The 144179-nt window shown below is 39.5% G+C and overlaps 1 protein-coding gene across 1 annotated transcript; it reads right to left on the bottom strand.

The window, feature by feature from the left end:
- Positions 1–102262: 102262 nt before the first annotated feature.
- On the bottom strand, positions 102263–102761 carry LEUTX (leucine twenty homeobox). Its single transcript, XM_059686196.1, is given in 3 exon segments — positions 102263–102501; positions 102504–102566; positions 102569–102761. Coding segments are annotated over 3 exon segments (495 nt in total).
- Between the last annotated feature and the right edge of the window lie 41418 nt (positions 102762–144179).

Genomic DNA, 144179 nt, shown 5'->3' on the forward strand with positions numbered 1-144179 from the left:
TGACTTTGGCAAAAGGATGTTGGCTTTAAGTGTATTAATTTAGCCTGGACTGGTATCTTTTTTTTTCTTTTTTTGCCTCCTTCTTCTCTTTTTATTTTCCTTTATCCCCTACTCAACTGAATGTTTCTGCTCCCACACCCAAATTGACCCTAAAATATTATTTCTGAGATCCCTGCTGTACTTTTTGTACATAAAAGGAAATCAACAACCATAAAAATTTCCCTGGCCAGTTTGGCTCACTGGCTAGAGCGTCAGCTTGGGGACTGAGGGGTCCCAGGTTCGATTCCGGTCAAGGGCATGTACCTTGGTTGCAGGCACATACCCAGTAGGGGGTGTGCAGGAGGCAGCTGGTTGATGCTTCTCTCTCATCGATGTTTCTAGCTCTTTGTCCCTCTTCCTTCCTCTCTGTAGAAAATCAATAAAATATATATATTTTTAAAAATCATAAAAATAAAGAATAAACCTAGATGAATCTTCTTAAACTGGGAAATATCAGCAATATGTCTTGTACCTATGTTACTTTTGGAAAGAGGGTATCTGGAAGTGTCTGCTGGCAGGTTTTCCTACTGTATTGCACTGTGATTAAGATTGACATTTCCTCCCTATCTCACATCCTAGTGGACTCTCGATTTGCTGTGTGAAAATGGGGGAGCTATTCAACCTTTTACTTTAACTTCATATGTAAAACTCTGTGAAATCATATGCCCTGCCTTCTAGGATTTTTATTAGGCCATGGATCTTAGAAAAACTTATTTTCTTAAGCCACATAAGTGATTATGGTATCTGTAAAGGACTTGGCATTAAGCACTCAAAAAAGGCATAATTTTCTTTATAATGTCTATTTATATACATAATAGGAAGCTAGAGAATTATTCTGCCAAGTGACACGCTTAAAATAGGCTTTATAGCAACATGCATATTCAGTGATAGATCATATTATAAAAACTAGAAATGACATTCTATTTAATTTGAAAAGACATAACAGAACATGAAATAGTGAAACATTCCAGAGAAGAGTAGTGAAGTCTCATTGCATACAATCTGTAGTCACTGGATTTTTGGGGATTATTGTTAGCTAGACTGAGAATATCTAGGTGCATCTAAAAGAAATTTTCGTTTGTCTGCTTATTATTCATCACCTGTTAAGGTGTATCTATTTTCTTGATAGCATAAAATTAAAATCAACATGAATTCAATGTTATTTTTTTACCACAGAATTCCACTTTCAGTGCATTGGAAATGAATATATATCATTTATGTTTCTATGTTTTTGGGTGATTGCTGTAATGGCACCGTTTTTTAAGATCCAGTTCTTCTAAACTGTTCCTTAGGTATGTGATTACTAGTTTCTAACATCAGTGCTCCATAGTGACGAAATATAACATACATATTTTCCTGTGTGAGAATTGATTTTTACAAATGGGTTTAGTCTAAATATTTCACTTTGTAACTGTTCAATGGGCAATTTATTTAACCTGAACTGCCACAATCAAGCATGTTATGAAGATTTCACTTTAGTAAATGAAATGAGAAAAAAATTACAATCTTTTAACAAGGGTGCCAATTTTTTTATAGTCCTCTTAGGAACTTGGTCTTTCTGCAATGTCTATCACAGCCTCATCAGTTCGTTAGTGAATATGGTTAGAATATAGTCTCTTAAATATATGGTCAAATATTTTAACATTATTATTATATTTTTAAACATGATCTGAATACATAATTATATAGAGAGCATTGTACAAACATGTAGACAGGCAGAATATGAACTTTGAAAATTATTTTATAAATCAATAACTTAATCATCTGTAAGAACCTGCCATTATGCACCTTACTGTTTTATTCTCCCTTGAGGCAGCTATTATTTTAAACTACAAGAACATCTCAGAATTATTTTATTGATTTGATTTTCTAATGTCATCTTGCCACATTAAACTGATTTAAATAATATGAAGCTATTTATTTTGAATGTGTGTGCATAAAAGTATGAAGAAATTATTAGAAAATTAAAGTTTCAACTGATAGCTTTGATATATATTTCCTACCAGGACTTCTTTTAAAAGTAATTTCTAAAAAATGTAGCCTTGCCAGTGTGGCTCAGTGGCTGAGCATAGACCTGTGAACCAGGTCACTGTTCTATTGCCAGTCAGGACACATGCCCAGGTTGTGGGCTTGATCCCCGGTGGGGGATGTGCAGGAGGCAGCTGATCAATGATTCTCATCATTGATGTTTCTATCTCTCTCTCCCTCTCCCTTCCACTCTGATACAAAAAATATATGATACTGGTTTTGGAATAATCAATAATTTTATCCTAAAATAAATCCAGATAAATCATTTTAAAAGCTACTTATTTAGTTAAACTAAATGGTCAGCTTAATTTTTCTAAGAACATACTTGAAAACTATGTTATTCAAATGTAGAAGCCAAAGGTTATAAACATAACATATATTAGAATAAATACGTTATAAATTAGAATGTAAATAAATCCTATTACTTGAATAATCCGTTTTGGATTTCAATTAAATATAATGAAGACTATAAATGGTATCATTTGTTTCCATCACCATAAACCTGCAACCTGTATGTCATTAAACATGTGCCCACTCACAACTTACACATATATAAACATGTAAATTCAATTTAAATGAGTGGAAACCTATTGAACTGCCCTGATGGGATATGCTCTAATCAACTGAGCCACACCAGCCAATGTACTTTGTTTTTCATTAATAGAATATTCTGGTTGAAAATATATTAAGTTTTAAACTTTCTGGTATAATATATGTTTTTAAATACTTGTAGTTAATGCTTTTCTATATAATGACACTTTAAAAAAAACAAACAAACATCTGGGACATGTTTGAGGTTCTGGCTTACACTTTTGAGACACTGACTCACACACCATCAGCTTCAAAAGAATGTTTAGGCTCCACTCAGTCCAAATAGCTCGAGAAGAGGAAAGAGAAAATAAACCCTTTCCAAAATGACCCTAACATAATCATTTATATCAGGGGTCCTCAAACTATGGCCCGCAGGCCACATGCAAATACAAATATTGTATTTGTTCTCGTTTTGTTTTTTTACTTCATAATAAGATAGGTGCAGTGTTCATAAGAATTTGTTCATAGTTTTTTTTTAAACTATAGTCCGGCCCTCCAACGATCTGAGGGACAGTGAACTGATCCCCTGTTGAAAAAGTTTGACGACCTCTGATTTATATCTTTGCAGGTGTTGTCAAAAATCTATTATTAAACATATATAATAATCAACAAATAACTAAGGACTACTTTAATTCGCTTTAAGAATATGACATACATAACAAATTTAAAGCCTTGCTAGAGCTAATAAAAAACAATTTCCCTTTTTATTCCTGTTTTTTCTTCCACACTGTTATAGGTTTATTTTAATGTTTATTTTCTAATTGTAATTGACTCTATTCTAGTTGCTTCTGCATTCATTCTCATTAAGTTGTGAACAACTTGAGAATAGGGACTCTGTCTAATTCATATTTGAATTATTTCACATAGAACTTTACAATTATTACAAACTATGTTTGTTGGGACTGAATTGAGGCAAAAATAAGAGATCTTTTCTTAATCAGCTTTGTTTTGCTTTTTCATGCTGTGTCCTCTTTATTCTTAGTAGTTTATGGTCAGTCTTGGGCAGATTTACCTCCATTTGTGAAATAGTTTGGGCAAGTAGACAACTCAACTGGTTTCTAAGTTGAGCTTACATCCTTACTTTTCCCTCCACCTGGAAAATAGGGGATTCTTATGTACAATCTTCAAGACATTTTCTTTCTTGGGTCTTAGCTGATCCCAAGACATTTCTGGGAATGTTAATTCTCAATGTTGGAACTGAGTACTTAGTTGGTAGCAGAAATTTGAATTCCTAAGCGAAAAATAATTGTTACTCTCCAGGACTTCTCACAGTGCCATTCAAAACCCAGGATTTCTGAAGGGTTACTAAAATGATTCCTCACAAAGGGCACCTGCTGTGTGTCTTATTCATTTCTATTAAAAGTATTATTTTGAAGAGCTCCCTAAGTCTTGTTTTGTCCCAACATATTCTTTTCTATTGCCTCTCAAGCATCATTTTTATATATAATTTCTTCCTATATACATGGTATGTGGCAATAATCTTGGTACAGTGTTATGTCTCCTCTCTGGTGTTCATCTTCTAATTTCTTTGAGTTACAGGGATGTGTTATTGCATTTTGACATTTAATTTGGAGTTTATAATTGGAGCAGGATGGGTGAGACAGCAAAGCCTCAAGTAAGTGAGTCTGTGGGTAAGTGAGCCAATATGAGCAGATTGCGCCACAAGAAACTTAGTTTCTATGTTGTCTCATGAAAATATAGGTATAAATGTCATACTTGTACAATCTCTTGCATCAAAGATCTCTGTTTTTAAAATATGGTGGATGTTCTGCAAATAACATCAGACTGCATCTTTAAATTTAACTCTCGTGTTTTCTACACTAGGATGTCAATGTTTAGGTCACATATTTTAGCCATCATCATCCTATTTTTTTTTTGCCCTATTTCATCACTTCTCCCTAACATTTTTAGATTCTCCATTTTCCTTTAAGCAGGACTGCATGGAGTGGCATTATCAACTAATGGAAAATTCATTGTCAAATACGTTATTACTGGATGAAACATTTTGAAATCATAACAAGTTAAAAAAAAAGCATACATGTTCCATATGCCTCATTTACTGGTCTTCCTTTTGTAATAGATTGTAAGATTGTTGGAAGTAATGGCAATAATCTATTCATTTTTTAAATCATCACACCTCATTGCTTGGCAACAAAATAAAATTCAAATTATTAATTAAATCAGTTGTTCCAAACTTGAGGTTATTTTGTTCTTAAGAGCACATTTGGTGATGTTTAGAAACATTTTTGGTTGTCACAAATGAGGGAGATCGCTACTGGCATCTAGTTGGTAGAAACCAGTGATGCTGCTAAACATTTTACAATGCACAGGACAACCTACTGTAACAAAGAATTATCTAGCCCCAGATGTCATTAGGGCCCAGACTGAAAATTACAAATTGAATTATATGTTCATTTTGTTAAGAATACAAGAAATTCAAATTGTATTCATCAATAGTTATAAATCTTTGTAAATTATCAGCATCAGCTCAATGACAATATCCAGAAGAGTTTAATGTGCGATTTGTGATATGAAAAAAATAGACTTCTAACCTGTAATTTAAAAATAATTTTCACTCTATGGAGTGATAGAATTCTTGTTTGAGCAGTTTATGACCAATAGAAAATGTCATCCTGAGCTAGTCTGTAGTCTGGGTAGTAGTAATTCTCTATGTCTGGCTAGTTCAGTTGTTAGAACAGAATAGAGCTGAAGTTAATAATGTTTTGTAGCAACTTGCTCTTACTTTGTTCCACAGGCACAGAGGTATCTGTTTCTGTCTTGACCTGGCTTAAGTGTCATTGATCACAAGAGGCAGGGATCAAAAGAAGGTGAATAGATTTTTTTTTTAAACTCCCATCATTATTGTACTCAACACTCTCAGTGGCAGCTCCACCTGACAGTGGGTCAGTCTCCATGTCTTCATTCTGGAAGGACAGCTCATAAATTAAGCAGTTGACCTTTATGTCAGTCAATCAACATTGGGCCACCCCGAGCTGCCAAAACCATTAACTTTGAGCAATGGCCACTTCACCAAAGCACAAATGCAGTATTTATAAACCTTACATTGTTGTCTTTGCCAAAATCTCAATGACATTGTCTATTTCCCATTTTCTTCCCACCCATTAAAAGGTAAAAAATTATGATCAATAGTATAGGGCATTTCCTGTGAAAAATTCAATGACTCAGAAGTTAAAGGGTATATAAAATAAAAGTTCCAAACAATGTGCCCATTTTACAACTTTCTGCATCAGAGAACTACAAAAAATTAAAGCTGCAAAGAATTCAGTGATACTTTTTCTATTCTCTTATTGCATAGGTGAAGAAACAAACAGCTTCTTCCAGGTCACACAAATAGTGCACTCTTAAGTAACTTTTCATGATCAAGTTAAATATTCTCAGCATTCTCTAAGAAGACCTAAGTAACTAAGATTATGAATTCGCCAACATTTTATTACTACTAAAATACATAATAAATGTTGTCACCTTTTAAATGGTCTCTCCAACCTTGGCAATATAGGATGTAATCAGAACCTCAAATGATATTAATAGTGACATAAATAGAAGCACTGTATATGTTTTTAAAAACTGGCTCATTTAACACAATTACCTATAGAACACTTAGTATTCCTTAAAGACACACAGGCAAATCAAGTAATGTATAGACTACTGATAATATCAGGAAAGATGTTTGTAAAAGTCAGGGTCCCAATAAACAAAGGGTACACTAAAGTTAGGATAATTTGACCTGTGTTTATTTATAGATGAACTTAATGCAAAGGTATGGCAGTGGTTAAAGAAACCTAAATATAATCTAGGAGTAGGCACCAACCCTGCTCTGAACATAGGGGGAGGGAGAAGTCAATTTAAACTAGAATGAGAGAAAATCCTTAGAATTGGTTTCCTTAAAAAGACCAGTGATATGCTCTCAAGAAGGGAACTAAAGGAATTAATAGAATGAATTTAGCCCTAGCTGGTTTGGCTCAATGGATAGAGCATTGGCCTGCCAACTGGAGGGTCCTGGGCTCAATTCTGATCAAAGGCACATGCCCAGGTTGTGGGCTTGATCCCCAGTAGGGGGCATGCAGGAGGCAGCCAATCAATGATTCTCTCTCATCATTGATGTTTCTCTCTTTCTCTCCCTCTCCCTTCCTCTCTGAAATCAATAAAAATATTTTTTTTCAATAGATTGAATTTACAATTTTCTCTATCTTCACCTTCTACCTGGGTTTCCCTTTGGCTAACTGCAGTCAGAAACCATGTAAGTTTAGTAGAACAGAAAGGGGGTATTTAGCATAAATGTCTTATTTTTAGTACATTCTTGAGATTTTTCTGTGTTTTTTTCTTCCACATTAAAACTGAGTAGCAATGTCATATACTAATTTGGTGGACACCATGATACCACCATCCATTTTCTCTTGTTGAACTTATTCTGTACTTCCAGTTCATAGACATTAGGTCTTAGCCTCCTTTGGGATTGTCATGACTGAAGACAACCATGTCGCCCAAAGGTATGTTCTCTATGTGGGTTGATTTATAGTCAAAGATTGACCAATGTAGGCTATATAGACCTGGTCCACTTCTCCCCAACTCAATGCAACTAAGAATAATTATCCCATGTAGAGTTGATTGAGTTCTCCTTTAAGGCAGTATCAGCTTTTTCCTCTAAATCAAGGTAACCCCCTGCATGAGACTATCTGCTTCAGATTCTGCTTCCTGGGAAGCCCACAGGGACAATGGGTGCTAGTAGCTATCTGAAAAAAAAACAAACTAAAGATGGGTTTTTGGAATTGGATTACCTGCTTCTTGGCTGGCAAAGACCTCATTACTAACAATAGGTGGAATACAGATAGCCCTTGGGCATAAAGTGCCATTATAATTGTTAAAACTTTTACCTGAGATGGTGTCCTTGGTGGAAAGGATTGCACCAGCTGGTCTGATATATCACATGTATGAGAAATAACTGTAAGGACCTGTAATTGGTTGATTGCGCTAAATGTTATTGCTTTAGGAAAGGAAAAGGAAAGGTTTCCAGTGATTAATCAACAATACAAAGCCAAATGTGAAAGCTAGGGCACACTTTAACATATAAAAAGGCTTTCACCTCCTCCAGCTAGAGTCAGAAAAAGCTGCAGTTTAGGTCCAAGACTTATTTATCGGAGTAACAGAGCTCCAAAGTAATGCCAAGATGATGATTAGGAAAGAGCTTGACCTTGACACATGGGAGTTGACACCTGTAAACTTTGAATCCCCAAGTCCCCTGAACCATAAGAGCTGAAGAAATGGCTGACTCCCTATTTAGAGCTAGCAGTTCTACCATGCGTGAAGATGGCGGACAGGCTTTTCTCATACTAGTTAACATATACCCCGTCCTCAAGATCTCTCTCCAGTTTCCCCCTTGGTAACTAAGGTTAAGTTAGGCCATAATCCAGCTGCAGATACCCAGGGTCTGATAAGGGAGAAAATGGACAATATCTCCGAAGGAGCAAAATGACCTACTCAGCATGAATGTGCTTGAGATGGGAATCTGAGGGTGCCTGATATAGGAGCATGAAGGGCAGGGGAAAGAGGCAAGCAGGAGAGCCACCATTTTGGCAGAATTAATTGAATCTGATCATCAGGAGCATACAGTGTGCCTGTTGTTATTCAGTGGGGGCAGGAGAAGTATACTTACTATCCAGGAGTTATACTTGGGGTCTCTTGATGCTGACTTGCCCAATTTTGATAGTGAATGGACAAGTTTAATTACCCAGTTTGATAAGGATATGAGGACTAAGGGCTCAAATTTCTCATGGGCCGAAACCGGTTTGGCTCAGTGGATAGAGCATGGGCTTGCGGACTGAAAGGTCCCAGGTTCGATTCCGGTCAAGGGCATGTACCTGGGTTGCGGGCAGCTGATCGATGTTTCTCTCTCATCGATGTTTCTAACTCTCTATCTCTCTCCCTTCCTCTCTGTAAAAAATCAATAAAATATATTTTAAAAAAAATTTCTCATGGATTAGGGTATGCATCATGCCCCATGTAAGTTAGAGGGAATAGATAGTAGAAAAGGAAAACCAAAGCAACATTTGTGGCTCCAATATGATCTGTAGCAGCAGTGTCTATATTTTTTCTCACTAATACTTTTATAGGGATTAATGTCAGGTTTCCTCAGGGAACCTGAGAGGCTCACCAGAGCACTGGGCTAACCGCTTCCTGAATTTATATAAGCAGTTGTTTTTAGTGGTGTAAGGGGCAGGCAATCCCCAGATCCCCTATTTAAGAATGAAACTGCTAGGAGAACTGACAGTACATCCTCATGCGACATCCTCATAGTTTAGAATTGCCTCAACTAAAGACAGGTGCCTTGCCCAAAGCCATGCCTTATTTCTGGGGCCATCGACATATGATGGTTATAACTCGCTATGAAGATATGGCTCTCTTTTGCCGCAACTCGTGATAAATAGGCAGGGTTATCCCAGATTAAGCTTGTTTGGGTGACACCTTCATTGAGACTGCATCACAGCTCAACTGCTTTATTTATTACCGAAGTTTTGAACCAAAGAGCTCTCCCTAATGAAGTTTTTGCATCTAATATCCAACTCAGAGTATGTTTCCAAAGGAACACAACTTATAATAGCTGGTGATATTTGTACCATTAGGTGGGAATATCAGAGATATTGGTTACATATCACTATTTATTGGGCAGTTTTTAACAAAATTGTTCTAGAAAAAATTGCTACTTTGCATTAGTTTAAAGTACTATACTATTTTTGTTTTTCTCATGGTGAATACTTAATTATATTTTATTTTGTAATTTTTCTGGAATATATTTGAATTTATAGTTTTCACATTGTATATATGAAAAATTTTGCTCATATTGGCAGATAATGGCAAAATTAAAGAAGTGACTATACTCAATCATATAGTCTATCTCTTTGTCCTCCTTCCTCAGTATTCAATCTATTCTTAAATCAAAGAAAACCAGTTTCACTTGCTTTCTTTAAAAACATCATAACCGGCATTTTAGTGGAGGAGCCAGCATTGAACAGAAATGCTGTGGGTGAAATAGAAACTTAGAATGAAACAAGTTAACTAACAATCCTATTTAAACTCTTATTTAACTCTTTGGATTAGAGTTAATTTAGTTTGTAGTTAACCAAATATTAAATATTTACATCTTCCTAAATCTGTTTGACCTGTCCACTAATTTATAATTATCCCATTTATGTTCATTTATTGCCAGTATTTTCTACTAAATATAAGCTCCATGACATACTGGTGATGTTGTCAATCTTGTTTTTTGCTGTAACTAAATACCTAGCAGAGGTCCTCGCACATATAGCTGTTCAATGAGTATATGTTTAATGCAAGAAGGTTTAATTCATAAAGAGACAATCTATGATGCAGTTATATGTGAAAAAATAGAGGGTTTTTTTTTCATAATATCCCAGCAACAGAGACAAGAAAACAATCCATCTACTGATGTACATAAAAGGTTACAAGGTAACCTTATCTAAGGTGTTATCACCACTTGGACACAGGTGTTCATGGACCTCTTAAAATCAACTAAACTTCACAACTTTCTATCTTGTTACAGTTTTTGTAATAATATCATTACTTCTCTTCACCTTATGGTTTTAGTGAAAAAAAAATATAAGCTAAGATCAGTTGACCATGTTGGTAAAAAAAAAAAAAAAAAAAAACAACTTAGACTGAGAAGAATGTAACATTGACTGTTAATATCCATGAAAAATGAATCATTTGTTTCTCCTTAGTTCATACACAGAATTCACCATGACATCAGAGAGAGCTTTACAACAATAAATCTGTGCCAAATAATAAATTACTTCCCCTCATATTAAATTAAAATGTGCACATTGGGGAGGTTTAATTTAAAATTTTTATGGCAAATGGAAATCTGGACACTAAAAACACTGACACGAAGTTCAACTACAAAGGAAAACCTGCAGCAGTGACTTTCTTAGGATTTTTCTCTCTTTTCTTTGTCGTGTAGCAAATGGTTCATAACCTTTAACATCAGGCATTGCTGTCAGAGTGATGTTTAATGCTTTATAAAAGGACTCTCATCCTGGCCAGTGTTCCCACTGGTTGGAGTGTCAGCCCAGCACACCAAAGGGTCAAGGGTTCGATTCCTGGTCAAGGGCACAGACCTGGGTTGCAGGTTCAATCTCTGGCCCTGGTCCAGGTGTGTGCAGAAGGCAACCAATCAATGTTTCACATTTCACATCAATGTTTCTCTACCACTCTTTCCTCCTCCTTCTCTCCCTTTCATTCTCTGAAAAAAAAATCAATGGAAAAAATATCCTCGGGTGAGGCTTAACAAAAACAAAAACAAAAAATAAAAAATAAAAGGAATCTCATCTTTGTAATGGGTAGTTACTTTATTTTTGATCATGGAATATGCATGAAATATTTCCCACATGTAAAAAATCCCCACAATTAGATAAGAAAACAAATTACATTAAGCATCCTAACATCCCACATGAAAAAAAAATTACATAAGAAAACAAATATTATAAAGAATTATATAATAGTTCTGAGTTACATTCCCACCAACAAGTGAGTGTAACTCAAAACTATTATATTTTCTAGTGAATGCTGGCATGTTATCTAAACTGAATTAGTACAGCAATTTCTTAGTTTCTGGGGTATTATCACACTCCTATCCACAGAACTCTTGTAAACCCAGCAGTTCTTGAAAAGGTCAGATAAAACCTTCAGATGCTCTTTTATCGCCATCATAAAACATTAGCTAAGTGTACAAAATGACATGTCTCTATTCTTCACTTATCAGTGTAAGATTTTTCAAATAATTTCCCCAGTGCAGGAAGCATCAGGAAAATAGCATGCTCTTATTTCACTCCTAATGAGAATGAAAACGTCAGGTGCTTCTCAGGTCCTATCGAGGGCCACCGCTGTAGGCATCATGGTAATTGATTTCATCCTGCCGTCTTCGGTTTACAGGAAATCCACATAAATCACCCAGAATATGGAAATTCATACCTCCCAGAAGTAACAGATTAACTGATTTTAAATTGGAGAAAAAGAAAATAAGAAAGCCTTAATGAGGAACACAGGAAAAATATTTCAGATTTTAAGTATTTTCATGGGAGGGCTACACTGTGTTTTAATTTTGTACTCACAGCAGCCAAACTGGGAGCTTGCAGCCAGGAATATAAATAGGTGGGAGAAGGGGAGGTTACTGCTGTGAGGGAGTCTTCAGCATATTTTGGTTCACAGGTGAGGTTAGCCAGGGAAACTCTCCATCCAGAAATCTCTGTTCTGTTTTTGTACAAGTCCAGTGAGAATGCTGCCTCAGAGATGGTAGTCACCGCAGAGCTGGTCCGCTTTCACTTCAGGAACGGAACATAGAGTAGATGGGGGCTCCAAAATAGCAGGTGGGAGCCAGCCAGAGCCTACTAGGACCGTTTATTTCCACTTCCACCGGGTCTCAACTTTTTCACTGTTTTCAAAACATTCCTTAAAGACATAGCATCTCCAAATGATCGTTTTTACCCTCAGGTCACCCTGGAGAGATTCTGGAGCAAGGCCTCATGAAAAGCCTGATTCCAACAAGAATCAGATGCATATACCACTCTTAAAATAATTCCCGCTTTGATCTGCTAAGTTAGTGCAACTACACATGAAAAGTACACAAGAATATACAGATGGAAGCTGATTTAGCATTTTGCACATAGGAAAGAGCAGGGACTTTGTTGGCAAACCAGCATGGACCTGCTTTGTTGAAAATAAGACATCTGTAAGAAATAAGAGACACTTTAAGGAAGCCTACTCCCCGGGGGGATTAGGCCTAAGCTGGCAGTCAGACATCCCTCTGGCAGCCCGGCAGCCCTTGGGGGATGTCCACTTGCCAGTGGGGAGAAGACCTAAGCTGCAGTCAGACATCCTTAGCGCTTCTGAGGAGGCAGGAGAGGCTCCCACCACCACCGCTGTACTGGCAGCCATCAGCCTGGCTTGTGGCTGAGCAGAGCTCCTCCATGTGGGAGCACACTGACCACCAGAGGGCAGCTTCTGCATTGAGCGTCTGCCCCTGGTGGTCAGTGTGTGTCATAGTGGCCAGTCATTCCCAGTCTTTCTGCTGTTAGGGTCAGTTTGCATATTACCCTTTTACTATATAGGATAGAGGCCTGGTACATGGGTGGGGGCCGGCTGGTTTGCCCTGAAGGGTGTCCCGGATCAGGGTGGGGGTCCCGCTTGGGTGCCTGGCCAGCCTGGGTGAGGGGCTGATGGCTGTTTGCAGCTGGTCACACCCCCTTCAGGGTTGGGGTACCCACTGGGGTGCCTGGCCAGCCTGGATGAGGGGCTTATGGCTGTTTTCAGGCTGGCCACACACCCTTTAGGGTGGGTGTCCCCACTGGGGTGCCTGGCTGTCTGGGTGAGGGGTTGAGGGCCATTTTCAGGCTGGCCGGTGACTGTAGCTCTCAGCCTCTCCTTTTTTTCTTTTTTTTTTTATTCTGGGATTTATTTACCTTCTATAATTGAAACTATGTTGCTGTCACTGGAGCTAAGAGCCCATTCCTACTTGCTCCAGCTCTGTGGCCACGGTCAGCTGAAAGCAGGTATCTGGGGTTTGTTTAGCTTCTATAATTGAAACTTAGTTGCTTTCAGAGCTCAGAGCTGGGCCGCGGCAGGCAGGGAACCTTGGCTTCCTCCATCACTAGAGCAAGGAAGCCTCCTGCTTGCTTCTGCTGCATGGCTGCTGGCTGCCATGTTTGTTGGTGGTTAATTTGCATATTACCCTGATTAGCCAATGGGAAGAGTAGCAAAGGTACGGTCAATTACCCTTTTTGTCTTTTATTAGATAGGACTAGGGGCCCGGTGCACGAAATTCGTGCACTGGGTGTGTGTGGGGAGGGGAGTGTCCCTCAGCCCAGCCTGCCCCCTCTCACATACTGGGAGCCCTCAGGCGTTGACCCCCATCACCCTCCAATCGCAGGATCGGCCCCTTGCCCAGGCCTGATGCCTCGGCCAGAGGCGTAGACCCCCATCACCCTCCGATCGCCTGATCGGCCCCTTGCCCAGGCCTGACGCCTCCGCCAGAGGTGTCAGGCTTGGACAGGGGACCCTCATCTTCCCCTGATCACTGGCTCTGGCCCCCACCCAGGCCTGAGGCCTCTGGCCCAGGAATCATGCCTGGGCAGGGGACCCCCATCTCCCTCTGATCGCTTGCTCCACCCCCCGCCAAAGCCTGATGCTTCTGACCCAGGCTTCAGGCCTGGGCAAGGGGACCATCATATCCCCCCAATCCCCGGCTCCGCCCCCCGCCCAGGCCTGATGCCTCGGCCAGAGGAGTTGACCCTCATCACCTTCCGATCAACAATCACCGGATCGGCCCCTTGACCAGGCCTGAGGCCTCCGGCAGAGGTGTCAGGCCTGGGCAGGGGACCCCTAGCTCCCTGCGGTTTCAGGCTCCACCCCTGCCCAGGCCTAACGCCTCTGACCTAGGCATCCGGCCCGGGCAGCGGGGACCCGCAGCTGCAGCGGCCCCGCGATCGTGGGCTCTGCTTTAGGCCCAGGCAAGGGACCCCTAGCTCCCGGGACTGCCAGCTTCGACCGAGTCCAGCTCCCATCGCTGGCTCCACCCCTACTTCCTGCTATCACTGGCCAGGGTGGAAAAGGCACCTGATTCTCCGATCATGGCTGGGGGGCAGGGCAAAGGCGGCCCCAGGGCTGCCTTTGCCCTGCCCCCCAGTTCTTAGCTCCCCCCTGGGTTTCTGATCACTGTCAGTGGCAGGGGGCTTCTTCCTGCTTTCCCTTTTGCCTCCCTGCATTGTGCCTACATATGCAAATTAACCGCCATCTTGCTGGCAGTTAACTGCCAATCTTAGTTGGCAGTTAACTGCCAATCATAGTTGGCAGTTAACTGCCAATCATAGTTGGAAGTTAACTGCCAATCATAGTTGGCAGTTAATTTGCATACAGCCCTGATTAGCCAATGAAAAGGGTATCGTCGTACGCCAATTACCATTTTTCTCTTTTATTCGATAGGATGATATTGGATTAACTGATTAAGAAAGAAATATGGCAGTCATTTCTAAGACAAAAGAAAGAAGGAAAGAAGGAAAGAAAGAAAGAAAGAAAGAAAGAAAGAAAGAAAGAAAGAAAGAAAGAAAGAAAGAAAGAAAGAAAGGGGGGAAGGAAGGAAGGAAAGAAGGAAGGAAGGAAGGAAGGAAGGAAGGAAGGAAGGAAGGAAGGAAGGAAGGAAGGAAAGGAAGGAGAGAGGGAAGGAAGGAAAGAAAAAAAGAAAGAAAGAAAGAAAGAAAGAAAGAAAGGAAGAAAGAAAGAAAGAAAGAAAGAAAGAAAGAAAGAAAGAAAGAAAGAAAGAAAGAAAGAAAGAGAGAAAGAGAGAAAGAGAGAAAGAGAGAAAGAGAGAAAGAAAGAAAGACCGGCTCTGGGGTTGAGGCTGGAGTTAGGCTCTCAGTTGTACTGTAGATAAAAGGGAAAACAGAGCAGGCACTGTCAGCTAGTCTAAAAGAGACCTGATAAGATCTCTGATAAAGAAAAACCAATAATTAACAGGTCCATATAACTTACATGTACTTTACCCTTCTCCACAAAATTGTAACTTTGATTATTTTCTTTAATTAAAAGATGCCCTAGATCCATGGTCAGCAAACCGTGGCTTGTGAGCCGCATGCGGCTCTTTGGCCCATTCAGTGTGGCTCTTCCACAAAATACCACGTGTGGGCACACATGTACAGTGTGATTGAAACTTCGTGGCCCATGTGCAGAAGTCGGTATTTTGTGGCCGGTATTTTGTGGAAGAGCCACACTGAAGGGGCCAAAGAGCCTCATATGGCTCACAAACCACGGTTTGCCCAGCCACAGTTTGCCGACCACTGCCCTAGATGTTCATTTTACCTGCATAATTTGCTTTTTCTGATAATCGGGGCTCCCATATATGTGCAAGTTCTCTATTATTGGCACAAATAAGATTTACAGTTAATACATTTAAGGACTAATATATACAAATATACATGTTAATACATATATAAAGGATGATCCTAGATACTTTACAAATAATGCCTTTGTTTTTTATAAAAACCTTACAAGATTAGTGTTGTTACTACTTTCTTATGACAAATGAATTAAGGAGCATAGGGTTTAAATATCTTGCCAAAAAGTGCACAGATATGAGGAGGTAAGCTTGGGGCTCAAGTCAGTCTGATTTTAAAGTCATCCAAAGTCCATTCTATAAACAAGAGTTGAGAAATCTCAAAATATTAGGTGTTTTGGGTTTTGCTTTTTGGTCATAAGACTAAAATATAAAGCTTTTTGACATCAATACAAAGTAAAGTTGAAAAGAGCAAGTTGCACAGCAATAAATTTCGAAGAACCAAAAGATTATGTAGGTAATAAAATTGACCATCAGCTTTAAATCAGGTAGAAGTGATGACAATAAAATATTTGCTTTTAACCAATGTATTTCCTGTTTTTGTATTGAAAATAGGGATTCCATCTGGCAAGGATGTTTGCTTATGCATATGGACTGTTCGTAAGCAAACAACTGTATCTCCATGGCCTTCAGAGCACATTATTTTATCTGAAAGAACAGTCGAGTAAATTAAAACAAAACGTTAAGAAAGAGAAAATGAATATCTGTGTCTATTCATTCTGAGAATGAAAAGACTAAAACTAATTTAAAGCCTTGAAGCTCAACAGTCACTATTTAGAATAGACTTTTTTTTCCCAGAGCAGCAGCCCAAGATTATTAAACATGACATCAACACTGGTAGGCTTCTTTGCTGAAAGAAACGAACCATCAAAGGCCATCAAGGGGGTAACGATGGATTTAAGGAGGCCTTCTGAGCAGAAGACTTTGTCTTATTGCTGTTCTTATCACTTTGTGCAGGGCCTTTTCCTTTATACTTAACCTGTTAACTAAAGTGGATGAATTCAAAGGAAAAAAAGGTCACCTGGAAGGACTGCTTGCTCCTGCGAAACCTTAATAAATTGTTCAAGAGCCTGCGTAGCCATACACATAAAACTCTTCAGTAGAGATATGTTTCCAGCTCTGTGTAACACCTGTCTAACATGGTTTAGAAAATGTCAGGAGAAAAGAATATCAACTGATGGCCAAGACAGAAAGGATATACAAGGTACACATTTGTATTACCGGCTCATTTCAATCCAGGCCAAGACATAAACCAGGGTGCTGAGCAGGATGTTGATCATGACAAGATTAGTGACCAGTGCTTTTCTTCTCCTCTGACAGCTGTGGATGCAGGATGGATTTACAAGTCCCTGGAGGACAGGAAAGCATAAACAGCACTTGGCATCAGCATCATGAAGTGCTGACATCACCAGAGCAAATCATCTGAGCGAGCCAGAAAATTAGAATTCAAAACTTGATTTCGTAGCTCACTGCCATGCCAATAGAAAGTAGGACAGATCTCAAAAATGCTTCTGAAATATAGCCCCCTCCCTTATCCATTGCCTTTCTTATTTTGATCGAATATATTCAAGGGAGATCATATTGCAAACACATTTTGAGCAATTGGGGAAATGATAGTTTGAATATTGGCTGTGAAGTTGTAGGTTGAGTTGCAACCAATACTTCATTACAGAATAATAAGCTCCAAACACATAAATAAAATGCCAGTTGTCCTAACCTCAAGAAAGCAGGCATATTTATAAGGTGGAATCTCGCCATCTTAGACATGGCGGCACCCGACTGACAAGCAAGCTGTGTGTGGTGGCACCTGACTGACAAGGTATAGCATCACTGTCAGTCTGACACTGACACTTTAGCTATGTCTGTATTTTGAGAAAGAGCAAAAGACTCTCAAATCTATTTTCTGGATCATTTTTTTCATTTTGTCATTGGGCTCCCATATATCAATGTCTAGTAGAGCCATTGCTCTGTGTGGAAGAAAGGAAAATAATTCTGAAATAAATTTATTTCAACATTTATCCTGTTTTTACTTGCTGATCATTACAACCTCTAGGAAGTATTTTTCCCCCAAAAGAATCGGTGGGTGTTTTTATAAAACTATTTATGGGTGCCAATTTCCCCATATTGCTGCACAGGTCAGCATTTCAGGCCCAGCAATAGTTCTTATTGTTTTCAAGTAGATAATCCATAGAAGTAGTATATTTCTACAGTACCTACATTTTATATTTGAGTCTTTGTATCCAATAAGTACCTGCAAAATTAGTAAAAGCTGTATTTGTGCATAAACATAGTATTCCCCCCAATGAAGTTGTGTTTTCAACAAAATAAAATTGACTAAAATATATACAATAGTTATACATACATTCAACATTTAGTTACTGAGTAATGTAATAATACTATTGCTAACCAATAAAAAAGTATCTATTTATTGACAGCCTATTATGTGCTAGACATGAGTCAGGCAAATTACACGCAGATCATGCGAATGTTTTCTCCCACCCTTCCTTCTCCCTGAGCTCGTTTCAGTTCCGGGAAATCCACAGGAGCTGCCTGTTATGGAAGGAGGGGCACTAATGAGGTGTGCTCAGTGTCTACAGACATCAGTCTCCTTGGGATGCACAGACTGATCACACCATCTTGGAAGGCCAATCCTTCATGCTGACATCTGCTAATCTTCCTGTTCTCATCTGGTAGCCAGTCTCATGTACATCCTTTGCCTAATACCCAGGTGCCACCCCAAGACTCTGTCATACCAATGGGAAGTTCATTAATTGCCATCCTAGTTTGGGGTGGACAAAATCTTGTCCACCTACGGAGTGCATTTAGAAGAATTCAGATGCTCTCCCATGTCACTCAGGAACCACGGGACAGTTATTGAAGACTGCCCAAATTTTCCTGCCCTTGGCAACCAGTATAGCTATTACTCCTTTACTGTTCCCTTGTCTAGAGACGATGTGGAAAATTCTGCCAGGATGGTCTGCTCTCGGTACTAGAGGGGAAGTTCAACACAAATGCTCTGCATGCTTGCGTTCCCGTAGCTTAGAGAGGGCTCTCTAGGCAATGCGGGGTGTGGTTAGACAAAAGACCCTTGACTCTGTTTTTTTTTCTTTCTTTGTAAACACAAAATGTTGGTATCCTTTCTGTGATGTAAAATATATACATGCATGAATATATACATATTCATATACATACATATACACGCAAAGGTATATATGTCATAAATTAAAACACTGCTCTGCAAGTATTATTTCAGTTGTTGACTCTATCAGATTTCACTGGCTGTCATCAAAATTTCCCCTTGAGACCACAGTAAACTGATTAACTGCGCTGGGAGTGTTTTAGTAAAAATGGGAGAGGCAATGTTGTACAGTAGAAAGCATGCTGATAATTATTTTACAACTTTGTCTTATCACAAAGACGAAAGGCTGGGAGACAGGAAATATTTAAATGGATGTTTTTATTTTTAGTGTACTTGTCTTATGATATAGCTTCCAAACTGGGTCCTGTAATAAAAGCATCAAAGCACTTTACTTGTATCATCTACAATGGGATCTAACACCCATTCTTTCTTGGGGAAGGAAAAAAACCCAGGGAAATTAAGTAACTCTTCCAAAAAATGCACAGCTCCTCCCATCAAAGCTAATTCTCACATCTAGTTCTCCACTTCTCAGCCTAGCACATTGCCAAACTTTTACCAGGTTAGAGCTGGGGGCATTCGGGGCATTCCTGGACCCATCCTCACCTGATTTTCCCAGCGATGCCTACAGTTCCTTTCCACTTTCTCTCTGCACCTACTTAGAGAACTATAACTCAGTGATAACGAATACACAGTCAGTGTTCACCCCCTTTTTACAGAATTAAGCCCTGAGGGATTGAGACCTTCTTTCATATGTACTAGTAATAGTAATAAATACTAGGTAGAAGCATTCAAGGGGGAGAAATGACCCCTAAGCCTTTTAGAGGTTGATTTAATGTAGCAAATACAGTATGTTTCATCCTAATGGTGGTTGAATTGACTATTAAAAGATTTTATAGATATATAAAAATTGTAATATGATGTAATAACCTTTGAAACAATCACATAATTTCAAGGTGTTAATAAAAACATTATATTCATCCTATGAAAGCAATCATTAATATCTGAAATGTGAAAGTAAAATATTTAATTTTTAAGTTACTAGGTCCAACAGACTTACAGAGGTTTTCACTTTTATAATGATGATGTATGGAATTTAAGATTATTTGTCCTCAGGATAATGTGGCATAATGAAATGAGCATTTTCTGTATATTCAGATAGAAAGCAACCTGAATGTTGAATTCAAAAAGATTTTTAAATTTCTTTCAAAAATTATAACATGACATGACTATAATTTGCTATCTAAAAATTATATTTTAAACATGATCATTATGTCACATGATTTTCAGAAATATTTTTTATATGCTCTATGTAACACCTAAGAAAAATATCAACATTACTTATTATTACAATAAAATTTTAAACGTTTAAATTTTCTCTGTGACTGATCCAATGACATACTACTTCTATACATGATTGGTATAAGTGAAACTCCTAGATGTCAGCATTGTTCAAAGCTCTTTTTGGTTGATACAACTTCCCCTTTGGATACAAATCTTACGGATTTTTAAGAGCTTCATATAGAAATGCATTGAGTGAGATTCTCTGGACGTCTGCGCCAACGTGTTACAAAACCCATTGATCTCTCCTCTTGTGTTGCACAGCCTTATCTGATTCACCGTTTTTTTAGTATCTAAGGAGCATTGTACCACACAAAGTGCAGAAGAAGACATGAAAGGTCAGTGATTGGGATTTACAAGTCATGGCCTGCTTAATCTGTTATACTAATGCCTTTCATTGCATCACCGTATAAGAAACTCCGGGCCACATTTTAATAATGCAGCCTCATTGAAAATTCTAAAGGAAAGCTTCAGTTGGAGTCACAGAGAGAAAACTGGACACTGCCTAGGGTCAGTAAAATCTGAATTAATTTCAAAAGGTAGTTTAAACCAATCAATGTGTGTCATATATGTGCCTGTTTTCACCATAGCTGAAGACTATGGAAGGCTTCTTACTCAAATCAGATAAATATCAAATTATATACATTCATGAATATGAGAGCAATTATCATGGGTTGTATTGATAGTATCATTTGTCAGGAGTGGCTGCTGTCATAAGTCATTTGCATTTGGCATTACAGTTAAGTCTTTTTTATCCCAGTCTTTTTTCGTGGTCTAAAATCATTGACCCAATGATTCATTTTGGAAATTATAAACATCCTACCATGATTATTATTTTCAGTGGCATACAGCAAGCTATGATTTAAAGTTGTGCAGGATTTCATAATTACAATTACTTTTTTAATATTAAACCTTGGCTCAGAGGAATAATGCAGACCAACTACTGCTTAACATGATTGCATTTTAGAACTACAGATGACCCTACTGAGCAGGATAGTTGCCAACGTATTACCTACAGTCACAGAGCTGGAGAGTGCAGTCTTGGGATTAATGCCAGGTTTCCTATGTGAGGAAAGTCACTGTTGCAGGTATAAGGTATCTCTGTGCGTGTGTGTGCGTGTGTGTGCGTGTGTGTGCATGAGAGAGAGAGAGAGAGAGAGAGGAGTAAAACAAAACAAACAGACATAATGAGATACAGGAATGAGGAATGAGGAGAGAGGTACTGTTGGGTCACTTATTGGAAGCACCTTGCTCTCCATAGAGCAATTTAGCTATTTAGCTTACCTGGCACATTATAGCACTCCTCTTTCAGGAAACGTTGCTGCTGCACTATCAGAAGCCCTCTGTGTTACAGCTGCTTTTTAAAGAATTTAGATGCATGTGTTTCCATCCTTTCATATTTACCTGGGCTTCTTTATGACCAAAGTCATTTACTTATATACAGAATGGCCTGTTGAGGTCATGGGTGCACTAAATTAGACTTTACAGAAGTAATACTTAAACACTGTTGAGATTGGACTTGGCACATGATTAGGGCTTGACAAATGTTAGTAATTACTATTATTCACCCTTCTGACTTCCTATGGTGTTCAAGAAAAAGTATCATTTAAAAATAATAAGAACAATCATAACATTCGCAGTCAATATTTATTTAACCTGGCACTGTTTTTAAAAGATGTATGTAAATGATAGAGATATTGATATAGAATTAACAGGAAGACCTATAGGGCAGGGGCCATTGCAAATAGTTTGTAAGTATAAAATAGATACATTACTGATAAGGAAACTGAGGAACAGAGATTAGATATTTTACCTAAAGCCTAATAAATTATGATAATGTTTATTTAAATATCAAAAGTTATTTTAGCCCTAGCCAGTTTGGCTCAGTGGATAGAATGTCAGCCTGTGGACTAAAGGGTCCCAGGTTCGATTCCAATCAAGGGTACATGCCTGGGTTGTGGGCTAGATCCCCGGTAGGGGGTGTGCAGGAGGCAGCCGATCAATGATACTCTCTCATCATTGATGTTTCTATCTCTCTCTCCCACTTCCTTCCTCTCTGAAATCAATAAAAATATATATTTAATTTTTTTTAATTATTTTAAAACTTGTGCCCTTTAATCCATAGTCAATTAATTTAATTTACTACAATTTTACTCTAATTTTGTAGAGACAAACATATCAATCTCTACCTGAAAGCTCTTTCATCTGGACTGTCTGTCCTGTCCACATTTCCTAGTGAATTATTTCCATATACCCCTATTTCTACAGAGCTGACTAACTAGATTTCCTGCCCTCTGTTGCTCCAGCCTATCTCTGTCAGCATTAATGAATTTACCTTCCTAAAATCACTACTTTCAGCTGATGTCCTAACACTGGCACACTAGAGTGAAGCTCATACTTGTACTGCTTGCTGGAGGTACTCTAAACCCATGGGCATTGCCTTTTGGAGTCTCATTCAGGACATATATACATCAATGTTTTCAACTTGTTCCTGGATGCCAAGGAGGAATCCAGCACTTCCAAATCTTCTATCAGATAATTCTCCTAAATACACAGAAAAGCTTTTTGCATGACTGTGTTCATCACATTATCAACGTGACCCAAATGACTGCCTATGCAGATCCTTAGGGCTTGAGTGGAACTTTAATACAATGGCCCAACTCCCTGTACTACGAAAAACTCATCTGTCCTCCCCAGGATTGTCTATGATACCGAGGAGGCTTATATGTATTTCTTTTGAGCACTGGCTGCCCCAAGGACCTGTTTCCTTTGCATTTACAGTTTCCTCTCTGCATCTTGTCTCATAAAACTTTTCTGTGTCATTTTTTCCTCATCCTGGAAACTACCCTTATTCCTTCCTTAATTTACAGCACAACATCCCTAAAGCCTATCACTTGATCTTGAAGTACTTTGGAAAAGCATTATTAACTGATATTTGGATGCAGTGAGATGGGAATATGCACTCCAATTACTTCTGACAATAACTTAATTATACTATCAGACATCATTGTGCAAAAAATTGTCAGGCATTTTCTACCATCTGGGTATCTCCTTATAGCCCATCTCATCTCACTGTAATTTTGAAATCCCCTTTCATATTTCTCCTGCTTTCCAGATTTTCTTTACTTTTCCAAAAGTTTCCTGTAAAACATTAAGTTCTTTCTATGTATTTAAGCAAAGCATTGTCTTGATTCAGAAGATCCAGTCTTGGAACCAGGAATCTGCATTTTAACCAAAGTGACAATAAGGCATTCCTGGCTTAAGCCTGCTTTTTTGGCATAATTATCAAAGCCCTCTGTTTCTCTCTCAGATGTGTCCTGGTTTACATGTATTTTACGCTCATCCTAAATTAACAAATACTCTTCGTTATTCCACATTTATGGGTCTATGAATCATATTTTGCTGTAATGCTTGAAGGAGAAAAACAGGTTGTCACCTTTTTCTCTAAAATGAGGCAATATGTAGCCATCTTGTGAGATAGGAAGACAGACTACATAAAGAAAAATGTGAATTGAAGCTTGAAGTTTTGAAATATGTTCTCTGTCTCACTAGTATTTTGTTTTTTTCCACGCATTTCACAACTCTCTTCAGTAAGTCCTTATGTTTGCAAAGGGTTTTAGATATTTAAAAGACATAAGGTTGTGCTAGGATTGATAACATCTAAACCTCAATCAGGTGAAGATTCTAAGTATGTAAAACACATGTGACGAGAGATTATTTCATGGCCATAAGTGAGCATGTAAATTTCAAATGATCTCTAATATGTGTTACCAGCCTCACATAATATCCTATCTAATAAAAAAGAAACATGGTAATTGGCATACGGCCACTACCGTTCCCATTGGCTAATCAGGGCAATATGCAAATTAACTGTCAGCCAAGATGGCGGCGGGCAGCCAGGCAGCTTGAAACTAACATGAGGCTTGCTTGCTTCAGTGACGGAGGACTCCAATGTTCCCCGCCTGCCACTGCAGGCCTCTGACCTGAAACTCTAAGCAACTATGTAACAAATATTCAAGCTAAAAAAACCCCAGAAACCCTCTTTAGTCCGCTGGGCTTCAGCCAGCAGGATTGCAAGATTGTAAGCAAAGGCCAGAAACCACTTTCAGCAGCGGAGGCCTCAGAGCTGGAGCCAGAGCTAAAGCTGGTCCAGAATTAAAAAAAAGAAAAAAAGGAGCAGTTGGGAGCTTCAGTCACCCGCCAGCCTGAAAACAGCCCTCAGCCCCTCACCCAGATTGGCCAGGCACCCCAGTGGGGACCCCCCACCCTGAAGGGTGTGTGACCAGCTGCAAACAGCCATCATCCCCTCACCCAGGCTGGCCAGGCACCCCAGTGGGGACCCTACCCTGATCCAGGACACCCTTCAGGGCAAACCAGCCGGCCCCCACCCGTGCACCAGGCCTCTATCCATATAGTAAAAGGGTAATATGCCTCCCAGCACCGGGATCAGCGGAGCCGAGAGGCCTCCCGGCACTGGGATCAGTGTGACAGGGGGCAGCGCCCAAACCCCCTGATCGCCCTGCGGCTCTGTGTATGACAGGGGGCAGGGCCACAACCTCCCTATCCACCCTGCTCTGTTTCGTGACAGGGGAAGGCGCCCCTACCCCCTGATCAGCCCTGCTCTGTGCCTGATAGGGGGGAGCTCCAAAACCCCCTGATCGCCCTGCTGCTCTGTGTGTGACAGGGTGCGGTGCCCCAACCCGCCCCCGCCCACACAGGCCCTGCTCTGTGTGTGACGGGGTAGAGCCATAACCACCCCATCGGCCCTGCCCTGAGTGTGAGAGTGGCAACACCCCAACCACCACCCCACGGGCCCTGCTCTGTGCGTGACAGGGGGCAGCGCCCCAACCCCCTTATTGGCCCTGCTCTGTGCATGACAGGGGGTGGGGCTGCAACCTCCCCATCGACCCTGCCTTGAGTGTGACAGGGGACGGTGCCCCAATCCTTCAATCGGCCCTACCCTGAGTGTGACTGAGGGTGGCATCGCAACCTCCCGATCCGCCCTGCTCTGTGCATGACAGGGGGCGGCGCCCCAACTCCCCAAACGGCCCTGCTCTGAGCCTGACCAGGGGCTGCACCTAGGGTTTGGGCCTGCCCTCTGCCACCTGGGAGCAGGCCTAAGCCCGCAGGTCGTTATCTCCCGAGGGGTCCCAGACTGCGAGGGGGCACAGGCCGGGCTGAGGGACCCCCCTCCCCGCAGAGTGCACAAATTTTTGTGCACCAGGCCTCTAGTATCAACACTAATAAAAGAGAAAAATGGTAATTGGCTTACGAGCTACCCTTTTCATTGGCTAATCAGGGCTATATGCAAATTAACTGCCAACTAAGATTGGCAGTTAACTGCCAACAAGATGGCGGCTAATTTGCATATGTAGGCACAATGCAGGGAGGCGAAAGGGAAAGCAGGAAGAAGCCCCCTGCCACTGACTGTGATCGGAAACCCAGGGGGGATCTAAGAGCTGGGGGGCAGGGCAAAGGCGGCCCTGGGGCCGCCTTTGCCCTGACCCCCAGCCATGATCAGAGAATCAGGTGCCTTTTCCACTCTGGCCAGTGATAGCAGGAAGTAGGGGTGGAGCCAGCGATGGGAGCTGGGCACGGTCGAAGCTGGCAGTCCCAGGAGCTAGGGGTCCTTTGCCTGGGCCTAAAGCGAAGCCCACAATCGTGGGGCTTCTGCAGCTGTGGGTCCCCGCTGCCCGGGCCGGACGCCTAGGCCAGAGGCGTCCTGCAGGGGCAGGGGCGGAGCCCGCGCAATCGCAGCGCCCCCCGCTGCCACTGCAGGTCCCTGCTGTCCGGGCCGGACGCCTAGGCCTGAGGCGTCAGGCTTGGGCAAGGGGCCGATCCTGTGATTGGAGGGTGATGGGGGCTCCCAGTATGTGAGAGGGGGCAGGCTGGGCTGAGGGACACTCCCACACACACACACACACACACACACCCAGTGCACGAATTTCGTGCACCGGGCCCCTAGTCCTATATAATAAAAGGCTAATATGCAAATCAACCAAACAGCAGAATGACTGGTTGCTATGACGTGCACGGACCACCAGGGGGCAGACGCTCAATGCAGGAGCTGCCCTCTGGTGGTCAGTGCACTCCCACATGGGGAGCACTGTTCAGCCAGAAGCTGGTCTCACGGCTGGCGAACACAGCAGCAGTGGCAGGAGCCTCTCCCACCTCCGCAGCAGCGCTAAGGATGTCCGACTGCCGGCTTAGGCCCACTCCCCTAAAGCCCTTGGGGAGTGGGCCTAAGCTGGCAGTCAGACATCCCCGAGGGTTTCCGGACTGCGAGAGGGCACAGGCTGAGCTGAGGGACCCCCACCCCCAAGTGCATGAATTTTGTGCACTGGGCCTCTCTCTAGTGTTAATAAGGAACTGCCTTATATTATCTCCTCTCTTATCCAATTTGATTGTAAAAACTGAAAATTCAAAACCTAAAAATAATTTGAAAGTTCCTAAGGTCAATTGTCTTTCAATGGTTTCAAGGAAAACAAATCTATGGGAAGTATAATATGCTTTTTTTAAATCAAAAATCTTACTATGGATTTTCATATTAATTGAGTGATGTAGTTAATATATTTCCAATAAACCTAACCAGACCTATTAAAATGGTAATGAACCTTGGGGGATAATGTTGGTACAATTGTCTTAGTGATGTGTGCAGTGAGAAAAGGCAATTTTAGGTGGTATTTTCATTAGTCTTTACAGTACCTGAATATCTTTATTTTTTAAAAAAAGAAATCTGGTCCTGTGATTTACCCCAATAATTGACTCCAACAAATATTTCCTCTTTTATAAGCTTAGATAAAATTTTAGTTGTGAAGAATGGGAAATGTTGATTGGGAAAATATTTCATAGTGCTCCCAAATACCAATTCACCATACATGATTTCAGAAGCATAGGGCTGTTTCTTAGAGGAACGTGATGTAGTTAGGGAACATGTAATTGCATAAATACTGAATACGCAAGGGATAATGTCACAATTTACTGACTTGCTTTTCCTTTAGAGTTCATTTCAATGCTTAGAATGACACTTACTTTCTGCCTTGTGCCTGGCCTGTATCTGTCTTCAGCTGCTGATCTATGGGGTAATAACACCCTGGGGAAATCTGGTCCACTGCTAAATGCGTTTAATCCTTTATGCTCTTACACCCGCTGAAAATCATTATTGGCATTTTCAATTTATTTATTAGGCAGACCTTTAATGCCAACCCACAAGTTTAGGTAGCACATCTTATGTAAATCATCTTTATAGCAATGCTTTATATGACATAATTGCAGAAGACATACTGTTTGTACACAAACAGATATTTACCACATTGACAGTTTCTATAATGGCTGAGGCATAAATATACATACCCTGTTGTATTTAAATAAAAAAATAAATATATTTCCAGAAGCCATGGTAGGACTGATTTTATAGGATTCATGAGGCAGTGAAGCTATGGAAACAGATTTAAAAACTAATCTGACATTCTCTCTTGAGATATGTAATTTTCTCAAGGTGCAGTCATTTTCTTATGTCTAAAAAGAAGGCTATTACAAGTACTATAAAATATTGTGGCAATTTCTTAGCCAACGCATAAAAAAAAACAGAGGAAATTTGAACATTCTAAAAGTAGATCTGGCTTCCCAGATCTCATTGCCTCTACATAGAGTCCAGCAGGAGCTGCAGGTATTTGGTCTAGGGCTGCGCTTCCCCACTGGCCATCAGCAGAGATCAAGGCGGGGACCAACAGGCTTAACATAAGACTATCCGTCCCCACCCAACAAACTTCTGTTTGCAGCAATTAAAGAGATTCCTAGATATTTAATTCCCCCAACCTCTCACCAACATTGTATACCTTAAATTCCTCGGGACTTATGTCATTTATACATTTTATCCTCATTTGTATTAACCACCCAAAAAAATCCTACATTCCCAAACACCCATTATCTCCCATATGATAACCTCCACATAATTAGGCACATTTATAGTTATCCCTGTCTCCTTCTTACCCAAACCCCTGAAATTTTTCTACTCTTTATTCTAGAATTCATAGTCTGTTATCAGCAAAAACCCATTGTCTTCTCTGAATATTCCCTTAGCCTCCATTTCTACCTGAAAACTCGACAATGATTTCTCTGCAATTCTCTCAAAGGTGGTTGCTTTGTTTTCTTCCAAAGTCCTCCTAACCCTGGGTCTGAAGTCAAACTGATTTACTTCCCTCTTCATTAAAATTATGGCACCTTGCCAAAACCGGTTTGGCTCAGTGGATAGAGCGTCGGCCTGTGCACTGAAAGGTCCCAGGTTCGATTCCGGTCAAGGGCATGTACCTTGGTTGCGGGCACATCCCCAGTGGGGAGTGTGCAGGAGGCAGCTGGTCAATATTTCTCTCTCGTCGATGTTTCTGACTATCTCTCTCCTTGCCTCTCTGTAAAAACTCAATAAAATATATTAAAAAAAAATTATGGCACCTTGAATCTCATCTCATTGGATTTTATCTCTTACAATTTATCATTATTGCGCTCATTTACCAATCCCCATCTTACTCTGTGATATTTGTTGATGATATTACCTCCTTAAAACCTCATGGTTCTTCAGTATTGATAATTTCAATAAACATATAAATATTTGTAATATTTCAATTCCTTTAATTCTCTTATTCCAAAAATGCTATCTTCCAGGGTATTTTTACTTTTCATGGAAATACTGGACATATCCTTGTCATTGCCAATAACTCCTAATTGGAATGTATATATATAAAAGCCTAAGTGACCATTATGACTGGTCGTTATGACACACACTGACCACCAGGAGGCAGACGCTTAATGCAGGAGCTGCTTCTGGTGGTCAGTGTGCTCCCACAGCCAACCTCCTGTGGCCAGCCAGCCAACTTCCCACAGTCCCTCCCCTCAGCTGGCCAGCCAATCTCCTGTGGCCAGCCAGCCAACCTCCCATGGCTCCTTCCCCCCACTGGCCAGCCAACCTCCTGCAGTCACTCCCCACAGCCAGCCAGCGAACCTCCCGCGGTCCCTACCTACAGCCAGCTGGCCAACCTCCCATGGTCCTTCCCCACCCCCCAGACTGGGCAAGATGGCCCTGATCAGCCCTGATTGCCGGCCAAGTCGAGGGACCCCAACCATGCACGAATTCATGCACCGGGCCTCTAGTATAACTATAAGTTTTAAGATTAGGTAGGTTAGGTGCAGTAGCAAACAATTCTTACAGTTTATGTGATTAAAACAAAGCAAAACAAAACAAAATATTATTGCTCACACAAATTCTGTTGTGTGTCAGGCAACTCTCCAAGGTACTTCCCTCCAATGGCTGATCCCATGGTATACTGGTGTTGATTTGTAGTTGTAATGATTTCCGAATCAGTGGGAGACAGATATTCACACTGGAAATTGAACCCTCCCTCTGGGTAGTGTGACTATCCAGAATCTCAGTGTCACACATCCAACTTTATAACCACCCTTCCAATGTTCCCAGCTTATTTCCTCTAAGACACGAACCTCATCATTACTTCAAATAAAGTGGCACTAAAATTCATTGAATTCATAACATGTTCACTGTCTCACTTTCAAGATACTCCTCCTTTCCTATTCAAACCCAGATTAGATTCCACGGTAAATCATTAACACTTTCTTCTCTATGCCCTCATCACGTTTGCCACTTCTTCCAATATTCACAGTTGCTTGACTATAGTATGTCTTCAGTAATGCTGAAAAATGTTTCTTTATACACTTTTTTCAGGTCTCGTGAATACAAACAGCCATTTTTCTGGGCTTATTTTTTGCATTTATCACCATAAATATCAAGTACATTTCCTTAATTTATTAACTCTTCCACTTATCTAGAGAGGTATTCAGTTTACTCCTGTTCTTTCTGCAGATATGACACACGGTTTGTCATCCACATTCCCAAATGATAACTTTTTATTTTGCTATGAGAGGTAGCATCATCAAAAGAGAAGTTCCTCAAACTCACTCCATCTCACCTGTTCATCTATCATCATCAATATCCATACTTTTGCCTCCTGACCCATTTGTAAAGATGAAATGTATTGCCTATATCTGAGGGGAAGCTCTATTCTTGTGCACTAGATTCTCTTACCCACTGAGGGACATGTTTTTTTAGCCATCCTCCCCTTTATCCTATAATATCAAATTGAGGTTTCCATTACATCTTCACATTAGTGAACAAAGCTGTTATTGGACATCCTATGTAACTGCAAATCCTGTCTACCCGAATTTCAATAATGTTTTAAAATAACTTTGTTCTCCATACCTTACCTTAACATACATAATTTGCCTCTTAAATCTCTGTGATTGTCTCTTAAGATGTTTCTAGTCCTCCAGTAGTAATATCTCCCAGAACACAACTAATCCTCCCCATCTCCCCTGCTTCTATCATATCCAAGTCATAGTTAATTCTTGCTTAGAAATGTTCTCTTACCTTCATGGAATAGTATAAATAGGATGATAATTAGGCTTATTCTTTGCATGTTTGCCTTTATTAGTTTATTTATGATAGAGAAGACATGTTCCTTTTAATATTTAACTATATTTAGGTCATTCTTTAGCTCAAACCCTTTCTAACTGAAACAATCTAATCTTACTATGGCCTGGAAGGTTCTACTTTAGCTAGCTTCCACCTGCCACTCTGTCTCATCACATCCTGCTCTGCCTCAGTCCCTCATTTGTGTCCACACTGTCCCACAGCTGCTACTTGAACATGCCAAATATGTGTTCCACCTCAAGGTCTTTGCATAGTTTCTTTCTTTTTTTTTTTTTTTGTCCCTGATATCCTTGATGTTCTTATGGATCACTTCCTGATCTGCAACAAGTCTTTGTTCAAGTTTCACCTTCTCAATAAAACTATTCTGACCACTCTATTAAAGGTTTACTTCCCTGACCACTAGAATCCTCCTTTCTCATCTCTAGATTCCATACTGTTTGTACTTTCTGATTATATAATTTATTTATTTACTAGAGGCCTGGTGCATGAAATTTGTGTACTGGGGGGGGGGGGTGTCCCTCAGCCCAGCCTGCACCCTCTCTAATCTGGGAACCCTCAGGAAATGTCCTACTGCCAGTTTAGGCCCAATTACTGCGGGATTGGGCCAAAACCGACGGTTGGACATCTCTCTCACAATCTGGGACTGCTGGCTCCTAACCACTGGCCTGCCTGCCTGCCTGATTGCCCCAACCGCTTCTGCCTGCCAGCCTGATCGCACCTAACTGCTCCCCTGCCAACCTGATTGACACTTAACTGCTCCCCTGCCGGCCTGATCTCCCCTAACTGCCCTCCCCTGCCGGCCATCTTGTGGTGGCCATCTTGTGATAATGTGCGGGCAGCCAAAGTGTGATGATATGGGGGCAACCATCTTGTGATGACATGGGGACAGCCATGTTGTGATGATGTGGTGGCAGCCATCTTGTGATGACGTGAGGCCGAGATGCCATCTAGGCTTTTATTAGTATAGATCAGTGGTCGGCAAACTCATTAGTCAACAGAGCCAAATATCAGCAGTACAACGATTGAAATTTCCTTTGAGAGCCAAATTTTTTAAACTTAAACTATATAGGTAGGTACATTCAAATTTAAGTTCAACTTTAAATTCCTGGTTTTCGTCTTCCATTTTATTTTGCTTCTTCTTTGTAGCCATCTCAAACAGAGCACCTAAAAAAATGTTTCATTTTATAATAATACTAGAGGCCCAGTGCAGAGGGCAGGCCCAATCCCTAGGTGCAGCCCCTGGTCGGGCTCAGAGCAGGGCTGATTGGGGAGTTGGGCGCCGCCCCCTGTCATGCACAGAGCAGGGCGGATCAGGAGGTTTCGATGCCACCCTCAGTCATGCTCAGGGTAGGGCCAATTGGGGGGTTGGGGCACTGCCCCCTGTCACACTCAAGGCAGGGTCGGTGGGGAGGTTGCGGCACCACCCCCTGTCATGCACAGAGCAGGGCCAATCAGGGGGTTGGGGCTCCGTACCCTGTCATGCACAGAGCAGGGCGAATCAGGGGGTTGGGGCGCCACCCTCTATCACCCACAGAGCAGGGGCGATCAGGGGGTTGGGGCGCCCCCACTGTCACACTCAGGGCAGGGCCGATGGGGAGATTATGGCTCTACCCCATCACACACAGAGCAGGGCCCGTGGGGGGCGGGGGGGCGCCGCACCCTGTCACACACAAAACAGGGCTGATCAGGGGGTTGAGGCGCCACACCTTGTCACACAGAGCCGCAGGGCAATCAGGGGGTTGGGGAGCTCCCCCTATCAGGCACAGAGCAGGGCTGATCAGTGGGTTGGGGCGCCTTTCCCTGTCACGAACAGAGCAGGGCGGATAGGGAGGTTGTGGCCCTGCCCCTTGTCACGCACAGAGCCACAGGGTGATCAGGGGGTTTGGGCGCTGCCCCCTGTCACGCTGATCCTGGAACTGGGAGGCATATTACCCTTTTACTATATGGATAGAGGCCTGGTGCACGGGTGGGGGCCGGCTGGTTTGCCCTGAAGGGTGTCCTGGATCAGGGTGGGGTCCCCACTGGGGTGCCTGGCCAGTCTGGGTGAGGGGCTGAGGGCTGTTTTCAGGCTGGCCGGTGACTGAAGCTCCCAGCTGCTCCTTTTTTTTCTTTTTTTTTAATTCTGGGCCAGCTTTAGCTCTGGCTCAAGCTCTGAGGCCTCTGCTGCTGAAAGCAGTTATCTGGTTTGTTTGGGTTCTATAGTCGAAACACTGTATCAACTCCAGCTCTGAGATCCCGCTGCCCTGAAAGCAGGTTTCTGGGGTTTTGTTTAGCTTCTATATTTGTAACAATGTTTCAAACTGCAAGCTCAGAGGCCGGCAAGGCAGGCGGGGAACGTTGGTTTCCTCCATCACTGAAGGAAGCAAGCCTCATGTTAGCTTCAAGCTGCCAGGCTGCCGGCCGCCATCTTGGCTGGCAGTTAATTTGCATATCTCGCTGATTAGCCAATGAGAAGGGTAGCGGACATATGCCAATTACCAGGTTTCTCTTTTATTAGATAGGAAAGACACCAACACAAAAGTATTACAATTCTTAAATTGATGACAAAAATACCTGTATGATTTGCAGCTGGTTGGAAAAATACAGGTAACTTTATGCTCTGAGTAGGTACTTTTGTCACCCGTGCGAGATATGCAGATGAGACTGGCACTAACCACTGCACAATGAGACTGCTGACTGACTGGCTCACTCAACTCATGCATGAATGGCGCGCACCTCCCCAACTGCGTATCCCGCAATCCGCCTGAGCCAAGTCTCCCGTCGCCCCACTGACTGACACCCCCCACTTCTTTTAATGCCACTTCTTCAAAATAGACTCGCCCAGGCCAAAAACCAACTTCTGTGCATGAGCCACAAAGTTTCATTCACACTGTATGTGCATGCCTGCATGTGGCATTTTTTGGAAGAGCCTCACTCAAGGGGCCAAAGAGCCGCATGTGGCTCACGAGCCGTGGTTTGCCAACCACTGGTATAGATCGTATTTATGCTTACTTTCCACTAAACCAGGTGTAAGCTCTTTGAAGGCTGAAATTTCTGTCAATTTTGTTTATTGATATATTGCCTGAGTTTACATTAGCCCTATAGTATTAGATTATTCATAAAAATCTCAATAAACATATCCTATATAATAATAGACAAAAATGCAAATTAGCCATCCCTCCACAATGTTGAAGCCACACCCACCAGCCAATCCAAGTGACTATGCAAATTATCCAACAAAGATGGCAGTTAATCTGCATATGCAGGTGTCAAGCGCCTCAGGAGGCGATGGCGGCCGTGGCCGTGGGCTCCCGGGACTTTTGCTGGCCCTGGGAGTCAAGGCCATAGCCACACCCGTGGGTTCCCGGGACTTTCGTTAACTGTCACTCCACGAGAAAGATGGCAGTGCCCATAGTGGCCCGGGGCAGGACGCTGGTGGCATTGCCCTGGCAATGCGAGCCCAGCATCTGGCCTGGCTGCATGGAGGGAGGGGAGGGGAGGGTCCTCAGGCTGCAGTCTGCAGCAAGTGATGCTGTGCTCATGGCGACACGAGCCCAACGCCTGTGCCCAGGATGCGCAGGGGCCTTGGGCCAGAGTCCATGGCAAGTGATGCTGAGCTCGCTGTGATGCAGGGGAGGGGAGGGGCCTGGGGCTGGAGTCCCTGGCAAAGAATGCTGGGCTCGCGGCAACACCTTCAGCTTTAGAAGTTATTTACTAACCATCAGTAAGTAAATAACTTCTAAAGCTGAACATGTGTGCTTGGCCAGGTGAAAAGAAGGAAGGGCAGGGACTTCGGCCAGAGTCCGCACCCCAGCTGGGCGGAGGGAGAGGAGGGCAGGGGCCTTGGGCCAGAGTCCATGGCGAAGGATGCTGGCATCGTTGTAGGCCGGGCTGAGGGACCCCCCCCCCCATGCACGAATTTCATGCACTGGGCTACTAGTATTAAATAATCAGATAAATGAATTCTGCCACTCAAATTGGGCATATTTCCTCACAATTTCCAGATAATATATAATCAATTCCTTTGCATTCTTTTTCCTTAAGAGAAATGTATTCTCAGTAGCTTTCTTTAACATACATAATTTGCTTCTTTATTTCTTGTGATTGTCTCCTAACACATATCTACTCTTCCAGTAGTATCTCCTTTCAATTCATTTTGTTCATGACTACAAAATAATCTTCTAAAAGTGAAATTTTATTAGATTGTTCTTTTACTTAAATTCAATTATCACATATCATCATTGGTCACTGGATAGAATGTAAGTCCCTTAGGAAGGCAGGTTAGGCTTTTACACTCATGCCTTTAACTACTCTTTAGCTTCACTTCTTCCCAGACTCCTGTGTTCACACTAATTCCCAACTATAATTACTGTAAACTGTATTTTCGTTTCCTGCACACTGATCTGTGTCATGGTAAGACTATTTTTTGTGTATATTATTGCATAATTAGAATCTAAAGTATAAGTGATTATCTTAATTCTTTCAGGTTGCAGGAGCATATTACCACAGACTGGATGGCTAGTAAATAACAGGAATATATTTCTCATTGTATGGAGTCCAAAAGTCTGAGATCAGAAGCCAAACATGGTCAGATGAGGAGCCTTTTCAGGATAGAAAACTAAGTGTATCCTCAATGGCCAAAGGAACTAGGAATCTCTGTGGATTTATCTTATAGGAGCATGAATCACATTCATGGGGTCTCCACCTTTATGACCTAAATCATTTTCCAAAGGACCCACCTATAATTACCATCAACTTTGGGGGTTAAGATTTTAACATGTAAATTTTAAGAGAACACAAGCATTCAGAACACAAGCAGTGATTAATAAATATCTGTTGCAAAACCAAAAATTAATATGCTACTTTTCATCATGTATCTTGTCCTCTTATCTCCATAGTTTAGCATGTTCCATTATTTTTGCTTGGGACTCCATCTTCTCCTTTCTTTATCTGGCTAGTGACTTGTGTCTTTCAAATTTCAGCTCATGTGCCAAATTGTTTCCAAGGATTTTCTCATCCTAGAATAGAAATGTGTTGTCTATTCTTCATATGTCTCTTCATGATATCGGCTATGGCTTATGTACTAACAGTAAAACCACAGTAATAGTTATTACAGCCTCTATGTGATTAACAACTGATTGATTGGCTTCTCTATTGGGCCCTGAGTGCAGCCATCATGTTCCCTGCAGTTTATCTCAGTACAGAGCAGAGTGTTTGGTATGTTATATAATTAGTTAATGTTTCTATGATGAATGAACTAATATCAAATTATATATTGTATGCAAGTATTGCAATAACCATGAAAAATGTTGCTTCTGCCCTTGAATCCACTGCCCTGAGGAAACCGTGGACAAGAGATATGCAATGACTTTCCCAAGTCACAGAGTAAATTAACACATAGAAGAAAGGGGTCCCAGATAATCTGATTCCAAGGTCATTGATGGCAAAGGAGATGTTTTCTTTTACTCCTTGAACCCCAGGAAGGTCACCACACAGCTAGCCCTTTAAGGAGTACATTACACGGTAAAAGCCAAATAAGGATTACCCCCAATGACAGTGAGATATTGTTACATGGGTTTTCTAGCCTCAACATAACCAGCCAACTTCCCCCTCAAGTGGAAATATGTTTTTTATGTGTTTTTGTTAAATAACAATCTTGATCTATTTTCTTACGTGATATGCAGTTGGAATATAAGTTCAAAAAGATGTAACTGGTATATTTGACTGTTTGACCTCACTAGAGAATGCACCCATTCTGTTTATTCAGCTAAATAGTTCCAGGAATATACAGAAAGCATGAAGAAGACTTTAAGGATTTAATTTGTTTTTAATTTAGAATTTATAGTTCCTCACAATGGAAGACCCAGAGCAGTCCTACAGAGGAATGCTTAGATCTCTTATTGACATACAAAATTCGTGCACAGGGGGAGGGGGTCCCTTATCCTGACCTGCACCCTCTCCAATCCGGGACCTCTGGCTTCTAACTGCTCACCGGCCTGCCTGCCCTAACCACTCTGCCTGCCAGCCTGATCCCCCTAACTGCCCTCCCCTGCTGACCTGGTCACCCCTAACTGCCATCCCCTGCTGGCCTGGTTGCCCCTATTAACTTTTTTTTAAAAATCTTATCCCCAGAGGAGAACCAAGATGGCGGCATAGGTTAACGCCGGAGTTTGCTGCCTCGAACAACCACTTCAAAAGTGAAACCAAAAAACGGAAGGGACATCACCCAGAACCACAGGAACGCTGGCTGAGTGGAAGTCCTACAACTAGGAGGAAAGAGAAACGCATACGGACACTCAGAGGAGGCGCAGTGCTGAAGTCAAATTCTGAGGTGCGGAGTGCGCGGAGCAGGCTGGCGGCGGAGGGCGCGGTTGGCTTTTTCAATCGGGAGGGAGTCGCAGACTCTGAGCTCCAGATCCAGGCGAGTCTTTAGGGACCCAGACTCAAACGGGAGAAGCGGGACTGTCTGGCTTCGGTCAGAGCGAGTGCAGCTTTCTCTCCCAGCTTTGCAGCGGGTGCTGGGACTCAGAGAGGCAGAGCCCCTGGGGACAGGACTGAGAGCCGCCATAACCTGCTCTCTCCGGCCCACCCTGTTGATCCTGTGCGACCCGCCCTGCCCACGCCCTGCACAGAGGCATTTGCCGGATAGCCTCAGGCAAAGGCTAGATTAGCACCTCCCTAGAGGACAGAAGTTCTCTGACTGCTGACACAGCTGATTCTCATAGCCACTTGGCCTGGAGGTCAAACCCTCCCTGGAATTAGCTACAACAATCAAGATTTATCTATAAGACTGCGAACAAAGACCACTAGGGGGTGCACCAAGGAAGCATAACAAAATGCGGAGACAAAGAAACAGGACAAAATTGTCAATGGAAGAAATAGAGTTCAGAACCACACTTTTAAGGTCTCTCAAGAACTGTTTAGAAGCTGCCGATAAACTTAATGAGATCTACACGAAAACTAATAAGACCCTCGATCTTATATTGGGGAACCAACTAGAAATTAAGCACACATGGACTGAAATAACGAATATTATACAGACGCCCGACAGCAGACCAGAGGAGCGCAAGAATCAAGTCAATGATTTGAAATGCGAGGAAGCAAAAAACATCCAACCGGAAAAGCAAAATGAAAAAAGAATCCAAAAATGCGAGGATAGTGTAAGGAGCCTCTGGGACAACTTCAAGCGTACCAACATCAGAATTATAGGGGTGCCAGAAGATGAGAGAGAGCAAGATATTGAAAACCTATTTGAAGAAATAATGACAGAAAACTTCCCCCACCTGGTGAAAGAAATGGACTTACAGGTCCAAGAAGCGCGGAGAACCCCAAACAAAAGGAATCCAAAGAGGACCACACCAAGACACATCATAATTAAAATGCCAAGAGCAAAAGATAAAGAGAGAATCTTAAAAACAGCAAGAGAAAGAAACTCAGTTACCTACAAGGGAATACCCATACGACTGTCAGCTGATTTCTCAACAGAAACTTTGCAGGCCAGAAGGGAGTGGCAAGAAATATTCAAAGTGATGAATACCAAGAACCTACAACCAAGATTACTTTATCCAGCAAAGCTATCATTCAGAATTGAAGGTCAGATAAAGAGCTTCACAGATAAGGAAAAGCTAAAGGAGTTCATCACCACCAAACCAGGATTATATGAAATGCTGAAAGGTATCCTTTAAGAAGAGGAAGAGGAAGAAAAAGGTAAAGATACAAATTATGAACAACCAATATGCATCTATCAACAAGTGAATCTAAGAATCAAGTGAATAAATAATCTGATGAACAGAATGAACTGGTGATTATAATAGAATCAGGGACATAGAAAGGGAATGGACTGACTATTCTTGGGGGGGAAAGGGGTGTGGGAGATGTGGGAAGAGACTGGACAAAAATCGTGCACCTATGGATGAGGACAGTGGGTGGGGAGTGAGGGCGGAGGGTGGGGCGGGAACTGGGAGGAGGGGAGTTATGGGGGGAAAAAAAAGGAACAAATGTAATAATCTGAACAATAAAGATTTAATTAAAAAAAATAAATAAAAAATAAAATCTTATCCCCTTCACACAAAATTGCATTTGCCTTCCTTATTGGCTTCTTCCTCTCACACAATTTTTCTCTCTCCTTTATGTAACACTTTTTCCTACTGACTCATCATTTATAAACTTTTCTTTCCTCCTTATTTCCTACTTCTTTTCCATCATCCTTCTTCCCATCTTTCTCCTACCCTCCCTCCCTCCCCACATTCCTTCTTTCCTTTATCTTTACCCATGCCCTTCCTCCCTGTTTCCTTCCTTCCCACCTTAATTTTTTTCCTCAGTTCCTCCCTCAGACCTGCTCTGCTCCCTCTCCCATTTTTCCCTTCTTCCCATTCTCCTTTTAAGCTCTACCGGCTCCCCTTTAAAACTTTTCTTCCCTCCCCCTTTCTCTCACTCATCTGACCTTTCCCATACATTCTTCTCTACTTACTTCCACTGTTTTAATATCTATCTACCTGCCTAATTATTCACTATCATTTATCTTTTTTTTCTCACCCCTACTTTTAAAATCTGTCCCCAGTACACAATTATACTTGATTTTCATTATAGCTCCTATAGTTCACTCATACATCCTCTTTCCTTCTTTAACTCTGCTCTCTACTAACTCCTTTATAAAGTTCTTCCCTCCCTCCTTCCCTTCTTTCCCATCCTCCACCCTCCTCCCTCACTCTTTTACTCTTTTTACAGGCTAATTACAAATTCTATGCTTTCATCCTGTCTTAGTATTGACCTGTAGCTGCCTCTGTTTGGGCACTCGGGCTCCTCTCACACTGGCCTTGAGGGGCCGATCACAACTGTGTCTTGCCTATCGTGGCCTGCGCCTCCCCCATCCAAGTCAGGGGAGGGTGCCGCCGGGCTGGGGCCAGCATCCATCGCAGGGACTGCTGCGTTATGTGCGTGCACATGTGCATTTGTGCACGTGTGAGGCTTTTCTCCCTTTGAGTGCCAAAGCCGGGGACACAGAGGCCTTCCCCGCCCCCTGGCATGCTCGCTCCCATGCCTCAAGCAGCTCTCTACCCACTCCCTTCTGGATTTCTCAGGCAACAGGCATGCTTGTGAAGGCACTGTCCGGCCGGGCTTGTCCTTTGGGGGCGTTCTGCCCAGGATGCAAGCCCCCATTCAGTTCAGACAGGGCAGATGAATGGATGGATGGATGGGGAAAGCCATGGCGGCTTCCCTGTGGTGTGAGGGTCACCTGTGGTTTCCATGGTGGCGGGGCCAGGGCCATGCAACAGGAGGAGGCTTCGAGGTTGTGCGCTTGGGAGGATCACCAGCGTCCCGGATGCCCACAGGGCCTCCCTTTGTGTCTGTGGTGGTGGGATCCCCACATTGTTTGCTCGGTGGCTTGTCCAGGTCAGGTGCCTTACCTCGATGTCCACTGTCTGTTGTTGCGCCCAGGCCCTTCCTTTGTGTTGGGTGCACACCCACTTGATTTGCATGCACGACCCCTCCTGGGGGTCACCACTGACACACACATCCCCTGGTTGGTGTCTGCCCACCGCGCCCCAAGAACTGGCCTTCTGCCGTGCGAGTGTTGCCTCTCAGCGCCCCCACCTCGGGGGGTGTTGGTGGTGTCCGCGGGCAGAGTGCTCTCAGATGGGGCACAATGTTTCGGGGGTGTTTATTGCGCACGTGCACCTGGGAGAAAAAGAGGACTCCGGTGCTGGGGGCAGGGAAGCCAGCCTCATGCAAGTCCCCCTGCTGCCTGCACAGCCTCCTGCTGGTCTGTCAATATGCATATTGGTCCAATTTGCATATTACCTCTTTATTATATAGATGTTACATTTAAAGTTGAGGAATAAAAAGACCCAACATAAAGATGACCCAAGGGATCAGTCCAAAGAGAAGGATGAAAGGAATAAATCATATATGGAATCCTGAAGCTATGAATAAATGTCAAAGATAGTAAGTGCTTTGAATAAAGGGCCCTAAAATGGAAACAATTGTTTTAAGAAGAACATTGACACTTTCTACTTATCCTTTGATCAAACATTTACATAACAGTATATAAAAGGAAGTGTGTGATGCTGGGGAAAAGTGACTGATACAATTTATTTCCGAAACTATTTTGCAGTGTAGTTAGATTTGATTGACTGATTGGCATTTTAACAAATCATGAAGGTTAAGAGAAATGAACATGAAATTATGGACAGAAAGGTAGAAGTGCAGAGCTTGCATAGGTAATGTCAAGTGGTTCATTGCAATAGTCAGGGGGTATACAATAAGGAATACACAGGTGAGATAAGTTTTAAAGATAGATTTGTGTTAATTTACATCTCTATCTTCAGATCTACTGTATTATTTCCATTAACCTGACAGGATAGGCAGCCATAGGCTCCCTGTCTTAATCACATGGAACTAGGGCTGGGAAAACTTTCTTAGTTTTTTGAGCCTATTAAGTAAGATATAGTGGGCTGAATGGTAGCCCCTAAAAGGATACATCCATGTTCTAATCCCCACAACCTCTGGATATTTCCTTATATGGTAAAATAGTAAACATTACCTTATATGGCAAATGATGTGGTTAAGGAGTTGAGAGGAGCAGCCTATCTTGGAATATTCTTGTGGGCAGTAAAAACAATTACAAGTGTTCTTATAAGAGGTAGACTGTAGAAGAAAAAATATATAGAAGAAGATATAGGTACACAAAGGAGAAGGTGATGTAAAACAGAGTAGAAAGAGATGCAACCAATAATAAACTAAGGAATGTTGATATCTATAAGGAACTGGAAGAGGAAATTAACAAATTCAGGAGAAAGTTCAGCTGCCTTGCCAAAATCTCGATGTCAGAGTTCTGCCCTCCAGAACCACAAGAAAAGACATTTCTGGTGTTTTAAGTGACCAAGTTTGTGATCATTTGTTACAGCATCCTTAGGAAACTAATATATAAGAGAAATGGCAATAATTTTTTCTCCCTTAGGTTAGAAGCTTGAGGCACATGCAAATATGTCACTCTCCTAAATGTTAGATGAATATTATTGTGTCATAGCATTAATATTTATCAGGATGTCTGCTGGGCAAGAATATTACATAAAATTTGAAGAAGATCTGAAGATGACTACTCTGGCTGCAAGGTCTAAAAGTCTATGGTCTCATTTAGACATCATCCATAATTGAAGTTATTGAAAAAATCTACCTACTTCTGGTCATGTGCATTTTTCTTACAAGTTTTTCGTTCTGTTGTAGCCACTCTTTAGCATTAGAATGAAACTCCCCATAATGTGGGTTAAATGTTAACACTGACAATGCTACACACACCAAGAGTGCAAGAAAAGGCTCATTACTTACATGGTGAGGCTTTTTTGGTAGAACAGGGCAGACCCCCCAAGCTGATCCAAAAATATCTTGAGAGAGAATACTGACTCTAGGATCTTTGTTTTAAGTAGGTGGTGAGTTCATGTGTGAGTTCTGTGTGAGGCAGTGGCTTTTGTTTGCATTTCCTGTGCTCATCAGCGGAGGAAGAACCAGGATTTCTCATCAGATTATCCAGATGTGGAAAAGCAAGTGAAAAGGGAGGAGTGAGAGTTATCAGCAGTTCAATATCAACAAATGGAGTCATATTATCACTGTCTCACAAAATTAATTATTAAATTTAGTAAAGATTTATTGCTACTCTTTCCCTATCCCTTCTATAGTAGTTGATTTTTTTTTTCACTCTCTGGTTCGTTCTATATTTTCTTCCATTTAGTAATTGAGGCTAAAGGAAACTTAGACTTTGTTTATGAATGATGAGCACTGCTTCCCTAGAATCATGTTAACACATTAATGTTTACACATAAATGTTTATACTCATACACTTGTCAAAAACACAAGTGATCTGATAATCTGTAATTATCTGACACACCAAGTTTTCTTTTCTACAGTGAAAGTAAGTATCACAAAGAGGCATGAATTTGTACTTGATCAAGTGAGAGGTCGCTAGGGTGTAAAGTTGCAATTTTATATAATGGCTAGAGGCTTGATGCACAAAATTTGTGCACTCAGGGTGGTCCCACAGGCTGGCCTGTGCTCTCTTACAGTCTGGGAGCCCTTGGGGGGTGTCCGACTGCCAGTTTAGGCCCTCTCCCTGTGGAGAGCAGGCCTAAGCTGGCAGTTGGACATCCTTAGAACTGCCAAGGAGGCAGCAGAGGCTCCCGCCACTGCTGCTGTACTCGCCAGCCATGAGCCTGGCTTGGCTGAGTGGCGCTCCCCCTGTGGGAGTGCACTGACCACTGGGAGGCAGCTCCTGCATTGAGTGTCTGCCCCATGGTGGTCAGTGTGCTGCCTTTGGTCAATTTGCATATTAGCCTTTCATTATATAGGATGTTCCGCCACTATCTGATGCCACTCTGTTTTATCATTCTTGGAAGATACCCTAGGCACTTTAATATCTCCTCTAATAGCTGTCCTATCAGAGAAGTGAATGTATCTCACTAGAAATGTAGGAATAAAAGCATCAACTCTGTATACCTCAAAGATTCTGAAATTGTGTGATTTAGAATAATCTAGATGGTTAGACTATGTTGCTTACTATAATGCTGCTGCAAAGGAGAGCTTTTAGTAGAACTTTGTCTGGAGAAATTAGTTAAGTATTTTGCTCATAGTTTCTGTAATTACATAATGTGCATAGCAAAATGGATTTATACATTACACTTCGTGTCATCATTCTTGTTCCTATAAAAAACATTTTATTAACCTAAAAGCAAATAACTGACATTTTAATGCCCACCATCATAGTCAAATGACATTTACAATAATGCATTAAATCTAAAACTCTTCACTACACTAACATAATTAAATTGGAAGGTAACAGCAACAATAGAATACACTGCAGGGGTGGGAAACATCCAGCCTGAATGCTATATACTGCCTGTGACATCATGTGGTCTGGCCCTGCCAAGGCATTAGAGGTGAGTTAATTGAATGTTTGACCAAACATAGCAGGTTAATTTTTAAGTTGATAATTTTGTATTAACCTCAAATGATGTTATAAATATCTGAAAAGCCCTTGCAGAAAAAAGATTCCCCACCGCTGGAATGCAGGCTGCCTCTTAATAAACCCCTAGAGGCAAGAATACTCTCCAATTTTAGAATTGGATCAAAGAAAATATAAACACACATTTAAATACATATTTTTATTTTACATAACTTTACCATTTTAAACATTCACTTATATGATAAAATATTATGTTTAAATATTACTCAATATTTATAAAAGGAGGGAAGGAATAACACATGTTAAAAGTTTTAAATTTTCTTTTTCACTAATTGTTGATCTGCCCCTTATTTGTTTTTGTATTAACTTTATAATGGTAAAATTATCATTGCATTTTATCTTTTAATAACATATTTTGTTATTTTATCTTGTAGTAATTTTAATAATTCTTAAAGTTTATTTCTAGGATTTTTTTTTACACAGAAGTTAGAAAAGATGAATAACAGGAATTCACAATGAATATTTAGAGGAATTATCTACTTATATAAAAACCCTGGGTGATTATCACAGCCAGAAGTATGACCAACTGGAAGGAAGTCAGTCTTGCAGGGGTCATCTTGGAAATGGCTGCGCCCTCCCCCAGCTGTTTCCTGGAGGGGGAGGTTTCAGGCAGGAATCCTCCCTCAGGGCGAGGTTTCAGGCAGGAACCCGCCCTCAGATAGGAGCGTGGAATTGAAATGATTTGTAATGGATCTATTATTGAAGCTACCTTTGGAAATATTATATCTATAGATCAGTGGTTCTCAACCTTGGCTGCACATTAGAATCACCTGAAAATCTTTTTAAAATCCTAATTTCTGGGCCTCATCCTCCAGAAATTCTGATTCATTGTTACTAATGTTGTGGCCCCACCCCATAACAAAGAAACAATTTCCGGAGAATAATGGCCCAGGAATCAGGATTTTAAAAAGATTCCCAGGTGATTCTAATGTGCAGCCAAGGTTGAGAACCACTGCTATAGATAATATTAAAAATATATCTAAACGTGCAATTCTTTGTCCCAAAAATGAGCATGTTCAAAAATTAAATGAAGAAAATTTGGATATACTCAATGGAGATTTTCACACATATTTGAGTGATGATTCCATTGATTCCACAGATGATGCTGAAAAGGAAAATTTTCCCATTGAATTTCTTAATAGTATTACTCCTTCTGGAATGCCATGTCATAAATTAAAATTGAAAGTGGGTGCAATCATCATGCTATTGAGAAATCTCAATAGTAAATGGGGTCTTTCTAATGGTACCACATTTATTATCAAAAGATTATGACCTAAAAGTATCGAAGCTGAAGTATTAACAGGATCTGCAGATGGAGAGGCTGTTCTGATTCCAAGAATTAATTTGTCCCATCTGGCACTGGCCTCCCATTTAAATTGATTCGACGACAGTTTCCCATGATGCCAAAGTAGGCATATTCCTACCTGAACCCATTTTTGCACATGGTTAGTTATATGTTGCTTTCTCTAGAGTTTGAAGAGCATGTGACGTTACAGTTAAAGTTCTACGTACTTCATCACAAGGGAAATTAGTCAAGCATTCTGAAAGTGTTTTCACTCTTAATATGGTGTACAGGGAGATATTAGAATAAGTTTAATCACTTTATCAGTCATTGTTTGCATCACTGTTGTTTTTATATCATGTTTTTGTTGTTTTCATGTCATGTTTTTGTTGTTTTCATATCATGTTTTTGTCATTTTTATATCATGCTTCTGTTGTTGTTATATCCTTTTGTTACTGTTTATTTATTAATAAATTTATATATTATTTTCATATACATTTTACTAATTTCCTTTCATCTCTCACACTTCTATTATAGAGAAAGGGCAAATAGCAATATTAAAATATCTCTGCTAATTAATTCTCTTTTTTAAAAAAATATATATTTTATTGATTTTTTACAGAGAGGAACGGAGAGGGATAGAGAGTTAGAAACATCGATGAGAGAGAAACATTGATCAGCTGCCTCCTGCACACTCCCCACTGGGGATGTGCCCACAACCAAGGTACATGCCCTTGACTGTAATCGAACCTGGGACCCTTGAGTCCACAGGCTGGTGCTCTATCCACTGAGCCATACTGGTTAGGGCCATTAATTCCCTTTTAATGTGCATGAATTTCATGCACCAGGCTACTAGTAATTACACAAACCTGAGAGAAAAGCCACAAAAATTTCATAAATAAAAACTGAAGATATTGACCAATGGATGCACATATATTACAAGTTAGACAACAATATTGCAATTTAATGCAAGTACAACCACTTGAAAAAAATCACATGTAGATTTAAGGTGTAAAGTCTGTGGTGTAGACAGAGTATTCTCACTTTCTCCTTATTTATTGTATCAAAAAATATCAGATAAGTCAAGTAAAAGACACTCTGATTATATTTTGTTTAATCACAGATATGTAAGAGGGAAGACCCGGTTAGTAATATATTAAACACTGTGGACTTATATATTCATTAGAGCCTGGTGCATGAAATTTGTGTATGGGGGAGTCCCCTCAGCCCAGCCTGCACCGTCTCTAATCCAGGACCCCTCAGAGTCCTGAGGATCGAGCCTAAACCGGCAGTTGGACATCCCTCTCACAATCCAGGACCACTGGCTCCTAATTGCTCACCTGCCTGCCTACCTGATTGCTCCAACTGCCCCCCCTGCCAACCTGGTCACCACCAAATGCCTCACCTGCTGGACTGGTTGCCCCTAACTGCTCCCCTGACAGCTTGGTCACAACTTACTGCCTTCTCTGCAGGCCTGGTCATCCCAAACTGCCCCCTGCCAGCCTGGTCACCCCTCACTGCCCTTCTCTGATGGTCCCATTGCCCTTAACTACCCCCCCCCCCTGCTGGCCTGGTTGCCCCTCACTTCCCCCCTCTGCCAGCCTGGTTGCCCCCAAGTGCCCCCCTGCCAGTTTGGTCACCCCTCACTACCCCCCCCTGCCATCCTGGTTGCCCCAAACAGCCTGCTGTTCAGTCATTTGATTGCCTCTCACTGCCTCCCCCAACCCCCGACGCCTGGTCACCCCACACAGCCTGATGCTGTTGTTTGGTTGACCCTCATTAAACCCCCTGCCAGCATAGTCACCCCACGCAGCCTGCTGCTCAGTCGTTTGGTCATCCCTCACTAACCCCGTTGCCGGACTGGTGGCCCCACGCAGCCTGCTACTCAGTCATTTGGTCGTCCCTCACTAACTCCAGGAATCGAATTTGTGACCTCTTGGTGCATGGATCAACACTCAACCACTGAGCCACACTGGCTGGGCAGCATATGTATTGTTTTGTTTTGCCCTCTCATACTTCATAACTCAATAACTCAATAATTTGAGACAACATTTAAGAATTAGAATCCTATCTAATAAAATAGTAATATGCAAATTGACCATCACTTCTCAGCAAAGATGGAGGCACCCATAGCCACAAGATGGCAGCGCCCAGTCCTCTCGGCCCCCCGGCTGGAGTCCCCCAGTCCCAGGAGGATGGCGGCTGCTGAGAGAGGGCAGCATGAGCAGCCTGGCAGAATGCTGCCCAGAGGCCCTCCTGATTCTTTGTAAAAAAAAAAACAATAACAAATTCACTCCCCACACACACCTGCAGCCTCAGGGTCTCAGCCTCAGAAGCTCCTGTGCCCCCACGGAGCAATCCCCTCCCAGTGGCAGCCTCAGCCTCGGAAGCGTCCACACCCCTGGCAAGTGATCCTGCCCCACAGGCAGCCTCAGGGAATCGGCCTCTGAACTTCCCTCGTCCCCAGTGATTGGAGTGGGGAGCAGGGAGGGGGGTATCTGGGCAAAGCTGCCTGGGCAGAAACTTGTGACCGGGTTAGGGAGGTAATTGGGTTTTGTTTAAAACCTTTACAAACCGCAAAGGAAATGTCTGAGGTAGGGTTTCACATCGGAAGTAACTTACACCTAATTTCTGAAGGCAAACTGCTGCATTGCGGTGACATTACTAGAGAGTACCCCGTGGTCCGGAGGTCTCCCAGCGGCGTGCGGGCGCTCCCCGCCCTGGTTCCTCAGCACCTCGGGCCGGGCTCGAGCCCACCCAGGAAGGCCTTTTCCCTACGGTTTTCACCGAGGCAGGCAGGTTCTGTAGACATGCATACGAAGTGCCCACGCACAAGTCCTGAAGATGCCGGGGAAATGACAAACAAACGGGGAAAGAGCAAAACCAGAAACACCACCGATCCCAACATAGATCACCTTTTTCTTCAGATGTTGGTGTTTCCGTCTTCTTCGTCTTCTGGAAGCAAGACAGATTCAAGTACTGACGATTCTACCAACGGAAAAGTTAAGAGAAAGAGAGGACAGAAAAGGAATAAAAGGAGAAAAGAAAGAAAGGACAAAAGATGAAACATCAAGAAAAAGAAAGAGAAGGAAAAAAGGAGGAAACAGCCACATGATATCCCCTTTCCAAGGTCTCATGAAACTCCTGTTTAAGGAGTTTATTTTATGACACTTTTAGTTTGGGTTTACATTTTTACTGGTTTGTCAAGACCACGGCAGGTACAGTGTCCAATATGTTAAAGAAAAAAAACCCTATCTAATAAAGAGAAAATACGCGGGGGTGGGGGGGTAGTTGAGGGCGACTGGGCCGGCAGGGGAGCAGTTAAGCATTGATCAGGCAGGCAGGGGAGTGGTTAGGGGGTGATCAGGCTGGCAGGCACAAGTGGTTAGGGGCAACCAGGCAGGCAAGCTGGCAAGAGGTTGGGAGCCAGCAGTCCAAGATTGTGAGAGGGATGTCCCAGATTGGAGAGGGTGCAGGTGGGTTGAGGGACACCCACCCCCCAGTGCACAAATTTCATGCACTGGGACTCTAGTATTTGTATAAAAACCCTATTCTAGTTTCTTTTTTTTATTTTAAAAAGGATAATGTTTGAAAATACTTCATGGAGGAAGGCAATACCTATTTTCCCTACTTTACATGGTCGCTATAGTTTATTTTATATTTGAATTTGTAAACTTCAGTCACATTTGGTGTCATTAACTCAAAAAATACCACAAGAACTTTTTTCTTTGTTGATCTTTTCATTGAGCTTTCAATGTCTGGTCTGATTTACTCATATGCACATCAGAATAGGCCCGATAGATTTTTATATTTGCAACCCCTTTTTTTCTGATGTACTATTCCTACAATAGGTACCAAATAAATGTTTGTTCAACTTGGATCTTGTATGATTTGTAGGACTCAAGGAGACATTGTCTCTGTCCTAAAATCCTACACAAGCAGGGAACTTTGCCAGCTGAAGATTCATTCTGTTAGCTTAACATTTTGATCCTCATTATATTGCAAATATCACTGAGAAAAATAGTGCTTAATTTTCAATAGTATTTATGAAAATGCTAATAATAAATAATCAAGTTTTACATTCAATGTGGCATTTGATATGCAAAGTTTTCTGTGTGATACCTAAGACATTGCTTTTAAATTGACTGAGTTCAGTCATATTTGGATCCAGGAGAGCAAACAACAGCATCAAAACATGGTCTCCTTTCAGTGCTCAGATCAGCATTCCTCTGGGTAGGTTCCATCCTCAGTCAGAAACTCTTCCTTTGGGCCCCAGGGAGCATCATGTTTATAGAATTTTGGATTTCAAGTTCCAATGTGAGGAACACATCATTTTCCCAATACCTCATAGGGTTGTCATGGGGATTAAAAAATCAAACATGTGTAGACCACTTAGATCAGAGCCTGGCATATAAGTATACTAGAGGCCCAGGGCATGAATTTGTGCACTGATGGGGTCTGGCTGTCCTGGCCCCAATCAGGGCGGATCAGGGCCAGGCCTGTCAGGAGGAGGAGATGGCAGGAGGTTGGCCAGCCAGCCCCACCCCATGGTCAGGCCAGTTCACTGGTCGTAGTGGGCATCATAGCAACTGGTCATTCTGGTTGTTCTTGCATCTGGTCACTGGCTTTTTATATATATATAGACTAGAGGCCCGGTGCATGAAATTTGTGCATGGGGGGGTCCCTCAGCCTGGCCTGTACCCTCTCCCAATCCAGGACCTTTCAAAGAATGTCCGACTGCCAGTTTAGGCCCGATCCCATAGGATCGGGCCTAAACTGGCAGTCGGACATCCCTCTCACAATCTGGGACTGCTGGTTCCTAACTGCTTGCCTGCCTGATCACCCCTAACCACTCTGCCTGCCTGATTACCCCTAACCACTCACCTGCCTGCCTGATCTCCCCTAACCACTCACCTGCCTGCCTGATCACCCCGAACCACTCACCTGCCTTCCTTATCAGCCCTAACCGCCTCTGCCTGCCTGCCTGATTGCCCCTAACTACTCATCTGCCAGCCTGATCACCCCTAACCACCCCCTGAGGGATGGGGCCAGCTGGGGCAAGGGGCTGTGGTTATTCTGGTCTCTGGTCATCCTGGTCATTCCACCATTGCCTGCTAGGCTTTTATTATACAGGGTATTTGTTATTATTATAACTCCAGCAAAAATTCTGGGTCTCAAAGGTACTGGTCAGGCTGGAACTGTATGTATATATCCATGCACCTATTGATTAGACTGTATTAATCAGTTTTTATCTCAATTTGGGAGGAGAAGAATTAACCACCCACGACCTTCTGAAATATGAAAAAGGAAGGATTGGAAAACAATTATATTATTAAAAAGAGGAGGAAAGGGAGTTGGGCAAAAAGAATATATATGCTTTCCAACATAGAGAGGAAAATAATACTACTGTGTGTACAATTCTACAAAACAGGCCCCAATACATGAGAATCTTATTCTCTACACGAAATATTGACAAAATTAGTAAATGTGCTTAGGTATACATTAATAATACCAGTTTTTGCAGCAGAATTGCACTTCCATCCTACTATTCCACTTTAAGACTGTCATTACATTTGCAGTAATGAGATTTCAGGGGATTCCATTACCTTTTGGCAGCCAAAATGAGATACACATTTCATCACCATTTTAAATCTGAAGGAAGCTAATGGCTGGATCCTGACCCTTTGTGCTTGATGTGGAGATAGGTAACATCCTTTAGCACACATGGATTAGTATTTGGGGAATATATGTAATAGCAAGATCCAAACACACAGTTTCTAGATCTGCTAGGTGCAGAGTTATTTTATGATTCAATAGTGACTTGTGAAACAGAAGTAAAAACTTCCCCAAAGGTGGAACCGTATCCTTCACAACATAAACACCCTCATTCTTCTCTAAATACTGAGAAAACAGGTTACTTTTCTTTTTCTAAAGGAAGCAATTGGCAGCAGAATGGACAGATAGGTTCTGAATCCAACTTAATGTGCACAGGGGAAAAAAATAGTAAGACTACCATGTATCTATTTGGAATATGGTTTAAACTGTGAAGTAACTTCCTTAATCAGAAGAGATGACTGACTATTTATAAATCTTGAATAATATTAGCAGAATTTTATTTGAATTTATTTTAACATTTAACTGTTAAATTTATATGGTCACTTTTTTATTGTACAAGACTGCTACCAATTTAAGCTTAGCTATTTTATTAAAATAAAAATATTACTAAGTACACACTTGATAAAATATATGTATAATGAATTAAGAAGATAGTCAATACAAGTGTCTGGTTGATGTTAAGATATGAGTTGTAAAAAATTAAAGTACATTTTTTAGATAAATATAGCATCCTGTCATAGACACTGATTCCTGTGACAAGTAGCATTAGAAAAATAAAAGGTTTATTATTTTATCCTTTCCTATAAGTACAAATTATGGTGAAGATATAGTTGAGTATAAGGGAAATATGTCAAATTACAGTTTCAATTTGATTGGGAATTATTTTATTAAAAATACAATTTCCTTCTTCCTCTGTTATGAATTATTTTCAAGTATGCAACCTGCTATTCTAAACACACATTAATCCCCTTCAAAGGCAATTCAAACCTGTTTTAAATCATTGAAACAAGTAAAATTTTCACCATTAACTCCCACAAAGTCTAACATATGAACACTCATCATAAGACATTTTTATTAACAATTTGTAAAGCCCTTCTATCTGCTGACTTTAGTCTGAATAACAGCTTTTACATCTATAGTTCTTTATAGATTAAAACACTTTTATATGGGTATTTTCTCCAGCACCTGTGTCACTTCTGTGAAATTAAGTATTTGAGAGGGTATCTTGCAGGCCTCATACTCCACATTATAGATTGTTGCCAGCCACGCACTCATGCTTAAAAGAATCCATGTGTCTGCCTATGCACAGACAGTGACATAAGAGTGGACTCAGCCATCAATGAATTCACCTGTAAGATATTGAATTATTTCAATCATGTAGTTCAGTTTCCAGTGTTTAATACTGAAAACTTTCAAGATTTTCCCCAATTAGGATGATTGAATGAAAGCAGTAAATTTATGCAGAAAGTATTCATGAGGGAACATTGTTTTTCAAATCTTATTCACCTGTCTGTAAAGCATCAATCTATGTGACTACAATATTCGTATCACTCTATTAAGTGATGTTTACAAGTTAACTATCATTTTCACATACTTACTGTAAATATTTTCAACAATTTTGATTATTTTGTTCTGCTTAGATACTCAAATTTAAAAAAAATGTACTTCTATTTCCTCTATGGCTCAGAGAAGAAAGAGCTTGCTTATATTTGGCTGCATGGGCATGACCAGTTTTCTTTGTTATTCTTCATTAATTAGATGAAGTATATCTGTAGAGAAACCTATAACAATAATGTATGAGTCTTATCTGAACTGCAACATTAAAATGAACAAATAGAAAAAAGAAAAAAAACTTGAAAATTCAACTCATCTGCCATTAATAAACCCCATCTGCCATTTTATGGCACATACACAAACTGCTATAGGAAGATGCCAAGACAATTTAGAATTTCCTTCTACAAGGGCCTGAGCCAGAACTAATTTCATTCAAAGGATAAATGAGCAAAGTATTCCTTTGCCAACTGACAAAACGTAATGATTCATGATTAATGGATCCTTGTTTTTTTCTTCGAAGACCTTCCTTCCAGCATGGCAATACTGTAATCAGTGCAGGGAAAACCTGAAACTTTAAATGTGAGGGCAGCAAATCTGATCTATATTTTATGGTTCGGATTGGCTTATTATTAGCAAAGAGAATGATTGATGATAGAAAATGCTGTCTTTTGAACCTTATAGGGCATATGCTAAAAACTATTTTAAAGTGTTTGTCTGCCCTAGATGAGACAGGATTAAGTTTCCTTAAAAAACAAGCTTTTGCTGTTAAAATGTTTTTGCTCTTATGAGCAAATCTAATTACTTAAAATATAATTGAGAGTTGTTGACTCAATCAATTATGACTTGTGGTTTTTTTTTAATTATAAAATTGGAATCAATCTGAGAGAATTAGCGGTCTTTTTAGCATTAACTGTAGAGTAAAACAGTAGCTTTTATATTGTTAAATAATTTAAAACAACAATACTCCAGATGGAAAATAAGAAAATGTTCTCTTTTAATCCCTAATAATGAAGGTAAAATAAATATGATTGAAAAAAATTTAATCAGCACTTACTTCTTTACCATCCTTTCTGTCAATGATATTAATGCCCGGTGTGTGAGACTGTTTTCCAAAAGTATCAGAAGGGGGTAATTCACATTGGTAATCTCTTTAGCTTTCTTCTTTGACTCTGGGAAACTATTTAATGGCATAATATGCTACTGCCAGTTTACAGTCAACATAATTTATAGTTATTTTGCTGTTAAGTAATGGGGAGATTTTATAAACTCATTCCAACTTTGTTTTTATACAATAAAAATGTGGAAATATGTTGATCAGATTATGAAAGGATGATTAATCAGTTGAATGAATGCTATATGATTCAGCATTTATACAATTTGATGATTAACAACTAATAAAATGGCCATATTTAAAGATAACTTACAAAACATAATTATAAGATACACAGAAAAACTGCTCAATAAAACCTTTGTCTGAATAACATTTGTGATTATAAAACTCATATGGATACAGGTTCCCCAATATCTGAAGGTAGAGAATCTTATGAAAACTTTCGTAAGCTAAAATGGTGTAAAGTGAGGGAGCAAGTACCATTACCTTATATGGAAAAGCTTAAGAATGTCCCTTGGACCCTAAATTCAATGCTTGCATGATGTGTTTTCTCATTCGCCACGATCAAAACGCTTAATTCGCTCAAGTTTACACTAAAAGTAAAACCCCTACTAACTCTCTTAGCCTTTTCTTATACATTAGGACACGTCTTGCTCATGGAAGTACAGAGTAAGTTGAGATAAAGCACAGATACAGACACAACTCAAAGTAATATGGCTTGATGCTGAGACGCTGAGTGTAATTCCAGGGAAGGAGCTTGGCGGTGGCGTTCTCGCTACTCTGGGTGCCTGGGTGCTGTTGCTTCTGTAACGGCTCAGCGCAAAACAAACACTGAATGCTATTCTCACTTTTATTGAAAAGGAGGAATTTTCTTTGGGTTTCTTCTAGCTAGCCAAAACAAGTACGGATGCCTGGCCAGTGTGGTTCAGTGGTTGAGTGCTGACCTATGAACCAAGAGGTCATGGTTCAATCTCCCATAGAGGGCATGCAGAAGGCAGCCAATCCATAGTGTTTCTCTCTCATCACTGATGTTTCTATCTCTCTCTCTATCTCCCTCCCTCTCTTGAAATCAATAAACACAATAAAAAAAGAAAAACAGGTACTGGTATAGGTTTTTGGAAAAGGAAAGGTATAACACCAACCTTCGAAAAGCTGGAGATAAATGTACGTATTTGCTTATTATGTACTTAAATGCTATTCCCATAAAACTCAAAACTAAAACATGCTGTATATTAGAATGAACCTTATTAAATTGACTCATTCCAACTTTTTTCTACAAAAATGTCAACTTAATTTACTTAAATTATGAAAAAACCAATAAGATTTCTAGTTGTCTCTTTTAGTTCTGTTAAAGAAGAAAAGTCAAGCTATCCAATATGTGTAAAGTGCTTGGAATAGTAACTCACAATATACATTCATTATGTTAGTTATTATTAGTGTGGACAAAAAAGGGGCCACATACTAAACCCGACAAGCTCAGGGAAGACCTGCGTGATGAGCCTTACAATCTCAGAGACCTAAAGTAACATCATAGGATGGTCTGAAATTAAAACTTCCTAACTGAAAGCGAGTCCTGAGGGTAGTCATGTCTTAGGCCAGTATCTGCCTTGACAAAGGTCAATCTTTGCCTTAACTGAGCCTATTTGTCTTCTGCATCTAAGTAACAGACCTTTGGAATGTCAGAGTGATCCCCTTTTTCCAGACGCCTCACAACACCAGAACATGAGACCATAGAATCCCTCATCGTTATCTTGTTCTGCACACCATTGCTATGTGCTGTAATGTTAACTATTCTGTACACACCAATGTAAAAGAAGTATGTGTCTATCCATTTTCCATTTTATCCAATCTCAGAGATTTGCCCATTTTGTTTTCTCCCACCTCCCTAATCTATCACCAGTGGATTTCATGTGACCCCCCTTATGTCTTCCCCTTTTATGCTGACAGATAAAATAAGTGATAAAACTGGCATGTTCTGGAGCATTTTCTCAATCTGTTGATATTTTGCTTCCCAGAAGTTGCTGTCAGTTTGGCCCAAATAAACTCATAAAAAGTACCTATTGGTTTGGATGTTTCTTATATTGATATTATTTTATCAATACTACTAGGGGCCTGGTGCACGAAATTCATGCACTGGGTGTGGGGTGGGGTGGAGTGTCCCTCAGCCCAGCCTGCCCCCTCTCACATACTGGGAGCCCTCAGGCGTTGACCCCCATCACCCTCCAATCGCAGGATCGGCCCCTTGCCCAGGCCTGACGCCTCTGACAGAGGCGTCAGGCCTGGGCAGGGGACCCTCTTTTCCCCCCTCACTGGTTCTGCCCCCAGCCCAGGCCTGATGCCTCTGGCCCAGGCGTCAGGCCTGGGCAGGGGACCCCCAGACCCCTCCAATTGCTGGCTCTGCCCCTTGCCCAGGCCTGATGCCTTGGCCAGAGGCGTAGACCCCCATCACCCTCCAATCGCCTGATCAGCCCCTTGCCCAGACCTGACGCCTCCGCCAGAGGTGTCAGGCTTGGACAGGGGACCCCCATCTCCCCCCGATCACTGGCTCTGGCCCCCGCCCAGGCCTGAGGCCTCTGGCCCAGGAATCATGCCTGGGCAGGGGACCCCCATCTCCCTCTGATTGCTTGCTCCACCCCCCGCCCAAGCCTGACGCCTCTGGCCCAGGCTTCAGGCCTGGGCAAGGGGACCATCATATCCCCCCAATCCCCGGCTCAGCCCCCCGCCCAGGCCTGATGCCTTGGCCAGAGGAGTTGACCCTCATCACCCTCCAATCACCAATCACCGGATCGGCCCCTTCACCAGGCCTGAGGCCTCCAGCAGAGGTGTCAGGCCTGGGCAGGGGACCCCCAGCTCCCCGCGGTTGCAGGCTCCGCCCCTGCCCAGGCCTAACGCCTCTGGCCTAGGCGTCCGGCTTGGGCAGCGGGGACCCACAGCTGCAGCGGCCCCGCGATTGTGGGCTCCGCTTTAGGCCCAGGCAAGGGACCCCTAGCTCCAGGGACTGCCAGCTTCGACCGTGCCCAGCTCCCATCGCTGGCTCCACCCCTACTTCCTGCTATCACTGGCCAGGGCGGAAAAGGCATCTGATTCTCCGATCATGGCTGGGGGCCCCCCACCTCTTAGCTCCCCCCTGGGTTTCCAATCACTGTCAGTGGCAGGGGGCTTCTTCCTGCTTTCCCTTTCACCTCCCTGCATTGTGCCTACATATGCAAATTAGCCGCCATCTTAGTTGGCAGTTAACTGCCAATCATAGTTGGCAGTTAATTTGCATATAGCCCTGATTAGCCAATGAAATGGGTAGCGCCGTATGCCAATTACCATTTTTCTCTTTTATTAGTGTAGATTATCATCATCATCACCAGAATAAGAATCAAAGAGTTAACAGGAACAAGGGGCAGGAATTTAAATATAAATGGCAAAGGATAATTTCATAGGGTATTCAGTGGCAATGAAGAAAGGTTATGCACACCTGGCAGGTCTAGAGAGAATCACTGCGATGAAGGCTAATTTATTCCTCAATAATAGAGAGTAGTAGTATGTACTTTTGAGGTTCTTATGTGGATAAAATGAGATCATGTATAAAAAGCAACCAGAACAGTGCTTGACACATAGTAAAATCAAAGAAAGATTACTCATTCGTTTGTCCATTCTTTTTTTGAAATTTTAACAGTAATATTCATTAATATTTTTCCCTCAGGACACAGACATGTGTGTATGTTTTTAATAAAAGGCATGTCAACTTAACTTAGTATACTTTGAAAAACAATTTTTAGAAAACAGTTTTTAGAAAAATAATAGAAAATATTCAAATATTTATTTTTAAATTCATATAGGGAAGTTATTATTAAATATTTTGCACTTAGTTGCTAGGATTAATATTTATCATTATATTGATATCATAATGTATATTTGTAAATGCTTCCTTAAAATTTATATTATGTTAAAATTTATATTAAGACAGATGAGGAAGGGAGAGGGATAGAGAGTTAGAAACATTGATGAGAGAGAAACATCGATCAGCCGCCTCCTGCACACCCCCCACTGGGGATGTGCCCGCAACCAAGATACATGCCTTTGACCAGAATCTTACCCAGGACCCCTCAGTCTGCAGGCTGACGCTCTATCCACTGAGCCAAACAGGTTAGGGCACACTTCTAATCTTTAACATGCACACACACACACACACACACACACAGGGTTTAATTTTGGATTAGGCATCTGATATTCTTCTCTAACTTACTCAACACATTAAATATATGAACTGCTATTAGCAGCCTTAAATTGGTCATTGGATTAAATTAATTTTAATTATTCTATCTCAATTTTCTTACATTTTCAACTACTTACCTAAGATTTGACAACCACGTTGGCAGGGAATGTGTTCACTATAAATGTTAGAGAACAGGAATAAAAGGGATAACTTTGGTCTAATCATTAAATTTTAAATATTGAGATTCTCAAGATCTGTAATTCCATTTAGTTCATTATGCACATGAGTTAAATCAGTACTTTTGAACTGAGTGTATTTGTTGAGAATCTGTAAGTGGGAGAAATTCACAAAATTTCAGGGAGTTAACTCTGTTTTTCCAACTGCAGATAGGATAAATACTGACGATGGGGCCCAGGAAACAAAATTTCCCCTTTCTGGGTGGGCTTTGCATTTTATTTTCCATATTTTTTTACAATAAATTAAACATGTTAGTATAATGTTGATTCAATTTAATATTTTCCTATTTCCTTCACAGGTGTAACTAAAGGCAAAAAGAACAATCTGATGCCATAATGTTTCATTTGAAGGTGTCATGCCCTTTGGCTCCTTGGAGAGTTAGTTGGATTACTGTAGCGATATAGTGTGATAGAGGAGAAAAGTACCCGATATATAGCTCCAAAATTTCAGGTTAAATAAATAATGACAAAATCCTGTCCTTAAATCCCTTTTACCCTAAACAATGTGTTCCAAAATGTGTTCCTAAATAAAGCCTCTGCAGGGGCACATCTTTCCCACAGACATCAAAAATATACAAAACTCTTCTCTATGAGAGAGTCTCGGATTGGGCCTAATGCATTCTGAAAAAGAAAGATGGAGATTAAGAAGAAAAGACTTGTTGCAAAGAGCGTGGGGGCATCTACCCATTTAGCAAAACCCACAAGGCCCTGACACCTATCCTCTTGCCATTTTTCCAAACTATATTCTTTTTTTTTTCTCTGTGATTTCCATCAGAAACCGCTCCTCCCCCTGAGGATGTCTCTTTTGTTCACATGCTTGGTTGATCACGTAACTGAGATTTAGGCTGAAGCCAAGTGACAGTGCAACCAAGTCCGGATTTTCCATCTTCCATTTCCATCCCAGTTGCCAGGTCTTTAATATTTGGAGACTTGGTCAGAGAAATGAATTGCTTTCTAGTATTTATTTTGTTCCTCAGTCCATCAGACCAAAGAGGAAAATATTAACACGGGAGAAAAAGAAAGCGTGAATATGAAGTAAAACCACAAGTGGACATTTATATAAAGCTTCATAAAGATTTTATGTTACTTCTTAATCCTTCAGCAGCTGCTGAGTTAAGTACTCATTTGTTCTGAATGTATCAGATGGCAGGATACTTACGCTAACTCTAAAACACACAAATTAAGCCTCTTTGCAGAACTAACAGTACTCCAGGGGCATCTGATGGAACCATCAATTTAATAAAGAATATGCTCATTATTGTTAATACACAGAGCTTTTGTTTGTTTACTTCAACAAAACTCCTTCATTAAAATCATGTAGATGAATTTAGGGCGGAACTGTTTTTCTTTTTGAAGCCCTAGAAGAAGAAATTGATTTTTTTTAAATTTTTTAAACTAAGCTTGAATTGAAAAGCTAAACATTCACAATGCATGTTAGTGAAGAATGGGGTAAGTGCTGAACATTTACTTGTCTTCACATGTGACCCTTCGTTCAGCAGAGAGTGTATAGCACACACTGAATGACAGATATTGTGTTCAGATGTTGAACGTGGTACAAAGTACTTTAAAAAGTTCTTCTTCAGACATTGTATCATTTGATAGTAATACTTTCTAGAAATGGAGCTGATGACACCAATCACCATTTTCTTCTTCAATGAAGTTTGGGGAAAATGCATGACTACATGGTGCTCAGACAGAAGACAGGGGAGTTCATTCTTATTTACTTGGTAATCTTGAGACATTATGAATTTGGCTCTATGATTACTTAAGTGTTCAAGGCCATCAAACAAATTATTTTGCTAAAAAAGTGTAGAAAGTCCTGAGGATTTTTAAACAGCAGATCCATGAAAAATTACCAAAAAAGCACTGAAGTACCTACCCTGCCTACTCAACATTTGGTTGATACTCATCATAATTGTAATATTTATTGTAATTTGTGTTTTCCCCTAAATCCAAAATATGAGTTCCAGAATGTGAAGGCTATTTGCACATTGTTCAATGATATATACCATTTCCTTAGAATAAACCTGGGACTTAGATAGCATTAAACAAATATTTATGGAGTAAACTTTGAAAGCAACCCATTTGAGAGTTTTGGTGCATGTGGCAAGGCAGCGTGGGTGTTAGCAGTTTTATTATCACAAGAGATCACAGATGTGAACTTAAATCACCAATTCTACTTCCACGCCAAGTAATGGTAGTAAAAATACCTTAGTGTTCTATAATGAAAATTTGATGAAATCAGACTGGTTCATCATTAAATATCTCCTTTAATACCAGAACGGATAAGAAACACAACTCATATATTTGGACAATTTCAGAACCTTATTTTAAGCTATGTTGGTAAAGTCCTCCTAGTTAATTCTTCTGCTGTTTACAAAAATAATAAAAATGGAGTCTAGTTCATCTTTCCTTACAAGGCTTTGCCATTTCTCTGGGAAAGCTGATTAAGAGAGAGAAATAGTTATAGATCAAGTCAGGGGAGAAGGAGCAACAAAGGAGAAAAAAATCTACATTTTCTATCATTATCTCCTAAATAACGTTCATAAGTCAGAGGAGACAATGAAAATCAATAGGTTTAATTTACATTGGTATTATGTTTGGGTGTATGTGTGTGCATCCACAGACATTCTTTATCCTTCTCATCTTTCTATTTTGGAATGTTGTTTATTCCTTAAACTATCAGAGGAGGTCTTTTCATTTACTTTGTTTCCTAAAGAAAGCACATTCTATTTGGTAAACAAAAAGTAAAAAATCAAAGCAAATGCAAGTAAGAGGACAGTTTAGCTTTGAAATTTTTAAAATGTACCAAAAGGTTATCTCTTACTTTTCACTCTCTTCACCTCCAATTTTTGTGGCCATTTATTTTCTCTTGCATAATGTTTCTTATGATTTAATAGGTCATGTTACCATGGAGAACCCGCTCCTCAATCCCCAGGCTTAGAAACTTAGTTAATTCTTTAAATACGGAGTTTATAAATTTGTAATAAGGTTTCTAGATTGCCCTCTCTTGGAAATATAAAAGATATACATATTTCATCCCTATTTTGCATGTGTTTAAATAAATTATCTTTATAAATTTGTGTTTTGTGTTTATTGGTATTTGTTTTGTTAATTTTTAATTTGCTTTTGGTATTGCATGATTATAATGGTCCCGACTCCATTCAGGTAGTCTTCATTTTCAGTATCCATATCTTTAAAGGGGTTTATACTGTGACAGTAATTTAAAGTGTGCACATTGGCATTTTAAAGTTATGACTTGATGAACAGAGGACATCTCATTTAAAGGATACCTATAGTTCAAACTCTAATGGAGGAACTATACCTGAAAAAAAATCTGATAAATATTCAACTTTAGACTAAAATTATGCACCTATGTTTTTAAAAATGGTGGGTATGGGAGGAGAGAAAAACAATTTCTAAGGGACCAAAAATACATCTATGAAAGATATTTAAATAGAAGCATTGTGTTTACCCTTCTCACATTCAAACAAATATTTCAGAACATTCGCACACTGGTTTTTACTTAAGTGGAAAAACCGCATTGCTTACAAATGTATATGTACACTTAAAATCCTAAATCCAATATATGAATTTAAGTTTCTTTCCTTCCCTTCCTTCCTTTCTTCCTTCTTTCCCCCCTTCTTCCCTCCCTTGCACCTATCCATAGACATTTCTTGAGCTATATATTCTTCCATTCTAGAAGTTGAGGTACATATAATTAAATAAATAAATTAGTCTTACTGCTGTAATGCAGCTCAATAACGTTTTTTTTAGTCAAATATGGTCAATAAGGTACATTTGATAGAGATTTTTCATGATAACATAAGTGTGATGTTTGAAAGGATTTAGCTAAAAACCTACCATCTAGAATAAGGCCTAAAGGGTAGTAGTTCCTTCCTAATAAATCGGCTGCTTCTTTTCCAGTAGGTCTGTTTTGGGGGCTACTAATATCCCCTATTCCTAATTTACTTTCAAATCCTAGAAACGAGATGGATCTTTGACTGATCTGTGGTCCACACCAATGGGCCAGTTGAAACAAGTCTCTTTATAATTCTCAGCTCTTAGATCTACTGAGAATGGCGGACTTAATATATGAATGAAATATGGTTGGATCCCCTTCCTGTTTAGTTCTCAGGCTTCACAATGCTCAGCAGGCAGTAGTCAATTTAGTAAGGTCTTATCCATCACAAATGAAAAGATATCAGGCATTGACTTGATGAATGGAAGATAAATCATGAGAGGGTTATCCATTCAGGCAAAGCTGAATGACACTGACAGAGCCCTGCGTGAAAGCTCATTTTGTGTTTGCCTGTACAATATCTCATTTGTCGTGAGCTTCACTTGCCAATGATATCGGTGGCTTCCCCTGTATGAAGCCTTCTCCTTTTATTCCCTTCAACAAGTCACCCAGTTGTTAAATGAAAGAAGCACCAAGGAGACAAGGTGCTATTAAGATCTGAAAATTCAAGTTCAAAAATATTTTTTGTCTTTGTTCTGTGCTACAAGAAAAACTAAGTGCACAATTTTTGTTGTTGTTATGTGGGAACAGATGAAATAGCTCCAATATATGGAACTTAAATGTTAACTAGGCCCAAAGCATTATTCCATATTTAGCCTTAAAATTCTCACTAAAATACACTTGATAATCATGTTATTCTATTTGAAATGTAAGTAATGTATTTTTTTTAAAGATTCTTAGCAACCTAATACTAATTTGGGGAAGTAAAACATGTTGAGCATTTCATTAAATGGCACTATAATTTTCATATTAAATGTTAAAATAAAATGAGAAAAATTATTCTGTGTGTTCTCTCACATTTTCACAGCAGTCTATTAAAGATTGAAAATTAGTGAACTATTCCATAATACATAAAAGTTATGTTAAAAAAGAAACTTGTTTTTACAGGCCACATTATTTGGCGCACAAATATTTTCATGTCATGATATAGGAATTTGTAGAGACCACTCAAAATATACTCATTTACTAAAGCCAAACACAATGTGGGCCTGTTATTTTTGCATTCCCAATCATAAATATTCAAAAGACTGGAAATAATTTAAAATAGGCAATTATCAGTGACTTGCCCACAATTACTGATAATGTGGATGGGAATTTTTATTCATATAAGATTTTAGCTCTTTTCTCCAAGATGGCATTGGTTAGCTGGTAAATATTCTTTAAAATTTCAAAGAATAAGAGAAACTAAATAATCCATTGTTGCTATTTTTATATAGATGACTTGTCATAGTGTCAGAAATGCTAAGGTAAATATGAGAATATACCATTTAAGGGTAAATTTTGATAGAAAGAAGCTTTAAGATTCCTGTAAGATTTCTGTTGTATTCATCAGAGTAGATGAGAAATTTTTAAAAACAAAAAAATTAAATATGCAAGTTGACACTAGGTTTTTTATATCACTTACATCTTAAACATATGATACTAGCTGGCATGGAATCACATTTATTACCTTCATAGTTAACTCTAAGAGATGTTTAATATGGGCTCCAGTCTACAAACCAAGGTATTACAAATACATAATATTTTAAATGTAAAGCCACTTTAAATGAATTTGGGATAAAAAGGAGAAGATTTTTAAAAAATTTAAATCTATAACATCATCTACACTAATAAAAGAGAAAAATGGTAATTGGCGTATGACGATACCCTTTTCATTGGCTAATCAGGGCTATATGCAAATTAACTGCCAACTATGATTGGCAGTTAACTGCCAACTAAGATTGACAGCTAACTGCCAACTAAGATTGGCAGTTAACTGCCAACAAGATGGCAGTTAATTTGCATATGTAGGCACAATGCAGGGAGGCGAAAGGGAAAGCAGGAAGAAGCCCCCTGCCACTGACAGTGATTGGAAACCCAGGGGGGAGCTAAGAGGTGGGGGGCCCCCAGCCATGATTGGAGAATCAGGCGCCTTTGCCACCCTGGCCAGTGATAGCAGGAAGTAGGGGTGGGGCCAGCGATGGGAGCTGGGCACGGTCAAAGCTGGCAGTCCCAGGAGCTAGGGGCCCCTTGCCTGGGCCTAAAGCAGAGCCCATGATCGCGGGGCCGCTGCAGCTGCGGGTCCCCGCTGCCCGAGCCGGATGCCTAGGCCTGAGGCGTTAGGCCTGGGCAGGGGCGGAGCCTGCAACCGTGGGGAGCTGGGGGTCCCCTGCCCAGGCCTGACACCTCTGCTGGAGGCCTCAGGCCTGGTCAAGGGGCCGATCCGGTGATTGGTGATCGGAGGGTGATGAGGGTCAACTCCTCTGGCCGAGGCCTCAGGCCTGGGCGGGGGGCAGAGCCGGGGATTGGGGGGATATGATGGTCCCCTTGCCCAGGCCTGAAGCCTGGGTCAGAGGCGTCAGGCTTGGGCGGGGGGTGGAGCAAGCAATCAGAGGGAGATGGGGGTCCCCTGCCCAGGCATGATTCCTAGGCCAGAGGCCTCAGGCCTGGGCGGGGTCAGAGCCAGTGATCAGGGGGAGATGGGGCCGATCCTGCGATTGGAGGGTGATGGGGGTCAATGCCTGAGGGTTCCCAGTATGTGATAGGGGGCAGGCTGGGCTAAGGGACACTCCCCCCCACACACACACCCAGTGCACGAATTTCGTGCACCAGGCCCCTAGTTCTAATATAATTTAACAATTACTTGATTTCAGTTTAGAAAGAATGAATTAAAGCTTTTTTAGATTTTTTTTTTTTTTCAATTATAGTTTACATTAAATATCATTTTGTATAGTTTCAGGTGTACAGCATAGTGGTGTACAGTATACTTTACAAAGTGTTCCCTGGATATTTCCAGCACCTAATTGGAGCCTTGCAAACCCTTTTAAAAATAACAGCATTATAACAACATTGAGGGGTTTTATTTGTATGCTAACATCTTGAACAAAGAAATTTTTAAAAAGGCAGCCTTTTATTTGGGTGAAATAACAAGAAATCAAGAACTATGTCAAAGTATCTATTTAAAAAACCCCACTTATACCTGTTACTGGATGCCTGCATTTTCTCTATGGAAAGTTTGAGGCTAATCAATCTATCCTTCTCATATAAGTTATAGTTTTTTTATACATTTCATTATGATGTTATATTGATCTTATATTTATTGTAAGAAATGTCCTATCCTGTAATATATCAAAGCAGAAGTATTATTTCCTTATGAAAAGCATGCCTAAAGAAAACTCATTTTTAAAGGCATATCCTAAAGGTGAGCTTGTAGCACAATATTTATAAGCATTTATATTTCTAGTGTAGGCATAATTAAAATATGAGGAATATTTTTCATTTTCTGATTTATAAAATATTAACTTGAAAACAAACCAGTGTAATAAATTGTATCCATTATTGAAACGACCAGTTATTTAAAGGATATACAAGTTTTTGCCACTAAAGGCAACCTTTTTTAATTAAATAAGAATAATAAAGAATGTTTTTTTCTTCATAACCTACTCTGTTGACATTATAAGTACCATTTTTTCTTGTTACTAAGTTATAAATTCTTGGTATCTCTCTCTTCGTTCCTATGTATTCAAGTCTTTTGATGTTAAATTAAGATTAGTGGTGAAAGGAAATTTGTTATGTACTATTGGAATTAAAAGACAATTTAAATATGCAAGGATTATAATAAAATAAAGGATTTTTCGGTGTAAGGGACAATAAGGTTTCAAAGGCACTGCTTACGAGTGAGATTTGAGCGGAAGTCACATTTGAAAGTTAGCAAGTAGAGATGCAAAGAAGAGGAAGAAGGAGCTTCAAGTAGAACAAAATGGTCAGATTTGGAACGTATTAATGGTGCTGGCAAAACCGCAGGCTAGCAGTCTTCTTTTGTAAGGATGTTGGGTACGTTTAGGGAATAAGTTTGGAAAGGCTGTTTGGTGTAGATTTTGAAGATCTTTGAGGACTGTGAGCTTTTCAGAAAGCAGTAGAGAGATGAGAACATTTGAGTCTGAGTGTGACATAATTGAATATGAACATTAGGATAATAATGCGGCAACTTATAGAGAGTGTTTCAGGTAAACAGTGGAGAAAGGGGGGAGTTAGAGGTGGCAGCAGTGATCAGGCAAAAGGGAGTGAAAGAGAGCTGAAGCGAAAGATACAAGAGATACAAGAAGGAGAATCTACAGGGATTAGCATTTTGTAGTAGAGAAAGAAAGGGAAATGAAGGTGTCCAAAAATGCTAGCACTCAGTGTGTGGAATCAAACAATTAAGAATTCCATTGGAGAATCATAAAATACAAACTAATTGTTAATATTAAATCTTAAATAATAGAGTGTACAGCATCACTTAACATTGCCTCATACCTAGGTAATTAGGCTACCGAAAAAAAAATTATTAGGAATACTCAAATGGTACATCCAAGCAATGAACTAATGGGTTAAGAAAGATCCAAAGCTGCATTTAACGTAACTTTTTAAACCTAGTGTTTAAAATTAAGTTGTAATTGAACCCTTTTAGGTCCATAATAGCACAGAATTTTGTTTCACTAACTTAAATGAGTTTATACTTAAAATTTCTACTTGCTAGATAGTAGAGGTACCATTTATATCGGGGTCAATTGTAATATTGAAAAACTGTGAAAATATTAATGTGTAAAGATTTTGGATATGTCAGATCATATTAATGGAATTCAATTCAAAATTAATTAAACAATCATCTTTCATGTAACTATTGCTGCACACAAGAAACTCACCTTTTGCCAAATGTTTGTGTCCTAAATACAGAAGCATCTGTTCTTTACCTGCATGTAGTAAATATTGCAACGAATATACCATACTTCTGAGACTTATTTTCCTATTCACTTTTACTGATGACATGAGTTTACTCTCAAATAAAACACTAGATTTCATTAATCTAATAATTATTATATACTAAAATTTCACGTGACCACTTTCTCATGATAATTAAAGCAATTTTAAAATTAATAAAGAAATTGACATGACTATGCCCACCCACACCAAATTTAACTTAAAATTAAGATCATGAATAAGTCATGAACTTGTTTGAGCAAGATTCTACTGTCTTGTTTCAGATTATGACCATTTCCTTTCTTTTTGATCTAAAGGAAAATGTGTTGCCAGGTCATCTGCTGGACATCAAGTATGAAAGGTTTCCCCAGTGGTCCTTAGCTTAAAGTAGAAGATTAAGTGCCCACAATATTTTGTTTGGAACCAAGTGTGCATGTTTAGGAAACCAAGAACGTCCATGATTACTGTGCTTCGGATTAGGGCCCCATACTGAATTACAACCAAGAAGGATTTTAAATATTGCAGCACCATTTTTCTGTCTTACTGAATAATTGGTAACACTAGATTACAAGATTTGCAAGCTCCCAAGTTGCTGTATTTTCATAGGGAAAAAGGTTCCTTTCATTCAAGCTTAATAAGCTTGGCCTATATCAGCTTTTCTCACATCAGCCCAAGTGTCACATTTGGGCTGGGGGAAGCTTGTTAGCAGTAATTACCAGCAGTAGGTTCTATTATTTGCCAAAGTAATTTTCACTGCTAAGTACCACCAAAACTGCCTCAAGCCTTTAATTTTTCCCTTCCTCTTGCCTTCCTTTGCTTTCTTTTAAGTTAGTGCATTTTCCCATGATACTGCTCTCTGTGGTGTGGGACAAGGCAGAGGCAAGGCGCTGGGTATCAATGTGCTCTTGAGACAGGGGTCAGGCCTAGCGAAAGCCTTTCACAAACAAGCCTGAACTCTATTAGAGATGCAAATCCACTCTCTGAGTGAGGATTGTTTCAGCCACATAATGGAGGCCAAGGAATTCGCTGCACTCCCCTTTCAGCATGGGCCCTTTGTCTCCGTCTTAGCAAATTTCAGCAGCCTGTTTAAACTCCAGCTATTGTCCCCTTGGCTTCATAGATTTCTCTGCCTGCCACCAACTCACAATGGGCTGATATGAACATCTTTGTTACTGCTTTTGCACTGTATATCAGAGTAATGTTTCAGCAGATTGAGGCCTAGGAGGAAGAATTAAACCTGTACTACACAGAGCATGATGAATTGCAGGATTTACATATCATTTTGAGACTTTGAGGGGTGCTGGGGCTGTAGGGAGAGGTCCTTGTTGAATGCTGTTGTGTCTCAAAGGATGTTGTTCGAAGACAGTGACAGAAAAGGAAGTGATTTAGATAGTCTCTGACAGCTTAATACACAGAATACAGACAAATTGTGGAAACTCACAAGCATCCTATCCTTTTCTTATATAGAATATACTTAATTCTGAGTCTCAGTGTGGTTCACACAAAGGAACTTTATGTGGAAGTCTCATTTTACTGTTTCAGAACTTAGGTAGGAGAAATATTGAAATTTTAGATTCCATTAATTTTGGTTAACATATAAAAACTATTATTTTGTGACTTCCTCTCATGTTGGAAGCATATTATTCAGTGTTAAGACAAGTATTGATTTCCAAAATATATCAGCACTCTAGCTAATCAAGTGATCCTTTATCTATCTGTGTTTCAGAGTACATAGGTTTTTTAAAGACCTAGGCAAGTGGTCTATAAGCTATGTAACAATTTTCCTTCCAGTATGGAAGGAAAGATACTTATTTTTTAAAATCCAGTTGTGTGTTAATACACTGGTTCTCCCAGGAGAAAATAAAACTGTATTTCATTTGCTGATTTTGTGGTGCACATCCTTCTACCATGGACAGATTTAACTTGCCAATGTGAGATCATTGAATGTGAAGTTGGTCAAGGAATATACCCAATTGGCTTCTGTGGACCTTTCAAGCCATCTACAGGACACAACTAGAAGTATTGGATTAATTTTTACTATTTTGTTTTAAAAGAACAAAATAGTGATTTTACAAACTTGGGTGAACAATACCATAGAAATTCAGAGATGGACAGGTAATAGTGTTTAAAATAATATAATTATAGAGGGTTATTATCTAAGAGATACCGCTTGTTTGATTGATATAATTTATGTGTGAATTATTTGTGTATATAATTTTTTTTTTAACCAGCGTCCTTGGGCTCTACATGGTATGTGATTGGCATCAAAATGAAGGAGCAGAAATGAACCTGAATAGAATCATTTTATATGCTTCAAGTTTCCAAAAGGTAGATGGTTAGGATAGAATATTTTTTTCATTTCTAATTAAAATAGAAGAATAATTTATTTAATGAGTTATAAAAAATATACTTAAGGGATAAAGTGTTATGACTTCTATTCATGTACCCATTAACATCACAAGACCTCACATGGATATAAACTTACAAAAGAATATAAATTAAGAAAAATTAAGTTAAAATCTCATGTTTTATATTCCAAAAATCACTACTTTTCAATTTCAGAATAAACAATGTAGTTTTGCACTTTTATACTATTCCATCTGTTGTCCTTTCTACTTTGAGTGGCTTTCCCTCACATTTAGAAATCCTTTAGTGAGCTGTAAATATTTTATATATAAATGTATTTGGGTATACATTTTACAATATTGAAACTCATGTCTTTTTTTCCTATTGGCTGAGAGTTCCTTGAAAAGAAACTCAATGTGTTATTGAGGTTTCTATCACCAAAAAACATAGCTGAATGTCTTAACAAATTATGGGTCAACCAAAATTAATTGAATCATAAAGGGTTGACCTTTTTTCCTATTTCAATGTTTTCACAATTTTGTATTAATTCCTGGTTTGTTTTCTCTTTGCAATTCGGTATTTTAAATATTGCCCCAATTTGGTGAAAAGTGATATTGTCTGAATAAATTATACCAGCATTCAAACACCCCATTTTTATCATCTGTATTTGCGATTTTCTCAATTAGCATTTTCTTATGACAAGATATATTTACAGTACCCAAAGCCTGCAAAAGCACTTTTCCTAACTTTCTCACATTCATATGTTTAACCACATCATTGATTAAGCCTCAAGATACAGGCCTCATTGTTAATCAGTGTTATATGCAACTCTGCAGTTTTAAAAATTTGATAACATTCAATTATATTTATGTAACATTTCTGGCTTGTTTCATGATTTTTTTAAAGTGTACTAAATCATCTATGTCATTCAGACATTCAGGATTCACAGATTTCATAATATACCCTGTCCATGGCCAGCTATTAAAGAAAGAACCATACAGAGAGATCTTATAGCCAGAGTTCAGTAATGTTTGTGCTGACTAATTTATTGTCTCCCCTTTTGAGAATTCCATTGTAAATCAACCTGTTGGTCATTTAACCTTCACCTCATATGCCATTTACAACTAGTCGTTAAAAAGAACCTAGACAGCAGAGTAAGTGGATGCTGCAAGGACAAGCTCCCAGGAACAAACTGGAAATACAACTAAAATACAGAAAAATTTCATGAATAATCAACAGAAAACTCGAGGAAAAGAACCCTGCTACCTGAGGACCAAAAGAGGAGACTGCATAGAAACTGGTAAGATGGCTAGAGGCATGAAAGGGCTGGCCAGGCACCCACAGACAGCAACTAAAGTCCCTGAGAGATATCTATCTCAGCTGTGAGGGGTTGCCACTGATAACTCTGGGATCTAATGCTCAAGCTGGGCTCCCCAGAAGAGAGCACCCAAACTGAGAAGGGTACCCATATAACATCTGGCTATGAAAAGCAGCAGGGTGGTATCTGCCAGGGTGTGACAGCTGAAAATTCAGGCACTCTCTTACAGGACAAACACACAAAATTCCCTGTGGAGCCACCACCTTGTGCTCCAGCAGAGGGAGGGTGAAATAGTCTGGAGCTGTGAGAGAAGAAGCCAGGACTGGAGACTCAAGGGATAGAACTCAGAAGGCAGACACTCCAAGTTTCCTGGGCTGAGTCATTCCCTCAAGCAGCATAGGACATCTTTCCCACATAGATATTTACTTTGGCTGGGGGGACAACTATTGACACACCCTATTGGAAAGCACCTTGCCCTGAGGCCACTTAGGAGATTAAAAATAAAAATTAGCCTCCAGGCAGAAGCAACTGCTTCACCCTGTTGAAAAAAACTCTCACCACACCTGAGGATGATTGCCTGGGGGGGCATTTCAACTTAGAATCCTATCAGTCTGTAAGCAGAGGTGGTCTCTGTAGGCTTTGAGTCTTTGCCTGATCTAATTAGTTAGAATCAGCCTTTAACACTGTCCTACAGTAGAGATTGATAGGTGAAGAGGTTCTATCTAATACATAATCACAAACCCAAACAGAAAGCCAAAATGAGGATACAAAGAAACAGCCCCCAATGAAAGAACTAGAGAATTCTCCAGAAAAAGAGATAAAGGAAGCAGAGATAAAAAATTTATCTGAAACAGAGTTCAGAATAATGATGGTAAAGAGGCTCAACCGCATGAAAAAAAGATATAGAAACTATGAAAAAAGAACAGTCTGAGATAAAGAATGACAGCACAAAGAACACATTGGAAGGAATACATAGCAAATTAGGGGAAGCTGAGGATCTAATATGTGAGTTAAAAGATAAAGTTGACAATATTACTCAATCAGAGAACCAAAAAGAAAAAACACAAAGACAGCTTAAGGGAGCTGTGGGACAATGTGTAATATAACAATATTAGAATAGCAGGTGTGCCAGAAGAGGCAGAAAGAGAGTAAGGAATAGAGAACCTGTTTGAAGAAATAATAGCAGAAAATTTCCCTAACCTCGTAAAGGAAAAAGTCATACAAGTTCAGGAGGCACAGAGTACCCCAGGCAAGAATAACCCAAACATAATTAATTAAAAGTAATTTAATTTAAATAATTAAAATGCCCAAAATTAAAGACAAAGACAGAATCTTAAAGGCAATAAAAGCAAAGAAAACTCTTACCTAAAAAAGAGTTCCCATAAGACTGACACCTGATTTCTCATCAGAAACTCTACAGGCCAGAAAGGAATGGCATGAAGTACTCAAGGTAATGGAAAACAAGGATCTGAGGCCAAGATTACTATGTCCAGCAAGGCTATCATCCAAAATAGATGGTCAAATAAAGAACTTCCCAGACAAAGAAAGGCTAAAGGAGTACATCAACACCAAGCCAGCATTACAAGAAATGCTAAAGGGATTGCTGTAATGAGAAGAAGAAAGAGAGAGAAACCTAACCATACAGAATTAAAATGGCAATAAATAAGTACCTCTCAATAATAACCCTAAATGTAAATGGATTAAATGCTCTAATCAAAAGGTGTAGGATAGCTGAATGGACACAAAAAAATGACCCAACTATATGCTGTCTACAAGAGACCCACCTCAAAACAAAAGACACACAGAGGATGAGAGTGAAGGGATGGGGAAAAAATTTCCAAGCAAATGGAAAAGAAAAAAAAAAATGGAGTAGTAATACTCATATCCAACAAAATAGATTTAAGATAACGGCCATCACAAGAGGAAACAAAGGTCACTACATAATACTAAAGAGATTGATCCAACAAGAGGATATAACCCTAGTAAACATATATGCACCCAATATATGAGCACCTAAATATATTTTTAAAAAATGTGTAGAGGACTTTAAGGGAGAGATCCACAACAATACAGTTATAGTAGGGGATTTTAACACCTGCTGACTTCACTGGACAGATCTTCCAGACAAAAACTTGACAAGGAAACAGAGACTCTAAAGGACACACTGGTTCAGATGGATTTATTTGACATTTATAGATCATTCTTCTCAAGTACACATGGATGCACAAAGATAGAGAATATGTAAGGACACAAAACAACTCTCTACAACTTCAAAAAGATTGAAATTATATCAAGCATCTTCTCAGATCACAGTGGAATGAATGTGAAATCAACTAAAATAAAAACACCCCAAAACATTCAAACATAATGAGGCTAAATAGCATGTTATTAAACAATAAAGGGATTACCAATGAGATCAAGAAATAAATAAAAAAAATACCTGAAAACAAATGAAAATTAACACACAACTACCCCATGCTAGCACAGCCAAGGGTTCGGTGGCCTGAGGGCGGGCGGTGAAGGATTGCAGAAAAGACAGAGAGAATAAGCTGGGTCGAGGTGGATCTCCTGTGCCTGGCTAAGGCCACAGAGAAAATAACCAGACAGCAAGCTGAGCCTTTATTTTATAGCCAGAGGTAAACAAGGTAATGGTCACCATAGTTACAATGTTCTTGTGAGGTTCACTTGTTTTGGCAGCACTTGTTGCACCTCCCTCAGCCCATTAGCTTCCCAGATAAGATCTAGGGAGCATCATAAGGTCAAGCCTAATTATGGTAAGAGGGCTGTGCCCTTGCCGAAACCGGTTTGGCTCAGTGGATAGAGCGTCAGCCTGCGGACTGAGAGGTCCCGGGTTTGATTCAGGTCAAGGGCATGTACCTGGGTTGCAGGCACATCCCCGGTGGGGGATGTGCGAGAGGCAGCTGATCGATGTTTCTCTCTCATCGATGTTTCTAACTCTCTCTATCTCTCTCCCTTCCTCTCTGTGAAAAATCAATAAAATATATTAAACAAAAAAAAAAGAAGGCTGTGCCCTCTAAGCTGGGACTTGTCCGTGGCTTTGCCAACAGGTCAGTCCCAGGATTAACCTTATAGCCGCTCCCTATACACAACAACCCAAAATCTCTGGGACAAAGCAAAAACAGTCCTGAGAGAGAAATTCATAGCACTACTGGCATACAAAAAGAAAAAGAAAAAAAAAAGGAAAACAAAAACTGGCATACAAAAAGAAAAATCAGCACTAAACTATTTAACCATACACCTTAAAGAACTAGAAAGAGAACAAGAAAATCCCAGAGTAAGTAGAAGGAAGGAAAAAATAAGATTAGAGCAGAAATAAAAAACATAGAGATTAAAAAAAAATACAAAAAAAATCAATGAAACCAAGAGCTGGTTCTTTGAAAGGATAAACAAAATTGATATCCAGACTTATCAAGAAACAAAGAGAGATGACCCAAATAAATAAAATCAGAAATGAAAATGGAGAAGTAACCACTGAGACCGCAGAAATACAAAGGATTGTAACAAAATACTATGAACAACCATATGTCAACACGCTGGACAATGTGAGTGAAATAGACAAATTCCTAGACACAATCTCCAAAAACCAATCAGGAGGAATCAGAAAACCTTAGTAGTCCAATAACAACTGATGAAATAGAAGCAATAATAAAATAAAAAAATAAATAAAATAAAACTCCCACCAAACAAAAGCCCAGATCCGGATGACATCATGAGAGTTTTACCAAACATTCAAAGAACTAACACATATACTCCTCAAACTATTTCAGAGAATCCAAGAGGAAGGAACATTCCAAACTCTTTTTATGAGGCCAGCATTATCCTAATTCCAAAACCAGATAAAGACACTACAAAGAAAGAGAATATCAGGCCAATATCCCTGATGAACATAGATGCTAAAATCCTCAACAAAACATTAGCAAATCGCATGCAGCAATATATTAAAAAGATCATACACTATGATCAAGTGGGATTTAGTCCAGGAATGCAAGGCTGGTACAATATTAGCAAATCAATAAATGTGAAAAAACACATTAAAATCATGAAAGACAAAAATTGCATGATCATATCAATAGACACAGAGAAAGCATTCGACAAAATCCAACACCCATTTTTCATAAGAACTCAGCAAAATAGGAATAGAGGGAGCATATCTCAACATGATAAAGGCCATATATGACAAGCCTACAAACAACATCATACTTAATGGGCAAAAACTGAAGCAATTTCCCTTAAGAACAGGAACAAGACAGGGATGCTCACTTTCATCACTCCTGTTCGACATAGTACAGGAAGAGCTAGCCATAGCAATCAGACAAGAAGAAGAAATAAAAGGCATTCAAACTGGAAAAGAAGAAGTAAAATTGTCATTATTCACAGATGACATGATATTGTACATAGAAAACCCCAAAGACTCCATCAAAAAACTGCTAGACTTAATAAATGAATTCGGCCATGTAGCAGGATACAAAATTAACACCCAGAAATCTATGGCTATTTTATACACTAACTAGAGGCCTGGTGCACGAATTCGTGCACCAGTGGGGTCCCTTGACCTAGCCTGCGAGATCAGACTGAAATTGGCTCTGTGACATCCCCCAAGGGGCCCCGGATTGCAAAAGGGTGCAGGCCAGGCTGAGGGATCTCACTGTGCATGATTGGGGCTGGGGAGGGATGTGGTTGGTTGACCAGCCGGGGAGGGACCGCAGGAGGGCTCCAGGGTGTGTTCAGCCTGTCTTGCTCCACCGGACCCCAGCAGCAAGCTAATCTACTGGTCAGAGCATCTGCCTCCTGGTGGTCAGTGCACATCATAGTGGACAGTTGAGGGGCCTTAGCATATCATTAGCATATTACACTTTGATTGGTTGAATGGACGACCAGCTGACTGAAAACTTAGCATATTAAGCTTTTATTATATAGGACAGTGGTTCTCAACCTTCCTAATGCCATGACCCTTTAATGAAGTACCTCATGTTGTGGTGACCCCCCAACCATAAAATTATTTTTGTTGCTACTTCATAACTGTAATTTTGCTGCTGTTATGAATCATAATGTAAATATCTGATATGCTATATGTGTTTTCAGATGGTCGCGACCCACAGGTTGAGAACCACTAATATAGGATAATGAACTCACAGAAAGAGAAACTAAAAAAACTATCCCATTTACCATTCCACCAAAATAATTAAGATACCTAGGAATAAACTTAACTAAGGGTATAAAACACCTGTACTCAGAAAACTACAGGACATTGGAAAAAGAGATAGAGGAAGACATAAACACATGGAAGAATATACCACAAACACATGGATTGGGAGAATCAACATCATTAAAATGTCCATACTATCCAAAGCAATCTATAGATTCAATGCAATCCCCATTAAGATACCAATGGCATATTTCACATACCTAGAACAAGCTCTCCAAAAATTCATCTGGAATAAAAAAAGACCCTGAATAGCCGCAGCAATCTTGAGAAAGAGGAACAAAGTTGGAGGGATCACAATACCAGATATATTACAAAGCCACTGTTTTCAAAATTGCCTGGTACTGGCACAAGAACAGACATATAGGCCAATGGAACAGAACACAGAATGCAGAGAGCCACCCAAACCATATGCTCAATTAATATTTGACAAAGGAGGCAAGAGCATACAATGGAGTGGAAAGTCTCTTCAATAAATGGTGTTGGGAAATTTGACAGATACATGCAAAAAAATGAAACTAGACTACCAACTTACACCATACACAAAAATAAACTCAAAATGGATGAAGGACTTAAACATAAGATGGGAAACCATAAAAATCTTAGAAGAAGCCATAGACAGCAAAGAGCAGACATATGTCATAGCAATGTCTTTACCAGTACAGCTCCTATGACAATGGAAACTAAGGAGAAAATAACAAATGGGACTACATCAAAATAAAAAGCTTCTGCACAGCAAAAGAAAACATCAACATGGGAGAACATATTTTCCAGTATTATCTCTGATAAGTGTTTAATCTCCCAAATTTACAGGGAACTCATACAACTTAACAAAAGGAAGATAAACAATCCAATCAAAACAATGGGCAAAGGACCTAGATACTTTTTGTAAGAAGACATACAGAAGGCCGAGAGACATATGAAAACATGCTCAAGGTCACTAATCATCTGAGAGATGCAAATCAAAACAACAATGAGGTACCATCTCACACCTGTCAGAATGACAATCATCAATAAATCAACAAAATACTAGTGCTGGGGAGGATGTGGAGAAAAAAGAACCCTCATGCACTGCTGGTGAGAGTGCAGACTGGTGAAGCCACTGTGGAGAGCAGTGGGGAGTTTCCTCGAAATATTAAAAATGGAACTCTCATTTGATCCAGTAATCCCACTTCTAGGAATATATCCCAAGAAATCAGAAATACCAATCAAAAAGGATATATGCACCTCTATGTGCATAGCAGCACAATTTACAATAGCTAAGATTTGGAAACAGCTTAAGTGCCCACCAGCAGATGAATCAATTAAAAAACAGTGGCACATTTATACAATGGGATACTAGGTGTTGTAAAAATGAAGAACTCTTACCGTTTGCAACAGCATGGATGGACCTGGAGACCATTATGCTAAGTGAAATAAGCCAATCGGAGAAAGATACATATCACATGATCTCACTCATTTGTGGAATATAAAGAACAACATAAACTGATGAACAGAAATAGAGCCAGAGAAAAAAAAATATTTTGGAATATAATAGAAATAATCCTGTTATTTGCAAATTTTTAATATTTCCTACAACTTTTGTGATATTATACTATGTTAGTACAGTTTGGGTAATATTATTATATTTAAAATCTTTTTTCTTGAAATATTGTTTATCACATGTAATATTATATTTAAAATATTTTTTCTTGAAATATTAATGTTTATTGCATGTAAATGCCTATTTTGTAAAAAAATGAGAAAAAAAACAGCATGAAAATAAAATGTCAAAAAATAAAATAAATAAAATAAAAAGAACCTAGGCACAGGCCTTATACAATACATAAAAATTAACTCAAAATAGATTACAGGCATAAGTGAAGATTGCAAAACTATGAAACATCTAGAAGAAAACATATGAGGAAATCTACATGAACCTACACTTGGAGATTAGTTCTTAGATACAATACCAAAAAAACATTTTTTTGAAAAAAATTTAGATACATTGGATTTAATATTAGAAACTTATGCTCAGAAAAAGATACTATTAAAAAGAAAAAGGAAGTCACAGACTAGGAGAAAATATTTGAAAAAATCTGAAAAAGAACTTGCATCCAAAATAGACAAACAAACAAACAAATAAGCCCTACCAAAGTATAAAACTCAACAATAAGGAAACAATTTTTTTTTAAATGGACCAAAGTTCTGAACAATTATCTCATGGAGAAAATATACAGATGCCAAATAAGTATAAAACAATGCTCAACATCATTTGTCATTCAGAATAGGCAAATAAAAAACCAACAAGATAATATTATAAACCTACTAGAGGCCTGGTACACAGATTCATGCACAGGTGGGGTCCCTCTGCCTGGCCTGTGGAGATTGGGCCAAAACCGGCTCTCCAACATCCCCCAAGAGGTCCCAGATTACAAGAAGGTGCTGGCCAGGCCAAGGGACCCCACCAGTGCATAAATCCATGCGCTGGGCCTCTAGTATGCATATAAGATCTTTGGTTAATCTCTTCCCACCCTCCCCTCTCCCCCTTCCCTCTGAGATTCATCAGTCTATTTCATGTTTCCATGCCTGTGGTTTCCACTCCTGCATTTAGCATCTGCCCCCTGACAGTCAGCTGGTCGGCTGGCTAGTTAGGCTTTTATATATATAAACTAGAGGCCCGGTGCACAAAAATTTTTGCACTCGGGGGCGGGGGGAGTCCCCTAAGCCCAGCCTGTGCTCTCTCTCAGTCTGGGACCCCTCAGGGGATGACCACCTGCTGGCTTAGGCCCGCTCCCTGGGGGATTGGGCATAAGATGGCAATCAGACATCCCTCTGGCAGCCCAGCAGCCCTCGGGGGATGTTCACTTGCCAGCAGGGAGCAGGCCTACACTGCAGTTGGACATCCTTAGCGCTGCTGAGGAGGCAGGAGAGGCTCCCACCACCACTGCTGTACTGACAGCCATCAGCTTGGCTTGTGGCTGAGCAGAGCTCCTCCCATGTGAGAGCACCCTGACCACCAGAGGGCAGCTCCTGCATTGAGCATCTGCCCCCTGGTGGTCAGTGTGTGTCATAGTGACCAGTCATTCCCAGTCCTTCTGCTGTTAGGGTCAGTTTTCATATTACCCTTTTACTATATAGGATAGAGGCCTGGTGCATGGGTGGGGGCCGGCTGGTTTGTCCTGAAGGGTGTCCCGGATCAGGGTGGGGGTCCTGCTTGTGTGCCTGGCCAGCCTGGATGAGGGGATGATAGCTGTTTGCAGCTGGTCACACCCCGTTCAGGGTGGGGGTTCCCATTGGGGTGCCTGGCCAGTCTGGGTGAGGGGCCGAGGGCCGTTTTCAGGCTGGCGAGTGACTGAAGCTCCCAACCTCTCCTATTTTTCTTTTTTCTTTTTTTATTCTGGGATTTATTTACCTTCTATGGCTGTCACTGGAACTGAGAGCTGGCTTTAGCTCTGAGGCTCGGCTCCAGCTCTGAGACCTCGGCTGCTGAAAGCAGGTATCTGGACTTTGTTTAGCTTCTATAATTGAAACACTGTTGCAACTCCAGCTCTGAGGCCCGGCTGGCTGAAAGCAGGTTTCTGGGGATTGTTTAGCTTCTATAATTGCAACATAGTTGCTTAGAGTGCAGCTCAGAGTTGTGAGGCGGCAGGCAGGGAATCTTGGCTTCCTCCATCACTGGAGCAAGCAATCCTCCTGTTCGCTTCAGCTGTCTGGCTGCTGGCCACCATCTTGGTTGGCAGTTAATTTGCATATCGCTCTGATTAGCCAATGGGAAGCGTGTCGGAGGTATGGTTAATTACCATGTTTGTCTATTATTAGATAGGACTAGAGGCCTGGTGCACAAAATTCATGCACGGGGGTGGGGGGTGTCCCTCAGCCCAGCCCAGCCTGCACCCTCTCCAATCAATCTAGGACCCCTCTGTTATTTTGAATGTAAATTCCCAAATTTTAAAGATTTCTCTTATATTTGTGATTTTTCTGATTTAGAATAAATTTATATAATCCCTGATCAATTTTCCATATTTTCCATATTTCTAGTGTTTTGAGCCCACTAGGACATTTAAAACAATTTGACTGTCTTCACCTAATAATGTCTAAAATTGATTGATCTTTTTCACTTCCAAACTTGCTCTTTTTTTGGTATTTTGTAGTCCAATTGATTACAATACTCTTCTCTAAACTTGAAACCTCAGAACCATCTTTGACTATTCCTTTCATTGTCCTACATATCAAGGTAAATACCAAATGTAACTTTAAATTTTTTCACCCTACTTTTTTTTCTTCAATTTCAGTAAGTACTATGCTAATTCAAGTACTTATTATTTCTCATCTGATATCTTCTTGATACTACTTACCATTCCCAAAGCATTACTCTGATCAGTCACCACCCATATTGAACACTATAATGTGTGACTTATTAGTGTAACTGGCATGATTTATTGAAAACATCCATAGCCCTCTTGTTAAAAAAGTAACAACTATTGTATCTTTCTGCAGGGATATTTCAAGCTTGGTGAACTGCATCATGTCAGATTTCCTATTTCAGAGTCAACCAATTATTGACTGGAATTATTAGTTTAATTATAACTAATCCATCTATCACCCTCTTGGAATCTGTACAAATATATATAGACCTGGTAATGTATGTTGTATATATTACATATGGCTAAGGCTACCATGACCAATTTCCACAGTCTGGGTAACTTAAACAACAGACTATTTATTTTCTCACAATTCTGGAGGCTAAAAGTCTGAGATAAATTGTTAGGAAGGTTGGTTTATTCTGAAGCCTCACTCCTTGGCTTATATAAATAGCTATCCTCTTCCTGTTCTTCATGTGTTCTTTTCTTCTGTTTCTGTCTGTGTCCTAATCTCCTCTTCTTCATATTGAACCAGGGCCCACCATAATGACCGTATTTTAACTTAATTAGCTCTTAAATACTGATTCCAAACATACTCATATTCTGAGGTACCAGGGGTTAGGACTTCTACACATGAATTTTGTGGGTTCATAACTGAGTCTGTTTATCTATCTATCAATCTATCTTCTTATCATCTATCTATATCTATCTATCATCTATCTGTCATCTATTGGTCATCTATCTATCTATCATCTACTATCTATATATCTAGTATCTACCTATCATCTATATCTTGCATTTCATAAGCAGGAAGTAATGAACAGCTATGCATAAGGGAAGGGTAAAATTATTTAAGTGATCTTATTAAGCTCTTGGGAAATATAGGTCAATAAGGAAATAAGGTATTGTCCTAGAATTTTTTTTTAAAAAGTACCTTTTAAAATGCAAGAAATGGTGATAGTCCCTATCATTGAGGTAAGTGTACATACAGAACACGCATATGCAGAGCTTACCTGAGATAGTCAGGTAAGATTATCCTGAAAGAAATCTTCCCCTTGTTATATGTTGCTCTTTATCTAGTAATGCAACTGTATGTGTTCCCTTGGCACCTACCTCTTACTTCCTCTATCAAAACACTCACCAAACTTTATTGTGATTTTAAGAATATATTGCCTTTCTTTCTTAAATGTAAAATTTATTTTAATGATGTGTTTTTATTAATTTATTTCATTAATGCTTTGATTCCCAATAACTGAGAGTGAAGATGGAAGAAATGGTGCTCAGTAAACTTTATAAAATAAGTGTGAATAAGTCCTCGCCCATTTTGCTCAGTGTTTAGCTAGAGCATGGGCCCAGGGACTGAAGAGTCTCAAGTTTGATTCCAGTCAAGGGCACACACCTGGGTTGCAGGCTCCAATCCCTGGGCCCAGTTTCCCACACTGATGTTTCTCTCTCTCTTTGTTTCTCGTCCTCCCTTCCACTTTCTAAAAACGACTGGGGAAAAAAAAATATCCTCGGGTGATAAATGTGAGTGAATTAATAAAAACTACCAGTGAAAAGAAATTAGCCCCTTCATATTAAATAGAACTTTATGTCAAGTGTTCTAAAAGCTAAAAACCCAGCTAACAAAAAGTATCTGCAATGATTTTTTCCCCCTTGAACAAACTTTAAGACCCCTTCAATGTTATAACCTTCTTTGTTGTTCTAAGGAAATACTGCGACTCCCTTTCTTTGCAAATATATGTTATTCTCTATTCAGATATGTATAATACTGGTTTTTTAAATTTATATTTGAATATGCTTTTCAAACATATGACATATATATGTATTCCCTTTTGAAGTTTGATTACTTCTGTGTTCATGAGCCTTTCTTCTCAGTCTATCCCAAAAAACTACAGAAAGGTGGAATTGGGAGATGTGAAAGAATAAGAACTATATGAACTTACACTTAAACACCTAGAGGTCATTGTAGGGCTATTAAGTGGCTTGGTTTCAGTACCGTTGTGGCTCAGAGAATTGGGAAACTGCAGGAGATGGAGAGAAGTTGGAAATGGCCTGTCAGTGGTGGAGCAGTCAGAACACAAACATTAATCCATTAAGTTTGACTCTTTATATAGGCACCGTTCACAGTGCCCCAAAACAAATGTGAAAGTAACATCAAAGATTAATGATCAAGGATTACCATAAAAATATTATAATAGCCCTAGCCGGTTTGGCTCAGTGGATAGAGCGTTGGCCTGTGGACTGAAGGGCCCCAGGTTTGATATTGGTCAAGTGCATGTGCCAGGTTGTGGACTTCATCCCCAGTAGGGGGCGTGCAGGAGGCAGCCCATCAATGATTCTCTCTCATCATTGAGGTTTCTATCTTTCCCTCTCCCTTCCTCTCTGAAAATCAATAAAAATATTTAAAAATATATTATAATAATGAGAAAGTTTAAAATATTGTGAGAATTACCAGACTGAGTGTGACACAGGTACATGAGGTGAGCAAATGTTGGAAAAATGGTGCCAATAGACTCGCTTAATGCAGGGTTGCCACAACCCTTCAATTTGTAAAAAACACAGCATCTGTGAGATGCAATAAAGTGAAGCACAATAAAATGACAAAGGCCTGCATTATATTGTTGAATGTTTAGCTAAGTTACTCCATGGTATCGCTGCCTCAGCAACCATTTTGCTTGGCCAAGTGGCCTGTAGGGATGCTGAACTGGCACTGACCTCTCCTGTAATAACAGCCTGCAGAGGCACAAGCAAATGTAAATCCCTGATATGAATTCTCCAACAGCCCTGTGATCAAACAGTCTTTGATGCCTCCCAGTACCTGACCCTGATGCTCCTCTTAGACCCCACCTCCCCATGGAGCTTACCGAAAACCCTATTCTTCAGGTTTGACTTGGCCAAACCAGCCTTAATCTGGACGTCCGAAGCTCTCCACTCATTTAACCAGGTCTAGTAAAGGCTTGTGCCCAGGCCCTGCAGCTTCCTCCGCCTGCACTGTGCCTTGACCCCGCTGTGGAACTCCGGAGACACGCTGCGCACTTCCTCCGGGACCTGTGACTAATAAGCGTCTCCATTTCAGTTTTTCTTGCAACCTGTTGTTGAATCGGAGCTCGCTATCTGGCCTTCTGTTCTCCACTTAACAAGTGTCAATCTGATAGACTTGTAAAATATCATGAACATATTACAGGTAATTATGTTATAGATAATACTTAGCCAAGACAGAAAGATTAGATGGCATTGTGATTACTCTTGTTATTGATTGTTAATGTTAGCGTTTGTTTTTTTTTAAAAAAATTCTGTGAAGTTCTTAAGAATAGAAACTGTTTTTTAACAGTTAAAATGTTTTTTAAACATTTGTATACTCTTCCAGCCTGTAGCCCTTCCGACAGCTCCTGCCCAAGGCACGTGTTATTGTGTAAGGCATATATAGGTTACATTTTTTAAAGTTTTGCATATATAGGTGATTCTTTTCATTACATCAAGCTAGACACGTTGTGAGCACTTGGAATAGTCTCTTTGTAGAAAAGGAGCTACCTAGTTCCCTTTTACTTTAGAGAGTTTTAAAGGATTTGAACAACCTGTAAAACTTAGCTCTATAGACACTTCTAATATTTGCATTACTTGATTCTTAATAAAAAACCTCTTTACTCTTTGTCTTTTGAGTTCATTCTCCTCATTGTTAGCATTTCCTAATGTTTCCTTTTAGCAGTACTTTATGAGCCGCCTTGGCACTTGATCAGAAAAGGAAGGCATAAAATTCATACAATTTTCTAACCTTGTTCTTATTCCGAAGACAGATCTCCCCTTAAGGACTAATTTCTGAGAATTCAGACACCTGGTTTCTTGAAGTGAAGCATGAAGAAGTGCTCCTAATCATCTTTCAGAATTCACCTACAAATGGAATATAATATGAAACATGTCAAATGGCATTAGTATTCAGACTCATAGCTAATTTTTCACATAAATTCTGAAGAAACATAGACTCTTTCTCAGCAGAATATGCAGTGGAATCCTCAAACTGAACAACAGGAAATCTCTCATAAACATTAGCACTTCAATGTCGTTCTTACTTTGGGACCAAATAGGTCATGTCTTACATAAGTTTATATCAAATACCTTTGTAAAGTACAACAATATTACATAATTATAACCCAAGAAGCATTTACTGAGTGGCTTATGTAGGTGGGATACTGTGGGTGCCCCAATGTCAGAAATTAACACAATTACTAAAAATAATTTATCTAGAAAATTATTTCATTTTGTATTAATGACAATATCTATAAAAACAACTTTGAAATCTTTCTATTTGAAAATTAATTGGACTTTGAGAAAGGTTAAAATTAACTGCCAGTGTTTTTGTTTGTCTGTTTGTTTTGTTTTGGGGGTTTTTTGCTTTTAAATGTGAAAAAAAATGAAGGATAACCCCTGGTTTTCAGTCACTCAGCAAATTATTATTCGTTTGAATATTTCCCTTTTTCTCTCCCGGTTAACTACTATACTCAGACTAAAATTCTATAACATTCTTACCAGAGTTCAAAATGCTGATATTATTCTATTTACAATAAATATTTTCCTGTTTATAATGTCCTCCAACTTTCCTAGCATCTCTCACAAGTTTGTGTGAATTTGCCTCTTAGAGTTGTATTACTGGGTTTCCTATGAAACCCAATTAACTGTACAATGTCAGGGCCTTAACCTTTGTCATTTGTGTAAGGTTGTAAAATATGAGGAAGGGTCTAAGAGAATTGATTCTTTAGATTTTTGTCTTCCACATTTAGATGCATTGAGGATCTATGCAGGGTTAGCAGGATCCTCAGCTTTGTGGCAGAAAACTAAAAAGAAGGTTTAAGGAAAATCAAATTGATTTCCTTTGGCTATGAGCACATTTTCTTTTTGCTTCATCATTTCTTGGACAAATGAATTACCTGTGATTTTCACAATAATGGACTATTTAGTGGAAAGTAGCTATATTTCTTTGATCTCGTCAGATAAGGACACGAATGGTAACACCCTCCTCATTGAATAATAATCATACAAAGAATCACATAATAAGAAACAAATCTTTCCAAATGCAATGCATTTAAGACCACTCAAATTCTTTATGAATATATTTATGCACTATAGCAGCTTTTCTCAGGGAGAGTCACTTTCAGTTACAGGTATGGATATATTTATTCATCAGTTCACAAAAGGCAACCAAACAGGTTAATCAGTAAATGACATTTTCTTTCTTGGAATCTATAATAATAAAAGCATAATATGCTAATGAGACCAGAAGTCCTTCCAGACAACCTTTTGGACGAAGCCAGGGCTGCAAGGGAAGCCTGGGTCCCAGCAGCCAGGGGAAGAAAGGCCTACTCTTGCAGAATTTCATGCATCAGGCCTCTAGTATATAAATAAGCCTCACAACAAAAGACCTGCTCAAACCTTCCTGATGGGTTTCCTTGCCATTTTGTGTGGGGAAGCACAGGCCTTGGTTGGCATGCCTGTAAGGAGGATGGTCCAAAAGGTCAGGGGCCCCTGGGGGGAGCTTGCCAAAGGCAGCAGCCCCTACCTTGACTTTTCCAAACAAGTCCAAGCCCCCGGGTATTTTACTGGAATCTCTATGTTTAGTCTTTAAAGACCCCATCTTGTAGAAGCCTGTGCTTTCTCAAGGATACTCACCCTGCTAATTGTATCTAGAGGTTACTTTTAGTACAAGCTGTTGTTACAATAAAAAGCTAATGAGGCAGGGCTATTTGCTTCTAAAGCAAACTAGTCCCTTAGCCTTCTCTTTCACAGAAATGTGTGTCAGAGTAATCTGTTCATCTGTAGCTCAGGGTCTGCTGGTCAGCCATGGCAATTTTGTAGCTGAATCACCATCTTCTGGTGACTTTGATGTACCTCATTCCACTACCATTGAGGACGCATGCTCTGCTGTGATGGCTGTCAACATAGTTGGCCTTTGAATTCTAACTTCAAAAATTCCCAAATTAAAGCCAGCTTATGCCCGGCTAAATACTCTATACCCACAGGGAGATAATGCTTAGGCATTTGTTTGGGACATAAAAAGAGCAATTAATTAACAGGCTCATTCTTGGAACTGATTTTTTGAAAACCCAGACTTTACAGTCAAAGATTTGGTGCTAATGTATTTGAGGTTCTACCAAGTGAAACTGTCTTCTTTTATGTTACATTAAGTAACTAATGTAAAAATAAAATATATAATATGTGATACTTAATGATATTTATATGAATTACCCTGTCAACTGATTTATTTTTTATTTTATTTTACCTGCCCATGACTAATGTAATGCATTTGTTTAATCTGTACCAGAGTAACTTTGAAGTAGTCACTTGATAAATCTCTCTGCCACTTTTACTATACTTATACAACTGGCCCAGTTCTTAAGCCCTAACTGTATAAAGCTAATTTTTCTCTCTGAAAACCTACTATCCAATTTCCTATTTAATCCCTTGTCAATTAATGCAAGTGTTTTCCTACCTTTTCAATGCTCTGTCATAGAGTACTGATGTTTTCTCATTTGTCGTCAGATTCTTCCCTATGTGTTTTGTGATTTTTGCAATTAGATTTAGATGAGAAGTCTAAAGAAAAACATTTTCCTTCTCTTTAAGCCTATCTAAGTATACCGTAACAGTTACAATTTTAAGCTTAGTCCTGCAAAAGCACAGATTATCATCCACTTTTAATATATCAAAAGCAGCTCCAGAAAATTATGTAGTTATATATTGGTTTTTATGCTAGGTATGTTTTTCAGAGTGGCAAATATTTTAACCACAAGATTTAAAAAATAATATGTGGGCACAGTTATCTTGCAATGAGATAAGAACATTTTAATGCTGATATGTACATTCATATTTTACCAGTTATTAAAACATCAAAGGCCTTAGAAATAGTGCAACAGTTTACACAGAAATCCTTACAACAGATGCTTCTTTTTATAAGGTGCAATGTCAATTGGCTCAGTAATTAAGAGAAGCTATTCTATGTGTTGAGATGTGTTCCTAACTCATGCCGTGGCACACTGCTGTGATGTGCTGCTTTTAGGAACACTTGGGGTTGCAGAGACAATGAAGGCAAAGGCACAGGAGAGATCTCAGTGTCTCTCCCAAACTCTTATTTTATGGGTAAGAAATATAAGGATATTGGAGATTAAGTATCTTAGTAAACATATTCTTAATCATTGGCAAGAGGTAGAGAGGGTAAAGGAGTAGAAAAAAACTTATCTTTTATTAATAACCATCTATATTTGTTAGGCATTGTGCTAAGTACTGTACATGTTTATTTATTTACTTTTGTTATTACTCACACGAAGATATGCCATTGATTTTAGAGAGAATGGAAAAGAGGGCAAGAGACACAGAGAGGAAAACATCGCTGTGAGAGAGACACATCCAGTGGTTGCCTCCCACATGCACCCTCACTCCGTACCCTACCCGACTAGGGATGGAGCCAGCAATTGAGGCACGTGCCTTTGACTTGAATGGAACCTGAGATCCTTCAGTTCTCAGGCTGATGCTCTATCCACTGAGCAATCAGCTGGGGCTGTACAAGTTTATTTTATGTAATCTTTCCAACTCTAAGAAGTAGGGCTTTAATTCTGATTTTACAGATGAGGAAAAATCTATAAATACAATATGGTACATAATTGGTGGGTCCCAGAACAAAATGAAAATGCTAGGTCTGTTATTGAAGAAGGAGGAAACAGTTTTCTTTGCTCTGCAGTTTCTCTCTTGACCTGTCATGGTGTTTTGTTGTTGTTTTTTATTGTTGTTGGGAACAGTGATGATCCTTTTATTTAATTGCTTAATGTCTAACACCTCCCTAGAATATAAGTTTTAGGAGATCATGGGCCAAGCTGACTTAATGGAAACTCTTGATTTGTGTACACATTCCTGGGATAAATTCAGAGTAAAGGAAATCTTCTGAGGTTCAGGGTTCTGATATCTTTGCCCCTGACTTAAGCATTGCCTCCCTGGCCGCTAATGCTGCCAGTCATTGTGAGACAGTTTCTCAAGTGTTTCCAATCATAAGACTCCCTTGACTCACTTATAAAAACTCATTGCTCTTTACACCCTCCAACTCCAGGAGATTTTAATTTAATTGGTCAACCAGAGTTCATTGTTAAATGCAAGTCACATCACACTATGCCCCTGCATAAGTCACTCCAATGGCTTCCTATTCTGTCCAAAGCAAAACTTAACCCCTTGCGGTGGCCTACAAACCCCATACGTCAATTCTTTTTAACTTTTTCTCCCAGCATCCTCTCCCCTGCTTGTTTGCTCAATCTACATTAAATGACCTGCTCTTTGTAAACGTCAAACTTATTTCTGCCTTTGTCTTTGAAATCCAGTGTGGCTGGAATATCCTCTTCTGATTCCTTCATGAAAGCCATTTTCTAGTCGTTTAGGTCCCCTTCTATGATCATCTCTTATAAACACCCTCCCCGACCACACAGATTGGAGTCAATCTTTTCGTGAAGTCAATCTCTTTCATTTTATCCAATTAACATATAACCCTCTAAATATATCTACTTGTTCACTGCTAAATTACGTGTCTCATTATCTTTCTAGAATATAAGCTCTAGGAGATCACAGACCTTGTTACTCTTATTGACCTTTATAGAATGACAGTTTTTTTTTTCTGTTTTTTTTTTTTAATATTTCATTGACTTTTTTTACAGAGGGAGAGAGAGGGATAGAAAGTTTGAAATATCAATGAGAGAGAAACATCCATCAGCTGCCTCCTGCACATGCCCCACTGGGGATGTGCCCACAATCAAGGTACATGCCCTTGACCGGAATCGAACCTGGAACCCCTCAGTCCACAGGCTGATGCTCTATCCACTGAGCCAAACCAGTTAGGGCTAGAACTACAGTTTAATCAGTGTCTGCCAGTCAATAAATATGAACTTCCACTTTACTCGTCCTTGACCTCCACTGCACCCTGTACATACACCTTAATTTTCCTGAGTTCATCTTAGAAAGAACAATCATAACATTTCCTGACCAAAATTTCACCTCAACATGGCTCTTGTCAGAATTTTTAAACACCAAATGGTATAAAATATTGGTAATGTTTGCAGCTAAATCTATCTTACCCAGGGTAAAATATTCATGACTTAGTTTCTTTATTCTTTTTTGTTTTTGTTAATCCTCACCTGAGGATATTGAATATTACTTTTTAGAGATGGAAGAGGGAAAGAGAGAGAGAGAGAAACATTGATGTGAGAGAGACAGGTCAATTGGTTGCCTCCCACAGGTGCTGGGGAACAAACCTGCAACCAAGGTACGTGCCCTTAATTGAATCTGCAATGCTTCGATACCCAGACTGAAGCTCTAACTACTGAACATACTGCCCAGGACAAGGTGATTAAGTTTAGAGAAGGATGAAGAGTAGAGATGGAGTAAAGGTCAGATATTTAATCAGATTATCCACTACATAAATTCCTTGCTAATGATTACACTAGTAGCTAGTTGGTAGTTAAGAAATTGTTGGATTCTTTCTTGCTATTGCCAATTTGTAACTTTTACATATTAAATATCAGAAGCTTTAAAATAAAAATAATTTAAAGACACCATATATAAAGTACATTTCACACATAAGTAGAAATACTTTCAGAAGCTAAATGTGGTTCTGGCATTTCCATTAGAGAAACTCAGCATTGAAACATAGTATATTTAAATTTTATACAATCTGGGATGTGTTTTATTTACATAATAATGGTCTTATTTATTTTCTTGAAGTGTTAAGTTGCAATATTTTAAAAGTTGGTTAAAATACATTTTAAAAAACTTCAATAGAAATTCTCTTCTTTTCTTTTATTATTTTATGTTTTTATTGATTTTAGAGAGGAAGGGAGAGGAAGAGAGAGATAGAAACATAAATAATGAGAGAGAATCACTGACGGACTGCCTTCTGCATGCCCCCTACTGGGAATTGAGCCTGCAATCCAGGCATGTGCCTTTGACTGGAACTGAACCTGGGACCCTTCAGTCTGCAGGTTGATGTGCTACCCACTAAGCCAAACCAACTAGGCAATAGCAATTCTTTTGTACAGTTAATTGTACAGTTAAAACATGTACTATACCTAAATAATGCAGTTAATTGTACAGTTAAAACATGTACTAAATCTAAGTAATGCAGTTAAATCAAGGAAAGAAAATATTTTAAATGGTACATATTCCTCCAAATAAAGATAACCACCATTAACATTTTCATATATAATACTAGTGTCCCGGTGCATGAAATTCGTCCACATTAAAAGGTGATTAATTAGAGGAAATATTTTAATATTGCTATTTGCCCTTTCTCTAAAAGAAGTGCCAGAGATGAAAGAAAATTAGTAAAATCTATATGAAAATCTTCCTCCTGTCAGAGTCTGGAGTGCACCACAAGACACAGAGTCAAGTCCCCGCCCACCCACGTGTGCTTCAAAATCCTGCGAGACCCATATTTAGCTGGCTCCCCCCATTGGGCTAGATCCAGACGCAGCTGGTCCCACCCATGTCAAGCTCCACCAGGCGGGGGGCACAGCCTCAGGTCCCCTGGCCTGGTGCCGAGGCGAGGGGCAGGGCCTGAGGTCCCCCAGCCCAGGCAGGGGTCAGGGGTTTGCCTTGAGGTCCCCCTTGTCAATCCCCACTGGGCGGGGGATGCAACCCCGACCTGGTGCCGCAAGGGGGGTGCAGCCTCAGGTCCCCTGTCAAGCCCCACTGGGAGGGGGATGCAACCTCAGGTCCCCCATCAAGCCCTGCTGGACAGGGGGCGTGGCCTGAGATTCCCCAGCCCAGGGCGAGGGGAGCAGCCTGAGGTCCCTCGGTCCAGCACTGGGGCGGGGGGGGGGGGCACCTTGAGGTCCCCCATCAAGCCCTTCTGGGCGGGGGGCACAGCCTTAGGTCCCCTGGCCTGGCACCAGAGAAGGGGGCACAGCCTCGGGTCCCCAAGCCCAGTGCTGGGGAGGGGGATGTGGCCTGAGGTCCCTCATCAAGCTCCACCAGGCGGGGGGGAGGGGGGGGGGCATGGTCTGAAGTCCCCTGTCAAGCCCCATGGGTGAGGGGGACACAGCCTCAGGTCCCTGCTGATTGCTCATTAAGGCTTGTTATGGGAACTCGGGCTCTGCTGTGGGTGCAGCCAACTTTGTGGCAGAGTGATGGTGAATTTCCATATCCCCTCTTTATTATATAGGATGTACACACATATATAAAAGTAAAGGCCCATGCTGAACATGTTTTATATCTTTCATTATTTATTTAACAATAAACAGTTTAATATATAGTTGCCCACCCAAGTAATTATATATTGTTTTTAATATTTGCATACAAATTCACTGTACAAATGTAATTATATGTATACTTCTGGTTAATTTCTTTACCTTAACTTATTTGACTTCTTTAGTTCTCAGAACAAATACTTATATTTATTGCTATCTTGAGTCTTTTCTGTCTTAGTCTTCTTGGGTTGTCATATCACAAAATATCATAGACTGGGTGATTTAGAAAATCAAAATTTATTTTTTCACAGTTCTGGAGGCTGGAAGTCTGAAATCAGGGTGCCACTATAATTGGGTTTTGATGAGAACCCTCTTCTGGCTTGTAGATAACCTCCTCAGGATGTCTTCACATGGCAGAGGGAGAGAGGGAAAGGGAGAGGGGGAGGGGGAGGGAGAGGGGGAGGGGGAGGGAGAGGGGGAGGGGGAGGGAGAGGGGAAGGGAGAGGAAGAGGGAGAGGGGGAGGGAGAGGGAGAGGGAGAGGGAGAAGGGGAGGGAGAGGGGGAGGGAGAGGGAGAGGGGGAGGGGGAGGGGGAGGGAGAGGGAGAGGGGGAGGGAGAGGGAGAGGGAGAGAACCTTGCTCTATGGTATTTTTTCTGAAAAGGACACAAACCTTATTGTATCAAAACTCTAACCTTAAGACTTCATTTAACCTAATTAGTATGACATAAATATCCTATCTGTAAATCTCTAAGTGCAGTCACATTTTGTGATTTTGAGTTTCAACACATGAATTGAGGTTGAGGGAAAATGTAATTAAGTCATTAACATCCTTATAACAAGCACAATTAAAGGAATGCATCTCCATACTGTTAAAAATCTCAGAAATTAAAAATTACATTATTTTAATAGTTTGATAAGCTAAGCATCCTATATAATAAAGAGCTAATATGCAAGTGGTCATCACGCCCTCACGCCGTCACGCCATAAAGGCTCAGACACTCAACACTGGGGAGAGAGGAATGCAGACCAGCCAGGCACAAATGAGCTCATGAGAGAGGAATGGGGACCAGCCAGGCTGTGGCCCGGGCGAGGGACAAGCCCACCCCATGGTCCCAGGTGCCAGCGGCTGAACCTGCACCGGTACCTGCAGCCCAGGAGAGGGACAATCTACATGCCCATGGTCCCCACGGTGCCAGACACCAGTGGCTGGGGCTGCAGCCTGGGAGAGGAACAAGCCACCCACCCTGCAATCCCAGGCACCAGCGGCTGTAGCCCAGACGAAGCTTCCCCGCCACGGTCCCCTGTGGCTGCAGCCAGCCCGGGTGAAGGCGGCCTGGGTCCTGGCTTCCTGCAGCCAGCCAGAGAGAGGGAAGCCCGGGTCTCAGGTGCCTGTGATCAGCCAGAGGAAGGAATCCTGGGTTCCAGGTGCAGTGCAAGGCAGAGGTGGTTAGGGGTGATCAGGCCAGTAAGGGAGCAGTTAGGGGCGATCAGTCAGGCAGGCGAGCAGTTAGGAGCCAGTGGCCCCAGATTGCGAAAGGCAATTGGACATCCCCCGAGGGATCCCCCTCCCCCGTGCACAAATTTCATGCACCGAACCTCTAGTATAAAAATAAGATACTAGGCCTTCTCCAATAAGAAACATGTAATATTTATAGGGGGCTTTTTTGGGAAAACGAAGGCTTACCAAAAGCACACCTTATTAGTGGAGAAACACATAAACTCAGGAATTCTAACTCAAAGGTCTAGACAATAATATATATTTCTCTCACTTGTAGAATGGGGAAACAACAAAAATACACAAAATAAAAGAAATAAAATATTCTTACATGTCTTTAGGGAGCATTACACTGTTTGAAACATACTAGTCTATTTTCACCAAAATACTTAATCTATCCTAGAGGCTATTCATTCAAATGTTCAAGGGTCTTTCTTGTTAGCAGACCAACAATCCATCTGATGGATTCTGTTGACTTCGATCATGATTTCAGAAAGTGTTATTTGGAGGTGTGTATGTAATCCCTTATGTACATTGATTCAGAGACTTACTTTTTCTCAGAACAATCACTTAGGACACAATGCTGTGTTGGTTCCATGAAATGAACTGCAAAGTCTGTCCTGCATCTTCTTATATGTAAGTCTCCTAAACCAGAGGTCAGCATGAAATAATATCCAAATAATTTTCCTAATCATTGGCAAATGTGGGACCACTGAAGGGAAAAATGTTGCTGACACATCATCAGAATACCAAAGCACCAGTATCACAGTTTTTCATTAATATTGCAAGTGTGATTTTATGAAAGTGTGTGATATAATTTGGCCTGTGTGATTCATGGTTTTCTTTTTTTAAAAAATGTTTCTATTTTTATTAATCTGCAGTGATAGTCTTGTTTTCAATTTAAGTTCTTTATTGTTTAAAGTATTACATGAATCTCCTTTTCCCCCCATTGACCTCAAATATTATGGTAGTTGATAGTAAGCTCAAATATGATGGTAGTTGACTATTGGTTCTGCCCTAAAGAAAATGAGCTTACTTTGACAGAAGACATAATCCTCTTACTATGTTTTCTAGATGGGATTTTAAGTATATTTAAATGGCATAATTTAAAACTATATAGCAAGTAAGAATTTAAATGGATTTTGTCCTAGTATCTCTCTTCTAAAGAATAAAACAAATTGAAAATTTTAAAAAGAAACTCTTTCTAAGCCTGAGTAGTAAAAGAAATAGAACTAACCATAATTTGACAACTCCTTGAGGATTATTACTTGGAATTGTATCATTTCTCATGAAAATGTTACTGTAATTTTATTTTTCTTTAACAGAGGACCTACTTATACTTGAGAGCATTCATAACAAATAGTATTGAGTTGATATAGCAGCACTTATACAGATCCTTAAAATGATTAAAGGATGAGCATTTCTATTGTTCATTTATCTTTCCATAAGAAAAGTGTCTGGTGTGTAGTTATTCCAGATAAATTACTAAGTGTAAAATACAGTAGGAGAACATAAATGAAACATATCCCATACAGATTCCCTATATTACTATTCTGGGAGAATTGGAGACCTAATCCTATCTAATAAAAGAGAAACATGGTAATTAGCATACGACCGCTACCCTTCCCATTGGCTAATCAGCGAGATATGCAAATTAACTGTCAGCCAAGATGGCGGCTGGCAGCCAGGCAGCTTGAAACTAACATGAGGCTTGCTTGCTTCAGTGACGGAGGAAACCAACATTCCCATCTGCCTTGCAGGCCTCTGAGCCTGCAGTTTGAAACATTTTAACAAATATATCACAGAGCTGGAGTCTGAGCTGGAGTTATACATTGTTTCGATTACCTACTTTCAGCAGCGGAGGCCTAAGAGCTGGAGCCTCAGAGCTAAAGCTGGCCCAGAATTAAAAAAGAAAAAAGAAAAAAAGGAGGGGTTTGGAGCTTCCGTCACCCGTCAGCCTGAAAACAGCCCTCAGCCCTCACCCAGAAAGGCCAGGCACCCCAGTGGGGACCCCCACCCTGATCCAGGACACCCTTCAGGGAAAACCAGCCAACCCCACCCATGCACCAGGCCTCTATCCTATATAGTAAAAGGGTAATATGCCTCCCAACACCGGGATCAGCGGAGCTGAGAGGCCTCCCGGCCGGCACCGGGATCAGCATGACAGGGGGCAATGCCCAAACCCCCTGATCACCCAGCAGCTCTGTGTGTGACAGGGGGCAGGGCCACAACCTCCCTATCAACCCTGCTCTGTTTGTGACAGGGGAAGGCGCCCCAACCTCCTGATCAGCCCTGCTCTGTGCCTGATAGGGGGGAGCTCCCCAACCTCTGATTGCCCTGCGGTTCTGTGTGTGACAGGGGGCAGCGCCCCAACCCCCTGATCGGCCCTGCTTTGTGTGTGACAGGGTGTGGCGTTCCAACCCACCCTCCCCCACAGGCCCTGCTCTGTGTGTGATGGGGTAGAGCCATAACCTCCCCATCGGCCCTGCCCTGAGTGTGACAGTGGCGGCGTCCCAACCTCCTGATCTGCCCTGCTCTGTGCATGACAGGGGGTGGAGCCCCAACACCCCAATCGGCCCTGCTCTGAGCCCGACCAGGGGCTGCACCTAGGGATTGGGCCTGCCCTCTGCCACCCGGGAGCAGGCCTAAGCCAGCAGGTCGTTATCTCCCGAGGGGTCCCAGACTGCGAGAGGGCACAGGCCAGGCTGAGGGACCCCCCTTCCCCCCGAGTGCACAAATTTTTGTCACCGGGCCTCTAGTCTATAATAATAAAAGCATAATATGCTAATTAGACCAGACGTCCTTCCGGACCAAGCCGTGACTATGAGGAAAGCCCGGGTCCTGGGTGCCAGAGGGAAGCCAGTGCCAGCAGCTGGGGTAAGGAAGGCCTACTCTTGCACAAATTTTGTGCATCGGGCATCTAGTATAATATATAAGCTATACTTAATGGAAAATTATGCTTATCATCAAAAGTTTGAGAATTAAGGGAAGTGGCGATGCAGAGGAAGGAGAGAGAACTGACCAGTTTCTGGAGTAACTGACATTTGCTTTTAAAAAATTATAAAATGTGGACATCTAGAGACTGTGGAAGCTATGGGGCATAAATATAAGAAATGGAAGTGGAAGAAATGAAGGCAATTGTTTATGTTGCATAAAATCCTATATAATAAAAGGCTAATATGCAAATTGACCAAAAGGCAGAATGGTTGCTATGATGCACACTGAGCACCAGGGGGCAGCTGCTCAACACAGGAGCTGCCCCCTGGTGGTCAGTGTGCTCCCACAGGTGGAGTGCCACTCAGCCAGAAGCCAGGCTCACTGCTGGTGAGCGCAGCGGGAATGGTGGGAGCCTCTCCTGCCTCTGTGGCAGCACTAAGGATGTCCAACAGCTGGCTTAGGCTCCCTCCCCAAGTCCAAGCCACAAGTCAGACATCCCTTGAGGGCTCTTGGACTGCAAGAGGTTGCAGGCTGGGCTGAGGGATGCCCCCCCCCCAAGTGCATGATTTTTGTGCACCGAGCCTCTAGTGAAACTATAAAAGTGTATATTCCACATTCTTGAATTTAGAATCAATAGGGTGTAGAGAAATGAAGTGAACTATTGGGACAGAAAAGGTCATCTGTGGCCTGGGCTGAGAAGGATCTCAAATCCAAATATTGGTTGCTCTGGGATTTGTGAGCAGAGATATAGCATGATCTCATTGTGTGTTAGGAAAACTACATGGTAAACGCAGTACTTATTTTATTTGAGGAAAAGGGCAGAGCAGACTAGGTATAAAACAATGGGGTCTTATCCAGGGGAAAGTTAGTGGCAACATGATCTCTTGTGGAAGCAATAACATAATAGCAGAAAGCATGGCTGTAATAGCACAATGCCAGAAAAAAATAGTACTTACCCAACCACTGGATATGGGTATTTGCAAGGGAAAAAGTTAAAGATGATGTCAAGTTTTAAGGAGAATACTAATCTCTTATAATCTTATTAACAGTGAACAAAAGAAGAAAAACAAATTTGGGAGAGAAATGATAGATTCCTTTTAAAGAATGCCATGTATATGTATTTGCTCTGCTCTACAAGAGGTACCATATACAAACAAAAGAATGAGCAATTTTACTATATTTATTAATGTCATCATCTTAAAAATAGATGAAAGAGCCAAAGGGTAACTATATTGACCACTGTTAATGATTCATGAGCTAATTGTCACTTTCAGTTCACCGAGTTAACTAAAACCTACACATACAGGAACAGTGTCTTTGCTTTGCATGCCTCCAATATATGTGAGTTGCACTTAACACAGCATCATACAAAAAGCAAGGACTACCTTTTATGGGCATTTATTTGATTATTCTGACCAATATTTACTACCTTGCTATTACTTAATACCATAACTTGCCAACAAGAAGTAACTAACGAACACAAAGTATATATTTTCCTACCAGAATCAGGTAGGAAAAAAAGCAAAGAGGAATCAGAATAAGTTTAATATTTGTTCTTTCTGGAGTTCATACATCAATAATTTTGTAATTATTATTTATTGAGCATTTCCTATGTGTCACAGTACTTCGCATATATACCATGTCACATGTTTTGCACAGCAATCTTGTATAGTAGATATTGTTATCTCCATCTTACAAACATGAACGTTGTGACTCAGAGCTGGTTGAGTTGCCAAACTTCACACAGTAATACTGTAGATGAGTATGATCAAATTCACATGTACACTTATTTCATAACTCATAATTAACATCAATTGTCTTGAATCCATTTTGTTCCTAGAGGGACAACATTAGTTCACTGATGAGAGAAAAAAACTGATCTATGCTGGAGACCAAGCCAACTACCATTTAATTTGGCATCATATTTGAAACTAGTTTTATCTTTCTTTCTCCTAATGCCAGATTTTGCCACTGAAAATATATCTAATAAGCCCTCAGAGTAGCATTTATTACTTTGGTGAATTGATCAGATGCTGGATTTGGCCTTAAGCCTTGGGTGCTCAGAAGCTAGATTTTTTTTTTTTAAATATATTTTATTGATTTTTTACAGAGAGGAAGGGAGAGAGATAGAAAGTCAGAAACATCGATGAGAGAGAAACATCGATCAGCTGCCTCCTGCACACCCTCCACTGGGGATGTGCCCGCAACTCAGGTACATGCCCTTGACCGGAATTGAACCTGGGACCCTTCAGTCCGCAGGCCGACACTCTATCCACTGAGCCAAACCAGTTTTGGCTAGATTTTGTTAATATATGTGACCTGCCTTAGTACCTCCCTTAGGTATAGGAGGGGGCACACATTAACTGAGTCCAAGAGAGTTTTATATGAAGTCAGAATTCCACATCATCCTATATAATAAAAAGGCAATATGCAAAATGACCCTAATCGTGGAACTACCAGGAATGACCAGTCGCTATGATGTGCACTGACACCAGGTGGAAGACACTCAATGCAGGAGCTTCCCCCTGGTGGTCAGTGTGCTTCCACAGGGGGAGCGCTACTCAGCCACAAGCTGGCTCATGGGTGCTCAGTGCAGTGGCAGTGGCAGGAGCCTCTCCCACCTCTATGGCAGCACTAAGGGTGTTGACTAATGGCCGCAAAGAGGGGGCCTAAACCATTAGTCGGACATCCCCCGAGGGCTTCTGGGCTGCCAGAGGGATGTCTGACTGCCAGCTGAGGCCCCATCTCCTAGTAAGCTGTCATTTGGACATCCCCCGAGGGGTCCCAGACTGCGAGAGGGTTCAGGCTGAGCTGAGGGACACCCCACCAGGGCATGAATTTCCATGCACTGGGCCTCTAGTTAACTTATAAACTTATAATGAGAAATTGTTGCACATGATCTTACTTTCCTGCTAGACAGACAATTGTGTAAAAACAGGCATAAGAAGTTTAGTTTTATAAGCATGGAATCAGAATTAAGGGATGTGGTGATTCAAATGTTTAATAGTATTTATTAGCATAACTATATATATATATAGTTCACAGAATGGAGGTCCTGCCAAGGAAACCCATTCTAAAGACCTCATGCCTTATAAGTGGATACTGGTAACTTTTATTTCTGCTGTTTTCCTATTTTCTGTTTTCTTGATTGACCAATCTCCCTTCAAACACTACCCTTATGATATGTTAATACCTTCAATCATCTATTAATGGAGTCCTGGTGGATATTATTTTGTGTTGATTTTACAGGGTAACTCTCAGATTTCAACCCTTCACTATGTTATAAAATGGCCTGTACAACCTGATTTAACATACTTACACTTGCAACTTTCCATTGCTCATATAACATTTTATGCTGTAATATTTTGTTTTTTAAGAACAGTCATAAGATCTATTATATGTCTCAAAGGAATTTCAAACTCAAATACAAAAAACAAACAAACAAACAAAAAACCTGTTATTTTCTGACCCACCTGCCCAAGATTTCCAGTGTCCCTTTCATCAGTGAATGAATAACCATCCAGTCAGTTGCACACACTATGAAACTGGGAATCTTCTTTGAGAATTCCTCTTCTTTCATTTTTACCCCCCATTTGTTCATCTAACAAACATATCTTGAATGGCTAAGTGTTTCAGTGACTGACAAAACATCAATAAAATGCAAGGAAACCCTCTGTAATCATTAAATTTAGATTGTGGGAGGAGTACAGATAGACAATAGAGAATTAAAACAAATAAAACCTGTAATATGTCAGGAGCTGGGAAGTGCCAGACCCCAAAATTAAACTGTCTGAGAGGATTGTATTATATGTGAGAAGAGAGGTAGTTTACAGACTTTGAGGTCAGGGAAGGCATCTCTGATAAATTGGCATTTAAACCTTTATGAAATTGTATAAAATGATGTTGATTTTAATTCTTAAATTTTGATCATATCTGTCTACTTCTTTCTGTCTTCACAGTCAACACAATGTCTGGCCTCCATGAAAAGTCACCTATCAGGTCTCCTGTGATAACTATATTTGACAGAAGAGCACACTTTCTGCATTCTGAAACCCACCACCCATTTATGCTAGGCCAGACTCCCTTGGACCACTCCCCGTCAGCGACTCAGCAACACAGTGCAGTCAAGGTAGCCCATTCCTGGGAGACACAGGACTCACCTGTAAGAAAATGTAAGCTCAAGAGCTTTCCATCAGTGTGTTAAACTCTGGGCCAAGATTTTGTTTCTCAAATGTATTTCCTTCACAAAGGAAAGGGGGAAGGAATGCTAATATGCACTTATTGAGCTCTCCCATATTCTTTCTGGCCCTGCCACCCTCTCTTCATACTGAGAGCACTGCACACAATGAAAAATCTCACCATGTCATCACTACTGCTTAGAACCCTGTAGTTTCATTCTATTGCTCTTCAGAGACTCAAATCCATACCAGGGCATTCAAAACACAGCATGGCTCCACCTCAGACCTCTCTCCCTCTCACCTTGCCAGCTCCTATTTATTTGCCCTTCTTTTGTCCTTTAAAGGTGCCCTGCTTTCAGCTGACACAGCCTCTCCAGTCTGTTCCCGTTGCCAGGAGTGCTCCAACACCCCATTTTTCCCATCTGTTTTTTTTTTTTCTTGAGCAAGTAACTCTTATTTATCCAATGGTTTTTCTGTTCATACACTGATCACCATTTCTCCTTCATCTAAATCATATTCCTCTATTTTATCCTTTCACATTCCCTAAAGAACACTTACAGTAATGTGTGATTGCCTTCAAAGACTTTGTCTAAGTTTGCAATTATTCATTTATTAGTATGATTATTTGATTAATGCCTGCTTCCCTCACTGGGCTATACGTTTACTTCTTTATCATTCTTGAGTCCCAGCATCTAGCTCAGTGTTTGACCTAAAGGAGACATATAATTAATATTATTAAATGAAAGAATGAATAAACAATCATTTTTTCGGAAGTATAATTAAACAGTATATCTTCTTAGAGCTTATTTTTTTCTCAACCCTAAGCAATTGTAGACATTCTATGCTAAAACAATTATCTACATCATTGGAATATAAAAATACAACATTGATAGAATGGTTTTTTGTTTGTTTGCTTGTTTTATTCTTACTGACTCCAATTTAGCCTGTCAAATTAATACTGTGCAGGATGGATTTATATGCCTTCTGTTTTCCAAGACTCGACAGGAGAAACCCTCTCCATTCAGACACAGCGTGCACTTCACAATGCAATCAGGTAAGAGATTTGGAATCACTTCTCATAAAGTCTGTGGAAACATAACTGATCCCTCTAAACTTTCACCTTCATTCAATCAGCTTTTACATTCTTAACCACAGCCTCCATTCTAACTTTATTAACCGTTTTGGTTTTGTAACACTTGTTAGAGTAAGCATTCCCCCAGACAGACAGAATATCCATTCCCATAAAACATTCAGGTAAAAAAAGACACTCATTTGCATAAACCGACATAAACATTCCAACATCCATAATCCCATCAACCCTTTCATTAGGAGAATGACCTTTATGCTCTCTCAGTCTAATTGTAGCCCACACCAGGGCTTGCCCATGGGTTTGGGTACCATAGTTCATGGGGCTTCCATGTCAAGGAGCCCAGAAACTTATCTCCTCTACCTTCTGACCATTTTACCCTTTCTGGTGCAAAGGCTTAGCAGTGATGGCGAACCTTTTGAGCTCGGAGTGTCAGCATTTTGAAAAACCCTAACTTAACTCTGGTGCCATGTCACATATAGAAATTTTTTGATATTTGCAACCATAGTAAAACAAAGACTTATATTTTTGATATTTATTTTATATATTTAAATGCCATTTAACAAAGAAAAATCAACCAAAAAAATGAGTTTGCATGTCACCTCTGACACGCGTGTCATAGGTTCGCCATCACTGGCTTAGGGTCTCCAGTGAGGGGTCGAGACAAGGGACTCTGGAATTTTTTTTTTGTCAGCCTTCCTCTTTGATTCATCCCCCTAACCATTGCTAGAAGCCATCACAGGTTAGATTTCCCAATATAATCTTTGAATCTTGGCTTTCAAAATGTCTCCAAACCACTATAAATAAAGCAGACTTGTTTAGGGCTCTTTAATCCTGGGGGTTCAGTAGGGGGTCTTTTTGATCTGCACCACCTTGGGTAGTACTGTATTCAAACCTTTCATTGAACCCCATTAATGACAGTTTATTCATATCTAGGCATCGAGGGCCACTGTGCTTGGGGTCTGCTCATGGGCTCCTTCTCTGGGGGCTTTAGTTTGCTGAATTCTGGGCAGCTTCATCAGCTGGGATTAGCATAGACAACACTGAAGGAGTCCTTAGTGGCAAAAGCTTTGGGTGTCCCTGATAGCCATGAAGCCTGCTTGAGCCCTTGGTGGTGAAAGTTGCTGGGGTCTTCAGCTCTCCTTTTCTTCCAAAAAGGTAGATCACAGCTGAGGGGATCCCTTTTTGAAGGCAAGCTATGTAGGACTAGGGGATGGGCTGACACGGGTAAAATGTTTCCTATGATTTTCTATGTGGCCATCTTTGATATCTGTGTTCCACTGGGTTGTAGTAGCTTCTGGCCTGTATTCCAAAGCTCTCTCAGAGCCATTTTCATTAGTAAGTAGTTGTAATTATTGTTTTTCTGGAGGTACAAGTGCTGGGATCTGATAGTCCATCAATCTTGCTGATATCACACTTTTAAATGGTCATTGTTTCTTTCCTTTTCCTGTGAGAAATAATGATGGTCCTTGGAGAACAGGAATTTTTACAATGTATTGGCTTTCGCTGGGGTGCATTAATGGTGCTAAGCTCAACTGGGACAGTCTAGGATCCAAGGAAAACTAGCTGATTTTGCTTCCTCAGAAGGCACCAATGACTGTCCTTCATACTGACACTTGGCTCAGGAGACTGGGAAGAGAGAAATTTCAGGCAGTGATGAAAGGTAGAAGGATTTCTTCTTATAGAGAAAGATAACTAGTCTGTTTAGAGTAGAGTCAACCCATTGGAGTATTTGGAAATATTTCTCAGTTTGACAAGATTTGGATCACAAACCTTTCTCAACAGCTGTGGATATATCAGCTCTTGAGATATATCCACTGAAGATCAGTCCCAGCTATACCCCCTCAATCAGGGCATTGAGGGAAGAGCTACTGATGTAGACTGCTGGGTGATCCTTCCCAGGTAAGACATATGGCTGTATAAATGGATCTATGTGATAGGGAATGAAGGCCCAAGGATGATCAAAGACACCCAGACATATCTGTTGGAGATCCTGAGGCTGAGAATCCCAGGATATATTCCATCCAGAGGCACCAGTCCCTCCAGATTGCCTGTCACCAAAAGTCTTAGGTGGTCATGGCCATGAGCATTCACAATGCTGGGACTCATGGGACAAGTGTTTGCAGAAGTTATGGTAGAGGAGCCTCCTCCTCCTTCACTGGAATGGTTTGGTTTTGTGCTTCTAGTGCCAGACTTGGCTGACATTGTAGCAGCCATTTCCTCCTTTTGGTGCACTGGATCTTGAACCAAGACTTTATTACTGACTCATCAAGTTGAGTGGCTGAGCAAGCTCTGCCATAGTATCCCAATGTGGGTACATGGTCTTTCCACATGCATCTGTTAGTTAGTATTCTAAGCTGTTCTGGACTAAAGGTTGTGCAGTCCCAGTGAGCAGACTTTGCTTGCCTGCCATAATACCTTTTAGAAGTAGAATGATCCTCTGTGTCTGTTTCTAAGTTCCTAAATTTTGTCTCTAAGTTCTAAGACTGTTTATCAAATGAGAAACATAAAACAAGTTGTCTATGTGTTCAGTATACAGTAAATACTACTGAAGACTCCATAAGCATTAACTCATTTAATTCTCACATCAACTCAAGGGAGTATTCCTGGTATTTTCTCCTTCTTGATGAAAATCCTGAGGCTGAGACACACTGTAGTCATTGACCAGTGGTTAATATGCAATAGAGCCAGGGTTTAACAGGGTTTAACACAGGTATATTCAACTCCAGAGCACTCCTCGTTACTGTATCATGGGCCCTTTTAAGGGAATTTTGTGTTTTCCAATTGTGCTCCAAAATATTCAATCACTGTAAAATATGCTTCTGCTTTGGAAAAAAAAAAAAACTTTGAAAAACTCTGCATGACTGAGACCCAATGCACAGCATCCTGGGTATAAGTCTAATTTAGTTCTTGACACATTTTATTAGTATTTTCTGTTCACTTGTCTGTCTTTTCTTGGAATATAAATTCCTTGATGGAAGTAGCAGGTTTTAATGAGAGCAAATATTTATTGGGGATTTTGTTGGGCCAAAACCATATTAGGCATTTTAATAAACTCTGTTAATTCTACTGACAACTCTTTTTACTGCGAGCACTTCCAGAATGAAAATTTCACCATGTCATCACTACTGATTAGAACAGTTTCTTATTTGCTCTTTCTCTCTGCTCTTCCTCCCTACCTCTCTCTTTCTCTCCTCCTACCCTGTGTATGTGTGCTAGACAGAGATAGAGAGAGATTTTTAATTAAACATTTTCTTTTTCATGTAAACTTATAATTTTCTACCAAGGGAATGAAATTGGGAAATTCCTAGCAAAAGGCATTTTCAAAAATGCTCATATCTCTCTCTATAAAAGTCCAGCAATCATTACAGCAGAACAACCCGAACAACCGAAACAACCAGAATGACCAGTCACTATGACACACACTGACCACCAGGGGGAAGGCACTCAACACAGGAGTTGCCCCCTGGTGGTCAGTGCACTTCCACAGTGGGAGCGCTGCTCAGCCAGGAGCCAGGCTCGCTAAGAAGCGACAAGCCAAGCTGTAAGGAGCGAGCAGGCAGGTGGTAAGGAGCAGCGAGCCAAGTGGTTAGAAGCAAGGAGGCAGGTGATAAGTGGGTGGTTAGGAGCAAGGGGTTCTGGATTGCGAGAGAGATGCCCTGACTACCAGTTTAGGCCCTATTGGCAGTTGGACATCCCCTGAGGGTTCCCAGATTACAAGAGGGCATAAGCTGGGATGAGGGATTCCTCCTCCCCCGCTCCCATGCATGAATTTCATGCATTGGGCCTCTAGTATAAATAGAAAGTAGCAGGAGGCACTAACTTGAAAAATGGAATATATTGTTAGGATTTTTAAAAATACAGGTTGATCAGAAAAAATATCTGGGTGATTAAAAATTATTAGGCAGATCACCGGCAAGAGGGGAAAACACTTTTACTGGAAAGATTTCCTCTTTACAAATGAAAAAACTATAAAACCACTGTTATGCATTTGTTTTTACTTTTAAGATCAATGTTAGATTAGAAATTTGTTTCAAATTAAATACTGTTGAACTGTATGGCTTCTCTAGTGATGCTGTTTTCAACACCCTTACCATGTTTCTGGTTTTCATTAAATTTATTCTATCTTATAGCAAATTAAACATTATGTGCACATGAAGACTATAGGAAAGAGGTTTAGCATGATTTTCTTTTCCCCCTCCTAGAAACAAATGTAACCGATGTAGCTGCATTAGGAGGGAAAACAAGCAGATGCTTGAATCTTATGCCAACCTATCATGTTCTTTATATCATTATGACTAGTTAAATCAATAGTTTATTGCAGGAAGAATTTCTCATCAATGTCATTTACAAATGACAATTCACGGCACGTACAGCATGGAGATATTTTCTGCCTCCGTTATTTATTAGTGAGCTCATTTTGAAATGAGCAATTTCAATTTAAGTGATAGATTTTTCCCCCCTACATTTCACATCACTTTTTCTTCCTGTTGAATAGTGTCCAATATTTTCCAAGTAAATGGAAACTTTTTTTTAAAATCTAGTTGTCTTTGAGTTTTAAAAATCATTGCTTTGTTATGTACCTAAATATGAAATCTAATTATGTATATATCTCTGAAAACTAGCATCTATTGTTCAATGGCAGACTAAAGGCAGGGAAATGCTTAAATTTCTAAAGTATAACAGAGTAATAAAAATTTCCTCTGAGAAAAGTTGTATAAAAAAAGATATAGTAAGTCAGTCAGAGTAAGTGGGAAAAAATGGCACAGTAGACTGTCATGTCATGTTATATAGTAATGTCACACAGAACCACTTCTATGTGAAGATCTGAGTATAAACCCCTGACAGAGATATTTACAGAAATTATGTCACTAGGCTGAGACAAGCTGAATGGGGCTATTCTATGTGTTTTGGGCATTTTTCTAGAATGATTCATTTCCAGGAAAATGAATAGTTATAATGAAACAGTAAGTTGTGAGTGTATTTGCCTACATTGGAAAGGCTAATCTGACAAGGTAGTAATGATGGAGTAGGATCTTCACATGTCTTGTAAGTTATTAATTTCATTTGTTCCTTGACAGTGTATGGATGTTTTAAATGTCAGTAATGTGAGTCTCAGAGGGATGTTTATGGACAGTTGGAATCAGCAAGAAGGGACAATTCTATAGAGTTTTGCCATTGTTACTTAAAATATTGTCACTTTGAAAACTTTTAGGTAGTAGGCAGCATTCTAACTGAAGGGTAGGAAAAACTGTTGGGGATTAGCAACAAAGGAAATTTTCATCTTAGGTCAGATGATCCCAGCTACTAAGGTTAAAGGGGCACAATATGAAATATAAAAATAGATGTGTCAAGGTAATACAGTTTTTTAATGTATCAAGTATATATGCAAATGGCATGAAACTTCATACTTCCTGTTGAACTGTCAAAGCATTCTAGAAAGAAAGCTTCCAAAGACAAAATGTCAAGAAATGATGGTATAATACTAGTGATTGCATTCATCCAGAAAGAACCAAGGATGTTGTCAGTACCCTTTTGGTGCTTCTATAAGGAAGACAAAAATTACTTCCAATATTGTCATGAAAATTGGACAGCATAACCTCTCCTTTCATTCTTTATGATGGAAAATACATATTTATAGCTCTATAGTGATGTATCACGGATAATAGAAGTTTTTCATTACAAATGACCTTAGGAATGAGAAGATCCTTATTTGTGAGATGGGAAAAAAATGAAAGTCAGAGAGTCAAATGACTCACTCAAGGTCATCACATAGATTTTTAAAGGTGAAAGCAGAAACCAATTTTATATATTATTTAAAGTTCAGTGCTTCTGTTTGTACTGCAACATGCCAAAGTTAATTTTATAAATAGAAAAACAATTTTGGTCATCTAAGAATGTAAGACAGGTTGAGATTAACACAAAACTATGTACTTATTTAATATTTTTACAATTTCAAAAAAAATGAAATGGATAAATTAAGGAACATACTCAAGAAAATATGTAGTCAAGTACTTGCTACAAAGGACCTATCCTGCCGCAATGGTTTGCAGATAGAAACTGTCTTTCATTTTTATTTAAGAACTAGAGGCCCAGTGTGTGATATTTGTGCACTGCAGGTGGTGGTGGTGAGGGGTTGTCCCTCAGCTCAGCCTGTGCCCTCTTGCAGTTCAGGAGCCCTTGGGGATGTCTGACTGCCAGTTTAGGTGGGGAGTGGACCTAAGCCGGCAGTCAGACATCCCCAACAGGCTCCTTAGCACTGCTGCAGAGGCAGGAGAGGCTCCTGCCTCCTCCACTGCACTCACCAGCCATGAACCCAGTTTCTGGCTGAGCGGTGCTTCCCCTGTGGGAGCTCACTGACCACCAGGGGCAGCTCCTGCATTGAGCATCTGCCTCCTGGTGGTCAGTGCACATCATAGCTATCAGTCATTCTGTAGTTCAGTCGATTTGCATATTAGCCTTTTATTATGTAGGGTGCATCAATAAGTATAGGTGTAGAAATTTGTTTAGGCAAGTGTGCTGGTCAGTATGTGGCAGTTTGAAATTAGTCATTCCTTGGAATCTCTATAGGAAAAGGACTATTTAAATGTCAAGATTAGGTAATGTAAGCTATATTTACTTCTACCTAAGATAATTAGAGTTGACTAAAGAGTACCAGTCTTTAATTCCACAAATATTTATGAAATATATGTGTATATATATATATGTATATATATATATATATATATATATATATATTTCTCATTTTTATTCTAAAATATATGTGGAAATTTCCCTTTGATTTATTTGATTTATGATTAGGTCCATATAATAGTGAGCTAATGTTTTGTTTTTTTTCTTATGTTCTCTTGACCAATATAGAATATACTTTAAGAAAAGCATGTGAACTAAGATACTGATATTGGACTACAGAAAAACAAAGAACTATTATTTATAGAGGACCAGAACATAGGTAAATTAATAATACAGTTCTCTCAAGAGATTCTTCACTTCTCTTTGAAGGATGGTACTCTCGGGGTCAAGGTCATGGACAAAGCAACATGGGAGAAATTCCTTTGCAGCTGCTTGCTCTGAGCAAGCATGTGGAAAATAAGCAGATGACTTCAATTTGCATTACTCACCCCATTCCTGACATTTTGTCCTAGCACACAAATATATACCATGAACTGCACAAGAGCTATATTCCCACATGCCTGATATTTGAACTACAATATGTCAAAATAGATTTGGAGAAGAAGGTGTTCTGTGATAGATGGTATATATCCTGTTTAAATGAAAATGGGTAGGTCTTCACCTCAGTTTCCCTAAGATAGCTGAACCTCTTTGGCTTCTTTTAAAGAAACACCATTAAAAACTAGACTCCACCAACTATATTGATCATATTGATCATCTGACAATGAAAATTTATTAAAATTTTTAATATATATTTTTAAAATTTTAGAAGGTTTTTGATAAAATTTTTCTACAGTTAAAAAATAAGGCATTGGGAATTTAAGAGAATTCTCTATGAAAATATAACAGAAAAGACTTTAGACCTGAGATAGGAAAAACATTTTGTTTCTTTGTTTGTTTTTATGTGGCTCTGGTTATAGATCACATAATTCAAGCCATTTTATGGCTATATACGTTTTCCCCTGTGTAATAAAAAAGATTTTTGGACTATGGCATTGTCCTCAATTTTTTGTTAATATAAATTAGAAGTTGCCCCTGATGTCACAGGACACAGTGTTTTTCTCAGGCTTGTTTTTCTGCTACATATTTATGGGGTTTTAAAAAGCTATTAGTTTTTTTTAAATAAATAATAAATAATAAGTATACAATTTCAAGAGTTTGACAATTACATTCACTCATATAACCTCCACAATTAAGATATTGAGTATTATTTGTTTCAGATATGTTTTTAACAGGGAAATCTATTTAACATTAAGAACTTGGACATATATTCATATCTTGGGATTTTAAAAAATCAGACAAAATATTAACATTTATTTATCTAAGGCTCATGTACCCAGAGATGTATCAATGGATAGAATTGCAAATATCTGAAGACTTCCTGAAATTATGTGCAAAAAATATATAAATATTCATATGCATATTTTTCATATAAATGTGTCCATAGCTTCCATCAGAATCTCAATAATATCTCTGGCCTTCCAAAATTCAAAACTTGCTGAATAGCTTAAAGCTATCATAAAAATAAATGAATTTCCAATGTTTTTTTTATGCTCTGGCTTATGGTAATATCTTCCTCCTCAAAACATAGTCTCAATTTAATTATATCATAATCATTTATCCATGAAATTCATATTAATTTTCTATATTATGGAAAGTACAGGACTCTAAGTTCTGAGGATAAAAAGATAAATAACAAATAGCCCCATTTATAAAAAAAAATCTCACAGCCTAGTAAATCTTATAACATCTCTGCTATTTTGTTATGACAAATTTATTAAATGGGGGAATCATGCATATATATTGCAATCACAACAAGATTGAAAACTAATTGAAATCAAGTGTTCAACTAAACATAGATGATTGTTTCATAATTAGTTATACCAGAGAAATCTATTTAGTTCTAAGGACTAGGATATATAGGTATGTCTCTGTGAAGATTCTCTCATGTCTATATGACTATATCCCATAGCAATTGCTAAATTAAAGTAAGTGTAGATTGATTTTGACCTTTTCCATTTGGTGTTAATAGTGGAGCATATAAGCCCAACCAGTGGACACAGACAATAGAGAGGAGAGGGCATAAGTGGGGGGTGAGGGGGGCCAATAAGGACACATATGTAATACCTTAATCAATAAAGAAAAAAATTAAAAAAAACACAAATAAAATAGTGGATCAATTTTTTTTTGTAGGAATGAAGAAAGTATGCTTTGATAACATGAGTTGCACTACTTCAAAGGAGGAATGGAATTGTTTGCCTGGTGATACTTATAGGGTAATCTTCAATTTTCCAATAAATAGATAGAAAAAATAGAGGGGGTGGGTATTTGAAACAAATTTTTTACCCAAGAAATTTGTCTCATGACTTTAAATGTATTCTTTTATATGTTTTTTTAATAAGAGTAAGCCAGTTGTAAATGTCGTTATGTCGTTTTAACCAATCTACACGAATAAAAGAGAAACATGGTAAATGGCGTAAGACCGCTACCCTTCCCATTGGCTAATCAGTGAGGTATGCAAATTAACTGTCAGCCAAGATGGTGGCCGGCAGCCAGGCAGCTGAGAACAGGAGGCTTGGTTGCCCCAGCGATGGAGGAAGCCAAGGTTCCCCGCCTGCGGCTGCGGGGCTCTGAGCTCCTGAAGCAACAGCTCCAAAAGATACAATGTTTCAATTATAGAAGCTAAAAGATGGCAGTTAATTTGCATACTCAGGCTCCAAGCAGAGCGAAGCCAAACAGCCCTGAAGCGGCAGGGCAGAGAGGCCTCCGGGCCCCCGGATCAGCGGAGCTGAGAGGCCTCCGGGCCCCCGGATCAGCGGAGCCGAGAGGCATCCTGGCCCCGGGATCAGCGGAGCCGAGAGGCGTCCTGGCCCCTGGATCAGCGGAGCAGCGAGGCCTCCCAGCACCTGGATCAGTGTGACAGGGGGCAGCGACCAAACCCCTGATCGCCCTGTAGCTCTGTGTGTGACAGGGTGCGGAGGCCCAACCCTCTGACCGACCCTGCTCTGTGCATGACAGGGGGTGGCGCCGCAACCTCCCTATGGACCCTGCCTTGAGTGTGACAAGGGGCGGTGTCCCAACCCCCCAATCGGCCCTACCCTGAGCGTGACTGAAGGTGGCATTGCAACCTCCCAATGGCAACCTCCCAATCCGCCCTGCTCTGTCCATGACAGGGGGCGGCGCCCCAACTCCCCAATCGGCCCTGCTCTGAACCCGACCAGGGGCTGCACCTAGGGATTGGGCCTGCCCTCTGCCACCCGGGAGCAGGCCTAAGCCAGCAGGTCGTTATCTCCCGAGGGGTCCCAGACTGTGAGAGGGCACAGGCTGGGCTGAGGGACCTCCTCTCCCCACCCCAAGTGCACAAATTTTTGTGCACTGGGCCTCTAGTAATCAAATAATAGGAAAAAAATAGGTTGTATATTTAAAATGATATTTTGTTATTTCTGATCTTACTTAGAAGTTTGGGGCATTGAAATCACAGATATATATGTAATTATAGACAAATATAAAAAGACTTTGTTTTGTCCTCCATTTCTATGTAACTTGTTCTCTACTTCTGAAGTCATTTGGTCCCAGCAGAAATTTCAGATCTGCTTTGTCTTTTAAGTCCAATCATCACTTAATTAGAAGAAATTTAAAGTTCTATTCCCCAAATATTGGAGTCAACATTATATCAGTAGTATATGACCTATTCAGGCTTTGTAAGTCAATTATGTAACTTCACTAAAGCCTCCTTTCCAAAAATCCCATCTAATTTGCTGTCATAAAATCCATAACATGTTATTTTCACATACAATAATCTATGGGGTTCAGAGTAAACAAATATAATTCAGAATATTTTATAGCAATTGATGGTACAATAATTGAAAGGGATATCTAATAACTTCGTCAAGTTGAGTTCCTTTTAGAAAGGAAAATCATAGAAAAAGAAACAACTATTTAAAGTGTTGGTCCTAATGACTCTCAATGTATTTAAGGCAAAGGGAAGTTGTACCTACACAGAAGGTAGATGGAAAGTTTTCTAGAGTGAGTGGAAATTGACTATTTTATAATAGCCATTACAATTCTAAAAAATTTTTAAATGATCTTTAATACTTTTATATGTAAAATATAATTAATATTTTTCTACTTTTATATAAGTAACAATAACCTAGAGTAGTGCCTTAGTCCTTTTGGAAAGAATTAAGATAAGAACCTACCCCCCGCCCCTGAATTTTAAAATTTCTTAAATTAGTAGCCAAAAAAAGAAAGATGACATATGGAATAGATTTTATTTATCAAAAAACTGAGATTAATGGGGTAACTCTGATAAAAATATTGACTTACACAAGCTGGTTTCTTTTAATCTATCTGAGATGAGCTCTGTTCTCTTTGAGAAAGATCCTGTCCTTATAATTACTTCAAACACTCTTCTAAATCCCTCCATCTTTAAGATAGAAAGATTCTGATACTAGACATTTGGACTATTTGTTTAATTGATGTAACAATAGCTAGAATGATTTTTGATCCTTGTACTGCTTCATTAAAATTTTAAGTTTAGACCAATAGTCACTGTCATTGTTATTTCTGTATTAGAGGAATTTTAGACACATCAGGCAGGATGATATCTATACTAATAAAAGGGCAATATGGTAATTAGACCTGACATCTTCCGGATGTCCTCCTGGACAAAGCCATGGTGGTGAAGGCCAAGGCAGAGGTGGTTAGGGGCAATCCAGTCAGCAGGGAAGGGCAGTTAGGAGTGATCAGGCTGGCAGGGGAGGGTAGTTGAGGGCGATCAGGCTGGCAGGGGAGCAGTTAGGGGGTGATCAGGCCTGCAGGTAGAGGCAGTTAGAGGTGATCAGACCAGCAGGGGAGTAGTTTGGGGCATTAGGCTGGCAGGCAGAGGTGGTTATGGGTGATCAGGCAGGCAGGCAGGTGAGCAGTTAGGAGCCAGCAGTCCTGGATTGTGAGAGTTGTCCAACTGCTGGCAGTCAGATATCCCCTGAGGGGTCCCAGATTGGAGAGGGTGCAGGCCTGGCTGAGGGACCACCACACCCCCTGTGCATGAATTTTGTGCACTGAGACTCTAGTGATAATATAAGAAGGAAAATTGAGCAAGAATATAAGGCATTTTGCCAAATGCTTTATTGAGCAGTTTTTCACTTAAATCTGTTTATTTTTCATTCCAAATATTGCTCAGTAGGTAGTAGAAGCAAAAAACAAACAAACAAAAAAACATAATGCTGGTATGGCCTGCCATGATTAACATTAAAATAAAGTTGTTGTTTTTTTTAATTTTTATTATTGAGATTATTACAGGTGTCCTCCCTTCCCCCTCCCCCCGCCATTCCCCTCTTCTACCCAGTTCCAGCCCCAACCCAGGCCTTCATCACCCTATTGTGTCCATAAATAATGCATATATGCATATAAATTCTTTGATTAATCTCTTCCTGCCCCCCCCCCCACTTCCCTCTGAGATTCATCACTTTGTTCCATGTTTCCATGCCTCTGGTTCTATTTTACTTTATTTTTTTAAAAATATATTTTATTGATTTTTTTACAGAGAAGAAGAGAGAGGGATAGAGAGCTAGACACATCGATGAAAGAGAAACATCGATCAGCTGCCTCTTGCACACTCCCCACTGGGGATGTGCCCGCAACCAAGGTGCATGCCCTTGACCAGAATTGAACCTGGGACCTTTCAGACTGCAGGCCGATGCTCCATCCACTGAGCCAAACTGGTTAGGGCTGGTTCTATTTTATTCATCAGTTTATTTTGTTCATTATATTCCTTATATGTTTATTTTGATTTTTAGATTCAATTGTTGATAGATATTTATTTATTGCCATTTTATTATTCATATTTCTTTTCTTCTTCTTCTTCTTCTTCTTCTTCTTCTTCTTCTTCTTCTTCTTCTTCTTCTTCTTCTTCTTCTTCTTCTTCTTCTTCTTCTTCAGAAAAACAGAAGTCTTAAGCTATGGACCTCACTATTCTAGAAAAATTATTTTCAACTGGTGTGTTGCAAGAATTTTTAAAACATGCAATATCTGACTATTTAGTCATGGGCAACTTAAAAAATGACAATAGCTAACACAACAATAATTGTACAATGTGAATGCCCTGTCTTGAACCATAAATACAAATACATGTCATAAAATACAGTTGAATCTTATTGGTCATGTCACATAATAAGGTTGTGTCTGATTGCTTAATTTTTGATACTAGAAATCTTTACATACAAGTATAGAACCTGATTTGTTAAAAATTCACTTCGGAGCAAAAAAGGTAGGTAATCACTATTATTATTACTTTTTTGTAAATCAATAAAAATTATACCTGTTTTTTGGCAGATCAGCACATATATACATTTTCTGGTGTGCCGCAGATTTTTAGTAATTAGTTTATGTGTGCCATGAGATGAAAAAGGTTGAAAATATCTGTCCTAAACCTACTGAATCAGAATTTTCACATATTAAACAATACATTTGTACTTCTATAGAAATGTGTAGATAACCCTGGTTCAACTCCTGGTTAAAAATATTCAGACAGTTAACCAATTTTGGGAATGAAAATAAGGCATGTAACTTTTCATTTGCTAAATTATTACTGTAAAGTTGAGTAGTTTTGAATTCTGGTGGCATAGTAGAATCCCTTCAGGAGTGTTTTTTTAAAAGCCTGATAAGTGGATATTAGGATTCAGTGTTTTAGAAAATCTCCCAAATTGGTGTAATGTAAAGCTAGAGCTGAGAAATATTAATGTAGACAAACTACTCAATGTATAATAAAAATATAGCATGTTTGTTTTTCTTCATTGGACTTAGATAATTCTGTTTGGTCACAAGTGTAAAAATTGATTTCTGTATTTCTCTTTAAGGTAAATGAATGTTGTTTTTTCTACCAAAACGTTTAATAGTATCTTATTATTTATTAATTATACTAAGATAATTCTTAGAAATATAAACATGTGTTCAATATATACTTTAATTACTTGGATTATCTTTCTCTCTTTTGTAACTTAAGAGTGAAAATAATGCTAGCTGTTACTACAAATAGGCCAAAAATATAAAAAGGCTTGAAAACAATAGAATTGTATTTCTCCTATAAAAGTACTGTGTGAGTTTTCAAGTCAGTCATGTGATGATGCACTAGGCATTCATCCCAGGAACTGAAACAGATGGAGACTCTACTGTGTTTTTTCTGAGATGACTCTGAGTGTCGGTTTTCCAACTCTCTGTAAGGGAAAAAGTGCTTGGAATGACTTTGTATCTCAGACCTGGAAAAATGCGTACATTAAATTCATTCACATTCTTTTAGCTAGCATCAGTGAAAATGTCTAACCAAAATGGAGGCCAAGATATATAATCTCTCTGTGAAACCTAGAATAATGTTCAATAACTATCATTTTCTGCCATAGTTTAAACTTGTACTCTCTGAATAATCATTTGCATTATTCTTCCCATAAGTATTTGTTGTATTTAAGTATTAAAGGCAATACATCTTTGCCTTTCCCCATGGGAGATAACCCAGAGCCCCAGACAGATGCTATGCTAAACCCAATGTACAGGATCTCTGCCGAACCCTCTCCATAAAATCCAGAAGTTTTTTCCAAGGGCTAAAAGAAAAGCTCTCTGCCCGCTTCCAACCAAAGATACATCCAATAAACATTGATGGAGTAGGGGTAATAAGAGCACAAGAAAAACTTTTTCATTCAGGAAAGGAAAGAAGGAAAGACACACAACAGTTATTGGTCAATCATGATGATGAGTTAATACATGTATACTACTGTGTGTGCGTGTGTGTGTGTGTGTGCGTGTGTGTGTGTGTGTGTACTAGCAAAACCTTCATCTGATATTCTTCCTGCAGCATCTCATCCAACATTCTTTAACTCATGTTCAATTTATGATGTAATCCCATAAGTTTGTCTGACTTTAGACATTGAAACTGGACACTGTTTCTAATATAGGTCACTGTGTCAGGACATGTTATAAACAATAAAAACCTTAGTCTGACCCAAAGAAGTGACTTGGTAGTTGATGGGTGATGTAATGTTTTATAGTATAACTACTATATATTGCATCCATAAAAAAAGAAAATTATAATCACAGACTCATTATATAGGCAATTTCTACCTACCCATTTATAATACCTTTCTATTTTCTAAAATTTCTACAATGACCAGATTATGTGTATGTCTGTGATAGCATTTTTATTGACTGCCAAAAAGTATGTTCTCACATCCAACTCTTGTTCAGACTAAGGAATCTTAAAATAATACCAATACATGAGCCAAAAATATGTTTTTATTTCAAATCCACTCAAGTTGAAGGATGACAGCTATAATAAATCTCTAGACTGTTAACTGAATATCTCATATCTGATTCTCAGTTTTACAAAAATATTTCAAAATATTTCAGAAATATTATTTTGATCATTTATATTTTAGAACAAATAATGCTTGATGGTCTTCACATAATTTGTACAAATTTAAAAATAAAATTTGTATTCAAAGGCTTGATGCATTTAAGTATTTTAAAAGTTGCCCTTTTACCAAAAATTAAAAATAAGAATTTATAAACTCCTATTTAGACAATTATATTTCTATAATAAATGTGTAATTTATACTTAGCACCTATATTTTACATTAATTTGAACTTTAAAGTAGAACAAACATTTGAAATTAATGTTAGTTACTACTTCTCACAAATAAATGTTTACTTTTAGTGTTTGTTTAAAAATAAAACCTCAAAATAGGAACTATTTTTTAACCAGTCTTATTTACTCTGTATATATTATGATTTATTTCATCTAGGATTCCTTCTGGTTCTTGGGTCAACCATGTTTACAATATTACTTTATCTTCTTATACTGAGTAATAAAAGTTGAAAGTAGCTTGATTAGATTGAACTCTGAATAGACAGAATTCATAGTATTATATAACTTGCTTAGTAATCAACTTGAGTCATGTCAACAGAGTAAAATCAATTCTGGTCCCATACTAACGTTTCAGATAACCAAATTGGGTAACCTCAGCACAATTATATTACCTTTGAGGGTATACAGTAAATGCTGGCAGAGATGACAAAGTTCATAGAGAGTTAATCAAAAGCCAACTATAAATAAAATGGGAATTTGAATTTTAATGAAGTAATAAAATATAGTCAGCTTCTAAGATGGAACAAATTCTTTCTTGCAATTTGAGTTTTCTATTGATTTACTCATTTCTTTTCAAAACATACCAAACAAAGTAAGTATCCACCATGTTCCAAGCATTCTTCTAGTTTTTAGAATTTTAATAGTGAACAAAAATGAATGGTTCTGCACTGAAGTTTGGGCTATGTAAACAAATATGCAGAAATACGATATAATTGAAAATTTTGCAAAATAATATGAAATAAATTAATATTATGCAGTTACTGAAATTTAACTAAGATTTGAAAGACAGAGTAGTTATCTAAGGAAATAATAAGCTTATGGTTATTATAAGCAGTGGAAATACACAGGATAAAATATTTTATGAAATAAAACAATTTGGTAATATCAGTAAACTTAAATAAGCTGGCATCACTGGCTGAGAAGAAAGAGAGCATGGGGTGAAATGAACGTTGAGAGAGATATAAATGTCAGGCAATTTTAGGGTCCTGTAGGCCATTTAATAATTTGCCATCCTTTCCTAGGTGCAATAGGTGGTTATTAAAGGTATTTATTTATTTATTTACTAGAGGCCCGGTGCACAAAAATTTGTGCACTCGGGGGAAGGGGGTCCTTCAGCCCGGCCTATGCCCTCTTGCAGTCTGGGACCCCTCGGAAGATGTCCACCTGCTGGCTTAGGCCTGCTCCATGGGGGATCGGGCCCAAGCTGGCAATCAGACATCCCTCTGGCAGCCCGGCAGCCCTCGGGGGATGTCCACTTGCCAGCGGGGAGCAGACCTAAGCTGTAGTCGGACATCCTTAGAGCTGCTGAGGAGGTGGGAGAGGCTCCCACCACCACCGCTGCACTGGCAGCCTTTAGCCTGGCTTGTGGCTGAGCAGAGCTCCCCTGTGGAAGCGCACTGACCCCAGAGGGCAGCTCCTGCATTGAGCATCTGCCCCCTGGTGATCAGTGTGTGTCATAGTGACCAGTCATTCCCAGTGGTTCTGCTGTTAGGGTCAGTTTGCATATTACCCTTTTATTATATATAGGATAGAGGCCTGGTGCATGGGTGGGGGCCATCTGGTTTGCCCTGAAGTGTGTCCCAGATCACGGTGGGGGTCCTGCTGGGGTGCCTGGCCAGCCTGGGTGAGGGGCTGATGGCTGTTTTCAGGCTTGACACACCCCCTTCAGAGTGCGGGTCCCCACTAGGGTGCCTGGCCAGCCTCAGTGAGGGGCTGATGGCTATTTGCAGGCTGATCAATGTCCCCCTCCTAGTGGGGACCCTCACCCCATGGAGGTTTGGCCAGCCTGGGTGAGGGACTGATGGCTGTTTGCAGCTGGTCACACCCTCTTCAGGGTTGGGGTCTTCACTGGGTTGCCTGGCCAGTCTGGGTGAGGGCCTGAGGGCCGTTTTCAGGCTGGCCAAGCCCCCCGGCAACGGAAGCTCCCAGCCTCTCCTTTTTTTCTTTTTTTTTCTTTTTTTTTTATTCTGGGATTTATTTACCTTCTATAATTGAAACTTTGTAGCCTTGAGAGAAGCTCAGAGCTGGCCAGGGCGGGTAGGAGGGAAGCCTCCTGCTCTCTCCAGCTCCGTGGCCATGGCCAGCTGAAAGCAGGTATCTGGGGTTTATTTACCTTCTATAATTGAAACTTTGTTGCTTTGAGTGGAGCTCAGAGCCAGGCCACGGCAAGCAGGAAGCTTGGCTTCTTCCATCATTGGGGCAACCAAGCCTCCTGCTTGCTCCAGCTCCATGGCTGCTGGCCGCCATCTTGGTTGGGTTAATTTGCATGTAGTTGCTCTGATTGGCTGGTGGGCATGGCTTAAGGCATAGTGAAGGTATGGTCAATTTGCATGTTTGTCTTTTATTAGTGTAGATTTATTTATTTATTTTTAAAAAGATAATTACATGAGTTGATTTCTATATTTTAAAGATCATTATGACATCTAAGGGACTGAAGGGATGATAGCTGGACCAGGAAAGGGAAAGCCAATTACAAAGCAAGGATTGTCTTTGAGTACAGAGACAGAGATGGTGGCATAGACTAGGATGATAAAATGAAAAGAGATAGTAGTAGATTATGGTATATTTTTCAGGTGAAATTGATGAAAATTTGTAATACATTGCATAAGGGCAGGCAAATAAAGTTAAAAAGGAAACTCCTAGACTTCTGAGTTGAAAATTAAAAAAGTATTTTTTAGAATGCTTTTATTCTAAGTATTTTATTAGAATTAGAATAAAAATACTTTTTGACTCATGGAACATTGATCTTGAGCCTTAGACTTGTGTCAATTCTTCTTGCCTCTCAAGTGTTATGAGGGTGAAGTAGACAGACTCAGATTGATGCTAAATGTGGTGGGGTTTTGTTGTTGTTGTTGTTGTTGTTGTTGTTGTTGTTGTTGTTGTTGTTGTTTTTTATAACTGAGGAAACCGTAGCTTAGGAAACCTGGATATTTTATAATGGACTGCAATCATGCCTTTCCAATCTTTGCCATGATAGAAAACTTGATCTTTATTATACAGGATGGCAAACACATTTGTCCCCTGCCCCAGAGGGTCACACTATTTTATCTTCCAAGGATGTTCACTGCACAAATAACTTTGAAAAGGTAGTCTAATGCTGTCAGTGTCTATATTTGCATTGTGCAAGAGCATAAGAAACCCATGAACAACTGTCTTCTAATTAGAGGCATATAGGAGAATATGTTCTGCAAGAAAAAAAGACATTTCTTCTATTTCAAAAAGAGGGAAGAAAGAGAAGGTCTGGGTAGATGGAAGTAAGTTTATGAATTGATTGTTTAAATATATGTCCTGTTTTCTCAATAAAGTAAAGCTAAAGTCATCGTTGAGATTGAAGGGAGGAGGGTTAAAGAGACTGAATCATGTTCATTCATCATTGTAGAAAGTGGGAAAGTAAATGTAATAGAGAAGACATGTTAGAAGAATTATTGCTTTGAGGATATGGATAAGGAATTCATAGTGATATTGATCCATCTGGTTATATGATTTTTTTCAGAAATAAATAGACTCCAAAGAGGCTTTCCTAGGTTAGAACAACAGAAGTAAAAGGGTCAGACGAATTTTAAGTATTGTATCAAAAGAATTACATTGATAAATTATGGCATCTAACATTTATAAGAAGAGAAGTGTTGAGAAGGTGACAAACTGAAAGAATGTGAAAATGTCATTGGATTAAGTTTTAATAAGATTTAAATCCATATTACTGGGATACTGTAATAAGCAAACTTTAGAGAGGTTTCAGAAGACAGTGGAATATTTGAATTAATTATTTTAATGGTAATAGATTTTCTGGTAATGATTAAGTGTAATTGAGGAAGTGGGTGAACTGGAAGGAGTGAAGTAAGCTATCATTGGACAGAATAAGGAGGTCAAGTAGCAGGAAGGCAAAGATGAATGAATTTTTGTGATAGTTGTTGAAACAACCTAGAATGATGGCAGGAGTAGGTATGGATACAGAGTATGATCATCGAGTCAAAGACTTCACTGATTTAAGTGGAATAAAGAAGTTGGTATATGAAATTAATGAGGAGAAAAGAGGGTGATATAGCATCATGATATAAGCTTAGTGGAGTAAGTAGTTTTAAAAAGGAACACAGTGAGTTCTTTATTCTTTTCTGACTATCAATTTACAGTATTATCTATATACTAGTGGCCCAGTGCTTGAAATTTGTGCACAGTGGGGGGGTGTCCCTCAGCCCAGCCTGCACTCTCTCCAATCTGGGACCCCTTGGAGGATGTCCAACTGCAGTCGCACATCCCTCTTGCAATCCGGGACCACTGGCCCCTAACTGCTCACCTACCTGCCTGCCTGATCACCAATAACCACTCTGCCTGCAGGCATACTCACCCCCAACTACCCACCCCCCGCTATTCTTCTCACCTCCAACTGCCCCCTCTTGCCAGCCTGATCACCCCCAACTGTCCCCCCTGCTGGCCTGCTTGCCCCCAACTGCTCCCCACCATCTTGCTCACTCCCAGTTGCACCCCCCTGCCTTCCTGATCACCCCCAACTGCCCTCCACTGCCAGTCTGCTCACCCCCAGCTCCCCCCCTTGCCAGCCTACTTGCCCCCAACTGACCCCCTGCCAGCCTGCTCAACCCCACTCCGCAGTTGGCCTCATGGCCCTCAACTGCCCCCCACTTGTCAGCCTGATCATCCCCAACTGCCCCCCCTGCTGGCCTGTTCACCCCCAACTGCCCCACACTGCCAGTCTGCTTGCCCCAAACTTCCCTCCCCTCCTGACCTGATTGCCCCTAACCGCCTCTGCCTCAGCCCTGCCATCATGGCTTTGTCCAGAAGGATGTCCGGAAGGTCTCCTGGTGTAATTAGCATATTACCCTTTTATTAGTATAGATATAAAAACTTAAGCAACCGTTTGACCATTCAACCATTCAACTGTTTGACTGGTAGCTATGATGTGCACTGACCACCAGGGGGCAGACTCTCCAACCTGTAGGTTAGGTTGCTGCTGGGGGTAGCCAACTTGGACTGGGTGAGACAGGCTGGATATGCCCTAGAGCCCTCCTATGATCTCTCCCTCGCCCAATAGTGCACTGGTGGGGTCTCAGATTGTGAGAGGGCACAGGCCAGGCCGAGGGACCCACAGTGCATGAATCTGTGCACCGGGCCTCTTGTTGATTATAATTATAAGATCATTTATTAATAATTAGAAATGTTTAACATATTTAAACATAACATATGTTAGTTTATTTTTATAGTAAAATATTTTAAAGATTCCTCATTTCTATTCATAGTATTTTAATTACTTGTTAAATGTTTTTACTTTAAAAAATGTCAAAATGTCTTTGTCAGTTTCAGACATCTAGAAAATGGAAACAAACAATTCAATGTTAGAGTACAAATGACCTCAATATATTTATTTCAAAGTGAAAATGCCTGTAGCCATTCTAGCAGTATTTAAATTTTCAGTAAGACAACATTCTGACTACTGTGTTTAATTTTTATTGCTGCTATAGGAAGGCTCTACTAAGATTGAAAAGGTCAATCAAAATGGCAATAACTAATTCAGAAATGAGATGTAAAAAAATGAAGTTATAAACCAAGGATTAACCTATAAGAATCCAAGTACATTTATATAGAGAGAAACACACATACATAGGCACACACAAAAGCTAGTTAGGACAATATTTGAAAGTAAATTTACAAGGTCAACAAAAGGAGCAAATTACATGAGCTAAAGAGTGAACTTCTATAAAATGGAGAAAGTGAAGATAAACTATAAGGCCAGAAAGTACCGGTATCTTTTAGAAATGAAACCTTTACACTGTATGTACTACTCTTGAGCTATACTTAGACACAGGAGAAATATATATTTATATCACAGACAATTTACTTATACTTTTAATTTGTTAGTTTATTGTTCTATGTTTATAATAATCATTGTTATGAGTGCTAGACTATACTGCAATTTGATATAATTTTAAATGATAATTTTATGGTATATAAATTATATCTCAATAAAGAAGTTAATTTTTTAAATGGCTCAAATACCTGGATATACACTCAGCAAAGAAGACATAAAGTTGGCAAATAAACAGATATTTAATTTTCTGGATAGATACTCTTTGTTCATGGATAGAAAGACTCACTGTAGTCAAAGTGCCAGTTCTTCCCTAATTGACCTATAGATTTGATAAAACCTCATTCAAATCTTAACGAATTTGTTTGTGAAATATGACAAACTGATTCTAAAGTTTATTTGGAGAAGCTAAAGATCCAGCACAGCCAATACAATATTAAAGAAGAAGAACAAAGTTGGAGGACTGACACTATCCAATTTTATGATGTACCATAAATATAGTGATCAAGACAGTGATAACATGACAGTCAATGGAACAGAATAGAAAGCCCAGAAATAGACTTACGTAAATACAGTCAAATTGTGTGTTTTTTTTTCCCAAAGGAGCAAAGACAATACAATGGAGAAGTTAATCTTTTCAATAAATGGTGTTGGACATATGGATTGCCACATGCAAAAAGAAAAAAAAAATGAATCTAGACACAAACCTTACATCCTTCACAGAAAATAACTTAAAATGGATCACAGACTTAAATTTAAGAGGCAAAATCATAAAATGCCTGAAAAATACAGATGAAAGTCTAGATGACCTTGGTTTTGGGGTGAATTTCAGGTACAATTCCGAAGATATGATTCATGGAAGAAAGTATTGATAAACTGGATTTCATTAATTAAAAACTTCTGCTCTGTAAAAGACACTATCAAGAGAATAAGAAGACACATCACAGACTGGGAGGAAATGATTACAAAAGACATTAATAAAAGACTTATCTAAAATATACGAAGAACTATTTTTGAGATAATGTTTATTATATTTATTTATTTTTGACACTATTACAGATGTCCCCCATTTATAACCCCACCTTTGCCTATCTCCACACACCCTTAGACACCCTTCACCTGGTCATTGTCATACTGTTGTCTGTATGCATATATGTTATTTGGCTAATCTCTTCACCTTTTTTTACCCAGCTCCCTCCCAACCCCTCCTCTCTGACCTCTGTCAGTATGTTCCATGTACCCATTCCTCTTCTCTATACAAATAGCTTCTTAAAACTCAACATTAAGAAAACAAAACAACCACAATATGAGAAATATCTGTAACTTCTTCTCAATATTGCTATGAACTTAAAATTGCTGTAAATGATGAAGTCTATTTTTTAAAATGGGTAAAGGATCTAAGTAGATATGTTTCCAAAGAAAATATACAAGTGGCTAATTAATCAGTATAGCAATGAAAATCAAAATCACAATGCGATACCACTTCACACCTACTAGGATGACTAAGATTGAAAAGATAGTAAATTTCTGGTCAAGATGTAAGCATAGATAACCTCCCACAACCACATTAAAATTACAACTAAGCTACAGAACAACCGTCATTCAAAACTGCTTTAAACCCAGCTGAACAGTCGTCCTATAGCTAAGGATATAAGCAAGCTGCATCAAGGCTGGTAAAGAGGCACAGGTGCAGAATGGGCTGGTCCCACCCCATGTATGCCAGTTAAAAACTGGGAGTGATATCTCCACTGCAGAGGGTTTCCCTGAGGAGCAAGGGGTCCCAACCCTCCACCATCCCTCCACATCCCTCCATCATCCCTCCATCATCTTTCCACCATGATTCTAGTGCTGGGAAGAGAAATCTCCATAACTTCTGGCTGTAAAGACCAGCGGGGACTGTGGCTGAGTGAGACAGATGGCTGCTGGGGTCCCAGGTTGTTTCTTTTAAAGGATCCACACACAGATTTACTCTGACTCACTCACTCAGAGCTGCAGCACTTGGGAAGCTCAAAAGAAACCAAGGACATAGTGGGAGGGCTAAATTGTCAGACTTCAGGACAAGGGCTGAGGGCCAGCTTTCTCCCAGACAGAAGTGCTGGCGGAAGCCATTGTTCCTTTGCTAAGCCCTCCCCCACACAGAGCCCAGGTGGCTTCCATATCTGAGCCTCCATATACTTGGCTAATACTATTCAACCTGCTCTCGTGGTTCCTTGAGATCCCACCCAACCCAACTTCCAGCCCCTCCCAAGCTGTTTTCAGTGGCTTTTCCATACGAACCACCTGTATTGGCTCACATGACCAACTTCCCTAAAATTTCTCAAACAGGCAGCATCTGACCCCAGCCTACCCTGTACCTCTTGCTAAATGGCCCCGTGTCTGGCACTAGCTTCAGCTAGCCTTGAATTGCTGCTTGGCCTCTCCCTGGCACTTCCAAGCCTAGCTAAGTATCAGCCATCTGAAGTTCATTATGTAGCTCATGCTAGCTGACCTTGGTCTGCACCTCCTGAGAGGCCCTAGAATCAGTGTACCCAGTGGACAGCTTCAGAATGTATCCAAGCACCACCTAACCACGTCCACAATTAATACACTGTTGGGGCAGACTCAGTAAGTACCAGAGCCCCGCTGAAGTGAGTCTGACTCTGTGAGGTTGTCCTCTGCACAACAGATCCTCTGCTGTGGTAACTGCCTGCCTTGCAGCCAATGAGTCTGGGGGAAAATCTTCTTTATTGACAGCAATCAAGACTCAACTACAACAAGAGGGTGCATACAGCTCACATAGAGGGAGCACCTGAAGTGGCTAGCTCATATGACCTACTAGACTGTATTATTGGGCCCTAAGAGACACTTATTACTTAAGGGCACTGTGGTGAGAAGGAGAGACGTAGCAGTTCTACCAAGTACATAGAAACAAAATTAGGGAGGGAGCCAAAATGAGGAAATAAATAGGCATGTTTTAAATAAAAGATCAAAACAAAACTCTAGAACAGCCACAAAATAAACAACGAAAACAAAATGGAGACAAGAAATTTACTAGAGGCAGAGTGCAAAGTACTGCTTATAAGGTGGCTCAATGATGTCAGTGAGAACTTCAACAAAGAGATAGGAAACATCAAAATGGTGATGGTAAACATAAAAAAGAACCATTCAGAAATAAAGAATACACTAACTGAAAATAAAGAATACTTTACAGGGAATCAACAGTAGAGTAGATGAAACAGAGGCTCAAACCAGCAAATTATGAATAATAAAATGGAAATAAATAACATGTATCATCATATGTTCATTGTAGTATTATTTACAATAGCCAAGACATGAAAGCAACCTAAATGTTCATTAATAAATGAATGGACAAAGAAAAGATAGTGCATATATAAAAGGAAATATGACTCAGCCATAAAAAAGAATGAAATCTTGCCATCTGCAACAACATGGATGGACATAGAGAATTATGTGCTGAGTAAAATAAGTCAGACAGAGAAAAACAAATGCCATATGATTTCACTTAAATGTGGAATCTAAAAAACAAGATAAATAAATAAACAGAACAGAAACAGACATACAGATACATAGAACATTTTGACAGTTGCCAGATGGAAGGGGAATTGGGGTGATGGGTGAAAAAGGTGAAGGGATTTAAAAGTACAAATTGATAGTTACAGGACAGTGATGGAGAAATAAAGTTCAGCATAGGGCACATAGCCAGTAATATTGTAAAAATTATGTACGGTGTCAAATGAATACTAGGTTATCTGGGTAATCGTTTTCTAAGTTATATAAATGTCTAATCACCGTGTTGTACACCTGAAACTAATGTAATATTGTATATTAATTATAATTGAAAATTTGAAATATTATTAAAAAGAAAAAAATAATTAAGATAATTGCTAGAGTTCCTGTCAATTTTAGGACTCTATCATGAAAAGTCCAAGATTGTAACCTTTAGTGATGTCTCTTGTGTGTATATGTGCATGCATGTGTAATTAATTTCCCAAAGCAATTCCAGGCATTTGTATTTCTTTCAAGAGCAAACACACACACACACACACACACACACACACACACACACAATCTAAAAGAAATTGATCTGGAGTCTATTGGCTTAAAGATTGGTTGGTATCACACTAAAATGTATAATTCTAGAGATTTGTCATTATGTGTCTTAACACAGCAATTGCTAAAGGATTGAGCACAGCAGTTTGGCCCCAAGAACCATTCAGATTGGGGTGAAGTGAGCCATTAGCTTTAAGATATCAGCACCTGGTAAATACGTGACATTTTATGGAGAAATAGACTCCCATTTTGGAATTTCTCTACTTTGATGGTTCCCACTGTATTAATGCCTGGGGCTCTCTGGTAATACAATGATAGGTATATATGACACAATACATACACACCATGCAATAAATACATTAACAGAGATAGTATAAAAGCTGAATAAAAGGCTCCAGACTTAAAATGGTTTCTTGGTAATATGTTTATCCAATTTTCATCAACATTCTCACATGTGGAGCCAAGTATAGAAGACAGGATGGATTCTGTGTTGGATGAGCTTCAAATGTATCATCATCAAGATTTTAGAAGTCAGTAAGCATCCATCTGCACAAAAATGTCTTCATCACTAGGCCATCTTTTGCCTTAAATATCACCAGTGGAAGTTTATTCCTTGGGCTGATATTATTTTCAGAAAATGCTTGTTAAAATGCAAGGATGTTCTCATAGGGTGCTACTCATTTTACTTTTGTCACAAATCCCTTAGGAAGAATAAGCAAAACCAGGGAGGGACAGGAACATGAAGCCTTGGACGGAAGTGCTAACGTGAGGAGGAAGGGACAAGATCATGAAGCAATGCAGGAGGGAGATAAAAAAGAAGATAATAACAAGTTTTAGTGAATTGTGCAGCAATAGAACCTTTATATATTGCTGGTAAAATATGAAATAGTGTAGTCACTTTAGAAAACTTTTTGGCAGTTTCTCAAACTGTTACACATAGAGTTGCTATACAAATCATCCAGGTAAATACCAGTTAAGCACACCAATAGAAAACTTAAACATAACTGCTCACAATATTGTTATTTGTAACAGCCAAACAGTAGAAACCACCCAAATGCTCATCAAATGATGAGTGAATACACAAATGTGGCATATCCATACACTGGAATATTATTTAGTAATAAAAAGCAATGAAATACTGATAACAGAGAAGCATCGATCAGACTTTCCAACTGCAGAGGGAAGGTAGGGGAGGGCAGGCGTAAGGGGGAGAGATCAACCAAAGGACTTGTATGCATGCATATAAGCCTAACTAATGGACACAGATAACAAGAGGGTGAGGGCATGACTGGGGTGCTTAGGGGGGCAATGGATGAATAAGGACACATATATAATACCTTAATCAATAAAGAAAAAAAAAGAAATACCGATAAGCGCTACAATATAGATAAATGTTGAAAACATAATACTAAGTGAGAGAAGCCAGTCACAATGGACTATATATTTCATGATGCCATTTACATAAAATGTCTAAATAGAAAAATGGATAGAAATGGAAAGTAGAATAATGGTCATCAGAACTGGAGTTGAATCAGGGATTTGGGAGTGACTGATAAACACAGGGTTCCTTTTTTGGAGTGAAGAAAATGTTCTGAATTAGATTGTGGTACTTGTTGCACAACTGTGAACATACTAAAAATCATTCACTTTAAATGGATAATGTTATGGTATGTGAATTATATCTTAATAAAGTTTTTAAAATGGTCCAAAGATCTTAACCGACAACTCACCAAAGAAAACTTATAGTTGTCCAATAGGCAAATAAAAGATGTTCCCCATGAGATGCCGTCAGGGAAGTGCAAATTAAAACAACAATGAGACACCACTACACGCCTATTAGAATATACAAATTCTAGCACACAGACAACATAAAACAATGGTGAAAATGTGTAGCATTAGGGATTCTCATTCATTGTTAGCAGGAGTGCAAAATGGTATAAATACTTTGGAATATATATATATATATATATATATATATATATATATATATATATATATGTTTCAGTTTCACAAAATTTAGCATACTTTTACCATATGAACCAATAATTATATTCCTTTGTATTTATAAAAATAAACTGAAAGGTTATATCCTCCAAACAAACAAATAAATAAACAGAAACATCTGCACACACATGTTTATAACAGCTTTACTCATAATTACCAACCTTGAAAATATATATCCTTCAGTAGGCAAAAGGATAAATAAACTTTGGTATATTCAGACAATGGAATATTACTTATCATTAAAAAGCAATGAGCTATGAGGCCAAAAAAGACATGGAGGAAACTTAAATTCAGATTACTAAGTGAAAGAAGCCAATCTGAAAAGGCTACATACTGCATGATTCCAACTATATGACATTTTGGAAAAGCAAAACTAGCCTGGCCAGTATGGGTCAGTGTTTGAGCATTGACCCATGAACCAGGATGTCATGGTTCAATTCCATCAAGTCACATGCCCAGGTTCCAGGCTCAATCTCCAGTGTGTGTGGCAGGGAGGTGGGGGGGGCAATGCAGGAGGCAGGCAGTCAATGATTTTTCTCCATCATTGATGTTACTCTCTCTCCCTCTCCCTTCCTCTATCTGAAATCAACACACACACACACACACACACACACACACACACACACACACATACTATAAGAAAAACGAAGAACTATGGAAACCCTAAAAAGATCAGTGGTGGCCAGGGGCTAGAATAAAGGGATGGATGGATAGGTAAAATATAGAGGATTTTCAGGGCAGTAAAACTACTCTATATGATACTATAATGGTAGATAGATGTCATTATAAATATGTCCAAATCCATAGAATGTACAGCAGGAGTGAATCTTTTGGATACCAAAGATACACCATACACCCTGATGGATGAAGTTGATAATAGGGGAATCTAGGGGACAAGGGATATATGGGAAATCTCTGTATCTTATGCTCAATTTTATTGTGAACCTAAAACTGGCCTAAAAAATAAACTCATAAAACATTCAAAAGAATAATCAGTTATCCCACAGTGTTGTGCACATGTCCCAACATTTTCCCAGGGACAAGCAATGCAGAGAGCTCTCTAGCCTTAGGTTACAGAGATCACTGACACCTATGCACTCACAGTTCTCTGGCTCTGGACTGATGGGCTCTTGCCTGGGCCATGAGAATCTTGGGTGAGATTGAGATACATTGGACTCAGGGTCTAGCTTCCCTTGGTCTCCTTGTCTCCTTTCAGGTTTTTCCACTTCCCTTGGATTCCCTGACTAGACCTTTAACCCTGGTCATCTTCTTTGCTTTTCTAGCACTGCCAGAACATTGCTCTTGCTCCTCCCAGTCTGAGTTGTCCGCTGAAAGTCTTCATTGAGCTTAGACATTTCCAAAAGAGGACAAGTGCATTTGATTTTAAGCAGCCTTTTCTTATTTCCTCTTCTAAATTTCCTAAGGAAATAAATGAAAAATATCTGCTTATCTGCTTCAGTGTCTTTTCTCAGCAGGTCTTTTTTTGATAAAAACAATCACAACAACATCAACAGTGTTTGAAAGCTGGAGCTCAAGATACAAAAAGAAGAGGTCATTTGACTTGACAATTGTACAAACAAAGTGGTATTTTGAATGGCTTGAACTTTTAGGTTTAACTATCACTGCTAATTAAACTTGACTAAATTAAACCGTATCGTTTTCAAAGTCCCTTTGGGATGATCTCATGTTAATTCTGGGGGGGGGAGGGGGAGGGCTGAATAAAGAGAGTGGCTGAATTTTGCAGCTGGAAGGGACTGCAGAGATTCAGTGCCCAGAGTTTGAACCAGGGTCTTCTACCTCATCCTAAAGTAGTTCTTTATACTCACTCTGAATTACAAATAAAGCTCACATTTGGGGCAGAAAATAAAAGTAGGGAGCAAATATCTCTTTGTTGCTCCTCTAAGGTGTTTGTTACACAACTCAATCCCTCTTTGAGCATATCAAGAATTTAGTCTTAAAGTAGTTAATTCCAGCATCTCTTCAATCAATCAACAAGCTTGCATCAGGAGGAGCAGTATTTCTTCTCATTTAAAATTTCAGATTCTGGGTGGGAAATATTTTCACTGTGATCTCTCTTTTGCAGCTAAGAGAGAATCTCAATTCCCACACCATCCTGTGTGGAAGATAAGTGGACACTCCTTGTATTGTAAGCAACATCTGGAAATCATTGTGCAACTATTATTAGCTAATCATTTGAAGATCTCTGGTAGGAAAAAGGGAGAATGCTTTCTATTATCAAACTAAGCATACTGTCCAAACCTATGGGAGCAATGGATGAAATTCTTAATAATGAGAAACAGGTTTTATTATTACTAAAGGGTTATGTAAGTATTCAGTTGAGCATACTTATAAATAAGGAAGCAGGTCCCCTTTCTTGCTCTCTCTCTTTCTCTCTCTTTTTCTCCCTCCCCCTCTCTCTCTGCTGTACTTTTTGTTTCTAAATCAATTTATCAAAAATAAAAGTAAATATTAATAAATAATAAATATTTGAAAGTTTACAATATATTTTTCAAGTTATATAAAGCTCAGTAAATAGTGTTGTATTGGCATTAAGATTTAATTTGATTATCAGAACAGCAACACTCAGAAATTCAATTGGTAATGTTAAGCATAAACACAATAAGATATGCTTGATAGTTTTTTACTATTAAATCTCTTGATTTTATTCATGCTTACAGTTAATAAGACATTGCCAGAAATACAAGACTGTTGAGGTTTTGTAATTTTGCCAATGACTCATAAATCATAACCATCTATGTTTTGATAATGAATACTTCATTTTTTCACATTGAATGTTGTGTTAAACTTTAAAACTTACTATTGGAGTTGCAAGTATATGATCTAAGTAGGTCAAAGAAAAAGTAACAATCACAATCCATAATGTGATGGTTTGCTTCATAAATACAAGTATACAAGTCATTCTATAATTAAGGATTTCTAGACTCATTAGAATACCTTTTACATAGGTTTTAAGATGTACAAGTAAAGTAAGTAAATGTGATAAGTGGGAAACTGCTTTTGATTTATAAGTGGTTTATTTAGTAAAACAATGAAACTCTCAACCCCTAAATCTTCTGACATTGTGAACATTTTGAATCATTGGATTAAGAACTGAAATCTACTGGATTTTACACATTAAAACTAGAAATATTTTATCATAATAGTTTATATCTGAGGGAATAGTTTTTTTTCAAGATACCAAATGTGCTGATGCACATTTCTAATATGCTGAGAACTTATATGACCACTAGAAAATGGCAAGTAAATCAAGTTTCAAAAGGAACCAATTATTTACTAAAGAATAAATGTTTAGCATAATATTTATGTTTATAATCTTTAAAAATGATTTTTGAGCCAAGTAAGTTGTACAAAAGCTAATTTATTATTACTATAATATATTTAATGTTACCAGAAATACATTTGGAGTGAAGTGAATCTGAGTAATGGCCTTGGGCGATGAATATTTTGCAGAGCAATGATTTAGGGAGGCAACCAATGGGGGAGAAGAGGGATTCCTCTGTCTATTGTTCCTAAAACTGACTGAAGGTACATATGCCTGCACACACCACACACACACACACACACACACACACACACACAAGTATATGCATGTGCGTATATGTGTGTGTATATATATGTATATATGCATGTGAGGATGCATGTGTGTACACACACATTCACACACAAACACGTATCTTTCACCTTTACCAGCGCAGATCCAAATGGAAAGTGTTTATCTTCTTCCATTGAATGATCAGGCTTTATGTTCAGTTATGCATTTTTCCCCTTTAAATCTGTCTTTGACATAATTTCTTCAAATATTGTGAGGATAAGTAAACAAATTTCAGTATGTCCTAGATTACTTACCGTCTTAAACACTGTCCTTAACATGATAATCTCTTAGATGCTGGAGTGTTTTACCTTGGTCAAAGATTTTCCTTGCTCTTTTTCAAATATGTTAAGGATAATTAAAATTGTAAAAGTGTGCAATTTCAGTATTATATAATTAGCTCCTTGTTAGGCTGCTTCTGTTTCTCTGAAAGCCAATGGTATGATCTAACCTAGGTATATTGCTACAACTATCCACATGATCAAGTGGTTTCCAACTGTTTGTCACTAATATTTTAACCTTGAGTTCCTAGCTCTTATTTCTAATAACTTTTAGAATTTATTTAATTGGATGTTATAGACATTTGAAACTCATTTCTTCACAATCAGTCTCTTTTTAGATTCTAGAACCCAATTCCAATATGAGGAAAGCAGTTTCCCCCACAGCACCAAGCAATTCCTGGACACCAATTTGAAGTCTAAGAATTTAACCTATATCTGTCTACTGGAAGGCAGCATCAGATTCCACAGGTTATGGGTTCTGTGCTACAAGACAGACCCCTCTATCCCTTAAGACACCAGTCACAAACCCAGATTATTACCTGTGCTTCTGACTGACTTGTTGCAGTTTGGAGGTTCCAAGATCCCTTCTTCTTAAGATGCCAATCACAAGTCTATGTCGTTACCTGTGCTTCTGACCAACTGGCTATAAATTAGAGATTAGAGATTACCATTGTCTTCTCCTCCAGGTTTGATTAATTTGCTAGAGTAGCTCACAAACCTCAGAAAAACATTTTACTTACTATATCAGCAGTTTAGTATAAGAAGATATAACTACAAAACAGCCAGATGAAGGAGATGCATAGGGCATGGTATGGGGAAAGGGCATAGAATTTCTGTGATCTTTCTAGGCACAACACCCGCCCTGCATCTCCATGTGTTCAACAAGCTGGAAACTCTTTGACCTCATCCTTCATGTTTTTATGGAGTCTTCATTACATGGGCATGCTCATTTAAATTATTGTCCATTACTGACCTAACTCTTTCTCTAGTCCCTCTCCCCTCCCAAGAGGTGAGGGATGGTACTGAAAGCCACACCCTCTAATGTCTGGTGGGTTCCCTGTTTTAATGGCAAGTAAGTATATTTTAATATTTTATCAAGCTGAAGGATGCTTGTATTTAGAAGATCAGGTCCAGGTGGGGTGGACAGTGAAATTTTCACAAAAATTCAGCATTTGATCTGATATTTTAAATTTACATGGAAATTGAATGAATAGATATGGAGAAAAGGCATTTTGTGTTTTCATGAACATAAGAAAAAGACAACCTATTAAAAGAGTATAGAGGCCTGGTGAGTGTGGCTCAGGGGTTGAGCATCAACCTATGAACTAGGACGTCAAGGTTCGATTTCCACATACCCAGTTTGTATGCTTGATCTCCAGTAGGAGGCATGCAGGAGGCAGCCAATCAATGATTCTCTCTCATCATTGATGATTCTATCTCTCTCTTCCTCTCCCTTCCTCTCTGAAATCAATAAAAATATATTTTCAAATAAAATGAATACAGTGAGCCCTGGCCAGTGTGGTTCAGTTGGTTGAGCATTGTCCAGTGTGTCCAGTGTACTGAAAGGTTGCTGGTTCAATTCCCTGTCAGGGCACATTCCCAGGTTGTGGGCTGTATCTCCAGTAGGGGGTATGCAGGAGACTTCCAATCAATGCTTCTCTCTCACATTGATGTTTCTCTCTCTCCTTTTCCCTTCCTCTCTCTATAAAAATCAATAAAATAGTTTTTAAATACTAGTGAGATCCAAATGTATTGGCAAAAAGTTAAAAAAAATGATTGGCAGGAGAAAAGAAAACTTTGGTAAGTGTCCACTTTAACTCACCACTGAGAAAACTTCAAAACATGGTTGTTTCCTGTCTTGTACTCTTCTAGATATTTCATGAATGCACCAGGAGCCTCTAAACCTCTGTTAATTTCATTTCTTTCACTGAAATGTTATCTCTCTTCTTTGACCTTCAGTACCAACTATACTAACAAGTCATATATATTCCTTAATCATTAAGAAACACTTATGTTTGAGGCAGTCACTGTGCTGGGAAAGGGCAATGCTAGAAGCAAGTGCTATGCCAACTTCTTGGAATCTATAATGCATTCAAAAATATAAGGCTGATAATGAGACAGTTCCATTCTCAATTATCTTGTCTCTTATGGAAAAAAAATAAGTGAATGTATAGAATTTTATGCAAGCAGTTTTGTTATCTCAAAAGCTGCATCTTCTGTGATATCCCCAAGTAGAAGGGATGCATATAACATCCATATCTCTTTATTTCATCAATTCTGCCAACAGAAGAACTGGTGAAGCCCTTACCTTACCCTTCTCTGTCAGTCAATGTATGTCTGTGTCTTTCTACCCCCTATAAATTTAGGAAAGGTCATAGATATGTTAAGTAATATGTTGGTAAAAATAAATAAATAAATATAAATAAATAAACAAGCAAACAAACCTGAGAGTTGTTCTCAGCAGTATCAAATAATGGCGAAAAATTATGGACACTGAGAATGTAGACAAGACCATTGGAATTAGCTAGAGTGACCATTGGTGGCCTTCGAGATATTAGTTTCATAAAATGGTAGGCACCTAAATCGGATCAAAAAAGAACTAATGACAAAGTACAACCCACCATACTATAATCTAATCACGTGTTTCTAAAAAATCACTATACTATAGAAATCAGAAGAATAAATTCCATAGCACTTATAGAGAAAATGGAGTTAGGATGATAACATTCAAAAATTCTATCAGTGAAACTTTAAAACAAAACAAAATAAAGTAGAAAACTTTAGGAAACTAATAAAATCTGTAGTATAATTTTAACATTATTAAATAGGCAGAAATATGTAAATATAATGTATATTAATATGTATAAAATATATATAATATTTACTACAGTAAATATGACACTTAACCTTGAAAAATACCTGAAATTTACTTGTAGAAGTGAGCATAAGAAGAGATGTAGCAGCTTAAGAGTTATTGTTAAGTGATGGAGGGAAGGTTATCTGAATCAGACAGAAAGTTGTAACAGCATATGAGGCAACATACACACATAATGGACAGAGATACCTACAGATGTTCTCGTGTGTGTGTGTGTGTGTGTGTGTATGTGTGTGTGTGTGTGTTGCTCTGTGTCTGGTTTCAGCCAAGTGCAATTTTTGAATTCATCTAGTGCTTCTCATGGACAAAATAATGTATTTGCAAACAAACAAAAATCTGTGTTTTGCTCAGTTTCTTAATATATCACTGTAATAGGAAAACTTTTCCATTTTCAAGACAAGCATTATAGCAGATCTGACCATAAGTGGTGAGAAAGTCTGATGGCTTTGGCAGTAAAAGGAAAAAATGAGAACGGATGTTACAAGAGTGTCAAGAGAGTGAGAAAGTTAGTGTTTAGAACTTTAGAACAAGATGAAACCAAATTAAGAACTACAAGATTGATAAGGTCTTAAAATAAGCTATCCAGGGGAATTTGTGTTCTGCCAAAAACCAAAAGCTGAACTATAGAAACCATGTTCTAGTGATTGCATTTAAAAGAGGGAAGGATATGCTCAAAGATTATATCAGGATTCTTTCTGGGGGTCCTTCAATCCCATTCTAACTTGGCACTGTGCTATACCTACAAGTCAAACAATTCCTTTAATAGAAAGCTGCCTGTATGGAAAACACTAAAACTTTTTTTCAAAACTCTTTTAATTCTCATTATGGGAATGTTTCTTTTCTTTTTTCTCTCTCACTCTATGTCAAAGATGCTACATATTGACAAGTTTAGAATATCCTATTTAGCAGGCAACACTATACTCAGTTTTCTTCTGGCTGCTTCCAAATCCATTTGAGCAGAAAAATAATGTGTTATCTCTCCCACATCTAGGGCTCTGTGGATTTCTGTTTTAACAAGGATAAAATATTTAAGCTAAGTGGGTAAAATATAGATGGAATTTCAGACATTGTGTTTTGGAAGAATCAGGAATCATAGAGACTTCTGGGAATAAAGAGTTTCCTTCTTACCAAGGCCAATGAAGAAACATTCCTTTTTCACTCCCCATAGGAATTCATTTATCTGGAACTAAATAGCATAGAGAAGAGAAGCAGAGTGAGATTGACAAAACTTATTAGACAAATTTGACTGAGTCATTTCTCAAGAACGTATCTTGAGTCTTAAAGAAGATGAAAATCAGATCTCTATTTTAAGCTAATGGGGCCATTTGTTCCTGTTGCTAAGTATCTCTTGCAACAAAAGTTCCTTAGCTATCGCTGCAATATAGTATTCTGAGAGCAAAGAAATATTTTTTATGTAGGAAAATTATGAAAACTGATTTATTTAATTCAAGTAAGTGAAGAATAACACAGGGATCAAATACATTTTGATTTCTTATAACAAGGTTACTCCCAAATATGCCTGTGTACTCTCAAGTTCCACACCAGCCCCTGCCAGGCATTTCTGTTGTTCAGAAACTGCAGCACTGTATCCCAAGTGCCTTCAGTGATTCAAAAGGAAAATTCTCTGACCCAGTTTGATTTTCCATATTTTGCTCAAGAGATTTTTCCTGGAACACCAGTGAAATGTACCTCTGGTTCCCTTTTTAATGCTTTACTAAAGAGCCCTCGTTTATTTATTCATTGTTTCATTTATTAATTGATTAATGAAAGCTATAGGCCTTGTTTCCTTCATAATGTTTATCAAGCATTCATTCACTGTTCCAGTTTTTTCATGTAAATATTAAGTGCCAGAATTAGTTTAGGAATAAATATATATACAGTGAGGCCTTGACTTATGAGTTTAATTCGTTCCGTGACAGAGCTTGTAACTCAAATTACTCGTATGTCAAATCAACAGTGAACGAGTGAGACATGTGATGCTGGGCTGATGTTGTGGCGTTCACTGTGACGTTCTCTGAGCCAACTAGCAGTGGGGTATCTGAAGCTGGCTCATAACCCGAATTTTAGCTCGCAACTCAAAGCAAAATATCGGCCAAGAGACGGCTGTATCTCGAAAAACTCGTTAGTCAGGACACTCGTAAGTCAAGGCCCCACTGTATATTTATTCACTTGATACTTGAACAACTTGAACAACCTGGATTTGAACTGCACAGGTCCACTTTATACACTGATTTAATTCAATAAATATTGTAAATGTATTTTCTCTTTCTTATGATTTTAATGACATTTTATTTTCTCCAGCTTACTTTATTGTTAGAATGCAGTTTATAATACATGTAACATACAAAATATGTCTTAACCAACCATGTATATATCAGTAGGCTGTTAGTAGACAAGTTTTGGGTGAGTCAAAAAAAATTATATACAAATATTCAACTGTGTAGGGTGTCATAAAATGGTAGTTTCATAAAATGAAACCCTTATATTGGCTGTTTAAGGGTTGTCTTATCTATACTAATAATAGAAAAATGTGCAAATTGTCCGGGACACCATCACAGGAACAGTGACGACCAAACAGCAGGCTGTATGGGGCGACTAGGCCAGCAGGGGGGTTAATGAGGGACAACCAAACGACTGAACAGCAGGCTGCTTGGGGCGACCAGGCCAGCGGGGTGGGGGGGCAGTTGGGGGCAACCAGGCCGGCAGGGGGGGCAATTAGGGGTGACCAGGCTGGCAAGGGGTGCAATTAGGGGTGACCAGGCTGGCAGGGGGTGCAATTAGGGGTGATCAGGCTGCCGGGGGGGGGGCAGTTAGGGGCAATCATTCAGGCAGGCAGATGAGCAGTTAGGAGCCAATGGTCCTGGATTGGGACTTCCCCTGAGAAGTCCAGGATTGGAGAGGGTGCAGGCTGGGCTGAGGGGATACCCCTCCCCCCTGCATCAATTTCATGCACTGGGCCTCTAGTGTATATATAATGCATATTATATGTATTATATACATAAATTCATATGTAAATAAATATAAATTTTAAACAACCTTATCCTTAGAAAATATGAAAATGAGATCATCACAAAGCCCAGTGATTATAATGCTTAGTTATGCTAAGGCAAACTTCTGCTCTTATAAAACTTAGCAAATCTTTTGACAGGCATACTTATAAATCCCTTGGCAGTGTAATTTAAACACTACTCTAGTCATTATAAATGAAGTAGGGTATATGCTTATCAGAGTATGCTAAATTCTTTTATACTGATAGTCTGTTTCAGCAAAAGCTTAATTTCAGATTACTGTAAATTGGGTGTATTACAATAATGACAGAATAAAAGAAATATGCAAAGGAGCATTTCTCATAAACTGAATGACACCATGGGTGATAGGTACTCTTTTCAATTGAAATGCATTTTTACTAAGACCATTGTTTGTTTTCATTATTTCTTTTAAAACCTCATGCTATTTTATAAGGAAAAAAATCAAGTTTCCATTGCTGGAGAGCTGTTACTAATTCACATAATGGCAACATTGCTTTCAAGTGCTTTTTTAATAAAAAAACTGAAATTAGTGTGTTATATTACAAGGTGCAGAAGGAAATTTATCCTAGACATTACAGCTACATTATAAAAATGTTACAATAATTGTATATATTTCAAATCTGAGAAATAGTACTTGTCATCTGAATATGAGTTCCAAATAATGAAAGTTGCAAATCAGATTATAAAATAACTGCTGAAATTTACCCTCAAGATGGTTGTATCTTGTCTCTCAAATAATCAAGACGTACTGTACTTCACATAACAACATTTCTAATCTATGATAATAAAAGCATAATATATAAATCGACCGAACGGCCGAACAGCAGAACGACAATCCAGATGACCTTCCAGACAACCTTCCAGAAGAAGCCTGGGCTGTGAGGGTTGAGGCAGCCAGGGCTGCAAGGGCCAAGCCCCTTGCATGAATTTTGTGCATTGGGCCTCTAGTACTCTTACATGAATAGGAAACATGAATAGGTCAGGTTATGTCATTATCTATATTATATTTGTACTGGATTTCTTATGAATGCAGTTTTATTCTCTGGATACTAAGCATTTTTATGAACTCCCAAGTAGAAATGAAAAAAAAAAAAAACAAAACAAAAAAACGTAACAACAACTGGAGTTGAGGCTGAAAAACTGTTTGAGTTTAGTGGAACCTGAAACATAATCTGCAAACCACGGTTCCTCTTCATTTTATGTATATTTCAAGGGAAATTTAATTCAGATGTTTCTGATTAATGTACTCTTAGCTCATCAAACTTGTGCAAGAGTTATTTGATTTCCAGGAAGCCTTTTTCTTTGCAAGGTACTTTCCTGTGTACAAGGAAGTCTAGTTTTGCCTGTGTTAGATAGTATACAAAACTGGTAACATTTCTGATGCTTTTTAAAAATGTGTCTGAGTTCATACTTTTATTTGTCTTCTTATAAAAGCCGTAAAAAAAAAATAACTGATATACTAGAAGTGACTTAATCAAACTCGCAAAATTAGGAAAATAATTTGTGAATTTACATTACACTGAACCATACAATCTTTGACTGCAAAATGGCTAACATATGTTAGGAGAAGTAATGGGAATAAATTGAACCAAAAGTCAAGGGATCTGGTTTCTAACCTCAGTTCTACCACACACTTTCTAGGTGATTTTCAAAGAATCATATTTTTTCATTTTTATCTACAAAATGAAAGGGTTGGATAACATGACTCCCTCAGAAAGGATTCTTAAAGGCTTGTCTAATTTCTGAATTCAGTATGTATTTTATCAATAATAGAATATATAGATAACTGTGCCTCTAATTATCACCATTAAAAAATTTGCTTTATCTCAATTAATGATCTTAAGTCACTTAAATTTATAGAAAAGTACATTTTGGTCAAAATTTACTAACTAAAGTTTCACAAAGATAGTTTCTTTAACATTTTTCTGTTACCTTACTTTTATTTAAAAAAAGCAAATATATGACAGAGACTGAATTATCGGTTGATTTTTTTTTAGATTAAACTATGGTATTTACACATGACTATATAGCTATCACATCAATGGTCATTACATGAGAATTAATATAGCAATGATTACCCTAAAACACTGAAAACTTTGAGATTATTTTATTAATTGTGATAGTGTGTGTTATGCTTCAATAACAAATAGACCCTGTGTCACATTGGCTTTAGGCAAACATAGGTTATTTCTTGTTCACATTACATGCCCTTTTGGGGTTGTCTGGATGCTTTGTTCCAGCCTGTCACTCAGGAATCCAGGTTAATGGATACTTCATCTTAAGACTTTTTTCACAATCATAACAACCGTGAGAAGGACATACAAATCACTAATTGGTTTTCAAACTTTTACAGAAGGTATAACTTCTGCTTACATATTAATGACCAATTCAAGTTATCTAGCTACACATGAACTTCAAAGGGTTGAGAATGCACAAGACTATCATGTGCTTGGAAGCAAATGAGAAATAAAGAGTAGACAGTATAAATGACTTCCATAGACACACAAACACTCATACCACACAACTTTAAAGTCATATGCAGTGAGGTAGTGTAGCAGGTTAATTAAGAAAGTGAAATTGACCTGCGTTATCATCTCACACCTGTCAGAATGGCTATCATCAACAAATCAACAGACAACAAGTGTTGGAGAGGATGTGGAGAAAAAGGAACCCTTCTGCACTGCTGGTGGGAATGCAGACTGGTGCAGCCACTGTGGAGAACAGTATGGAGTTTCCTCAAAAAACTAAAAATGGAACTCCCATTTGACCCAGTGATCCCACTACTAGGAATATATCCCAAGAAACCAGAAACACCAATCAGAAAGGATATACGCACCCCTATGTTCATAGCAGCACAATTCACCATAGCTAAGATTTGGAAACAGCCTAAATGCCCATCAGCAGATGAATGGATTAGAAAACTGTGGTACATATACACAATGGAATACTATGCTGCAGTAAAAAAAAAAAAAAAGGAACTCTTGCCTTTTGCAACAGCATGGATGGAACTGGAGAGCATTATGCTAAGTGAAATAAGCCAGTCAGAGAAAGATAAATAACACATGATCTCACTCATTTGTGGATTATAGAGAACAACATAGACTGATGAAAAGGGACAGACACAAAGACTGAGAAACAGCAATCAGGCTATCAATCCCCAGAAGGAAAGTAGGGGAGGGCAGGGGTAAGGGGAAGAGATCAACCGAAGGACTTGTATACATGTATATAAGCCAAACGAATGGACACGGACAACAGGGGGATGGGAGCATGAGTGTGTGGGGCGGGGGGTGGGGGGGAGGTTGAGGGTTAATGGGGGGGGGATGAAGACACATTTGTAATACCTTAACTAATAATAATAATAAACAAAAGAAATATAATCAGACACAATTGCTAAAAAGCCTTTTGAAAAATAAATAAAAAAATAAAATAAAATAAAGTCACTGCACACATGACAAAAAAAAAAAAAGAAAGTGAAATTGTCCAATTTTAGATTTTGAAATCAAGAAGTGAAAGGGTTTTTTTCCTAATTAAAATAATTTAAAAGTCATATAATTAGATATCCTGTAATCTCTATTTAAAATGTTAATTGTCTTTACTGAATTCAAAATATAAAATTGCATTATCATTAATTCTAAAAACGACCATTTTTATATTTCTACTAGAGGCCCAGTGCACAAAATTGCATGAGACCCAGATCTGCTGGGCTAGCGGGGCCCTGACTCCCTCCCGCCACACTGTGAGACTGAGGCCTGCTGCACGGCGAGACCCATCAATGCACTTCCTGGTGACCTGTCGTTTGGTCTCTGGCATTACTATGTTATGGTCACTAGCCTTTTATAATGTAGATAAAATCCTATTTCACTTAACAGTGATATCTAAGGATTTAGAAATATTTACCACAATTTTAAATAATAGTTAAAATTCCACTTATTTTATACATATCATATGTATCTCATTTATACACTAGTGCCCCGATGCACAAATTTGTGCACATTAAAAGGAAATTAATTAGAAAAAAATATTTTAATATCACTATTTGCCCTCTCTCTATAATAGAAGTGTCAACCAAATTCATGATTGACAATGACATATCAAAACACATGCATGCGATTGGTGCCAACGAGAGCTTTATATAGAGCACATGCACAAATCAACTTAGCCTTTTATATAGAGAGAATAAACTTGCTTAATTAGACCTGTTCTCTGATGTAGCTAAACTTTTCCCAGTTTAGTGAAGCACCCCAACTTCTCTTTCAGGTAATTGTCATCAACACAGCAATAAATATCAACACAAAACAGATTATTATTGTAGATCACACAGGGAGAACAGAGAGTAAAATATTTAACTGCAGCAGTGTTTGACTATATTCTGTGCAGTGAGAAACCCAAAGTCATTTTCAAGGTCCACCATTTTTTACTTCTTTTCAGTCAGGTCAAGTTTCTAAACTTTCTAAATCTCCATTTTCTAGCTAATGGAAAGAAAATAGGATTCTGAGTCTCCTATCTACCTACTACAAGACTTCTGTGAGGATCAAACGAGATGAGGCACGGGAAAATGCTTCACAGACATTTGGTTAAAGGGGGAAATGTTTGCACCTGGCTATAAAGCAAGTCGTGTTCCTGGGCTGGAGAAACTCCAAGGAGGCGAGTCACTAGGGAAAGGAAGCCTGGTGTTGCTATGTGACATCATTACCTGGCACCCACAGTGACCATTTCTGGGCTGGGCTGGGCTGTGGACCGCATTTTACACCATGGGGTCTCAGCAGCACTGGCTGTGATTTGGTGGGGTGTTGCTTCAGGGTGGTGATGGGGCCTGTGTCCCACTTAGGGGAAGCTGAGTGTTGCTTTGTGGGCTCCATGTCCACAGTGCCTTTTCTCTGTATGCATCACAGCAGCTACTGCGCTGAGCATCTGCACCCTGGTGGTCAGTGTACATCATAGTGACTGGTAGGACAGTCAGACAGTTATATTATATATTATCCTTTTATAATATATTACATATATTATATAATATAATATATTATCCTTTACATATCCAATACATAATATATTATCCTTTTATATATATACTAGAGGCCCGGTGCACAAAAAATTGTGCACTCAGTGGGGAGAGGGGGTCCCTCAGCCCGGCCTGTGCCCTCTCGCAGTCTGGGGACCCCTCGGGAGATAACGACCTGCTGGCTTAGGCCTGCTCCCGGGTGGCAGAGGGCAGGCTCAATCCCTAGGTGCACCCCCTGGGTGGGCTCAGAGCAGGGCCGATTGGGGAGTTGGGGTGCCGCCCCCTGTCATGCACAGAACCGCAGGGCAATCAGGGGGTTGGGGAGCTCCCCCCTATCAGGCACAGAGCAGGGCTGATCAGGGGGTTGGGGCGCATTCCCCTGTCACGAACAGAGCAGGGCGGATAGGGAGGTTGTGGCCATGCCCCTTGTGACACACAGAGCCGCAGGGCGATCAGGGGGTTTGGGCGCTACCCCCTGTCACACTGATCCCGGTGCCTGGAGGCCTCTCAGCTCCACTGATCCCGGTGCTGGGAGTCATATTACCCTTTTACTATATAGGATAGAGGCCTGGTGCATAGGTGGGGGCCAGCTGGTTTTCCCTGAAGGGTGTCCTGGATCACGGTGGGGGACCCCACTAGGGTGCCTGGCCAGCCTGGGTGAGGGGATGATGGCTGTTTGCAGCTGGTCACACACCCTTCAGGGTGGGGGTCCCCACTGGGGTGCCTGGCCAGTCTGGGTGAGGGGCTGAGGGCTGTTTTCAGGCTGGCAGGTGACTGAAGCTCCCAACTGCTCCTTTTTTTCTTTTTCTTTTTTTATTCTGGGCCAGCTTTAGCTCTGGCTCCAGCTCTGAGGCCTCTGCTGCTGAAAGCAGGTATCTGGTTTGTTTGGGTTCTATAATCGACACAGTATCAACTCCAGCTCTGAGATCCCAGCGGGCTGATAGCAGGTTTCTAGGGTTTTGTTTAGCTTCTATATTTGTAACAATGTTTCAAACTGCAAGCTCAGAGGCTGGCAAGGCAGGCAGGGAACGTTGGTTTCCTCCGTCACTGAAGCAAGCAAGCCTCATGCTAGCTTCAAGCTGCCTGGCTGCCGGCCGCAAAAATCTTGGCTGACAGTTAATTTGCATATCGCCCTGATTAGCCAATGGGAAGGATAGCGGTCGTACGCTAATTACCATGTTTCTCTTTTCTTAGATAGGATATATGTAATACATATTCTGTGACAAGAGTTAATCAAAATCACAGTATATCCAATCTTTGTCCCCAAAAGAAGCAGTTTATTTGTATTGTCTTTACTTATTTATCTTAAAATTATTGATTTATTGCTCAGAATGTGTGGTTCAGTGGTTTTGCATTGGCCTATGTACCAGGAGTTCATGGTTTGATTCCCAGTCAGGACACATGCCCGGGTTGCTGGCTAAATCCCCAGTAGGGGGCATGTAGGAGGCAGCTCATCAATGATTCTCACTCATCATTGATGTTTCTATTTCTCCCTCTCCCTTCCTCTCTGAAATTAAGTATTGATTTATTACCATTCTGAATGTTTTCATAGATGTAGAGCTAATAATTTAAGGTATGCCCTTTTAGAGTCTTTATTGATAGATAAAAAATTGCAAATCAATCTTCATCTCCCCCTTAAGACTTTCTAATATACTTATAGCACAATTTCTTGTCCCTGTTTTGTTAAATTATTTTATCTAAAAGTTAATGATGTTTATATTTTTTAACTACCTTAAGTACTGTTTAATGTGGAGCCAAGTAGTTTAATTTTATATTTT

The sequence above is a fragment of the Myotis daubentonii genome, chromosome 3 (assembly GCF_963259705.1).
Source record: "Myotis daubentonii chromosome 3, mMyoDau2.1, whole genome shotgun sequence".
NCBI classification, from domain to species: Eukaryota; Metazoa; Chordata; class Mammalia; order Chiroptera; family Vespertilionidae; genus Myotis; species Myotis daubentonii.